Below are 144,179 nucleotides of genomic sequence, written 5' to 3'. Positions count from 1 at the left end.
GAAGCGTTACATATAGGTCATAATGGTTTGTCTAAAGGGGAGGCTGTCGTACTTTAACCGCTGATTTCACAAAACACGTTCAATAAGTATTTGAGAACAATTCCTGGCTGTAACACAATTTTTTGTCTTTGTTATGATTACTTAGAGAAAAATTGGATATAAGACTGATTCGTAACAGGTATTTTGAAATGAACAAGTATGTATGTGAATGGTGCAATTTGTCAAGCAATATGAAATGAAATGCTTTTTAAAAAAAGTTACTCAATGATGATATAGTAATATTTCATCTTCGGTTTGAAATATTGTCCATAATTCATTAAAATAGCATGTTGATATCGTCTTGAAATACCAGGATTTAAAAAAGTCCGATACCATATGTCAATTGACCGACCATTGAGTGTCAAGATTGACCGTCTTATTGAGTTACATTACAATTATGATGTGAAACAACGTTAAAGTCCGGAAAATTACATACTAGCCAATCACACACATTATTGTGACACATGAAGTTTTTTTATTGGGGCAGCTGGAAATGAAAGCCTCGACCTAAGTTCTTGAATCGCTCAAATCCCACGGCACTATTGGTGCAATTATGTAACATTGAGATTTTAAATACTTTTTGTTTAAATACAAGATTATAAATCTTTATTTGAAGAAAGTTAATATTTATTAGTCAGCTAGATCTTCAATACAGCAAATACTTCAGATAAAAAATTAATAAAAAAAAATCTTACTTTCAATTGGGTAAGGTAGAAAAAATCTTGAAACAAACAAGCAATGTGTCTACATTTTTTTCAGATTTCTGAAGCTTAATTTAAGACTAAGACATACAAATATATCAATTTTCATTCAGGAATCAATCATAACAACTCTCTCTAAGTTATTGTCTATATTTATTTTTTGGTAATTGTTAATGGATTTGTATATTAATAAGTCGTTTTCTCTTTCTTTATTTTTTATTTTATAGGAAAATGAAGAAAGAAGTATACTACATTTGTGTTTTAGGCGTCCTAGGTCTATATTTTGCTCTCATTGCTGCCGATGAAAATGATACTACTACAGATGGAGCTACGACTGCAGGTTTGTATACTTATCAGTGTTTGACATCCTAGTTGATTTAATACATATCAACATAGGCCAATCCAAATTAGAGTACTTTTGCTTATTATTTATTTTCCTAATATGACGAAACAATATATGCTGTCTGTTTACTGCATCATACTTTTATACTTATTCAACCGAGTAGAAAATGTAAAGAAATAATCTTAAACAGTATGGATTCAATAATGTGGATTAATTATTTATTGATGTATACCAAGTGTCGTAAATTTCTTGGGTAAATATTGTCCATGTTCACAGCTATGTTTTGTATCACCTTTTACGTTAGTAAAAGGGGACACGTTGTCAGGTCTGTGCGTCCGTCGGCCCGTCGAGTGTCATGTAAAAAAAATGGTTTACAATAATTTATGGTCACGTCAAAACTAAACATGTTCATTACTGTAAACAATTTAATGATTTTTTTCTTAATTTAGGGTTTCGACTGGCACATTGCGGTTTGTCGAACAACAATTTAATTTTGAATGTAACGCTTCTTCTCATTGACTGACGTTGTTAAACTATTTCACCAGAGTAGAAAATGCACAGAAATAATCCAAATTTATTTCCGATTCGATATTGTTGATTAAGTATTTATTGAGGTATACCAATTGTTATACATTTCTTTTGTAAATATTCTTCATTTTCACCTGTTTTTGTATCATACGATAGTAAATAAAGACAACAGTAGTAAACCGCTGATCATTTTCACACTTGTTTTTGTATACCCTTCTATGATAGTAAATGAAGGCAACAGTAGTAAACCGCTGATCATTTTCACACTTTTTTTTATTTACTCTTCTATGATAGTAAATAAAGGCAACAGTGGTAAACCGCTGATCGTTTTCACACTTGTATTTTTATATACCCTTCTATGCTAGTAAATAAAGACAACAGTAGTAAACCGCTGATCATTTTCACACTTGTTTTTGTATACCCTTCTATGATAGTAAATGAAGGCAACAGTAGTAAACCGCTGATCATTTTCACACTTTTTTTTATTTACTCTTCTATGATAGTAAATAAAGGCAACAGTGGTAAACCGCTGATCGTTTTCACACTTGTATTTTTATATACCCTTCTATGCTAGTAAATAAAGGCAACAGTAGTAAACCACTGATCATTTTCACACTTGTTATTTGTTTACCCTTCTATGATAGTAAATAAAGACAACAGTAGTAAACCGCTGATCATTTTCACACTTGTTTTTATAAACCCTTCTATGATAGTAAATAAAGACAACAGTGGTAAACCGCTAATCATTTTCACACTTGTTTCTTGTTTACCCTTCTATGATAGTAAATAAAGACAACAGTAGTAAACCGCTGATCATTTTCACACTTGTTTCTTATATACCCTTCTATGATAGTAAATAAAGGCAACAGTGGTAAACCGCTGATTATTTTCACACTTGTTTTTGTTTTGTTTACCCTTCTTTGATAGTAAATAAAGACAACAGTAGTAAACCGCTGATCATTTTCACACTTGTTTTGTGTATACCCTTCTATGATAGTAAATAAAGACAACAGTGGTGAACCGCTGATCATTTTCACACTTGTTTTTTTTGTATTCCCTACTACGATAATAAATAAAAGGAAACAGTAGTATACTGTTGTCCGGTCTTTGGGTCCATCCGCCGGTCTAGTGTTATGTTAAAATTTCAGTTTAAGATAGTTTATGGTTTGTTGAAATTAAACATAGTACACATGGTCTTTGCTATAAAAAAAGTGTTTTTTTTTTCTTTTTTAAATTAGACTTTACCTTGCATTTTGCGGTTCATCGAACATTGAAATGTGATAGTGAAACAGAAGTATTTTGTCCTGTTCACACATATCATTGTTCTAAATGATTTTCAAATGTGCCGTATTGTAAACCAACTTATTTTCGCGGATATTTTATTTCGCGTTTAGTCCTTACAAACCCATTTCGCGGCGATTTATTTTTGCGATTCTCAATTTTGTTTGATGTATATAATTGTGATAATAGATCCAAGATTTACATTTTCGCGACGATTTATATTTGCGATACTTTTCTACCCGTGAAAGTCGCGAAAAGAAATCGTTCGCGAAAATTAGTTTGTTTACAGTATATCAATTACTGAATATCGTTAATTTTTAAGATTAGTTCGTCATTTGATCGCATTCGAAAACATGGGATATTTACCGCGGTTTAAGAATTTATTCAATCAAAAGAAAATATATCCCAGTATACAGACTATTTCTTTATTCTCATCAGTTCATAATTATCTTACATAACTGATCTTCAAATCTAGAAACTTGGACAGTTTATTGATTTGACATTATAGCTTGTTTTCGTGTTATCACTCTGTTAAATTGTATCTGGCAACATTTTGATTTCCTGTACGTTTTATTGACATTTTGCTTATATTACAATAATTGTGTCTTTAAATCTACAAAGAAGTTCAGGATTTCTTATTTTGTCTCTCTATTGATTTGTCTGTACGATAGATAACAAATTAAGGGCAATATGTATTGCAAGGTTGTAAGCACTTCTTTTCCGTACAATTTTTCTTAAATAAATTAAACAAATACTATTTTATCCTGCTGGCGATAAAATGTTATTTTTAGTTATAAATAAAGCAATAATAAAGAACTGATGGAAATTTAAATCAATAATGTTTTAGTCATTGTTATTGTTGATAATTGTTAATTTATCATTTAGATTATATTTAAAACCTATCAGGTTTTATACCTAATCCAGTAATCAGATATGTTTAGTAGTTGTCGTTTGTTGATGTGGTTCATACGTGTTTCTCGTTTCTCTTTTTTTTATATAGATTATACCGTTGGTTTTTCCATTTGAATGGTTTTACACTAGCAATTTGTTTGGCCCTTTATAGCTCACTGTTCGGTGTGAGCCAAGGCACCAGTTTGAAGGCCGTAATTTGACCTATGATAGTTTACATTTATAAGTTGTGACATAGATGCAGAGTTATCTCATTGGCACTCACACCACATCTTCTAATATCTTTATTGTTACAAAACATCGTAATTTTCTTATACTTTATTTTATCTCCAAGTCCTCAAATTGATACTTCAAACGGCAGTCGTCGTTAAGATTTACAATTTCTTTTTTATGTCCCACCTACGATAGTAGAGGGGCATTATGTGTTCTGGTCTGTGTGTCCGTTTGTTCATTCGTCCTTCAGTCCTTCTGTCCTTCTGTCCGTTCGTCCCGCTTCAGGTTAAAGTTTTTGGTGAAGGTAGTTTTTGATGAAGTTGAAGTCAAATCATCTTAAAACTCAGTACACATGTGCCCTGTGATCTTATCATCCCAATTTAAATGCCAAATTAGAGTTTTCACCCCAAGTTCACGGCCCACTAAACACAGAAAATTATAGTGCGAGTGGGACATCCGTGTACTATGGACACATTCTTGTTTATTAAAAATTTTACATCTAAATTGGAGGTAGATGTTTAGCCTTCTGAGACAATTAAATATCTTTGATAGCACAGTTATATAATGTTTGTTATACTTCTTGTATTAGGAAGTTCCTACACATTGCCTGTGCTAAGTCAGGGTTATGACCGTTGTTATCCATTCGTTTGATGTGTTTGAGCTTTTGATTTTGCCATTTGATTGGGAACTTTCCGTTTTGAATTTTAATCGGAGTTCAGTATTTTTGTGAATTTACTTTTCATTGTATCAGAAAGCAAAATACCATCATATACTGCACTTATATTCATTATTATATCACATTAGGTCAATGTAAGTAAAAAAGGTTTTTGTATTATGCTTATAAACGTTGAAGGCCGAGGTTTACCAATACTATATATTCTCCTCTTATCAAACGTACGGTTATACAATATAATTATTAAATGGGTTGTTCTTGTGAATATAAGTAGAATATCATATACCGTAAAACTTGCTTAAGATATCACTGTATAAAGCAAAAACAAATCTTAAGAGACTACTTGTTTGCTTCCTATCAAGGGGTCTTTTAAAACAGATTTGACTGTATTTTTATTGTGTTATGTTGATTAAACATTTTCATGTATTGAAACTAGCTTTTTTTTTTGTATCCGAAAGGACAATGTTTTCGAACTTGATATTTTGCATAGAAATCGATTGGTTGTTAAAAACTGCGTATTGACCTTAAAATGTCTCTTAATTTTTTTTGATTCTTTTTAAGTCTCATTGAGGTATATAGAAACAGGAAGATGTGGTATGAGTGTCAATGAGACAACTTTCCGTCCATGTCACAAAGTCAAAGTACGGCCTTCAACACGACACGAACCATTGGCTCACAACGAACAGCTATAACAGACCCCCAAAAAATAATTAGTGTTCAACAATTCAAACAGGAAAATCAACAGTCTCATCCATATAAAAAATGAGAAACACATATTAACCACATTAACAAACAACAACCACTGAAAAACAGGTTCCTGACTTAGGAGAGGTGCAAACAAAAATTAAACAGGCGCTAACCTCCACCCTAATCTAAACAGCAGTATAACCTTGCAACCAAGACAGACACACTATAAAATATAAATTAAAATGACTTAACTCGATCAAAACGATTTATTAACAAAACAAATAAACATCCACTGAACGAATAAATTTAATCTTTATACCCACATAAGAAATGTCATGTTATGGAAAGCCTTATATTGTCTTTAAATGTCAGAAACAGAAATAACAAACTATTTTTTAATTTCTTATAGCTATGGACGATGCAACCAAAGGAAACAGTACAGGTAAGCATCTACTCGGTATAAGGGGTGGGGACATTTTCTATCAAATTTAAAATATGTCTTCTGTTTTTATTTGATAACACGTTTAACTAGACCGATGACTGATTTTCACACAATTTCTGTCGATACAGCTGGCAAATACTGTTATTATACACAGAGAAAACATTGTCTTGCTCAACAAAACGTTCCTGACTATGCCTAGTCTATGGTGTGTTGTCAAAGTGCACTGAGAACTCGCCTTAAACATTGATGGGTTGATATATCATAGATCTATTTTGTTACATCTGGTGACCGTTTATTTGGCAATCGCCAATGACAGTCAGCATCTGTTATTTGACCTGCTAGTCAAATGCGTTTTGTTCAAAAATGCTTTTCACTCTTTTTTGTCTTGGAAAAATGTTGTTTGTGATGTATTTAGACCCTTCTACCTGGAAATTAGTTTAGCATGTATACGTATAAAAATTGCGTTTTTTCCAACAAAAGTATAGGTTTGAACGTTGTTTTCATTTTATTCTTGTTTAGATCTTGAGATATATATATATATATTTTATAAAAAAAAAAAATATTTATCTATATCTTTTTACATTTATTTTTTTAATATTTTTTTAGGGATTGGAAGTATACACGGATCACATAGCGGATACAACGCTTGGTATTTTCTGACAACAGTATCGATGGTCATTATGTTGTTGGTCAATCGCATGAATTTTTAAAGAAGTGGTTACATCAAATCATCATCATCCTCTAAATGGAAAAGTGAACAGTAAATCCTATTTTATCTAGTGATAATATTACATTTTGACATCTGTGATACATATATACATATATTCTTTATACATTTTTATTTCCGATTTGGTTTTTAACTTTTGTATGATTTGACGACATCCTGAGAGTTTATGGCTTCATGTGTCTATGGTCATATCAACTCTATGACGGATAAACATAAAAGTGACCATCATCTTTAGAATAAAATTAGTGTTTTTTTAATTGATGTCTTGCCTTTGTATGCAAATATTACAGTTTTATTCAAGATTCAGCAATATCTTACCTCCTATACATTTCTAGGAATATAAAACCACGAGACGACCGTATATATTCAATATTTGTGTAGCAGACGGGGTTTATGTCAATACACTGTAAAAAAGAGTTGGTTCATCCCTTTATATAAACAACACGGGTTTTTGTAGGGAAAAACAGACGAAGAAATTGATAATGAACGATTGAAATAAAATTCACTTCAGAAACTAACAAAACCTTTAAATAGACTTATTAAGAAGGGATATAGTTACGATACTGTTGTCAGGTCATTAAATTTAATTGAAGTCTGGAGCTGGCATGTCAGTTAAATGCTAGTAGTCTGTTGTTATTTATGTATTATTTTCATTTTGTTTATTTTCTTTGGTTACATCTTGTGACATCAGACTCGGACTTCTCTTGAACTGAATTTTAAATGTGCGTAGTGTTATGCGTTTACTTTTCTACATTGGTTAGAGGTATAGGGGAGGGTTGAGATTTCATAAACATGTTTAACCACGCCGCATTTTTGCGCCTGTCCCAAGTCAGGAGCCTCTGGCCTTTGTAAGTCTTGTATTATTTTAATTTAAGTTTTTTATGTACAACTTGGTAATTAGTATGACATTCATTATCGCTGAACTAGTATATATTTTTTTGGGGGGCCAGCTCTCGGACACATTCCCCATTTCCATTCTCAATTTTATATAAAAAAACAAAAAAAAAACAAGTTGTTATTGTCTTAATATGAATGGTATAATATTATTATGAACCAAAATAAGAAGAAATATCATCCTATCAGAGTCATTGAAAAAAGAAATCAATGGTATCTATCATATACTGAGTGCACTTTGAAATTTGAAGGTTCATAACGTCAGTAAAAAGTACCTGTATCCCAGATATAACTACAGAATTATGACGTGAGTTAAGCTTATTGTTTGACGCTGTTCCGTTTTTGGCAAGATTATTAATTTTCAAAGCCCGAATAATCTGTAAGCTTCATTTTCAAAATTACCATGCCTTCCTCTCCTTAGAATATCATATATCGTCCGCTTACATATTGCTTATTTTGAAAATACTTAGTTTTTACATACAAAATAAATCTTAACACCTCAATAAGTGCTTATCATTTTTCTTTACACAACTCAATATATATGAAACAACAATTTCTACGACCTCTGGATAGCACAATCAACATGGATTATAGCTGAACAAGATTCAAGTGGGGAAAATCGTTAATATTTGTCCACACTCAGATTTATTGAACAATCCGATTAACTTATGGTATCATTTATCAAGGAACTTCAGGTTATTGACATTTTCATATACGAATATGAATAAACAATACAGATGCCACATTCATTTGTATAAGTTTATCATGAGAACTATGCATAAGTGCTTCGGTAATTGACCCTTTGTTGATATTTTTAATAAGTAGTGGTAGTAGTACCATCCTATACAATTCTAAAATTCTAGTGATTGAGCATTTGTTCCGTAATTTTATAAATGCAATGTTTTTTTGTATAATTTCTTTTAATATTAACAAAATGTAAAGGTTGTCAGGAATCTTCGTCATAAAAACGTGTCTAGAATTATTTTTAAATGCTATCTTATAATTACCTAGTGAACCAAAACAAATGAAAGCTATGTTCGCTAGTTATAAAACCAGGTTTAAGCCACATGTTGGTCACAAATTGTACTGTACAAAGTCATGAATGTGGCAGTTGTCGACAAATAGTCCGCTTCTATGTGTGTTGGTGTTTCCTTTTGTTGCAGTTCAGTGTTTCTGTTGTTCCGTAATTTCCTCTTATTATTCATGTGTTTCCCATGGTTTTAGTTTGTAACCCATATTTTTTATCGATTTATTAATTAATAACTAGTTAACATTGGTATACTACTGTTGCTTTTAATGAGTTGATTGTTGGCATTGACTTAATTGCCTATATGATTGGGACTTTGGTTTCAGGTCGTTTATGTTACTTTTGTAGTAATTTGATATTTCTAATTTAGGAATGATAAGTGTATATATGTTCCGGACCATATGAGTATTTGGACCATACGCGTTTGGTTATTAACGGGCCGGACCATATGAGTATTTTGACCATATAGGTATTTTTTTATTTAAAAAACAATGATGGTTACATGACATGTGCAGTATATTATTGTTATAATTCATATACTACGTAAATATTAAACATTGATGCCATATATAGTTAGCTTTCATCCCTTATTACATTCTTTTATGTAGGCTTGGTGTGGCCATTCCGATATGTCTGTGGTGTTTTTAAAAAGTTAAGAATCTTAAATATCGTAACCTGACTGCAGTACACAAAATTCACAAAACTTTCCAGTGTCATCAAATCTTGTGTAACAGTTGAAGAAATCTTTATTTTTTTTTTAGTCACTCGTAATAAAAAAAAATTGGTAATGACCATCGGTATAAAATGTGTTTATCTTAGTTTTCGCATAGTATATAAAAATAAAATGTGTAACATCTAATTTTTATTCAGCTATTTTTTATCATAATATAATAATAAAATCATCTTTATGATAGCGTCTTTTTAACGAACTGTAATACCGTATGAATAGTTTATAAGTTTAAAAAGTAAATTGTAATAGAGTGTTACAGAGTGTTAATTACCCCGACCATATGCGTATGGTCCGACCGTACGCGTATGGTCCAAATACTCATATGTTCCGGAACATATACAATATGTATATCTTTCCTATAAATATTTAGAGTTGTTCAGAGCCTTGTGTTTTGGTATTTGGTAAATGATTGTTTTTTTGACAATTAAAGAACATGATATGCCAATATGACTAAACTCGTGATAGATACCAGGCTTAACATTTTGTACATCAAACGCGCATTTCCGTCTACAACAAACTCATTAGTGAAACTCATCAGTGATGTTCGAATAAAAAATTTAAAAAGGCCTAACAAAGAACCAATTTGAAGACCGTGGAGGACCAAACATTTTTAAATATTTTTCCAAAACTATCTCCGATTGTGACACAACAAAACGAACTTTACAGCGACATATTTACTTAATTTAAAAATCGATGGTAAGGGTATTCATCAATGGCACAAAATCTGTTAATTCTCAGCAAAAAGCAAGCGGACATCTTTCAAATGTGTTTTACTCATTATGAAATGCCTATATTAAGTCAATAATGTGGCAATTGTTTTCCGTGCGTTTAATTTGTTGAGCTTTTCACTTAGCCATTTGATGAGGGACTTTACAATTCGAATTTTCCCTGGAGTTTGTTATTTCTGTGGAAAGACCTATTGTATTTGTTCTCATTATTTATTTTCTTCTTCTACTAAATTTGTTACATGCCCTGTTTTGTGGTTTCGAAAGATTGAAATGATTGAAATGATTCAATTTGAGGTTAACTGATTATAGCTCCAACTTGATACATGATAAAGCCATAGGATCTTTTGCAAACATTTAACCTTGAAAAATATCAACTGGAAGTGACCTTGAGGAAACTAGAAGTAGCTATTTTGCGCTTATTGCATGGAAAAGTACCTAGAAAATATATTTTTTTAAATATGTATACATACAGAAAGTGAATTTCATTAAACTGGAAAATGTCCCTTACAACAGGCAAAAGTATAAAGTAAAAAAATATTTTTGGAATCAGTGTGTAAATAAAGCCATCATGTGAGACCGGAAGTGACATTTTTTTGTAACCAGAAGGTGAAAATTATCTCCCTAATTTCAGGCAAAAATATAAGGAAACATGTATTTATTGAATTAATAAAAAGTAACATATGCTTGACGCCAATAGTTACTTTGAGTAAACCGACAGAAGCTTCTCATAAATAATTTATAAATTTGATGTGTAAAAGACCTTCAAATGTTCTCTGAACAATTGGTTTTTAACTTTCATTTATTTATTTTTTTGCACCAAGCTTTATATGTATGTGACATATTTTACTTCGATGCTTAACTGTGTCACGCAAATGTATGAAATGATCGTCACATTACTAGTATTCGCAGCAAATATAAGTCATTCATATTTGATACCTACTGCATTATCTATTGACTCACGAATATTCTGCAAAACCGAGTCACTTATATTGACCAGGAGTATAATAAGTAATCTGTTTTTGAAATCTGCGATTGGCAAGTAACTTAGGTTCTAGGTTAGTCCCCTCCGTAAAACATTCAGTATGCCTTTGGAATATACAAATATTAACAAGACTTTCAATAACTGCTGGGAAACAGACTACTTAGGTTCCAACTGCCTCAGGCAAAATTTATCTTGGATTAATTTCGACTATAATTGTAGATCCCTTTTGGTCATTTATCTCTGTCATGTTTGTTTTAATGCGCACTTGACTTTCAACTTTTGGCTTTGATCGATCTTTCAGGCATGATTTACCATATAAGGGTTGATTTAAACATTCTTTTTAAGTCAGTTTTGGTCATATACCTCCTCGAGAATTCAAATCTTCAAACATTCTAGGATTGGGGATTTTAACTTTCTGACGTTCCCGAAGAATGTAAATCATGAAAGGGTTTCGGATGCATCAAATTTATGAAGAGTAAACATTTGGAATATTGCATTCCTACTTCATTAAGTGGTGATTGTGACAGACACTAAGATTTAAATCTTTATTTACCTTTTTATACTATATAGAATTCGTGCATCCATTCGTATGATGTGTTTGAGCTTTTGATTTTGTCATTTAATTACGGACTTTTCGTTTTGAATTTTCTGCGCAGTTCGGTATTTTTTGTTATTTCAATTTTTAGCTACCTTTCAGATAATTCGAGATTATATGTGTTTTGTAAAATCATGACTTAACATAACTTGGTTCAGGAAGTATATTTTTTTTTGTAATAATCTGATAAAATCTAATACATGCAATCATATAAAGTGCACATTAAATGTACATTACTATAGTATTTTAGTCACATGCATGAGGATACATTAAAGATATTTATGTTAGTCAATTTATAGAAGCATGATTATTTTGGTCGTAAAAATCATCACTGGTCTTTTAAATGTAAATAGATAAAACTAAAAGTACTTTTTTTTTTAACAAAAATAGTATATTTCAATGGATAATCGAAATTTGTGCTACTTAAATCTGAACCTTTTATACAAGAATTGTCGATGCACTATTTTTTGGCCGAGTAGGCCTTCTTTAACATACGTTCTAAATTGGAGGGAGATATGTTGGTGTGACACCTTATATACCCTTCAATGACAAAAGGACTACCCTCGGCATGTCTTTTACTGCATGTCGTTTGAATCCAAGCGGCCACAATCCTATACCCGCCATCCTTAAGGTTTCAAGTACAACACAATCCTATACCCGCCATCCTTAAGGTCTCAAGTACAACACAATCCTATACCCGCCATCCTTAAGGTCTCAAGTACAACACAATCCTATACCCGCCATCCTTAAGGTTTCAAGTACAACACAATCCTATACCCGCCATCCTTAAGGTCTCAAGTACAACACAATCCTTTACCCGCCATCCTTAAGGTCTCAAGTACAACACAATCCTATACCCGCCATCCTTAAGGTTTCAAGTACAACACAATCCTATACCCGCCATCCTTAAGGTTTCAAGTACAACACAATCCTATACCCGCCATCCTTAAGGTTTCAAGTACAACACAATCCTATACCCGCCATCCTTAAGGTTTCAAGTACAACACAATCCTATACCCGCCATCCTTAAGGTTTCAAGTACAACACAATCCTATACCCGCCATCCTTAAGGTCTCAAGTAGAACACAATCCTATACCCGCCATCCTTAAGGTCTCAAGTACAACACTTTTCATGTTGATCTGTTTTTACAGCTTCAAAATTGAGAACAATTGCACTTGCATTTCAAGTGATTAAAACATAATGTCATTATAACAGATCAACGACCGTAAAATGAAAAACAAAAGAATAAGATGTATAATTGTCAATGCATAACTTTATACACCAAAGAACAAATGATGGTGATGTAGTCAATTAACTAAATGTTACCATACTGTTTTCAACAATTGACAAAATATAAATCGCGCAGTAAGTTAAAAAGATCCCGATTAATATTTTATGTTGTTATGCTGTTATAATTGATTGCGATAATAACCCTGTTCCTGCACATTACAAATTTATAGAATTTAATCAGAAAAACCATTTATCATTAGAAAAAATGATTAGGAAGTAATATTAAAATGCGATGGAGAATATCACGATAGACATGGTCACGTTTTAAACGAAACACTGCATAGTTGGTCACGTTTTGCACATAACACTCAAGAGATGGTCACGTTGTACACAAAACACTACAGAGTTGGTCACGTTGTACACAAAACGCTGCATAGTTGGTCACGTTTTGCACATTACACTCCAGAGATGTTCACGGTGTACACAAAAAAGCAGCGTCAGTCACGTTTCACACAAAATACTGTACAGTTGATAACATTCTACACGAACGACTGTAGAGTTCTAATTACGTTTTGCAAAAAACACTGTACAGTACAGTTACCCAACAGGTGCCTGTTTTTACGACATTGACTGGTTGGAAAGCACAAGCACTCGTCTCAGATTTTGGGGGTATATAGAATAAAAAGTAAAAACACAAAAATACTGAACCTCGAGGAAATTCAAAACGGAAAGTCCCTTATCAAATGACAAAATCAAATGTTAAATTACATCAAACTAAGCATTGCGCGGTCTGCTAGTTGAAAGTAAGGTTGAAACTACCCCAAAAACAAAATTTTCCCGTCAACGTTCTTATTTTTCTTTTTTGTGCTACTTATTTTTTAAGTTTTGATGTTTTTGGATTGGTGCTGTTTATGAGCATGTTTTGTCTCGACTATGGACCTTGGTGGAATTTATTCCGGAGATTATAAGTATGCTCCTCCCCCAATCCATAGCAATGTGTCTTTATTTCATCCATGCATATGAAGATTATGCAAACAAAGAAAGAAAAGCAACAAGTGCTTGTTTACAAAATCATATTAATCTTGTGATACTAATATTTGAAGAAAAAAAAAATGGGGGCTGACACTGTGGAAACACCGTTAGATAACATAGAAATATAGTAAATACATATGATGGTGCACAATCAATGCATACACTTACTGGAGAAAAACACTGTCAAGCATACTAACAAAAATAAGATTATGTATATCCACACTGATCTGTGTCCACACTTGTTTACGCAATAAATACAATAAACAAATAATCATACATGCAATAAACAGTTACACTTTGGTCCTTTTTCTGCTGATATAAAAAAATATGTATTTTATTATGTAAACTGTTATTTTTATTTAAATCAAGGTTTGAACTTCGATAGACAACGCTGATGTTATTCATTTTTTGCAGTTTTAATGAGTTTTTCTCCGGTTTTGGTGGTCGTTGATGCTTTGTTTCATTTTATAGCAATGTGGTAATTTGTAATTTTATGAAGAATCAAGTATAAAAGATGGAAAATGTAATCAAACAAAAACTACGATAATTGCACTTTTAAAAGTTTGAATAAACCAGAGATATATGAAGATTTAATCATCATCTGTTATTAACCATTTATCTTTACTCATTTTATTATTTGATTGAAAGAGGTTATCAATTATCAAAAACTTAACTGAGGATAACAGCTTATAATTAGTTATGAAAGGTACCAGGATTATAATTTAGTACGCCAGACGCGCGTTTCGTCTACATAAGACTCATCAGTGACGCTCATATTAGAATATTCATAAAGCCAAAGTTGAAAAGCATTGAGGATCCAAAATTCCAAAAAGCTTTAGGGGGTTTACTTTAAACAGGTAAGAACAAATCCCAAAAAATTCAAAGACCTGCAATGATGTGTAAATACGTATACCCTCTGAGGTTTTTTTTCTAATGTTCTGAAATTTTGATAAAAGTTGTCACTGTATCGTATGCCCTTGAGCAAGGTATGTTATAAACCAGTGCGACTGCGAAACATCAGGAACAGACAGTTAATTAGAAGCGATATTGACCCAGTCCTACTATTTAGATTTCCTTACATCATATACTTTATATTGGTATGTTCTAGTCGAACTATATTGAAATGGATACAATCAAGGATAGCACAGAAATCAGGCAATTTAAAAAAACCTCTCTACAAACGTTTTTTCAATGGATGCCATTTGACTACGGACTTTTCGTTTTGAATTTTCCTCGGAGTTTTATAATCTAAAATAAAAAAAACCTAAACACGTGTACAATATCATAGAGAATCTTATTAATTAAATATAGGAAGGTATGGTATGAGTGTCAATGAGATAACTCTCCATATTCAAGTCACAATTAGGAAAGTAAACCATTATGGGTCAGGGTACGTATTCAACACGGAACGTGTGTACTAGTGTAAAACCATTCAAACGGGAAAACCAACGGTCTAATCTATATAAAAAAAGAGAAACACATAGGAACCACATAAACAGACGACAACCACTGAACATCAGATTCCTGACTTAGGATAGGTGAAAACAATTGCAGTGGGATTAAACGTTTTAATGGTACCAAACGTTCTCTTTTTTCTGAAACAGTAGTATAACATTACAACATAGATTGACACACTATAAAGTATCAATTGGAATGACTTAAATCAATCAAAAAAGTAGTTACACACATAAACACACAATGAACGAATAATCTTGATCTGTGATACAATGTAAATACACCGTTATTAAAAATAAAGGTTAATTCATTAAAATAAAAGTATTAAGTCGCTGTGAAATGTTAAACAATTTTAGAAAACCTCAACCTTGAAAAAAAACCCGTCATATCATACACAGGTAAATGAAAATATTTTTTTGGTTATGTAAACTTCTTCCATCTATACATTACCAAGGAATTTCTTGTATGCCAATTAAACTAATCGAAAACTTGGTACATGTGGGGTTAATGTTGTTCGCTTTGGCGATTCCGTATATCGTCAGGTTATCGGAATTCCAATGGGGACTAACTGTGCACCACTTATTGCGGATAAATGTATAAGGACATCATTCGTAAATATAGCTCACCATGCAGACTTCTTATACGTTCAGGTATTTTACATCCAATTTTTTATGGAAATATTCTTTATAAAGCACAAAAATGTCAGTATCCACCTCAGAAACTAACAAAACCTTTAAATAGCCTTATTAAGAAGGGATATAGTTACGATACTGTTGTCAGGTCATTAAAGATTGCATATTTTGGCGCGAATATTGATTCACGTATAGGATCTTTGCATCGGAACTATACACAATTATTCAAAAACTAGCTGTTGGCATGACACGGGTTATGTTCTCCTCATTGTATGATGGTATGATACAAAACCTCTAACGGTAAGGATGTTGCCTGATATTCATATGATGAAATCATAATCTTTCAATCAGTTTAATTGAAGTCTGGAGCATGTCAGTTAACTGCTAGTAGTCTGTTGTTATTTATGTATAATTGTCATTTTGTTTATTTTCTTTGGTTACATCTTCTGACATCAGACTCGGACTTTTCTTGAATTGAATTTTAAATGTGCGTATTGTTTTGCGTTTACCTTTCTACATTTGCTAGAGGTATAGGGGAGGGTTGAGATTTCATAAACATGTTTAACCCCGCCGCATTTTGCACCTGTCCCAAGTAAAAAGCCTCTGGCCTTTGTATGTCTTGTTTTATTTTAATTTTAGTTTCTTGTGTACAATTTGGAAATTAGTATGGCGTTCATTATCACTGAACTAGTATATATTTGTTAAGGGGCCAGCTGAAGGACGCCTCCGGGTGCGGGAATTTCTCACTACATTGAAGACCTGATGGTGACATTCTGCTGTTGTTTTTTCTATGGTCGGTTGTTGTCTCTTTGACACATTCCCCATTTCCATTCTCAATTGTATTAATATTTACAATAAAACTATATAAATGGTGCTCTATAAACTTCGTGAACAGGTGCTGGAACAGTGTTTAAGGAGAAAGGAAATAATTTTGATGTTCCACAATATTTTCTGTTCCTTATTATTTTTGCCAGTTTTTTTATCTATTATTTATTTAGTTTGGTCATTTGTTTTGGCACTGCTTGCCAATTATTCTCTTTTTTGTAAACCCCTTCCAGACCAGACCCTCTTTAATGACATAACTAGTGTTATCTATGGCAAGCCGTTTTGCTATTTATTCTTACTTCAAGATATCTCATAAACTTTATAAGATATCTCATAAACTATATAAGATATCTTATAAACTATATAAGATATCTTATAAACTATATAAGATATCTTATAAACTATATAAGATATCTTATAAATTATATAAGATATCTTATATAAAAATTGTTTATAAGATATCTCATATACTTTATAAGATATCTTATAAACTTTATAAGATATCTTATAAACTTTAGAAGATATCTTATAAACTATATAAGATATCTTATAAATTATATAAGATATCTTATATAAAAATTGTTTATAAGATATCTCATATACTTTATAAGATATCATATAAACTTTAGAAGATATCTTATAAAGTATATAAGATATCTTATAAACTATATAAGATATCTTATAAACTATATAAGATATCTTATAAACTTTACGAGATATCTTATAAACCTTAGGAGATATCTTATAAACTTTAGGAGATATCTTATAAAAATGAAATTATACAAGATATCTTATATATTAAAGGAGATATCTTATATATTATATAAGATATCTTATATATTATAGGAGATATCTTGAAATTCGAATAAATAGTAAAACGGCTTGCCATAGTTATCTTTTTTCTCGTTAATATTAATATGTTGCATTTATTTGCATTGATCTAGAACCTTGTTTATAGAAAACGATAAGTCATGCAATGTAAGTCAAAGGGTACCAGTTAAACTGCACTCGATGTTAAAATGTCTCTTCGGTAATGCTCAAAACCAAACTATTTGAAAACAAAAACCTTTTAGAAACATAACGAAAGGGAATATCTGTGTTTCACTTAAAATTGTATATAAATAAACTCATCATGGATACCAGGACTAAATTTAGTATACACGATGAAAAAATGTGTTTTATTAACGCAGATGATTTATTGATAATTTGATTTAGGTGTTCATGTACTTATCTGATACTGTAAATAGCATATGGCTAACGAATATTACTGAAATGTAATAAAATAATAGAGAACAAAAAATGTATTTTGATTAGATGAAAGATAACAAAGTATCCATTTTTTTTAAGTTACGTCCATGCTTGTTCAAATCTAGTTTATAAACTCATCATAGAAAACAGGATTACATTTGGTATTTACGTCAGACGCGCGTTTCGTCTACGAAAGACTCATCAGTGGCGCTGGAATCCAAAAAAGATAAAAAGGCCAAAACTCATCATAGAAAACAGGATAACATTTGGTATTTACGTCAGACGCGTGTTTCGTCTACAAACGACTCATCAGCGACGCTCGAATCCAAAAAAAGCGAAATAAAGTACGAAGTTGAAGAGTATTGAGGAAAGAAATTCCTAAAAGTTTTGCCAAATACAGCTAATGTAATCTATTCCTTAGGAAGAAAAGCCTTAGTAGTTCAAAAATTCAAAAGTTCTGTAAACAGGTAATTTATAAATATGACCATACCAATGATAATTCATGTCAGCACAGCACCTACTGGGCTGGTGATATCCTCTGAGCATCGACCCAGTGGTTGTAAATAAACTCATCATAGAAACTAGGATGTTACCTATGACAAATGGATGATTTAATTTGTAATAGTTGGAGTTTTTACCCAAAAAACAAACACTCAACATCTATAAATATGTATTTTCATTCGATATAAGTATTATGATTGTAATAGTATTTTCTTACAATACAAAAAAAAATTAGTGAGTCTTGGATGTAATGTTCAGTGTCAGACCGAAAGGATTTGAGCTGTTGGTATCTATGATAATTATTGGACATAACTCCACATGTAAAACACTCACAAGATATTTAGAAAAATTTCATTTTTATTTTTTATTTTTTTTATATAATTAATGAAATGTCGTAAATCAAACGCCGTTTGAAGTTAGAAAATGAATGCCTGATTTTGAAACGATATAGTAAAGATAAGAGCAATTCATTTCTTTGAGGAACATGATTATGTATATGTTCGGGACCATATGAGTATTTGGACCATACGCGTATGGTCATGACCATATGGGTATATACTCATATGGTCCGACCATACGCGTATGGTCGGGGTAATTAACACTCTGTTACAGTTTACTTTTCATACTTCTAAACTCTTCATATGGTATGACCGTTCATTCCAAATACGCTATCATAAAGGTAATTTTATCATTATATTATAATAAAAAGATAAAGCTAAATAATAATAAAAAGTTTCACATAGTTACTTAATTTTACTTAATTGTCAAATTTAAAGTAAACACATTTTATACCGATGGTCATTACCGATTTGTTATTACGAGTAATGGCAATATGTCGACTTAAAAATTAAATTCCAAAAATTTCTTAATGAACTGTTACATAAGAAGTCACTGGAAAGTAGCATACTATTAATTTATTTAAGTTGTGTTGTGAAGATGATGTATTGCAGTCATTTTACGATATTTGAGATCTAGAGCTTCTTAAAAACACCGTAGACATCAAAATTGCCAAAGACCTCGGTATCACTGAACGCAGCTGCAAAAAAGGCTTGTTTTTCACTCGCAAACAAAATGTGTAAATGAAAAAGATCGTACACAAATTTCTTGCAAATGCAAAAAAGCTATGATACCGTGTGGAAGTGAATGTCATCCAAACCTAAATGCAGGAATGTAACTAGCGATGAAAACTAACTATGGCATCAATATTAAATTTTACGTATTTTTTTTTATTATAAAATTACAAAAATTGTCATGTTTTAAACCATCCCTGTTTTTTTTAGATAAAGTTTTTGTATTATTGAAACGTTTATAATGTAATTTGAAAAAAATATATATACCTATATGGTCCCAATACTCATATGGTCCGGCCCGTTAATAACCAAATGAGTATTATACTCATATGGTCCGACCATACGCGTACGGTCGGACCATACGCGTATGGTCGGACCATACGCGTATGGTCGGACCATATGAGTATACGCATATGGTCATGACCATACGCGTATGGTCCAAATACTCATATGGTCCGGAACATATATAATCAAAAAAGGCAACCTATATATATTATAATTTATGCAACACTTCTTTTTTCCAAACATTTTATAACGTTTATCAGATTCGGGTATGTATGAAAAGAATATTACAGCTATCTCAAATGATAACAATCTACAAGTGAATTTGATTATTCTTTATTTATTCAAAATTTGCCAAAGTATGGCTTTTATTAACAAACTTTATTTGTCACGGTATCAAAACATTATAATTTTAATTTGTCACTTTACACAAAGTTATATTTTAATTTCATCAGATAAGATAGCTATAAATTTCATATACTGCATATAATTTATATGGAAAAAAATGATACATATAAATATGAGATTTAACTGAATACATTTCGACAATTCGTTTCGTAATTTTTCACGGGCATTGTTACTAGAAAACAATAACGGTAACAATTTTACTGCAAAGATGTATATTTCAATGATCATTTGAAAATCTAAAACCAAATATTAACATCGAAGACCTAATAAGCGTAATTAATTTTATTATATAACAAACTTTATTTTTGATACATTGCATTGCTATTTCAAGTAAAAGCACAGCAACACAACCGCAATAAAACATCGTTAATATTGATTTGCCATTTGTCTGACTGAATTCAATTTATATTGAAACATGATACATGTAATATGAGAATATAGTTGGACAATTTTCGACAGTTTGTTTCGTATTTTATAGGCAATATAATCATGATAATAGGTGGTAACTTCCTTATCATTTGCTGCTGAAATATTTACATCGAGGGTCTAAATAGGCTGTCATCTGTATTCTTTATTCTTAAGGCTGAGCCATTTTTCTCTATTCTTCTTTTAAGTTTTGCCAATTTTCTCCATCATCTATTCTTTATGTTTCTCGGCCGGTTTTTTTCTTTTACTTTTTAGTCTATTCTATCTTCTATCTCAGAGTCTTCTATATTCTAAACCCCATCCGAATCCTTAATAATAATTTCATTAATTGGAAAAACTGACACTGACAAATATCAGAATAACAACTACATGTATAAAGATATTAAAACTAGACAAGTAAAATAAGTTATTCTAAAAAAAAGGATTCATTTGAATTTTTATTTCTTCCTAACAAAGCTGCCAAAACTGGTATGTGTTTTTGTTAGATGTTCTCTTCTTTGTATCGATCTGAAGACTTTCGCCCTTTTTCAACTGATTTTTTATTTAGTTTGTACTGTAACACCATATTGTTCCAGATTAAGGGTAGAGTTGGCGCCAGCAAACAAGTCTAAGGCCGTATGGTTGCCTATAATTACTTACATCCACATCATGTGGACTTTTGTGGAGAGTAGTCCAGGTGGCAATCATACTACACCCCCGTTTTTTTATTTACAAACAACAAAATCAAAATCAAAGGCTAATCAACATTAACCACACTAAACATTGGAGTGATCTCAGGTGCCTAGGAGAGTAAGCAGATTTTTTATTTTCAATCGACCCATTGCCAATTTCTAAATGTAAGTCAGGATATGAGATCGATAGACCTTAAACCTGTATCTATTGTATCCTTTTTCAAGTTCTATAGATAAATGGCTTTAAAATTACCACCAAACTTTGAATTATTTGGTGAGACCAATATTTTAATAATTCATGTTATCATTGAATTTCTTTTATATTATATATTTGATCTGACATTTAAAAAGAAGATATTTAAGGATTTTTTTTCTCTAAAATTTGCTGAAATCGTTTTATTTTACAGAAGATATCGTCTGTCAAAAAACAAAATGATTTGGCTTCAAGGTCAAACAAAATGGATGTTACCTGATCTCACCTTCGAATGCCGTCAACAACTACTTTATTATTCATTACAATATCAAAAGTCAAAACCTCATTGTAAGCCATGCCTTTGACACAATCTATCTTTTATTCTTTATAATTATTGTTGTCGTTCGTGTAACAGGATGCTTATTATCCAGACCTTTCCGAGAAGTGTCATACTTCTGAATCACATGTATTTTAGATTATAGTCCTAATACTATCTGCCATGAATCTGTAATTTATCAATCTCTTTGAGGGGAAAATATTGTCGTAAAAGTGTGTCTTTCAAGTCAATGTTTAATGCATCTCCTTGTGGAATTGAACTGTCGTAGTAATAAATGAAAATTTAATTATAGATAATGCAATATTGAAGTATTGCCTACTGTTTCTAAAGTTCATCATTTTGCTCTTCGACAACCTATTGATAATAAGCCTGAATGATAGCCAGGATATGGTTGCACTTGCTTTGTGTTTGTTTGTACGGAGTAGAAGTATAGCCGGGAGAGACAACGGTAGTATTTATTCTACCATAGGCGACAATACTACCATTTTCTTGCCTGTATACCAAGTCAGGAATATGACAGTTCTTGTCTATTCGTTTTTCATGCGTTTTATTATTTGATTTTGCCATGTGATTGTGGACTTTCCGAATTGATTTTCCTCTAAGTTCAGTATTTTTGTGATTTTATTTTTTTCTAAATTTTCAACTTTTTATAATAAAATACTTGACAAAACTAGGTAAGATTAGGTATTGCTACTTTATAATAATGTTTAAGAAATTGAGCACACCTATCGAGTTGTTTTTTCATAGAAGATTAAAAAAAATAATATCAAAGATTCGAGACTTATAAAGGCAACAGTAGTATACCGCTGTTCAAAACTCATAAATCCGTGGACAAAAAACAAAATCGGGGTAACAAACTAAAACCGCCTGAGGGAAACGCATTAAATATAAGAGGAGAACAACGACACAACACCGAAACATAACACACACAGAAACGGACCAAGCATCAGACAAAATACCACGAGAATAACAAATATAACATCAAAACCAAATACATGAATTTGGGATAGACAAGTACCGTGCCACGTCTTATCTTAATATATCAAAAATAAGAGAAAACAAACGACACAACGTTAAAATGCAACACACACAGAAACGAACAATAATATAACAATGGCCATCTTCCTGACTTGGTACAGGACATTTTTAAAGGGGAATAAAAATGGTGGGTTGAACCTGGTTTTGTATATTGTGTATACGTCAGATGCGTGTTTCGCCTACAAAGACTCACTAGTGACGCTCGAACCAAAAGAGATAAAAGCAAAATAAGGTACGAAGTTGACCAGCATTGAGGGTTAAAAGAATCCGAAAATTTTTACAGTTGCGAGGTAATTACTTACTTACTGCATTGGTGCCTGTATATGTGGACAGCTACGGTAATCTGTTAAATAAGATATATTCTGGTGAAGAAATTTTGTTTAATTATGGGAGGGTCATTGTATTGACTAGACTTCCGAAATCATAATAAAAGTATGAAAATAGAAGGAACATGAACTTAATAAAAAAAATCTCTTTTTAAATGTCATGTCATTTTGGATTTACCTTCTTTTCCAACCGCTGAAATTACAACACTTGACAGCCATGAATTCAGAACGTTAGCATTATACACCATTCGGACATAAAATAATTATAGACAATTTCATATCTTGTCTGCTTTTCTAGAGGACATTGAAATCAAAGTTTCTTACAGATTTTTAAGGTCAAGGAACAGTAAATGGGCTATGTTGCAGATTTTGCGGATAAAATTTTGCATGCACCCTTCTTCGCTCGTTGAACTACAATTGAAAATTGAAAACATCATACATTTTATATCTCTATTATAATCTGAAATATTACAGATTGAATCATTTCTTTCATTTTGGGTGAATATTTGTATAGAATGCACATAAAACCGTCGATAAACCTTCTAAATTGTGTCTACAAATCGTCAAATCTTTAAGTCTACTCCATAGATTTTTCTTAAAAACAATATGTTGTCACATAAATTTCTGCTTTAATCATATGAAATAATCATATGGTCACTGCCTTCGTTTCTTGTCTAACGATCATTTTTTTTACTATTTTTGTAGTGAAAAATGTCAAAAATCAACGTTTTACGGACTGGTGAATGTGATGACGTTCTTTTTAAAATTGTTATAAATGACGTTACGCGCGATGTTCTTACCTCATTGGAAAATCGGTGTAGTTGACAAGATGCAAGTCCAAAATATTTTATTTTGTGATATCATATTCGTTGCTATTGTACGCATTTTGAAAAAAAAATGTTTAGAGCCCGACTGAGAAAAAAAACCCCAAAAAAACAATCCCTTTGAAGATAAATGGTTGCCCCTATTATCCTACATGATTCCGAATTGAGTTCACAATAATCATAATATACATGTAGGGCAAGGGACGGGGGGCACTTTTCTTACAGAATATGCAATGTATAAACCACAATGTAACTGAAACATTGTTTTTTATCTGATTAATCATCTGGTGGATTTTTTGCTCTTTAACCAATTTTTACTGCAAAAGAAGGTGAAATATAAATTGCATTGTTACGTGTCAGCAATGGTGTTACATATGTCAACTGCCGCCTGTGTTTGTAATTAAAAGTGATAATTTGTTGGTATTGATTTTGTGATCAGACAATTTCGTGTTGTTGTTAGATTGTGAGCAAAATAATCAGCATGACAACGTTTTTGTATCTTTGCACGATGCAGCAGTAATTCAAATTTAAAAAAATTGTCACTACATGCATTAAAGTAATAAAATAAAATACATTGAAAGCTGCTTTCTTAACACACCCTATTAACAAACACAAAGTGTTGCTTTCCTAACACTCCCATGCAGTTCACGGAGGCAATAGTCAAACCTGCTTTCCTAACACTCCCATGCAGTTCACCATGCGCCTGTTAGTTAACTGAACTGTACAGTGTTTTGTGTAAAACGTTATTATAACTCTACAGGGTTGCGTTCAATATCGTAGCAAGCCAACTAGTATAGCTGCTTTGTCTTAGATATCTTTTTATGGTGAACAATATGCTACAAGCTAGCCTATCAAAATGACGTTATTTTATTAATAACCTTCCCGACGCCATTTTAAATTTCCTATACATTTATCGGCTAGGCTAGGTATACGTTTTAAAGCCAAAGTCAAAGTAGCGCTACGTAGCAGCTTCGGTATTGAACACAACCCAATTGCTCCTGTAAAATGTGACCAGCTCTGCAGTTTTTTTGTACAACGTAACCAATTCGATCTGCAGTTTTTTTGTACAACATGATCAACTCTTGGGTGTTTCGTGCAAAACGTGACCAACTCTGCAGATTTGTTGTACAACGTGTAAAACGTGACCCAACTGGAGTGTTTTATTCAAACCGTAAATTGGGTGTTTTATTCAAACCATGACCCAACTGGAGTGTTTTATTCAAACCGTAAATTGGGTGTTTTATTCAAACCATGACCCAACTGGAGTGTTTTATTCAAACCATGACCCAACTGGAGTGTTTTATTCAAACCATGACCCAACTGGAGTGTTTTATTCAAAACGTGACCCAACTGGAGTGTTTTATTCAAAACGTGACCCAACTGGAGTGTTTATTCAAACCATGACCCAACTGGAGTGTTTTATTCAAAACGTGACCAACTGGAGTGTTTTATTCAAAATTTGTGTTAAACGTGACCAACTGGAGTGTTTTGTGTAAACCGTGACCATATCTAACGTGATATTCTCCGGTTCATTCTGGCTATTCCTACATTTTGAGTTTTATAGGTAAAATAGTAAAATTTTATGTAGGAGTTCCCAGATTTTTTCTGTAAACAATGGGATTAGTTTGGATTATGTTGTAACAACATTAAACTAATGAGATCTAATGAATCAAGGTAAATGCAGATAATTCTTGTAGAAAATAAAGAAAAAAAAATAATTTATATTACAATCTTTCATAAATAATATCATTTGAAATATCAATGTTAAATCATTCTTTAAATCAAAGAACTAAATGTTGCGTTACATTAAACAAAGCACCATACAGTGGCCTGAAGTTGTAAATGTCTGTGTCATTATGGTCTCTTGTGGACAGTTGTCTCATTGGCAATCATACCACATCTCCTTATTCATATTTGAGGCTGAAGTTGAAAGTGTGGGTTACTATTAATTTTCTTTTTAAATACTTTTTTTCAGACTTTCCAGACTTTTAAATGCTTTAAATTAACTTTTTATTTCATTTTATTTTTATTTTTCCAATGCTTTTACTACTTTCTTGTTTTAGGCGAGCGCCGATTTGAGAAAAAGCCTCTCGTTAAGGTTTTTAATGCACCTATCGAACACACAGCTAATTTTGGTATCAATCGAAAGAAAAACTTCTGGAGCATACAATTTGGGTGGTCATCAAAGATCCCTATGGTCACGTTTCTTGCAAATCTCACGAGAACACAAACATGTCGAATTACTTTGGATTATACGGTGACATGTAACATTGCATATATCGGAATTGTTGTAAATATATTATTCGTTTTTATCTAAGATAGCTTTGAATACATTCGAAAAAGACATAGAATCAAAAAAAAAAGAAGATTTTATGAAAAATTAGTTGATTCTGAGGCATCTTTAAGACCAACCCTAAAATGTAAAAAAAAAGCATATTTTTTTTAGATTGTCAGTGTCAATGACTTATTAAAACTCTTGTATGTTTTGTTTTTATAAATTCCATATACCCTGAAAAGATTGCGACACACATCGAAGCTCAACGATGGATAATAAATGTTTGACGACTTTTCTAAAATCTGCATTATTAAACGGTATTCCGGATCTGTATCGTCTTTATCCCAGACTCTAAAAATTTATATAAAACTAGTATCTAATATGCATAGGTAACACTTGAGTTTCCAAAACACAAGTCGTGCTTTTAAAACATATTACTAGATAAATATTCGTACATGTGTAACCATTAGACCACTTTAACCATTACTAACGATATCGGCATGTGTTATGTAAGCAGCAGACTGCATTTTGTAGAATAGTATATTCTTGGGAGAGATCCGTTTGCGCCAAAAAATGCGTCCTTTTGCGCCACAACATTTGTTCTCCAATGCTACGTTTGCTAAAATTGCATGGTATCATTTGCGCCAAAAATAAAACATACGATTGCGCCAATTGCAAGAAAAATGACCTCCCTCCTCCTTTATTCGGACTTGGAACCAGCAGTTAACACGGCAACTGTTTGTTTCTTTTTCAGAAACATACTTTCTTCTTACTGCTGTTGCATGTTTTTTTTCCAAATTTAATGTATGTAGTAGCTTTTTACTTCATTGTATTGCCAAAAAGACAAACATCGAAGGATGAAATGCATAAACAGTTCATTATAATGCCTTTGGACTGTTTCTGTTCCATTAATTGTACGCCTTGCGGTAGATAGAGTTTCAGCTCATACAGATGGTGGGAACAAAGAACTGTGTCAACATATGGGGATAAAACATAATCAGCAAAAGCTTTTTTTTTCTTCTCTTATGGCATATCTTGTTATAAATATTCAGCAAAGCAATACGTTTTCTTCGCTGTACATGGACTGTATAATTAATTTCAAGTCATTTCATTTCTCCCCAGATGCTCATCTTCATATTTTCGAACAAATGAACATTTTTAAGCCAAAGATAAAAATAAATATTAATATTTATGGTAGATATGTGTACAGGTAAATTGGCGCAAATGAGTTCCGAATATTGGCGCAATTGATACATTTTAGAAAACAAAATTTGGCGCAAATGATACCCATAAAAAACAGTAATTGGCGCAAAAGGACTGCTGCCATATTCTTGAATATTATCATAATTACTCATCATTGTGAAATGTGCCCCACTTCCAATGAAGCGCGGTCGCATGTCCATAAATTATCAACGCTGTATAATATGTCGAAATATCACACAAGAGACTCTCAGTATGACAACTAACAGAGGTTTCACAACCTTAATGAATGCTATTAGGTTAAGGCAAAGACAAGATGATGTGTTAAGGTTGTTTTTGAGTGAGGTTGATACATTAGAGTCATTGTTGGTTTAACAAAGAAGAAGGCTTCATTGATAAGATAGAATCTTACAAGGGATGTGCTTAGTCAGATAACATCGGCAATGAGAGCACGTGCGTGTCTTGTCCAGTGGTGACTAATGTCACGATGAAGCAAAACCAGCTGCAATGAAAAGGGATAAAAAATATGTAGACGATCTAACTGTTTATATAACAGATAATATGACAAATCCATTTGAAGATATGAACCCCAAAGTACAACTAAAATGCAAATCTGGGCAAGTTGTAAAAGGTCATTTGAATCCCGAGCTTGTGTTTACCCGTGCACTATCTCTAACTAAATCATTTGTAAATGTAGAGATGACGTATTTGTGGAAACTGTTTCGTCCTATCTAATTTGTCCCATTCCCACTGCATTATTTTATGACGATGGAATTATGAGGAAGACAAATAAGTCTGAGCTTCCCATGAATTTGAAAATTTAGTAGGATCAGTCCCTCACATTCCTCCAATCGAGCACAGTGCTACCGTACCAATAAGAAATGGCATGAGTTTAGTCATTTGATGTTAAAAGGATGGCCACGCTTGGAGTCTTGGTCAAATCTTACATTATGCAGGCACTCATTTTTAGCCATGGCGTTGTCAGTTTATTTTCGATTTATGAGTTTGACTGTCCCTTTGGTATCTTTCGTCCATCTTTTACAATCATGCTTCCGATTCACAGACAAGGTTGTTGATGTCTTTGATCGCTATGACACTGAACATTCCATAAAATCAGCAGAGCGACATAGACGTTCGGCAACAGCAACTAGGAAAAAATTTCATATCGCTGAACCGAACTGTTCCAGACTGGAAAAAATGTCTATCAAGCAACAAAATCAAGCAAGCTCTGGCAACTTTCCTTGGAGATTATCTGAGCAGCAAATTGTCTGATATTTTCCAGGAGGAAAATAAATGTTTAGTTCTTGCCGGCGCATTTTCCAATCCAGAAATAGAGCGACAACTCTCAATGAGAGCATCATGTAATCGATCTCCAGATATATGTCCTGTTCGTACGAAGACCCAGACACAAGACTCTTGCTTCATTTTATATACTCTGATAAAATCTTTTAGCAGTTAAATACAAGGCGACGAATTATAGTCAAGTGTTCCAATACAGATGTTCTTGTGCTCTTTGTTCATTATTTCAAGATTCTTGTGTCGACTGAACAAATGTGGTTTTTGACGGGGTCAACTAATTCTCTTAAGGACTGTAGAAGGTACATACCAATCCATGAGTTAAGTAAATCTTTTTCAACTTTTCTAGCTAGTCATTCTCCCTGTAGTTTATGTTTGAAATGGTTGTGATACCACTTCTGCTATAATTGGGTTTTGCAAAAAGACTGTTTTCAAGTTGATAAGAAAATCTCCGAGTAAGTTTACAAATCTCCAAAACTTTGACAAGATTCAAGTTGCTTTTTCCACATCGTTGTCAGCAGCCAGAGAGCTTATGTCAAGCTTGTATGACCCACAAGACAAATTCGCTTCATCACATGTTGACTTAAACAAGTTACAGTACGTGTTAAACTTGTAACATGCAAAGACTCAAGTGAAACCGGCATTCAAAGAACATATTTTCGGTCATTTCTACAAACTAAAATTTGGATGTCCTCACATCTCGATCATCCAAATCCTTTGTCCCCTTATGAATACGGACGGAAAAAGAGTTCACATGGCCCAGATCCAGTCTACTTTTTAGGCATGATGACGTATGATATCCTGCAAGATTTAATATGTTCTTGCAAGAGGGAATACACATGTAGCAAGTAATGTATTTGCCGAGAGCCGCAAATGTCTTGCACTCAGCTTTGTTCATGTCAGGGCAGTGATACTTGCCAAAATATTTATTCTAAAGACTAAGAGGACACCAACCTCTAAAGAAGATCAAATGAATGACGATGATGAAAATGAAAACGATACCATTGACTAATAGCGAAAGAGCATTTGATCAAAGGGGCAACATAAAGTTTAAGTTGCCTCAGTGTTATTCAATGTAAATATGTATATTATTAGTAATTTCGTGTTTTGTAATAACTCTACCAAAGTGTTGTGTACTTAAGTTCCGTATGCGATGATAGTTGTAGTTAAGAAAAAAAAACCAAAAAGAATCAACACCTTGCTAGTGATCTAAACAAAACAAAACCCAGCAAAAAAACAACACATTGCTAGTGATCTTCGTCCTTGACGTGGTCGGCAAGCCTAAGACAATTAAATCATATTGTATTTATAATTGTCGAACTAACAGGAGACCAACATAACATATATTTTTAAGTGTGCTGTAAACATGGTAAATATGCGCTTTAAAGCAGTTTTTCGATATGTTTTCATATAGTTTTATCAATATTTTGTCGGTATAATAAACAAGCTAGGCGAGACCTTAGAACTTAAAAAACTAGTCATGTATGTCACTAATATAAAACCAATAGAATTTGTTTGTGTTTAGATGCAAAATTAAATATTACCGAGCGTTTTGCGTCAATATCCGTAAAAATTATGATTTTCACAAAAATACGAGATTTTTTCATTTTAAACACTTTTAAAAAAAAATTATTTCAGAAACAAAAATCAGATAGACTATAGTTTGTTAAATGATATATTTCATATTATATTGCAGCTGAATTTGTTCTTAAACTGCATTTTTCGAACAATATCGTCAAATTATGACTTATATTTTTTCCCCCTCTTTTGCCGTTTTTTAAAAAATGTGACCATTTCCCAATTTGACGACCAGGCAATTCTGAATGTACAATAAAAGACCTTTCAAATGATATATCATATAGCCGTGTGTTAGGTAGGTGCATTAAAAACCTCCGAATCCTTGTTTTGGCGCTCGCCTATTTCAATTAGTTTTATTTTTTTTAGAAATACATGGTATTAAAATACTTAAAATTATTACTTTATGCATGTTTCAAACAGGAAAGTCTAATTTTTACATACAAATAATGATTTTTATTTAATTTCCACAGGTAAATTTACCTTTGACCAAATCAGACACAAATGACTAAAACAACATATTTTGCAATGAAAACATGTATTGTTCTTCCACTAATCCCCCATGTAGGAATAGCCAGAATAGTAAAATACAAAATGTAGGAATAGCCAGAAGACACCATATTCTCCAACGCATTTCAATACTAATTATCATATTTTTATAATGATAATGGCTTCCCTGCGTAAATTCTATAAAATTCTATAAAATTTGAAATGTGCAGGAACAGTGTTATTATAACAATCAATTATAATGACAGCATAGGCATAATTTCTAAAATTCAATCGGAATCTTTTATAGCTCACTGCGTGATTTCGATTGTGTCAATTGTTGAAGGCCGTATGGTAACTTATAGTTAATTGATTACATCCCCATCATTTGGTCTCTGGTGGATAGTTGTGTCATTGACAATAATACCATATCTTCTTATATTTGTTCATTTTATGGTCCATGATCTCTATTAACAATGACATTATAGTTTTCAATGACTTAAACTACAAGTCCAATTGTTCTCAATGTTTAAGCTGTATGAATATTTTTTCTATTACAAGTTATCTTGTATGCTTCTTGCAAATTAAGGTAAATATTAGATACAACAAGAAAAGCCCTCTACTTTAAACTTAAGGGATGGCGGGTATTGGATTCTACCGACATGCAGTAAAATTCATGCTTAAGAGTGAACAGTAGTCTTCGGTATACACTTACGTAGTCCGAGATTACTCTGACGTACAACGGCTGTTTTGCCAGACAAGCGGCGGGGCTGTTTTGCCAGACAAGCGGCGGGGCTGTTTTCGGCAAGCTTGGGTTGTTTTCGGCAAGCTGATGCTACAGCCGTTGGACGTTAGAGTAATCTCGGACTAATAATTACGCAGTTCTGCCAATCCGCGAAATTTGGAAAGTCTGATAACTGGTTGAGGGAGTTTCACGTTCCTCTTCACATTGAGAACCGTTGCACAACTCATTGAACAGCAGATAGACTGTTGTGGTGCGAAATGTTAATAATATTTAAAAAACACAACATCTTTTTTTTCAAGTGGCAGTTTAAATTTACCACCCAACGTTCATGTTCGATCCATTATGGAAGACCTACCTTTTTGATTTATTATTCTTTTTACTCGTCCAAAAATGCATAGAAATTTGTATAGAAAATTTGCCACTGGACATTCATGTGACTGCAATCAATGCATCGGTTTAAAGTCTCATCTTTTTTGTTGTACTATTGCATATGTCTAGTTGATTTATACAGATGTAACAGTGCGTATTTGTTTGCATCTGTCCTATGTCAGGAACCTGTTTTCCAATGAGACAAATCACCATCAAGTCACAATTTGTAAATAGTTATCAAAAGTACCAGGATTATAATTTTATACGCCAGACGCTCGTTTCGTCTACATAAGACTCATCAGTGACGCTCAGATCAAAATAGTTACAAAGCCAAACAAATACAAAGTTGAAGAGCATTGAGGACCCAAAATTCCAAAAAGTTGTGCCAAATACGGCTAAGGTAATCTACTTCTGGGGTAAGAAAATGCTTAGTTTTTCGAATAATTCAAAGTTTTGTAAACAGAAAATTTATAAAAATGACCATATAATTGATATTCATGTCAACACCGAAGTGCTGACTACTGGGCTGGTGATACCCTCGGGGACGAAACGTCCACCAGCAGTGGCATCGACCCAGTGGTGTAAATAGTTATCAAAAGTACCAGGATTATAATTTTATACGCCAGACGCGCGTTTCGTCTACATAAGACTCATCAGTGACGCTCAGATCAAAATAGTTAAAAAGCCAAACAAATACAAAGTTGAAGAGCATTGAGGACCCAAAATTCCAAAAAGTTGTGCAAAATACGGCTAAGGTAATCTACTCCTGGGGTAAGAAAATGCTTAGTTTTTCGAATAATTCAAAGTTTTGTAAACAGAAAATTTATAAAAATGACCATATAATTGATATTCATGTCAACACCGAAGTGCTGACTACTGGGCTGGTGATACCCTCGGGGACGAAACGTCCACCAGCAGTGGCATCGACCCAGTGGTGTAAATAGTTATCAAAAGTACCAGGATTATAATTTTATACGCCAGACGCGCGTTTCGTCTTCATAAGACTCATCAGTGACGCTCAGATCAAAATAGTTAAAAAGCCAAACAAATACAAAGTTGAAGAGCATTGAGGACCCAAAATTCCAAAAAGTTGTGCCAAATACGGCTAAGGTAATCTACTCCTGGGGTAAGAAAATGCTTAGTTTTTCGAATAATTCAAAGTTTTGAAAACAGAAAATTTATAAAAATGACCATATATTCCATTATAGGTGAAATTACGATCTTCAACGCGGAGCCTTGGCTCACACCGAACAACAATCTATAAAGGGCCCCATAAATGACTAGTGTAAAAAATCAAAAAGGAAAACCAACGGTCTTATCTATACAAAAGACGAGAAACGAGAAACATTTATGAATCATACCAACAAACGAACATCAAGTTCCTGATTTAGGACATGTGCAAACAAATGTAGCGGGTTTAAACGTTTTAATATGTACCAACCGTCACTCTAACCTGGAACAATAGTGTTACACCACAACATAGGAAGACAAACTATAAAATATCAATTGAAATGGCTTAACTCAATGAAAAGACATATACACAAACAAGCGAACATACACTGAACGAATAAATTCGATCTATGACACAATGTAAATACAAAATCAATGAATTATAGTTGTTTTTTGTTGTTCTAATGCATACGGACCGTCGACTTTGTTTATTTTATCAATACGTTTTATAGCATAGAACATTGCCAAAGGATTGATTAGAAAATAACGTCTGTCCGCGTGTTACATTTTCATCATACATGGTAATATATTTAAGTAACAGCAATATTGTTTGATGTCTATTTTTATTGACATAACATTTGCGAGACAGTAGATAAAGCGCCTTACAATATCCGGATAGGTTAAGGATTTTATATCTATTTGGACACTGCTTTAACAAGGCAGACGAACGTAAAGCATAGCTCAAAAGGTCTTTATTTTGACAAAAGCATATGCTTTTAAAAATAATATGGGGACGAAGTCCCAAATTACGGTAGAAAAATCAAAAAAAAAAAAAAAAAAAAAAAAATCGGGAAAATTTCCCGAATTTTTCATTGTACTAATGAACTCAAAATCGTTAACTTTTTTTTCAGATCTACTTCCTGTTCCGGTATCCCCGCATTTGCGCATATATCTGTCTTTTTTGCATGAGAAGTTGAAATACAAATTATATTTATCAGTCTAGTAAAATATAAGATTGGATCTCAATACAAATTCAAATTTCCTAATTGTTTGATATGATAAAAACGTTACCTGATGAAAGCGATTCTTTTGTTTACATCGAATATGACGTCATAACTTAAAGAACGTCACAGCTAATTCCCTAACAACAGAACCAAAATCGGGAACGTTACGTACGGTATTTCGGTTTCTTTTATCAACATGATTGAATTAAAAACAAATACATACAGACTTCGTCCCCATTCACAGGTTATGCCTGCTTCATATTATCATCTTTTCTTGAAGAAGGTCACCATTGGATATGTCCAATAAGGCAATTGCAATTGGTTTTAAACGTTAATCTCGATACCTGGTGCACTGGTGTCAGATTCAATTTCAAAAGCATTCTAAATATTTGAACTTAAGGGCATACGATACAGTTTTGATCCTGTATTTACAAGTTCATGAAACTTTCCATGTAGGCTATTTTTTACCTGATTAAATCAAATATGTAATAAAAAATATACCTTCATGTGCTACTTTTTGAGTAAAATGAGGTCGAAATTTTGTAGATTTGCTCGAAATTCAGATTTGTGGCCGTAATTTCTTTTTCGAAAGAAAGACATAACTTTTTTGTTATAAAAGATAAACACAAATTGTTTTTTTTTAAATAATCGGTAATTTCTGTATTTTATAAATATCTTTAAAAAATATGCAATTTTTATTCAGAAATAACTCATATTTATCAAATGTTTATGAATTGAGGAAAAAACGTCATTTTTACTGCATGTTTATCAAAATAAAAAAAAATCCTCTATTTACAGTTTAATAAAATTTGGGTCACATAATCTCCGTGCAAAATGAAACAAAATGCTGTTTTGAAAAATAGGGGTCCATGAACTCGTTTTCAAATTAAATCAGTTTGAATGATAAAAATCAGTCGAAAAATGCATCTTTTCCCGATATGTCACCGTTTGACGTCGCGAAAATAACAAATTACGTTAGCAACGTCATTACCTTCCCTGTAACTGTATCGTATGCCCTTAAGTTGGAAGACCTTGTTTCCGGGAGATAACTCTTTAAATCAGTTATGTGTTTGTAAAAGTCACGTTTCATCAATGTATTTTAAGCATTTACCTGAAACAGATTGAAAATAATCTATGTAACCTAGAAGCTTAAAATATATTTATGAAAATGGTTGACACAAACGTACTGATGATTTTAAGAGATATTTCCCTTCACCTAGGCCTACTTCCATAAGTGAACATTCAAAGAAACCAGGTACATCCTGGTACATCGTGTATTGTACATGTATCACCTGTCTACATACCAATGCTCTAACAATTTTTAAAGTCTTGTAATGAAAAACGACCGTTCGGAAGGCACCTACTACTACAGTCTTGCTTGATACGATACGATACAAGTGCACATTACTTGTAACGATGTAACTGCACCTTTGATTGTTACGATACACCTTGACACCTTGCTCATTACGATACAACTGGTCACCTTGCTCATTTCGATACAACTAGTCACCTGGCTTGTTGATAGATGGAAATCTTGTTTGTTTATTGCAATTGTGAATGGTCACTTTGCGTGTTTCTATATAAATAGACACCTTGCCTGTTACTTTATATAACTGCGTATATTGCTTGTTCCGAAACAACTGGGCATCTGCATAGTTAGTATTAACTGAACTAAGCATCGCTTCTTACAATACAAATCTGCACCTTGCTTGTTGCTACAAATGGACACCTTGCTTGCTTCAATTGCTTTCTTGGTGGGATAAAACTGGGCACATTGCTTGAAAATATGCAAATTTAGAAACTTGCTTGTTGCTACATCTAGAAGCCTTGCTCTTTTTCAATTCAGCTGAGCACCTTGCTTTTTTGGGATAAAACATTGTTTTTGTTAATATACAAATTTGGCACCTTGCTTAATTTGTACTATATAACTTCGCACCTTGCTTGTTATGATACAAATGAACGTCTTGTTTGTTACGATTTTGATAGAAAGCAGCTTAACATAAAATATATCAATAGGATCCCAAGGTTTGCTTGGGGTATAAAAGTTGGCGTTTGTTTTGTTTGTAAGGGAAGTTATGAATACGCAGCCACGTCTGATCAGAATTGAGACGTAAGAGCCGATGCCCCATGGTGCGAGAGTGTGACGCACAGTACGTTGGCGCAATATCTTTTAAGGGTCTGTTCCGGACCATATGAGTATTTGGACCATACGCGTATGGTCATGACCATATATACTCATATGGTCCGGGTAATTAACACTCTGTTACAGTTTACTTTTAATACTTCTAAACTCTTCATATGGTATGACCGTTCATTCAAAATACGCTATCATATAGGTAATTTTATCATTATATTGTAATAAAAAGATAAGCTAAACAAAATAAGACGTTTCACATAGTTACTTTAATTTTACTCAATTGTCAAATTTAAAGTAAACACATTTTAAACCGATGGTCATTACCGATTTGTTATTACGAGTAAATGGCAATATGTCGACTAACAAATTAAATTCCAAAAAATTCTTTATGAACTGTTACATAAGAAGTCACTGGAAAGTAGCATACTATTAGTTTATTAAAGTTGTGTTGTGAAGATGGTGTATTGCAGTCATTTTACGATATTTGAGATCTAGAGCTTCTTAAAAACACCGTAGACATCAGAATTGTCAAAGACCTCGGTATCACTGAACGCAGCTGCAAAAAAGGCTTGTTTTTCACTCGCAAACAAAATGTGTAAATGAAAAAGATCGTGCACAAATTTCTTGCAAATGCAAAAAAGCTATGATACCGTGTGGAAGTGAATGTCATCAAAACCTAAATGCACGAATGTAACTAGCGATGAAAACTAACTATGGCATCAATATTAAATTTTTACGTAGTTTTTTTGGATTATAAAATTTTAAAAAATGTCATGTTTTAAACCATCACTGTTTTTTTAGATAAAGTTTTTGTATTATTGAAACGTTTATAATGTAATTTGAAAATATATATATACCTATATGGTCCAAATACTCATATGGTCCGGCCCGTTAATAACCAAACGAGTATTATACTCATATGGTCCGACCATACGCGTACGGTCCGACCATACGCGTATAGTCGGACCATATGAGTATACGCATATGGTCATGACCATACGCGTATGGTCCAAATACTCATATGGTCCGGAACAGGTCCATAATCATGAATACTGGTATGAAATCGGTGTAAGACCAAATTACTGCCCCTATCCAAAATACCCCCGTTTACAGTAGAAGTCGAAACTCCCATCCTTCATTACGGTCCGCGATCCACATGCAAAATTTACCTGTTAGATTTGTTAATTTGTTATCGTCCTGAATGTGCATGAAATATTTGCCACTGGACGTCTGTTGTTAAAACAACCTATCAATCATGAAACTTCAAAAAAATCAAATATTAGAAAAATAAGAGAAATATAACTAAACTGGATTTCCTAGATAGAATAAAATAGTAAAATGTGATAAATCATTCGCAAATCAAAACCGTTACAGGCTATATTTGAAGTAATTATATATTCAATCAATTTATTGTTCTTATAACAGCTAAATTCAGTATCGTTTATTTGAATAAGGATGACAATAGCATATTTGTTTTTTCGCTATCACGGATGTAGAGTTTAAACAAACATTTAGATGTGAAGATTACGTAATAATCGCTCAAAAACCATTTATTCATTTTGCTGCATATATTAATGACATTAATTACCATACTTAACTGAATTTAAACAAATCCAACATATACTTAACTGACTTCTTTTTTTTACAAATCCATTTATTGTAACCGTGACAAAAAAAAATCTTAAAGAAATGATAGAAAATGTCTCAATTCTCCAAACATAAAAGACTTGTAATGGAGGACTTGATCGTTATTTAAGAATTGAATGCTTCTTTTTGTAACTTTATTGGGGTGTAAAAACGTTGACCGAAGTACATTTTGTAAGAAGCGCGGATACGTTTCAATCTAAAAATGTGCGCACGGTCAACGCTTTTACAACCCTAATAATTACTTTTTTTTTTTTTTGCTTGGATCATGAAAACACGATTTACATCAAGTTTTTAATTAATTTACCTGGGCACTTTATTGTGGGACCTCGTGTCATCATGAATGATAAATTTTATTAAGGAATTAAGAAACACGGCACCCACTTATATATTGTTCCTATTGTGCTGACTAAATTATTTAATATTTATTCTACTTTATTAATGTATAAATGTTGGTAAATTCTAATTCTTTTGAGTTTTTTTTTTATATAAGTATATACTTTCGAACACAACTATAAAATTACTAACTGTTGACGTTTTGTATAATAAAGAGTAAAAACACAAAAATACTGAACTCCGAGGAAAATTTAAAAAGGAAAATCAAAAATCAAAAGGCAAAATCAACTTAGTCCAAACACATCAAACGAATGGACAACAACTGTCATATTCCTGACTTGGTACAGGCATTTTCTAATGTAACAAAATGGTGGATTGAACCTGGTTTTATAGCTAGCTAAACCTCTCATTTGTATGACAGTCGTATCAAATTCCATTGCATTGTCAACGATGTATGCACAAAACAAACATACTCAAAGAGTACAAATGTCAAAAATAGGGTTACAGCAGTCAATATTGTAATATCATCTTAATATCACTATAAAAACAACGAATGTAACGAAGAAGCACAAAAAGACATACAACAAATGTAACATACTCATTTTGCTTCTCTTAGACCATTTAATTTATCTATATAAAGTATACCCGTAAAGGATAGAAGGTTTTCATTGCTGTTGTAAAATTGCACGTTTGAAATTCGCACAGGTAGACATAAAAATAATTTTGTCGTTCAAAGTATGAGGGCATACATACATGCATCACTATATAAACAACAAATGTAACGAAGAAGCACAAAAAGGCATACATCAAATTTAACATACTCATTTTGCTTTTCTTATATCACTTAATTTATCTATATAATTTGATCCTGTTAACTGCATGTTTCACAAATATTCTAAACTATACAAGTATCATTATTTGAAATCTAATTAAAATATAGATTTCGTTATGCTTATAAGTCATAGACTAAGTGAGTTATGATAAATCTGAATTTTAATCAGATTTAATTTCAGTATTGTTAAATCCTTACTTAAATTTTTTTTTTTAATTAAATAGTCTGAGATAAACATAAATCACCATTTTTTTATGTTTACTAATTCTACTTATTGAATTTTTTGAACAAATTAACTATATATTATCTTTGTTATTTTCTGAACTATCTATATCGTTATTGCACCTTAAGGGTTGACAGGATATAGTTGTACTGTTGCAGGACTTCTTCCGCCCTCAGTTTACTGGTTGCTTCACGATGAAGGTCCGTTTGGCTATGCGGCAACCACCATCGGCGGGAATGGTTAAAGATCCTTGTAACAACTCACGAATGGTCCGTAGATGACCTGTAGCACGGCAAACATTCTACCCCTATACCAAAAACGTTTGCAGCGGTAGTGTTGATTTCTCATCCTGCATTCTAGTCGACTTTCTCGTTCTGAACATGTATGGAGCATTTCTCGTTCTGAACATGAGGTTTTTGATTATGTGATTACTTGGCCGTTTTTTTAATGATTATTTGATTATTAAGCCAAATATTTCATGATTATTTGATTACCTAGGACTGTATTTTTAGTTTATGATTATTTGATTACTAAAGATAAGCAAATATTTAATGATTATGTGATTATATTGGCAAAAAAATGGTGATTATGTGATTACTAGGACCCCCCCCCCCCCCATGAGGGGCCTCGAACATGTATGGAGCATTTCTCGTTCTGAACATGTATGGAGCATTTCTCGTTCTGAACATGTATGGAGCATTCCTCGTTCTGAACATGTATGGAGCATTTCTCGTTCTGAACATGTATGGAGCATTTCTCGTTCTGAACATGTATGGAGCATTTTTCGCTAGATAGTATGAAAACAACAATCTATCAAATATTGTAACTGTACAAAATCGATTAAAACATTAGTTACATTCACAAGTGCATGAAGCAATGATAGAATATTTTTTTCATTTTTCTAAGCTTAAGCTTTATTTCATGATCAATTTTTTTTTAAATTTAACCACAGAGTGAATGCGTTGTTTCCATGCAGTAAACCTAAGTCCATTTAAAAGTATAATACGGAAAAAATGGATTTATTTTTTTACAAAATTTACTTCTGGATACTATCTTATGATCATAACTTGTGACAAGCTTCTGTCCAAGTTTGGTAGAAATCCAGTATAGTTTAAGAAAGGTATTAAATTTTCAAAAACTTTAACCACAGAGTGAATATTTGTGGACACCACAACCACCGACGACGACAGAATATAGGATCGCTTAGTCTCGCTTTTTCGACTAAAGTCGAAGGCTCGACAAAAATCACCCCTATATATGGTGTATGGTGTGATTGCAAGGTGTTCATGTCCAATTATCAGGTTTCAACTGACCATCACCCTTACCTCATGGTTCATTCAATAGTGTTTCATAGTTTTGTCATTGAATCAGATGTCATCAATAGAAATTGGTCAACTGTACTTTGTGTACAGAATGATTATAGGATGTAAATGTCTGTGTAGCCTTGACCTCAAAGTCATGGTTCATTGGTTAATTTTAAGTTTAAATGAGTTTGCCTGTTCATCAGACATTATTATCAATAGTTCAACTATATTTTTATGTATGTAATGATTGTAAGGTGTACAAGTCTGTTTTTCCTCATTAATTTTTATTTAATTAAGAGCAGAATAAAGATTTTTCGCGTTTTTCCTCATTAATTTTTATTTAATTAAGAGCAGAATAAAGATTTTTCGCATGAACTCTCATGTTAAATCATCTGTAGAAAAGTTATAATTGAATTGATCAACTGCAATAAAGTTTGCTCAAACATGCTATGGTTTATATTGGGAAACATGTGATAATCCTCAAGTTCTAGCATGTTTCATGAAATTTCCAAATCAGACTTTTGTATAGAATCTTTTATTATGTAATCCATCTCATGTTCAAAAACTTTGGACCCATTATATCACCATAACAAAAACTTCATGATTTTCTAAATATAATTGTGTAATGTGACGCAGCTTTGCATGATACAAAGGTCAAAGTTCACTAAAAAAATCTAGAGATAATTCTGTTCATCTTAGTTGCTATAAAATATTATGCAATAAAATGCACAAAGTTGTTTACGTAAAATAGTTCCACGTTATTGCTTTACTAATGAAAACACATAATTTGGGGATTTAAAGAAATATTCCATCAATAATTTATTTCCAATTAAAGCAAACTGGGTCAGACACATGACAAAATTATGCAACAGGACATAAAATAAACTTACACAAGTTTACGACATGCACATAGAAAAAGCTAAGGGTTGAAAGAAAACATAAATGCATAATAAATTTAAAAAAATTTTTTTTTATTACTACACTGAACATTTTACATTTCTTGATTGTGATGGTTCATTCTTCATGGACTGTTTCCAAAACTTTACATCCTTCATCAAGCTGTTAAATTTATATTACCAATTAGGTATTATGACAACTGCTTTTTGTATGTTATGATTTGAAGATCAGCATAGAAATCATGTTTTAGTGCAAGAAAAACAATACAAATGTTTTAAGTCCATATTTGTTAGCCATTTTCACATGTCTGTTGTTTTATGCTTATGCATTCGATTGCAAAATTGTTCTTTTTCCCACTCTTTTTTTGCTGTGGCATTAATTGGTTGTTGTTTATATCATATAAATCCTTCAGTACATCTTTGTTAACTTTTTTTTGAAGATCTCTTCTAGCTGATCATTTTGCTGTTTACAGTTTCTCTGGACTTTTGTAAATCAGTTCTATATATAGATAAAGGAAGATGTGGTATGAGTGTCAATGAGACAACTCTCCATCCAAATAACAATTTATAAAAGTAAACCATTATAGGTCAAGGTATGGCCTTCACCACAGAGCCTTAGCTAACACCGAAAATACATTGATTTTTAAAAAAAAAATTATATCATCATTTAAAGGGCAATACTTCCTTTAAGGCATAGTCTGATAGTTTTAGTGTGAATCTCAACATTCTGAATATTTCCTCCCTGTTAGATATTCCAAAGTGGTTTTCAAAATGGGACACACACAAAAAGGCTTTTTAACCATATGTTGTATTTTTAACCATGTAGTCCATGTTAGATGGAAGGCAGAATCATGGACATCTTTGTTTAACTAGATACCTCAATGTTGTTTGTGGCCAAATTTAGTTCAAATTGGTCCAGTTGTTTCAAAAAAGATATTTGGACATGACAACAAAGAGTAACAGATATCAAGTGATGAAAAAGCTGACTATACCCTGTTAACATGCAGTGACAAATAAAATGAAATTGAGAATGGAAATGGGGAATGTGTCAAAGAGACAACAACCTGACCATAGAAAAAACAACAGCAGAAGGTCACCAACAGGTCTTCAATGTAGCGAGAAATTCCCGCACCCAGAGGGGTCCTACTAGTACTCATGACCAGACCATGATTTAAAGCACAACATGAAAATGAACCCAGCTGTGTACTAGATCATCACTCTGAGCCTATTTTTTGTAAGTGTTCAACTGTTGGTTCACAAGGAAAGTCAGAAGGAAGACATTTCACCCTACCAAAATACACTTAAAATCTGCCAATCTAAAAACATGTTTAATCAAAGAGCTGAAAGCTCTGAAGAAAAAAGACGCCACTATCTCTAATATTGGGATAGTTTTTATGCAAGTCTTGATTTTCACATACCGTAATTAGTTTAGCAATGCAACATGTATCATAAGCATATAAGTGATATTCGTATGTGTGTGTGTGTGTGAAGTGAAGGTGACAACTGGCTGGTTTTTTAAGACAAATGAATAGGTCAAGACTACCTAAATTGTACAAATAAATACCGTAGAAAGGCTTGTATATTTCTCACTGGTACATAGTCTGAATCCGGGTCCGTTCGCTTCCATTCCATTTGCGCCCACTCATGTTCACCCCCTTTCACTTTCACACCCTACATGTTCGCACCCAATCCTAATTGGTTTTGTGTTTAATAACTCTGTAAGCTAGTGTTTTCTTATAAGTATAATTGTTGTCATTGTCTCAAAATAAAGCGAGACAGCATCTTTTTTTTGTGTTGAATAAATCTTAATCATGTTTTGGAAAGCGTATTGTTAAAAATAATAATAATCCTTTCTAATTAAAGTGGTATTTTGTCAACGTTTTATTTTGTGTTGAATAACTCTTAATCATGTTTTGGTAATTAGTGTATTGCTATAGCTTTGTTTCATTGACTTGTTTCAAAATGAAGTGAGATTCTGACTACAAATGTATATTTTGGTTTCTATGTTTTATTGTTTTGTTGTTTCAGATCAAAGGGACCAAGCTGTTAAAAACAATTATCTTTTGTGTTTTTTCCTTTAAAATCTTCAATGTTTTACTCATACCAAGCTATAAATACATTCAGTATTTACACCAAAGCAATTTAAAACAACAACCATGATTTTCCAATTATTCAACTTGAATTTGAAATAAAATTGGGCACGAATGAGTAGAGTGCGAACGGACCTTGGGTGTGAATGTGCGAACGTGTAGGGTGCGAAAATGTATTGGGCACAAACAAACCTGATACCACATTGTCTGAACCCCCTTCTCCCACAAAATATTAAGTAAATAATCTTTTTGTTACTATTATCAAAGGTCTAATGAAACTCAGATAATTTCAAACATTTGTCAAAGAATTCTAGTCAAACCGGCACCTAGTTTAATTGGCACCTGGACAAATCAGCACCTGGTTAAAATTTGACACCTGATATAGTCAATTCGTCACCCATGTTAAATATATATTTTTTTCAGTATTTAAGCAAAAAGTGTTAAATACTAACTTTCACATTTTTGGGTGTTCATGTACATTTTGTATATATTTATTTTTCTCAACTAAATGACTTTTTTGGTGTATTTTTAATGATATATATATATATATGAGTAGTCCAAATAATTATTACGTCTGGCAAGGCTTTTTAAATTTTATTCTGGAACACCTTCCTATGACCGCAAGGCTATGTTAATTTTTTTCTGGGACACCTTCCTACGAACGTCGTAGGAAGGCGTCCCAGAAAAAAAATAAAATAGCCTTGCCAGACGTCATAATTATTTGGACTAATACATAAAATATTGGATATTTTTCTGCATTATTTTAACCAGTTGAGCATTTTACAGGATTGTTGGTTTAATGCTGTTTAAACTTTACTGAAAAAAACACCTTAAATTTGCTAATTATTTGGCATGAAAGTTTGATTTATTGAAAGGGACTCATAGTTTTCCATTTTATTTTAATAATTGTTTAATTGTTAAAACAACAGCTTTGGTAAGGGCTTCGTTGTTTACCTTTATACACAACAACATATTCACTTTGGTTTCGTTGTTTACCTAAATACACAACAACATATTCACTATGTACTTGGTAACAGTAATTATTTAATTGAATAGAAAATATTATAATAAATATTATTGAGAGCCCAATTGACGTCAAATGTGCCGATTTGACTAGATGCCAATTTAACCAGGTGCCGACTTGACTTGTACGTTTCAATTCCTCTGCGATTGTTTGCGGTATTTTCTTGAGAAAATCTATTTTCCATCATCAAAGAGAAGAAGAAACTGCTTTAAAATGATTCTGGAACGCTTCATGATTGTTAAAATAAGTTTAATTCACTCAAAAAACAATTTAAAAACTTTCGATGTTTAAACAGGAAGTTTCAAAAGCATGTGTAAAAGAAGAAATTAACCGGTGAGAGTGGAAATCCGTACATGACAGATATCACTATTGTACGACTTTGAAAGTAAAACAGTTCAATCCTTTTTTAAAACAGTCTTTAATATACCTATCACATTAATGTTTGAAGGGTCTTAAGCTTATTCAAACCATATAAGTCGGTATGAAACACCAAAACCAGAATGAAAATAACAGATTACGTTTTGTAGTTTACAAATTCTAAACTGGTTCCTGTCAAACTACAACACTTTGTTCGAGTGTAGTGGAATACAAGCAGAAACCAGTTAGTTTGTAAAATAGTAAATATGAAACAGAGTGTAAACTGGTTCCTGGCTGATTACTACACAATGATCATGCATAATGATAACACAAACAGATTCCAGTTTGTATGGAAAATAGTAAATACGAAACCAAGCGCGGTAGGCAGAGAAATGTAATGAAGTTCAGGTCGGCAGTAATGGAACAATGACTGCGTCATTTTCCAAAAAGGACCAACAAAATTTAGGGATCATCCCTACAACTCAATGACTAGAAAAAGAAAGCAAATCAAATTCATAAAATATTATGTATTATCATATAAAGTAACAAATACAATCTTAACGTTGTCAGTGTACTCATTCCGGGACAGTGGTTGTGTCATAAACTGAAACAAAAAAACAGAAAGTCATCATAAGAAAGAAAGTCATTATAAGAAACCAAGTCAATAAATTCAATTCAAAAATTAAGAATGCAAGAATGCAGGCAGCTTTAATCTATCAACTACAAAAATAATTGAGTTAACTGTTCTCTCCATTAAAATTTAATATTTTCAATTAGCTTTATTTAATTTCATGAATAATCAATAATGCGGTTTGGAAAACAAAATTGTTCAGGGACTACTTTATATTGGAAATCAAAATGTCAGACATATTTATCGTATTGCATGACCCAATATAAAAATTCTATCAAACTGTGAAAAAATGTTACCCTTGGGAATAAAGAAATGTAACCTTGTAAGAGAGGTTCAAATAGTTCTACAGGGGGACAAGAATAGGGTGATCAGACAACACAGAGGGTGGTAAAGGGGGGGACAGGGGCTTGCAAGGAAAAAACGTGATATAAGACATAATTTCATGCTGAATGTGAAATGATTTCTGTCATTAACATTGCACGAAAGATAAAGATTGTGATGTGAACCTTTTGTGACTGAGTCACTGTCTTCTTGTATATAAAAATCTCTATTTCACCTGACTTTCCCAGATTTAGTATACACATTTATGATATAATTGGTTTACGGCTTTTAAAATAATATTTCTTGACAATACCTGCCAAGTGTTTGAGTTTTATTTGAAAAATACAGAGCATGCAAGATAAGCATTTGTGAGGAAGAAGAGTGAAATTTACCTTATTTTGTGGGGAAGATGAAATTTACCTTATTCTGTGAGGAATATGAATGAGACTCACCTTAACATTTTTCAGACATGGACTTGGAGGGATGTATTCTACAGGACAGGCCATATCACACAACAGTAACCACAATCTGTCAGGCTCTAGGTTATAGAACGTACTACACAGGGATATAGAAACCTGTAAAAATACCAAGCAAATAATGTCTGAATTGAGAACATGCATTATTGGGCAAGCACCATACCACTCATAGGTCAAAGTATCTTAAAACATTAAGTAGGAGTCTTGACACATAAAGTTGAGGCAATGCAATAAGAACACTAGTGATGAAAGAAAACTGTGCCCGAAAATTTTGGGTAAATGATATTTTGCTGGAGTTTCTGTCAATACTAAAGGTTGCATTTCTGTAAATATAGACAAAGCAATTTCCTGAAAGAACTCCTTTTACAGCTAATACTGTACCAATTTAAGTATGAATTTTCTTTTTATACTTTTTTTTATAGCTAAATCTAGGAATATTGGTTCAAATCTTTAATGAGTATTGAGTGAAAAAATTACCCTCCCCCCCAAATAAAATATACTACTTGTAGAAATTTTCGTTTTAATATTTGAAATCTTGATGGAAATTAAATGCTTAAATGTCTATGTGAATATTAAACAAAGGACGCAGATGGATTCATGACAACTTTGTGTTTTGATGTTGGTAATGTGTTTGTACATCTTACTTTACTGAAAATTCTTGCTGCAAACAATTATCTTTATCTATAGTGAACTTGGCCCAGTAGTTTTAGTGGAAAATGTTAGTAAAAATTTACAAATTTTATGAAAATTGTTCAAAATTGACTATAACGGACAATTTCTCCTTAGGGGATCAATTGACCATTTTGGTCATGTTGACTTATTTCAAGGTATCACTTTGCTGTACATTTTTGCTGTTTACAGTTTATCTCTATCTATATATAATAGTATTCCAAATAATAACCAAAACAGCAAACCTTAAAATTATCAAATTATCAATTCATGGGCAGCAACCTATCAACTGGTTGTCCGATCCATCTGAAAATTTCTCAGTAGATAGATCTCCACCTGATAAACAATTTACCTCAGCCAAATTTGCTCTAAATGCTTTGGTTTTTGAGTTATAAGTCAAAAACTGCATTTTACACCTATGTTCTATTTTTAGCTGTGGCGGCCATTTTGGTTGGATTGCCAAATCATCAGACACATTTTTTAAGCTATATACCCCAAAAATGATTGTGGCCAAGTTTTGATTTATTTAGCCCAGTAGTTACGGAGAAGAAGATTTTTGTAAAAGATTACTAAGATTTACAAAAAATGGTTAAAAGTTGACTATAAAGGGCAATAACTCCTAAAGGGGTCAACTGGCCATTTTGGTCATGTTGACTTATTTGTAAATCTTACTTTGCTGAACATTATTGCTGTTTACAGTTTATTTCTATCTATTATAATATTCAAGATAGTAACCAAAAACAGCAAAATTTCCTTAAAATTACCAATTCAGGGGCAGCAACCCAACAATGGGTTGTCCGATTCATCTGAAAATTTCAGGGCAGATAGATCTTGACCTGATTAACAATTTTACCCCATGTCAGATTTGCTCTAAATGCTTTGGTTTTTGAGTTGTAAGCCAAAAATTGTTTTACCCCTATGTTCTATTTTTAGCCATGGCGGCCATCTTGGATGGTTGGCCGGGTCACTGGACACATTTTTTAAACTAGATACCCCAATGATGATTGTGGCCAAGTTTGGTGTAATTTGGCCCAGTAGTTTCAGAGGAGAAGATTTTAGTAAAAGCTAGCGATGGATGACGACGACGACGGACGACAAGTGATGAGAAAAGCTCACTTGGCCCTGTGGGCCAGGTGAGCTAAAAATGTGTTAAATGTGGTACAATTTAAGAGACATCCATAAACACCAATTATTGTCTGAAAACTAGAGCAAGAGGCTGTCAAAGCGACAGCAAACTGGAATTTATTAACATTTATTTGTGTTCTGGCATTTTTCAATATCACCAGGACCATAACTGATGAACGGGGAAAGTGAAAATCGTCAATATCAAATTTGACCTCCATTTTGTCATCAGTAGCAAGTCACCATATTAAAATTTGAAAAACTTTGGTTGAATGGTTCATGAGTAAATGCAGCAACATGACTGGAAACACAATTTTCCATCTTGCAAGAACCATTACTCCTGAACAGAAAAAGTCAAAATCATCATTTTTTAACTTGACCTCAATTTTATTGTCAGTAACAACATCTTAAAATTCTAAAAGCTTTAGTTGAACTGTTCACGAGTAAATGCAAGGCCCCAAAATTCCTAAACAGTAGGAATCATCACCCCCAAAAACCTTTTGTTTAATTAAATAGAGATCCATACACTCAAACTAAAGTTATCTCGAAACCAAATGTCTTTAGACAATGATGAAGTTGACCATGTGATAGCAAATTATTTGAGGTCATATGAATATAAGAGGTTGATGACTTGCTGGAATGACAACTGAAATGTTTACCTGTTGTAATGTATGAGGCTGTCTGGCACTGAGGTATCTTGTACAGGTACACATCATCTCTTCCAAGTCATTACCACTAACCGTTAACTGTAAAATATAAAATCGAAGTTTAAAATAGTTAAATGTAGGTAATGTACCATATGAAAATTGCCTAAAAAAACTGAAGATGATTAACTGCAGTTATTGACAGAGGTATGACATTGTTGAACTGCCAATGGAAAACAATGGCTCAAACGAAATTTCAATCCTAGTATGGTATCTATGATGAGTTTATTTATGCTAGTCAAGCTTCAAATCAAAGATTCCCCCCCCCCCCCCCCCCCAACCCCAGTTTTTGGTGGGGTTTCATGTTGCTTCTAGCTTTTTATGTTTTGTCTTGTGTACTTCTTTTTGTCTGTATGTCTTTTTTATTTTCTAGCCATGGCATTGTCAGTTTATTTTCTAGCCATTGCGTTGTCAGTTTATTTTCTAGCCATGCTGTTGTCAGTTTATTTTCAAGCCATGGCGTTGTCAGTTTATTTTTAAGCCATGCCGTTGTCAGTTTATTTTCTAGCCATGCTGTTGTCAGTTTATTTTCTGGCCATGGCATTATCAGTTTATTTTCTAGCCATGGCGTTGTCAGTTTATTTTCTAGCCATGGCATTGTCAGTTTATTTTCTAGCCATGTCATTGTCAGTTTATTTTCTAGCCATGGCATTGTCAGTTTATTTTCTATCCATGCCGTTGTCAGTTTATTTTCTAGCCATGCCGTTGTCAGCTTATTTTCTAGCCATGCCATTGTCAGTTTATTTTCTAGCCATGCCATTGTCAGTTTATTTTCTAGCCATGCCGTTGTCAGTTTATTTTCTAGCCATGGCGTTGTCAGTTTATTTTCTAGCTATGGCATTGTCAGTTTGTTTTCTAGCCATGCAGTTGTCAGTTTATTTTCTAGCCATGGCGTTGTCAGTTTATTTTCAATCTTTCAGTTTGAATGTCCCTCTGGTATGTTTTGCTCCTCTTGTATACACACAATGGTAAAAATGAAATAGTGTGAATATTTTTATATCTGCAAAATTTACTACTGTAAATTCAGAAATTATTGCGAGGTTTTTATTATTGCAAATAAAGCAAACAGAGTTGTAAACGCAATAATGAAAACTCGCATTTTGTAATATTTTAACTGAATTAAGCATGCTTTTTCTCAAAATCGTAAAAATTAAAATTGCATTTAAGTTTTAAATGACAAAATAGCAATAATAAATGAACGAATAACATCTGAATTTACAGTATTTTTGTGCTGGATTTTGTAATATCTCAATAACTAATCTCACATTAGTGTACATGGTTCAACAAATGCCAGCAAATTTTTTTTAATTTTCAGTGAAGTAGTGTGTGAAGATAGACAGCGTACAAATAACTCATAGCTGAAAGGGTGATAGAGAATTTTGTTACCCTGAGAAAACATTGTCAACTGAGGCAAAGAAAAAATTGACAATATTTTTCATGGGATACCAATCTGTTATATTTCCCTATCAGCTATGTGTTATTTAACTTATTATACTGAATGTTCCATCATTATGGACCGTTACTATTATATATATTCTTTAAATTCAAAACTTTGATGTTACAAATATAAGATATTAGAAAACAACAGAAAAAGCCAGATACATTGTTTTGGTTTGGTTTTTTTTGACATTCTATGAAAAAGCTTTGAGGCCGAAGTTTGAAGTTTTTGTCTTTAATTTATTGATGTAAATTCAATTCTTTGTCCTTTAAATTATTAGTTTTTGATTGGTCTAAACAAAAGTCTGACATATAAAACTTTTCTCCTGCTGAGCCATGGGATAGAGTAAATAATCTCCCTCTTTAAGCCAATCAAAACCAGACATTTTGATATTGAGTATTATAATCTAAATTATCTCACCTTATCACAGATTACACCAATATTGGTCAGCCATGGGATAGAGTAAATTATCTCCCTCATTTAAGCCAATCAAATCCAGACATTTTAATATCGAGTATTATAATCTAAATTATCTCACCTTATCACAGATTACACCAATATTGGTCAGCCATGGGATAGAGTAAATTATCTCCCTCATTTAAGCTATTAAATCAAATCCAGACATTTTAATATCGAGTATTATAATCTAAATTATCTCACCTTATCACAGATTACACCAATATTGGTCAGTATGGAATGCTGTAGTTTGTATGCTACTGTATGAAGATAGGCTTTCCCTGTCTGGACACTAGAATAAAGAAATATATCGTTTATAGAAGACACTGCAATTTACAAATATCGTTTATAGAAGGCACTACAATAAAGAAATGCTGTTTATAGAAGACATGACAATTAAGAAATATTGTTTATAGAAGCACTACAATAAAGAAATATTGTTTATAGAATAATTATCCTATAAAATATCTGCTCTAGCCTGCATCATGACAACACTGGTATAATTGTATGATGATTATTGAATTGACAAAAGAAATAAAAGTGTGAGTTTGTAGTGTTAAGCATACTCCATACTCATTATTCAAAGTAATCCAGTGTACCACATCTTCTTTTTTATATAGTATAACAAAAACCTTTGAATAACATTTAATTGTTCTTGTACATCTATACATAAAAGAGAGCACTGGTGTAGTGGTAAGAGCATCAGACTATATCTACTACCACAAAGCTTCCTGGTTCAATCCCTGATAAAAGGAAAAAAATTCAGGAACTAAATTTTCAGCTCTCCCTGACACTATTTGCATGTATGGTCTTGAGAAACAATGATAGTTCCGTGAAAAGGGACAATATATGGCTTGTGTGAAGAGAAACATATCTCTTGTTTCTTAATCCACTATAAATAAATATACTTAAACTAAAGGTTCTGAGAAAAAGATAAAATAAATTCTATCTATGAAATAAACATCATTAAACATGGAATGACTGTAATTTTTTTCTGTCTATGAAGAAATAACATGAAAAACTGGTGCACACTGAATAACGTGCGTAGCGGGTTATTTAACAGTGTGCACCACATTTTTATGTTATATTGAATAGACAGAAAAAATATTACAGTCATTTCTTATAATTTAATTTTAAATTCCATTTTAAACCGTAGAAACCATGAAAAAATGTTGATGCGTCACGGTCACAGACTAAATTATGTCTATGGGCTCATAACAAAATAATGTCAGCCAATCAGAAGACGCGTTACATCCAAAATTAAATTATTTGCTACCGATACTTATAGAAAACAAGACTACCTTATTTGACTTTGTTTATCTAAGAAATTGATGAGCTTTGGGAAGACATCAGTCACAGTTCTTCTTTTGATAAAATCACCGGTACATTCTGACATGATAACCAATGTCTCCAGAGCCTAAAATATAATCATAATATAGATAAGCATTTAAACTGTAAAGCATAACTGCTGGTTAAAAACACTTTGAGCTGTGTCGGATAGAAATTGACCTTATGCACATGAATATCTGCCATTAATAGACTTAACTTATTTCAGGTGAAAAAAAAATCTTTATGCAAAGTCTTTAACTGATTGAGTTGATATAAGTACCTTACTATACAGACCAAAAATGATCTTTAATATCTTATTTCAATGTTCCAAAATCAATTACATATAGATTCCTACACTGCAACAAGTGTATTACGATATTTCTACACTCGAGACAGTTAAATTTTATTATTTAAAGTGTGAGGCTTGCCGAGCACTTTAAATAACTAAAATTTAACTGTCGAGAGTGGAGAAATATCGTAATACACAAGTTATAGTGTCGGAATCTGTTTCTCTAATGATTTTTATCCTTCTATTTCAAACATTTTTAGAAACTTGTGTTCTTTATATGCGACGTCATCATGCATTGTCGCCTTTTTCCATGACCTCACAATAGGAAAATTCAGAAGAAAACAAATCATTTAGACGTCATAATTAAATTTTGACTAATCATTTGCTGAGAACATTTTTTCACTAGTGAGGAGAAATATTTTTTTCACACCGGTCAGGAAATGTGAAAATAGCACAAAAATTAAAGAATTGTACATTTATACGTGCACTTACATTAGATGGATTATAAAGTTGTTTACAGGCTTATCAATCGTCATGGCGGGATTTAAAGTGCAAGATGTAAAAAATTGTCAAATAGTGAAATAGTTTTTTATCTGTCCTCCCATACATTTCTTGAAATATCATTGGTTAAAAGTAACCATGAGGAGACTATGTTTATTTTATATTGGGTAAGAAGGCATGGTTTATTTCAACAAGCAGTTAGTAGTGGTGTTACTTTCCCTAGCCTAAAAAATAAAAGATCAACTCAAGCAAGATGTTTTAAGAATTTGCATATACAGTGAAACTTCTCAAAACCGGCCGCCCAACGGACCACGGGATATATAACAAAACAGTTTTAATATCGATATATTATGTTATCAAATTAAATGTCACTCATTGACCGAGTAAGAGCTATATAGCCAGTAATGGTCGTAAAAACTATCCATTTGTTGTGTTAGTCACACACATATCATCGGTACTATACTATAATTGAGCACAAATTCTTCAAAAAGTGTATTAAAAATGTTTTAAAGTTAACATTAAAGGAATATCCCGACAATATCTAATAACAACCTATTTAAAAAGATTAAAGTGACTATAAATTTTCAAAAATTGCCTAACAAATATCTTTTTGAAATGATCAAATAAAGTAGCCAAGCTAAAACATTTAATGAAAATTAATTGTCATCCTCCTTGATTAGCGTGGGTGAAGATCATAATCTCTCAACCGATAATTTATTCGGGTATTCATTTGAAATTGACAGGTAAACAGGTAAACACTACTCAGTGACCATGCAGGTGTCTAATTGACCGGATTAACTTGTTTGTTTATACAACAGTATTATATATGGACTAATGATTACAAATTAGAAGGCCGGTTTTATGAGGTGATATTTTAGAGGGGTGGCCGGTTTTATAAGGTTACCTGAACGTTTATTTACATACACGCCGGCCGGGACTTGTTGTTTTGGCCGGTATGAAGGGAGAACCGGTATTAAGAGGGACCGGTTTAGAGAAGTTTTACTGTATACTGTAAACCAACTTATTTTCTTGAGCGATTTATTTTCGTGACTTTCGCGAGTAAAAGAAAATCGTGAATATAAATCGTCGCGAATAGGTAAAACTTGGATTATTTCTTAATTAACTTCCTAAGGTAAATTTGATAATCGCAAAAATTTAATCGCCAGGAAATGGGCTAGATAGGGCTAAACGTGAAATAAAGTATCCGCAAAAAAAAGTTGGTTTACAGTATATATATATCTATTTCAGAAAATAGGAAAATGTTATGTTAAGCATCATATAGAGTAAACTCTTCATACCCTTCTTATAACTAATTTTTCTTCATCTATAAACCTCTGTCTGTATGAAGGCCAAAGTTCATGAATTAAAGGCAACAGTTCATCTGAAAAATAAAGTAAAAGATGCTAATTTTTATAACAATAACATTATCAAAATTTTCTGGACAAGGTCCCTAATTTGAAAAGAAATATCTGTTAATAACTGGTTTATTCCTTACCGACTGCCTAAAAGGGAGCACAATTCAGTCATGCTTCACTGATTTCCAATATAATCAACCAAGTTTTTCCAACAAAAAAGACCAGTTCCCATTCTAAATCTGCCTCTTCAAAATCATGTCCCCCTCATTTACTCCTGAGATTCAAAGAACAATATTTTTTTTTAAATTTTATTTAATCTACATAACTAAAAGTAATTAATCAATTAGTCATTTCTAATTTATTTCATTCACATGTAAAATGTTGTCTGTTATCATCTTAGCTTACGTCAACTGAAGTTTGTTCTACAGTAAATTTGAAAATGGAAATGGGGAATGTGTCAAAGAGACAACAACCCTACCATAGAGCAGACAACAGCCAAAGACCACCAATGGGTCTTCATTGAGGGAGAAATTCCCGCACCTGGAGGCATCCTTCAGCTGGCCCCTAAACAAATATATACTAGTTCAGTGATAATGAACGCCTACTAATTTCCAAATTGTTCGCAAGAAACTAAAATTAAAATAATACAAGACTAACAAAGGCCAGGGGCTCCTGACTTGGGACAGGCGCAAAAATGCGGCGGGGTTAAACATGTTTATGAGATCTCAATTCTCCTGAGTTTTACACTAGTTGATAGTATTACTGATCTTTTCACTGTTGACAGTTTCCTTGTAAAAAAAAATTGGTTAGAAAGCGTTTAAAACAGATAAAAATTACTTTAAATTAGGGACAATTTCTTGTACAAGAATTGGGAAAAAGATCTCAACATCTAGAAAAATTTGAACCATCAGATTTACTTAATAAATTATGGTTTGTTTTCAATCTTCAATGAATGAGGAAAAATAGTAATTTCGTGTGTATTTGATTTCATGGTTATGTAAAATCTGCATACAAGACTAGAAGGAAATTTGTAATTCATTGAATATTTGAAATTTTGGTTTACCTATATCCATGAAATAAAAAAATGATATCCAACGCATAGCTATGAATCCACAGTATTGCTTGTACATACCAGTGTGTGAAGATAAAGCTTGACATGAATAGCCAATCATATCCAATACCAGTAATCTTAGCCGAGGACTTTTGGAGGATAATAAGTGTTTACTTCTTGTCATAATCTGTAAAATAGTTCAAGAGTTTCATTGACAAAATAAAAATACAGAGGAAATACACTGAAAATATTTGTAAAAGTTCAATTTATCAAGAAAAAATTCTATTGCCCTTCCTTTCTCATAATTATAAAATAATTGTAAGGAGATGTGGCATGATTAACAATGAGGCAACTATCTAACAGAGTATAAATGAAGCTGACTAAGGCAACTGTAGATCACCCTATCACCTTCAACAATGAGCAAAACTAATATAGTAAAGTCCCCAATGCCCTTCCTTCATCATGATAATAAAATAAGGAGATGTGGCTAGATTGGCAATGAAGCAGATTAAGGCAACTCATTGTTGCCTCAGGGCCATTACAACTTTCCTTTGCCATTATTAATACCTTGGGCATGTTACAGGACCAATATGAAAAAGTCAATACATTAATTCTAGAGTAATGTCATAGACATGGTCACCTTTATCTGTGATGTTAAATTATTAGCAAATTCAGACGAAAACAAGCAAATTAGACATTATAATTGAATATTGATAAAAAAAGAACTGAAATCAGGAGTAGAAATACATATATTCATAAACAAAGTTCTGGACCACAAGAAAACTTCCACTCATCGAAAGTTTCCCCGTCAACTAAGTTCCAGACAACTTTAGTTAACTGTTCATAGCTGATGCATTCGTTTTGCATGCTTTAATAGAAGAGCTGTAATGACTGATACAAGTTATACCTCTTTAACAACAACTACATGTTTTGGCAGTGGAGGTTTTTTATCAGGATCTGTACTATCATCCTCTTCTTCTTCCTGACACGGCTCATCATGTGACTCATCCACTTCCTCTTCCTGTCCTTCAGATACCCTTAGTGTTTTACAATACTCTAAGAGTTCATCCATTAAGCTCACACATTGGTTATCTGTTTGGGTTTCTTCAACTTTACATTTCTGTATAAAGGGATAAATCATTATTATTATTGTTTAACAATATCTTTGGACCACTAAAAAACTCCAACAAATCAAAGTTCATTTGAGCACTGAAGGGTAAATATTGTTTCAATGTGAACTGAAAATTAAACATAATTGTATTAAGCAATAGAACAACATATTTAGACAAATTATATTTTTTTAAATTTGAGTTATCTCCCCTTGTCTATAATTACAAGATGGAGTTGGAACTTTAGTTCAAGAACTGAGAAGTAAGAAATTATATATTGAAATTCAAGTGTAAGTTGAGTTTATCTATCAGAACAGAATAGGTTCAGTTTGTACATGTGTACGTAGAAATAATGAAATTCAGATATTAAAGCCAGTGGCGTAGCCAGGTTTTAAATGATGTGGATGCCTTCGCCGAGCAGGGGAAGGCAAAACAAATTTTGAACTATTTTATGCAGTAAATTATATTTTTTTCAGACATTGTTCCTGTAAGCACATGTACTCCCCTAGAATCTGACACTGGTTAGATTTTGTTTAATTTCAAAATACTCACCAATTCATATAATTATATTTTAAACAATTTATTTTAATGTTTTCTCGAAATTCTCAAAATTGAAGGTAATTCATAATTTATTTTTTTGATGCAAAAGTTTGCCTCCAATCTAATATTTGACATTTCATAAACGGTCCCATCACAGCGGCACTTCTGTATAAAGGAACTGAAGTGATTCCCTTCCTAGCATTTCCAAAAAAACGGCCCCATCACAGGGGCACTTCGGAATATAAGAACTGAAGTGACCCCATTAATGCGTCACAGGGGACATCATCGAAATACCCAGTGTCCGTGCATCCGGTCTTGTTTGCACTCTCATGTCTACAATTCTAACCAGATTTTGATATCATCAGCAATGACAATTTCGAAAATAAGTCCAAAGCTTTGACCTTTTAAAATATAAATTATAACGGAAATCCCATTGCATTTTCTCTGAAGCTTGAAATATCCATTAAAAAAGAAGGAAAAGGAAAACCATTTATTTTCATAAGTTATTGCCCTTGTTACTTGCTTCCATAAAATATGTGCAATGCAGGGGACATAGGAACTTTGTTCTTTTATTGAAAATAAAATTATTATGTGGACCTAGATAGAAACTGGAATTTACTGATAAGCCTGGGAACGACCAAACTCTATTACAGATTTTTTTTTCACGTCGTCTTTCATGTCACAGGAAATGATATCAGGATATGGTGGTTTAGTTCTCAGTTATGTTGTTAGTCAGTTTTAAAAGCCATCGCTCCGCTAGGCTCAATTTCAAATGAAACATGGCCAATGATCTGTGCATCATCCTCTGCACTTGCCGTAGCTGACGACATATTCTTTTCCCAGAAATAGGCGAGAACACTTTTCTGCGATTTATCCATCTTGTTTTATTACATGAACTAAATCATCCTTAATAAAAGACCACGCATACTTCATCGGAAAAAATGGATGTTATCCTCATATCCTAACCCTTGTTACATAGGAATACCTCCGGCTGAGTTTAACTGCTGTGAACATATCTTTATTTATAAATATTTTCCTGTCAAAATGATGTGGATGCTTGAGCATCTGAGCATACACTGAAAGCTTGCATTTATTGTCTCAAATCACTGATTTTAGTTAGAAATTTTAGAAGAACTATTAATTTACGTTTTTTGATTAAGTTAAACCTGACAATTGATATTTTAATGTGTGGTTTTCTATGTTGTGATGTTATGCTATTGTTTCAGAAAAAAGTTTAAAAGTTTAATCCTGCTGCAAATGTTTGAACCTGTCCTAAGTCAGGAATCTGATGTACAGTAGTTGATGTTTGTTTATGCAATTTAAACGTGTTTCTTGTTTCTCGTTTTTTTTATATAGATTAAACCGTTGGTTTTCCCGTTTGAATGGTTTTACACTTTTTTTAAATTGTTATTTGGATGGAGAGTTGTCTCATTGGCACTCATACCACATCTTCCTTTATCTAATCAATGTGAAGAAAATTATAACTTTAATTAGAAATGTGAGTTTTTATCACTTCAAACCTAATACTGCCTCATTCTTCATTATAATAAAAACATCTCAGAATTTACTGTTATTGTAAAAAAAGACCTACCAGACAAGGAAACCATCTGGACACAGCCTTGACCAGTTCATTTAATACTCCCATAAATAATGCTGCTTGGTCATCGTAAAAATCATCTAAGGAAGATAACACCTACAAAATAAATCAATAAATCTGAAGTAAGAATATAACAAGAATGTGTCCAAAGTACACGGATGCCCCACTCGCACTGTCCTTTTCCATGTTCCATGGTCTTTGAAATTGGGTAATAATCTAATTTGGCATTAAAATTAGAAAGATTATACTTTAGGGAACATATGTACTAAGTTACAAGTTGATTGAACTTCAATTTTATCAAAAACTACTTTGACCAAAAACTTTAACCTGAAACTCCCACTTTCATTTTCTATGTTCAGTGGACCGTCAAATTGAGGTCAAAAGTCTAATTTGGCTTTAAAATTAGAAAGATCATATCATAAGCAACAAGTTTACTAAGTTTCCAGTTGATTGGATTTCAGCTTCATCAAAAACTACCTTCACCAAAAACTTTAACCTGAACGGACGCACAGATGGACTAATGGACGCACAGACGGACAAACAGACGCACAGATGGACTAATGGACGCACAGACGGACGAACAAACACAGACAGACGGACGAACCGAGCCACAGACCAGAAAACAAAATGCCCTTCTACTATTGTAGGTGGGGCATAATAATTAAGAGATTTTAGATAAAACAAGTGAAACTGCGAGCTACTGCTCACTGCTCGCCGCAAACAGATATTCATGTAAGTGTTAAAATATATAGGTGTTCGGTAAACAGTAGGTTGTTGAGTGATGAATCTGAAAACTGATCACAAAGTATAGCTGACTTATTCATGTTATATAAACCCTGTAACAAAATTTTAGAAATCCTTGTTATGTAGTTCCTGAGAAAGAGGTGACAAATTTTTTTTTTGGGGCTGATGGATGGAGAGATGGATTGACTGAAGGACAGACAGACGGTCAGTAAGATGGACGGACTAATGGATGGACAGACAGAGGTAAAACAGTATATAAGGCCACGGTTTTTTATTTTGTTGGTTTACGGATCCGCCGACCCGATTTTGCCGACTTTCAGAATAAAAATAAAATTGACTTTTCATGCTTTTTTTTATTCCCCCGACCCTTATCAATGCAATATCCCTGAAAAATAATTAAAATATAAAATGAAATGCATTAATCATTAACAATGTTGATAACACTTTCTGTTGTGAAAAATAAAACTTCCAATTTCCGTTTCTAAAAATAGATCAGATAAATGACCTTGCAATGTCTTTTGCGCAAATAATTTTGCGGAACGAAACCTGTGTTGAAAACCTATAACAAAATAAGTTTGTTTCCTTTATTTGTCATCAGTCCGTAAGATGCATCATCTCAGAGAAATAGACTTGTCCAAATGTTGACAGGTGGAAAACACAATTAAAGAACTGAATATTAACCTTTCTTATGAAATTTTCTTGTTTCATAAATATCAATCATTGGGATAAAAACCGGATTGCATGACAACTGATTAACCCAATATTGTTGTTTTTCCAGTGGACGAGTCTATTACGTTTTTCGACACGTGTGTTTAAACTTATTTTTGTACGACGTTTTTACATTTTTTTTCTTTATTAGTTTTTGTGATTGAAGATCATTATTTACCAATTTTTCTGGAATTGATTGAGAGCTACGCGAATCTGTTTTTCTTGTTTGTTAAATGACGATTTAATTTCGTCTTTGTCCGTGCAACCCCCCTTTTTTACAGGAAGTAATTAAACGATGTCATGCGATGTTCATGATCACTGATTAATAATATTTCATTGAACTAAATGTTAAAAAATGATGACAAAACAGCAAATAAGACAAACATTTTTGTTAGTAAGGTGAAATATATATTTATTTTGCATATTTTTCCGTTTTGAAAGATTTTTTTTTCTTTTTTTTTCCGACCGACCGACCCGACTTTTTTATGGGAAAAATCCGTAAACCAACAAATTAAAAAACCATGGCCTAATGACGTTTGAAACAAAATAAAAAAATAAAAACTTTAATGGACTCAATTCTTTGTTTTTGTTAATAAGTTTTTATCAGTAAGAAAATAACCATTCCAGCAGATGATTTGTGTGGGGTGATAATTATGTCAATCTTGAAAAAATCTTTGTTCAATGTTTTAATGCACTATATAAATGTTCCGGACCATATGAGTATTTGTATATATTTTTTTAAATTACATTATAAAAGTTTCAATAATACAAAAACTTTATCTAAAAAAAATGATGGTAACATGACAATGTATTTTTTTATATAATACAAATATACTACGTAAAAATTAAACATTGATGCCATAGTTAGTTTTCATCGTTAATTACCTTCTTACATGTAGGCTTGGGTGACATTTATTTTCCATACGGTATCATAGTTTTTTTTGCATTTGAAAGTCTTGGTTTTGCACGATCCTTTTCATTTACACCTTTTGTTTGCGAGTGAAAAGCTAGCCTTTTTGTTGCTCTGCGTACAGTGAAACCGGGGTCTTGGGTCATTCCGATATGTCTACGGTGGTTTTTTTTAAAACAGCTCTAGATCTCAAATATCGTAACATGACTGCAATACATCATATTCACAAACCACTTAAATAACTATGTTTAATGTTGTTCAGTTCATTAAGAAATTTTTGGAATTTATTTTTTTAAGTCGAAATCATGATTGCCATTCACTCGTTATAACAAATCGGTATTGACCATCGGTAATGACCATAACTATAAAATGTGTTTATTATAGTTTTGACTAGTAAGTAAAATTAACTGGGTGAAACCTCTTCTTTTTGTTTTGCTTATCTGTTTTATAATATAATAATAAAGTTACCTATATGATATCGTCTTTTTGATGATCGGTCATACCATATGAAGAGTTTAGAAGTATTAAAAGTAAAATGTACCAGAGTGTTAATTACCCCGACCATATGCGTACGGTCGGACCATACGCGTATGGTCGGACCATATGAGTAGATACCCATATGGTCATGACCATACGCGTATGGTCCAAATACTCATATGGTCCGGAACATAAACATGACTGTTTGTTAATCTTTTCATAAGAACTTTATTTTTCATTGACATTTCCTTTGATATTGCCTAATCATCTTTACCTGTGTTCGCATACTTATGAAATCAAAGAAATTTGATATCCAACAAATATTAATGAATCTACAGTATATATTAATTAATTTTATACTGCACTTGTTCTATTTGAGCAGTCAAAATGCGTTGACTGTATATTTCTACAGTCACTGACCAGATATCACTTTTCCTCATGAATATTTAAATAGAAATTGCCAAAATTGTAATTATTCATGCGACCTATTCAACCTGTTCTTGTTTCCAATGTATTCAACGACCTAAAATTATTTCTATTACAATTTTAAGAAAAAAAATATTTCATTTAAATGTTTTATGATGTTTGTTGATATTTTAGTTCATTCTCAAACAATTCTTTCACCATTGATAAAGGGTTTCATTAGGAAATGTACTTTTCATTGTGTTGTATATTTCTCCACCTGCATGATATGGGGTCTTTTTATAAAAGGGGAGTGTCCCAATATTTAAATCAAATGATAATAAATAAACACATTAAACAACAATTGAAAATGTTTTTTTAAGATTGCAGTATAAAGACAAATAATAGTGCATTGACTTGACATATCAACGATATAAGGATTCGGCACGAAACGGGGAAAATGCTTGGCATAGCCTGGCTTTCCCCGTTTCTAAGCCTCATCCTTATATCATTGATATGTCAAGTCAATGCACTCTTATTGTCTATATTTATTTCTTACCTAGTACTTTCGGGTAAGCCTCTAGACTTTACTTACCTCCTGTATAGTATCATCAATTAGTGGCAGTATTTCCACAGTACTGTACTGTAATATCACTTTTAACACCAGAGGGCTCTGTTTGTTTTGATCAAAGTGTCGAAGGCGAAGTGATATAGCATTAACAAGATAATCAGCATTTTGCTTCAACAATTCATCTATTGACCTAAAAAAGAGGTTTTAATTAGAAAAAGAGTTCTGAAAATATTTCAATATTTGACATTCAATGAGGGTTAAATCATTTTTCTATCCAACCATATATATAAAATCTGCTTTTTCAACCCAAAACTGAATATTTACAACAATGCATAATTAAATAATAATTTTTTCATATTTGTTATGGTTTTCAATCTTGGTATCAGTTTTTTAACTTCAATTTTGCCATTTATCAACAATTTGTACATATTCCCCTTGATATCACTGTTTATCACTGTTTTATGACTACAGGTTGTGATACTTGAAAGTATTAAGTAATGTCAGGAGCCTGTAAATTCAGTGGTTGTCGTTTATGTGTTAATAGTTATCAAAAGTACCAGGATTATAATTTCATATGCCAGACGCGCGTTTCGTCTACATAAGCAGGGTTTCCGCTGGCGGTCGCCATTTTCACAATTTGCGAAAAAATAATAATTGTGGCGATAAAAATTCGTCATTTGTGAAAGAATTTGGCGAAAGAAATATAAAGAACGATTTATTTTCCTCCATCTTGTATATTTACTTTTTTCGAGTTTCTCAGACTTTACCCGATCAGACAATACTCGGAATTCACCTTGACCTCATTAAGGTTTGGACAGAAAATCAATAATTAGCTGATTGCATTGTATAGCTATCGACAACAAAGGATTATATTAATAAGGTGTTGATTGAATTGTTTGACAAAATGATATGGTTAAATGGCTTCTGCTAAATGTCACATACAGAATTTATTTACCACTTTGCGACGCACGTGTTTGAACAAACTTTTGACGTCTCCTCCGCTTTTAAAGATAGTTTAGAAAAGAAAGCTGTTGTGACGAAAAATGTTCAAAAGCAAGAAAAATCTCGGATTTAAAACTTTAATTATCCTTTGACTTAAATATCGGTAATTGATTCGAAAGACGTTTTTAAAGTCGTTTGAGTGACACACGTGTTTCAAGCCTAGTTTTGCGTCTCAACTTGGTCAAGAAAAGAAAACTGTCGTTATGAAGAAATCTACCCAAAAGGTTGGCTCGAATGAGAGTAGCCCTTCAATGTAATGACTACACATGAAACGAGGGATCAACTTCATGTGATAAAAGCTTTTGTTTTGTTGTAAAAAGACTTCTTAGTACAAAAGGGAACATCAGTATTTTTCTTTTAAATAAACTTTTACTACGAACTATACTGGTATTATATAATCAAAACATGTCCATTAATTTTGTTATATTCCAGGACTTATATCTTCTTTATTATTAAAAGTATAGTGGCCCAATCAATTAGAAAAGTTGTTTAAAATACAATGAATAGTTTTCCCTTTTAAATAAAAAAAATCTGTTGTTTTAAAGTAAATTTTTAGTGCCCTTCATTAACATATAAACTCGAAAATAAGTTTGAGAGCATAATCAAAGACATAATGGGCAAAATCATCTTATTTAAGGGAAAGGGAGAGGGGGGGGGTTAGAAAAAATGTAAATTTTAAACGAAAATATAGTTATGTTATTTGGCGAAAAAAATAATAAAGTGACGAAAAATATATTGTTTTGGCGAAAGAGGTGGCGAAAAAAATAATTGACCCAGGGGAAACCCTGTACATAAGACTCATCAGTGACGCTCAGATCAAAATAGTGAAAAAGCCAAAACATATACAAAGTTGAAGAGCATTGAGGACCAAAAATTCCAAAAAGTTGTGCCAAATACGGCTAAGGTTATCTACTCCTGGGGTAAGAAAATCCTTAGTTTTTCGAAAAGTTCAAAGTTTTGTAAACAGAAAATTTATAAAAATGACCATATAATTGATATTCATGTCAACACCGAAGTGCTGACTACTGGGCTGGTGATACCCTCAGGGACGAAACGTCCACCAGCAGTGGCATCGACCCAGTGGTGTAAATAGTTATCAAAAGTACCAGGATTATAATTTCATACGCCAGACGCGCGTTTCGTCAACATAAGACTCATCAGTGACGCTCAGATCAAAATAGTGAAAAAGCCAAAACATATACAAAGTTGAAGAGCATTGAGGACCAAAAATTCCAAAAAGTTGTGCCAAATACGGCTAAGGTTATCTACTCCTGGGGTAAGAAAATCCTTAGTTTTTCGAAAAGTTCAAAGTTTTGTAAACAGAAAATTTATAAAAATGATACATATTTGTTTTTCGTTCATTTTTTTACATAAATAAGGCAGTTAGTTTTCTCTTTTGAATTGTTTTACATTGTCTTATCGGGTCCTTTTATAGCTGACTATACGGTATGGGCTTTGCTCATTGTTGAAAGCCCTACAGTGACCTATAGTGGTTAATGTCTGTGTCATTTTGGTATTTTATGGATAGTTGTTTCAATGGCAATCATACCACATCTTCTTTTTTATACTTTAGGTAATCAATGGAGCAACATCACTTTTTAATTACCATTTGTGTCAATGCACCTGATGTCATTCATGCAACAGAAAAACTATCATCGTGTTTTGTACAGGAAAAAAGGAGTTTTATAAATTACTTTATGTAAATTCATATTCAAATCACTAAAAATATATCGTTTAGACAAATTATTGACAAAAATTAGAATGACATTTTAATATTTATACTGATCAACTCAAATATTGCACAACCTTTGGTAGGAAAACAGCCAATTCTAGTTGATTAAGAAAGGAGCCAAACGCACCTACCAGATGCAGGGCTTGAATTAACAACCTCAGTGTTGACAAGCTAATGATACATATGTTGGACTACTTAGATCACTTAGCCACCAAGGACCTTCTCAATAATAATGAAAATAACTGTAAAACCCTTCACATCTATAATGCACATCTCCATGGCCTATTTCTTGTTGATAAATTCAGTATCAAAAACAAAAATACATTTTTTCTATATGAAAGTATAATTATATACGTAATATCTTAAATTATGTTATATGAATTTAAGGCGCAATTACTACATAAGTAAGCCGCCTTCCAAAACCAATAACAACAACAACTATATGAATACCAAGTACTTACCCATAGCTACAGGCAGAACAAATATCACATAAACTTAAGTATGCTGTACTACTAATAAAAGCTGTCTCATCTCCTAACTTCTCCAGTAATGGGTATAATGTCTGGATTAAGAAAGGACAAAATCTTTTGCCAAGAACCTGCAAAAAAATATCTGCTTAATACTACTGTGAAAGTACTTAAATTCGTGGATACAGTCATCCACGAAAACCACGAAAATTGGTACACCACGAATAAAAGTACTTTCACAGTAAATAGACATTTTTAAGAGAGGGTTTGATAATTTCATTGTAAAATTATAACCAAAATTATAAGTCAATTTTGATGTGAAATTGCAGTGACATCAAACATCTCAACATCTTGTTGTATCTCTGATATAGAAAAATAACCATGCATATTTGTGACGATCAGCTATAGATACTGATCAAGAATTGCAACAAAAATTTAATTTTTCTGTCCCAGTTCATAAGTGTTACTTTTAAACTAAAGACAAATTGGAAAATTGCTATTTATCTGTTTGTTTTATAGAGATTGAGAACAGGTAACTAATAATTATAAATGTACCCATGATTTGCTGATACTCAACGATCAGTGCTTTGTGTTTTTAATCCTTTTGTTAGGTTTCTTATTCTTGAGTGTTTATTCTTGATCTTATGAGTCAAGTTCTTTTGAATTGATTTTAACAGTGGATACTTATGTTGTACAATTCAACACTGTCCTAGGTAAGGGGACGGTTTGTAGAGTTTTCTTTCAACCATGCCTGATTGTGTATGTGCTTGAACCAAGGCAGTAACCTTTAATTGAATGGTTTTTGATTGTAGCTGAATATCATATTTGCTTTTAGGTTTTTTTTATTATTTTTTACTTAAATCAAGACATTCCTTTGTTAATCCCATTTAAGTGTTTAATATTTTGCCAAGATTGCTGTGCGTTTATGGTTTTGCTCATTGTTGAAAACAGTAAGGTGATATTTTTACAATTAGCAAATACTTAACACATACCTTGGCAAAATAGCCAATTCCCTCCAGATATAAGCAAATCTGGATAATATTTCTGTTAAAACTGTTGACAGTATTGTCATGTGACACAAGATTGATGGCAAGGAGGCGTGTCTCAGGGGTTGACAGGGCACTGTCATGTGATGCACTTGTAATTAAGTGAAAATTAATAGGTGAGAAATATTCCTCTATCAGCATCCTGAAAAAAGAAGAAAAATGGAGAATTGGACACAGATGAAGCCCTTGCTTCTATAAATTGTTTTAAAGGGGCATATCTAGAGAGCTGTAAAAGTGAGGCCACTCAAATTCATACTCAATCTGTGTTTGATGATAATATGCATTGTGCACAAGTTTCATAACATTTGGTCAAGGGAAACTAATTTGGTAAACCTCAATGCACTTTCTGCTATGTACAACAGGGGTCAGGGGCCAAAAAATACATATTCTGTTCAAGTAAACTTACAGATTTTTGTATTCATTTATTATCATGATTTTTAATTAAATCCTTGTTTCAAAACTTTTAAATTATAGTAAAAGATGGGAGATAAATCATTGCTATTTCAGTAAATACTGCAACACACAATTCTATTTTAATATGTAAAATACAAATTTTTATCATGGATACCTATTTCTACATACATTTTGCATTAATAAAAACGTAATATAGTTTTTTTTTCTTTATTAAGAGTAAACCAAAATGAAACAGATTTTTATTTAATATATGCACTACTGTATAAAGAAACTTTTTTGTTTGAATGAATTAGAGTTTTTGATTGCCAGAAGGCAATTCTGCATTTTATCTTTTGGCAAGTAAATTATCTTTAATCTTATAGCAAGTGATATTTACATGAGGAACCTTTGTGTTTCTAAGTTTTCGTTAAGTTCGTTCACAACGTTCCTAGACTTGAGAAATATTAACAGCTTGTCATAAAGTGTGAACTCTTAAGGCGGTACCTAACACTACAGGGAGATAACTCTGTAAAGTCACCTAAACGTTTTAATTACGTTGTGGTGTTAAGGGAGTATTAAGCTTCTCGATGATCAAAATTAGTGTTTGTCAATCGGCTATATAACCAGTGTAATTTTTCTGATTAAACGGTTGGTACAAAATTTTTGAAATTTTTATACTTCTAAATGGTCAAAGTAAATACTTTGTCAAAATTTTATGAAAATCAAACGAGCCAAATTAATTTTAGTGAAAGTGTTGGGTACCACCTTAATATCTATTGTTGAAGACTTAACCCCTTGATTTCTTCTGACAATTTCTTGTTGTGTTGTTGTCTCTAATTGATATACTTCTCGACTTCTCCATTAGTATACTGTTAGCTCATCAAGTACCTTGACAGTATTTGTATTTTGTTAACTCGATTTAAAATGCTTCATTATCCAAGCATTTTTCCATTTCTGATTGAAGAGGTATAATTGCCAACTGACTATGAAATGTACAAACTGATTATTTTAGGACCTAAGTATACTTACTTAATTATTTCTTCAAGTACAGCTATTTTATGCTGAACTTCTTTGTCTTTTTTCTTTGTAATACCACGGTGAACTAAAAATAAATAAAACAGAAATCTCATTCTTACAGTAGAATTATCATTTACAATTAATATAAAACTATTTTCTATGTATAAATAAATACACATTACAACTTCCCTGCTTACCAATATAATAAAACTTCAATCCAAAGCCATAATTTGATGCATTTTTTTCTATTTTTATAGGATATGAGCGAGAAAAATGTATTCTGTTTCTATTAAATGATATTTTACAGTGTCAATCTTTAATATTTGTTGAAATTAGATTTGACAAGAGTTATCTCTCTTTATACCTGTAACTTTTCTTACTTGACCGGACCTTATTCACAAAATAAAAGTTCACTTCAGATATCAAATTTACTTTTCTTTCAAATGTCTTTAATATCAAATGTCAGTTTTAAGTTGAAAATAAATCAGCAATATTGTTTCTCTTACAATATATAGATATAGGAAGATGTGGTGTGAGTGCCAATGAGACAACTCTCAATCCAAATAACAATTTAAAAAAAGTAAACCATTATTTGTTAAAGTACGGCCTTCAACACGGAGCCTTAATAAGTTATATTTTTTGCCAGATTGTAAGGTATTTCTTAGGAATGTTTTAGGCCTTTGCAATGTATTCCCCTGTACTATTTCAAATTTTAATTTCTGCATGATTGCGTAATACAGATTTTCTGAACATGATGAAGATGATGACAATGATGATGATGGATAGCTGTTTAGCATCAGATGGCTATTAAATGCATATTCAGGCTGAGAACATGTTTATGTCATAATAATATCACCCTTACAGTACTCAGAACTAAACTAACATGCTGAGCTGGACTTTTTTAACTTGTTAGTTCAACAGTTAACAGTCCACAGGAAGACATGTCCCTTACCTATTCTAACTTAGAGCAAAAGCTGTGTGATTAGTGTATTAGCAGCAAATATGAATTCTAAAGTCTTTGGATTGATCTGGTCAGCAATGGAACCCACAACCTCCTTTACTTGACCATACTAGAAGAAACTTCAGAGGAAGTGCATGGTTGAACCTGAGGGTTCAGTAAGGAATATGACAACAAGTGAAACTGCCAGCTACTGCTCACTGATGATACCCCCGCCGCAAGTTGATAATATTAATAGTGTAAAAATATGCAAGTGTTCGGTAAACAGGAAGTTGTCAAGTGATCAATCTGAAAACGCATCACACGGTATAGCTAACTTAGATAAACCCTGAAACCAAATTTCAGAAATCCTTGTATTGTAGTTCCTGAGAAAAATGTGACGAAAATTTTCAACTTGGCTATCATGTGTAAAATCATACAAGTGTTCGGTAAACAGGAAGTTGTCAAGTGATCAATCTGAAAACGCATCACACGGTATAGCTGACTTAGATAATCCCTAAAACCAAATTTCAGAAATCCTTGTATTGTAGTTCCTGAGAAAAATGTAACGAAAGTTTCATGGGACGGACTGACGGACTGACAGACAGAGGTAAAACAGTATACCCCCCCTTTTTTAAAGCGGGGGTATGAAAATAAAAAATATGAGTTAGAACATAGAAGATTACAGGCTAAAGTCAGCCTCTAAGTGCAGGATTTCTCTCTTGTGTTGAAGATCCCTTGGTGGCCTCTGGCAGGTGTTTTTTTTAACTGTTTGGTCGTGTTGTTGTCTCTTTGACACATTCCCAATTTCTATCCTCTGTTTTATTATCAAACATTTTTTATATCTATTGTGCCATTCTTATTCATTTAATTTTAATTCTCCTTTACAGCCAGCATGCTTAAGTTTTTTGAGTCGATAAGTAAGAAGCTCAAAATTTGAAAATTTTAGCTGGATTCTGTTGGCTTGTAGAGAAGTATTTTACAAGCCTGAAAGCAATTTTGCAAGCCAATGCCAAAGCAATTGTGATTAAGCATGATGGCTGCCTTCGCAACTAGAGACCATTACCTCCATGGCCTGCTGCTCCCATAACCATTTCATTTATGATCAGTGTAGCCTGCATCTTGTGAAGAATGGTGTCATGAAATATGTCCAGGAAATGGTCCGTTAGTAAATTTATATCACCTACAAAGAAGAAATTAAAATTATATAGTAAACATTTCAATTACAACTGAAATACTGTTAAGGGCTATTCCATTTAAATGTATCTTGGAGGGTAGGAAGGAAAGGTTCATTATTGAATGTGGGTCAAGGGTCTATTAACATTACAGAAAATAGTATTTGGTTGTAGGGATATTTTGATAGTCACTTCCTATCCTCTCACATACATTGTAATGGAAATGCCCTGAAACAAAACAATGTAATGTCAACTTTGATTTCATCTCATGTCAGTATCGATAAATTTATAAAATTGTGAAAAAAAGAAGGCTGCTAGAAAGGGCTTACTTAATATTTTAAAAAATGCCATAAATAGCTGGTTGATTGTCTAGAGAAGATTTTTTTTAGGTTTGTGCAGCTCTTTGATAATAACTTGTTAATAAACAGTACAGCAACCATGACAATTTCACAAAGAAAATGATAATCATTTCCTAACCATTACATTTTAGTCAGATGAGATGGTGATGACTACTTATCTAATCCCAAACAGTCAAAGATAACATTAATATTTCATGATGTTACTTTCTATATTTTGTACCTGAAACTTAAGTGAGATTTAAACAAAATCATTTCCTAACCTACAATTCTAGAGAGTTGTATTTACAATTAATGGGTTAAATCAGTGAAATGAGTGAAGGTTTTGTGGATTCATCATGTGAGCTTGATACCATCTACCATGGTTTCATGTAGGTAAAGGAGAATCACTAATTTCAATATTTAACAATTGAAGTAAAAATTAACTGTAAGCTTGAATGTAGACTAATACAAAACCAATAAATCAAATATCCATAAAATGTAATTCTTATTAAAGCCTTGAAAATTAGAACCTACAAAAATAAGTAAATCCATAGTATAGAGAACCGCCTTGCCTTTTCACAAGTTTCTTTTTAAGGCAGGTTTCAAAGTGTTTGACTGACAACTTTTAAAAAATCTCCATAAATCACCTGAAAGTAATCTTATATAGTTACACAGTATAAAAACTAATTACCATAGTAACCCAATAATCTGCAAACATTTCTAAACTCGTGGTATATCTTCTTGTCATGGAAATGTCGGAAATATTTCTTTGGCTGTAAAATGTCTGGAATTTCTTTAGAATTGACAGCACTGGCACCTGCAAAAATAACAACTGAAATATCACAATCTAAATTCAAAGCATGAAGTTAACTCGCTTGTTTTCATATTTTATGACAGGACTATTCAAACATAGTCAATTTAAACAATGGATACCACTCATAATACAGGCTAAATACGAATGAAGATATTACAATTCTTTGTCATTTATTTTTTACATATATATTTACAATTTGGTTTGCACTATAGCCACTTATTGTGATTTAGATCCCTGAACGACCCTGATAGATAAAAAAAACACTTTTTGTTATACCCATGAATGATTATTCATTCGTCTACACATTAAATTTTGCATTAAAAATGGAAAAAAACCTAAAAATTTCAATTTTGTATACACAAATGCACATGTGAAATAAACTCAGTTATTTCACTCCCCTGACGTTGTACAACAATAGATGTTGTCAAGACATTTGCTAGTGAATATTTGATAAAAACTTTTAAAAGATCAAATTATTTGATTGAAATTATTGAACTTGAATTATTTGAGATAATTGTGATGTTATTTCTTTGGATTCACATGAAGTTCAATTTATTTGTCCAAACAACTTTTTATATCAATGAAGAAACTCTCTTAGAAATATGGATGCCAAAAAAAACAACAAAAAAATTATTTAGCCCTACTTACCATGACCAATTAAATGGGTTCTTTCTTCTACACCCTACTTACCATGTCCAATCAAATGTGTTCTTTCTTCTACAATCTTTACATCTGAACAGTCCAATTCTAACACCTGGATCAGAGACAATGACAATCTCTTTAAATGAGAGGAAGATCTGAGGAGACTGTTCACATTAGGACCTGAAATAAATGTTTGATTTAAAACTTCATAGATGAAATTCTAGATAATATATATATATTAAAAGTCAAAATATCACTGATTTTGCAGCATTCAAAATATTGACAACTCTACCTAGAATAAGCATCATTGAACTGAATGATACCGTTTTTCATAGAAAAAAATTGAGAATGTGTTCATTGTGTCATATTTTAGTATAAAGGTTGTTCCAAACAAGAATGTGTCCATACTACACTGATGCCCCTCTCGTACTATCATTTTCTATGCTCAGTGTACCATGAAATTTAGATCAAAATTCTAATTTGGTTCTTAAAAGTAATAACAATATGCCTCTCGTTGGCCACCAATCAATGAGTTTTAGTTTCTGTAAGTGTTGGTACCTTAAACAAATACAATTCTGTAGGTGCAGCAATTTTTCATGAATCCATACAAAGATATTTTTTTGTCATCAATAGTAAATGATCAATCTAATTTTAAAAATAAACCTTAATAAAGAAACAAAACTGTTATAATTTCAATACGTACCTAATAATGCTATGTATCCAGATAATAAAGATGCAGTTCCTAACTTCTGACTTTCATCTGTAATGAACATGACAAGGGAAATAACTCATGATACCTTAAATTGTTATAATAGTAAAGATTATCTCCCTTTTTAATATTTTTTAATGTGAAAATTTGAAGTATTTATAAATCGTCATAATCAAACCTTTATTCAAATATCTATTTGAAATGTAACTTAAATCTGACTCCATTTGAAATGAGTCACAATAAGCAATTCATAAACACAAAAAAATAATTTGTAAGCATTGAATTCAATTTTAGTATACTATTGAAAAAATTTGTAAGGGTTCCGCGGAACCCAGTGTCTTTTGCTGTAAATCACGGGCTCAACAAAAATGAGGGAAAAAAATCAATAAAAATATTCCTCTTGATACTATCTTATGATTGTAAGAAGCTTCTGTCCAAGTTTGGTAAAAATCTAAGATAGTTAATGAATCTAATAAATGTTTTGAAAACTTTAACTGCAGACTGTATGTAATCTTAACTGGAAGAAAATCTAAGTCCGTTTAAAAATAAAATACAGAAAAAATGGAGTTATCTGTTTACAAAATGTACTTCTGGATACTATTTTATGATCATAAATAAGCTAAACTATTCTGGGTGTGTACCAAACTTGGACAGACCAAGTTTGGTACACACCCAGAATAGTTTAAAAAAGTTATAAAAATTTTAAAAACTTTAACCACAGAGTGAATGTAATGTTTCCCCACAGAAAAACTAAGTCCATTTAAAAGTAAAATACAGAAAAAATGGATTTATATTTTTACTAAATTTACTTCTGGATACTATTTTATGATCATAAACAAGCTTCTGTCCAAGTTTGGTACAAACCCAGGATAGTTTAAGAAAGCTATTAAATTTCTAACAAGAGGCTCTCAAGAGCCTGAATCGCTCACCTTAATTCTTTTGGTTAAATCTCTCATCAATGATTATTTTGGCTTTTCAATTTATTTAAATGTTCTTTGGATCGTCCTATTTTCTTCAAAAGCCAAAAAAAATAATCATTTTCTCATATGTTCTATTTTAGCCATAGGAGCTATGTTTCTTGACATACAAGGAAATAAAATATAAAATTTATACTAGATACTCTGAAACTCATTTAGCCTAAGTTTGGCTGAAATTGATACAGCTGCGCAGTTTCAAAGGCTATAAAGGGCAATAACTGCTAAAGGTGTCAACTTACCATTTCGGTCACGTTGACTTATTTGTAAATCTTACTTTGCTGAACATTATTGCTGTATACAGTTTATCTCTATCTATAATAATATTCAAGATAATAAACAAAAACAGCAAAATTTCCCTAAAAATTATCAATTCAGGGGCAGCAACCCAACAACAGGTTGTCTGATTCATCTGAAAATTTCAGGGCAGATAGATCTTGACCTGATAAACAATATTACCCCATGTCATATTTGCTCTAAATGCTTTGGTTTTTGAGTTATAAGCCAAAAACTGCATTTGACCCCTATGTTCTATTTTTAGCAATGGCGACCATGTTTGTTGATAGATCAAAACTTAGGATACAATTTATAAACTAGATACCCTAAGGAACATTCAGTTAAAGTTTGGAAGTATTTGGCCCAGTAGTTTCAGAGGAGAAGATTTTTGTAAAAGATAACTAAGATTTACGAAAAATGGTTAAAAATTGACTATAAAGGGCAATAACTCCTAAAGGGGTCAACTTACCATTTCGGTCATGTTGACTTATTTGTAAATCTTACTTTGCTGAACATTATTGCTGTTTACAGTTTATCTCTATCTATAATAATATTCAAGATAATAACCAAAAACAGCAAAATTTCCTTAAAATTACCAATTCAGGGGCAGCAACCCAACAACTGGTTGTCTGATTCATCTGAAAATTTCAGGGCAGATAGATCTTGACCTGATAAACAATATTACTCCATGTCAGATTTGCTCTAAATGCTTTGGTTTTTGAGTTTTAGCCAAAAACTGCATTTGACCCCTATGTTCTATTTTTAGCAATAGCGACCATGTTTGTTGATAGATCAAAACTTAGGATACAATTTATAAACTACATACCCTAAGGAACATTCAGTTAAAGTTTGGAAGTATTTGGCCCAGTTGTTTCAGAGGAGAAGATTTTTGTAAAAGATGACTAAGATTTACGAAAAATGGTTAAAAATTGACTATAAAGGGCAATAACTGCTAAAGGTGTCAACTTACCATTTCCGTCACGTTGACTTATTTGTAAATCTTACTTTGCTGAACATTATTGCTGTATACAGTTTATCTCTATCTATAATAATATTCAAGATAATAACCAAAAACATCAAAATTTCCTTAAAATTACCAATTCAGGGGCAGCAACCCAACAACGGATTGTCTGATTCATCTGAAAATTTCAAGGCAGATAGATCTTGACCTGATAAACAATATTACCCCATGTCAGATTTGCTCTAAATGCTTTGGTGTTTGAGTTATAAGCCAAAAACTGCATTTGACCCCTATGTTCTATTTTTAGCAATGGCGACCATGTTTGTTGATAGATCAATACTTCAGATACATTTTATAAACTAGATACCCTAAGGAACATTCAGTTAAAGTTTGGAAGTATTTGGCCCAGTAGTTTCAGAGGAGAAGATTCTTGAAATAGTTAACGACGACAGACGACGACAGACGACGGACAACGACGGACACCAAGTGATGGCATAAGCTCACTTGGCCCTTCCGGCCAGGTGAGCTAAAAACTTTAACCAGAGTGAATGTTCTGTTTCCCCGCAGAAAAAACTAAGTCCATTTAAAAGTAAAATACGGAAAAAATTGATTTATATTTTTACAAAATTTACTTCTGGATACTATCTTATGATCATAAACAAGCTTCTGTCCAAGTTTGGTAGAAATCCAGTATAGTTTAAGAAAGTTATTAAAATTTCAAAAACTTTAACCACAGAGTGAATATTTGTTGACGCCGCCGCCGCCGACGGAATGTAGGATCGCTTAGTCTCGCTTTTTCGACTAAAGTTGAAGGCTCGACAAAAATGTGTTACTGAAACATGTTTTATTTCTATAAAAATTAGTCTTAGATAAATCTGATAGTGCATGGAAAGAAAACAATCAAGAGTTTTAAATTATGAACGTTGAACCTAGTCACAGTTAAATGCGACAAAAAATAACCCTTCTGAAATAATTTTCAATTTTATTTCAATAATAAAAGATTTCTTTGAAGTGGCAAGTCAAACTAACCTGATGCCCTTATTAATCTTGGCAGCGATACTGTTAGCTGATGAAGATTCTCTTCTAACATCTCCACCAGAGGGCGACAGTCATGTCCAAGATGAGAGCTACTGAATGATTCCAAAACTTTTCTACTGTACAGAGCTACATGGGAATATTCGTCACCAATAAGTCCAACTAATACTTCTAGTATGGTTGGGATACAATCCTTCAATGATCTGAAATGACATAAAAAGGGGAGATAATTAACACTGCAACTACAGCATTGACTTTTTTTTATATCAGAACTATTGAAAAGTTCAGGGGTAGTTGTTGAAAAATGGAGCCTGAAAAATTACATCAAAGATATTTTTCAATGCATCCTCCTAATATCTAACACAAGCAAATTAACCAAAGGCAATGATTTAAAAATATTTTCACTTTAAAAAAACATTTGACCAACTCAACATGTTTAAAACCTACCTTTAAGGGACATCACTAATAAATTGATGGTTTCATGCAAACAATGTATTGGTAAGGCCTAAATTAAAATATTGTTTGTTTGCCATTCTCCTACCCAGAATTTTTTATGTGGGTAGGTAGGTAGGTAAATTATTTTATTTTTTTTCTGGAAAAATATTTTGGATGTTTATATAATAGTATGAATGAAAGGAGCCGCGTTCATCTTTTATCTCTGCATATGCATGCATTTATGTGTCACTTTCTATAACCTTCACCTCTTATATATTCTTTTATATGTGTATATCTGCTCTTTTTTTTTCTCTATTGTGTTCTGCTAGATATATTCACTGCTATTATATATGCACTTTTTAATCCTTAATCACCCACTGTAGTGTGCTTTCTGGCTTAGTAATACAACTGCACGTGTCATGCTGTTCTATTTGTAAATTAATATTAAACTTGTATACCTTCGAAACATTTCAATGCACTACCGCCACAGGGCTCATACTACTTCAGAATTATATGGGGGAGGTGAATTCTCTTTTTGAAACTGATAGGGAGAAGTGGTGAGATTTGAAAGAGAACTGCTCATTCGCGCGGTGCGCTACAATGTTTGGATTTTACTATAATAAAAGGGTCATATGTAAATAATGTTCTTTTTATATTGTTCAATTCATATCTGAGTATACAATTAAAGTAACATTTCATATTAAAAGTTGTTAAAGTTTTACTAAGGTTCTTGTGAGAAACTACCAACTAAATATTTAATATCTAGCACTAAAAAAAAAAATTTTTATTTTAAAAAATGTAAAGAAATTATAATATATCAATTACAATTTAATTCAGAACTATCTTGTGTATGAAATTCTGTGTTTCTCATAAAAAAAATATAAAAGTTATTAAGCTGGGCCAAAATATATTGATATTGATACATGTAGTAAAATAGTCTCAAAGTTAAGCAACTTTAATCAATAGTTTGAAACAATCCATAACAAAAATAGGGAATTATATACACCAATCAATTAGATGAAACCAAAAGTCACTTAATGCGTGTGGAATACGTAATTTTCCCCTTTGGGATCAATATTTTTCTGTCAGCTGTTCCATCTGTGCGTCCGTAGTAATTATTGTAAAAGTACGAATTTCGGTCATAGCTGGTCCGGTTCAGATCCGTAGTATATAAATCGGTCAATGGCGGACTATTGCAAGAAAATTTACAAAAATAAACGATGTTTGATAAGTTATCTGGTTATTTGGAAAGGATAATGACGTTTTTAATGCAATTAATGGATTAAACATTTACTGGAGGCAACTTTTAACACGTTTAAATGAAGTAACAAACTTATATTGCCGGCGAAACTTAGGTTGATGTACGTTTTCTAGTAACAATCACCGGAACTTGCGGAAATGCACGAAGTGATAAAAAGATGTAGTTTTATCAAATAGCCTGATACACACTGCAAAGACTACCGGAAATCAAAATCGCATGTAACACGGAAATCAGCACTCGATTCTAAACCGCAACAGGCAAAATTCCGGAATAAAAAAAAAATGTTTTCAAAAACGTCAATAAAATTATTTGGGTCGCGGCGATTTTTTTTGGTCGGTCGGCTGACAGCAAACAAACAATATTTTAATTTAGGCCTAACAACACTGCATTCATTTCTTAAGTCATCATTGGACTCTTATGTGTAAAAGGAATCAAGAAAAAACCCACTGTAACAGTACTTAAGTTTTGTAACCTTGATGGTGGTATTAAATAAAATATCATTATTAAGAGTTAAGGAAGCTCGCTTGTCAAGTTTGGAATTTTGGTAAGATTTTAGGAATCCTCTGGTTTTATCCATTTGAATGCCTTAATAAATTTGCCCGGTAACCCCCATATTTCTTTTTATAATTCTTTTACATGTATAAAGATAAGCTTTCTTATAAAATTTTAATTATTTTTTAATAGTTTTTGAGGACTTAAACTTGTCAATGATAAAGCTATGAATAGTCAAGAGAGAACATTTTCCCGCAAAAGTTTCAATGGCTAATATCTCGAAAACATGCACGGTGACCTATATATTTTGTTTGCTCTTTTGATTCTTTTATTAATCTACTATCAATATATTCTAGTGTTTTGAAAACATAATTACTATGAAACTGAGAAGCCAGCTCCTTTAAGTGAATAATTCTCTCAAATACATGGATGCTGAGCAACATAATGCCTCCTTATTGCCTTCCATTAATGAGCAAAACCCATTCCATGACAACATGACTCCATATATCTTATTACAGTAGAATGCATTGAGTGTGTAGGTAAAGGTAGAATCTTTACTTAACTAGCTCAATCCTGAAGTTATTATAAGGATATGTATACAACCCTCCATTAGGAGTAGTCTAGTCCTACAGACAGATACATTGGTTATCTGTCCGACTAGTCTACTCTAAAAGGAGGGTAGCTTATCTAACTTAATAATGTCTTCGTGGTTCAGCTAGAAAGCAAGCTAACCAAAGATACTACCTTTAGCTACACACTCAATGCATTCTGCTGTAACTGGGATAATTTTTAAGCTTTTGGAAATATTCAGTCAATTATGTATATGAGGTCAATTTAGTTCAATCTTACTTTGAACAGTGTTCTAGTAGTCTGGCTGCCCATTCAACAATTGCCTGTCTAACTTTCCAACTTGAATGACTTTTGACCTTTGCTATCTGCTTGACAAGGACAGTGAACTTTGACCCAGTAAGCTCAACCCATTCTTTGTTCCTTTTCACTATGAGATTTTGTAATTTACCATCAAGTTTGGCTGAAAAGAGGTGAAGCAAAATTACAATGAAACATTTATAATCATTTGATACTGGTAATATGACTTATACGACTTTTTCATTTGATGTACTGTTTAATTGCATCTAGTACCCAAATTGCACCTATTCAACATAAACAGCTGTGAAATTCTTAAAAGTTTTCTTTGAGACTAAACAATTTGTATTTGGATTATTTGACAATATACATGTCTTACAAAATAGGTGAATATATTAAAATATACACTACACGTTCAAAATTTATATATGAAACTTTTCACTGGAAAAGGAAATATCCAAAAAGCCCCCATGCGACGTTCACATTAAGTCATCTTATAAAGATGAACAAACAAAAGATATGTTACAAATATCCATTTTTTATAAAATTAATAGTGATCTTGCACTAATGTCAAATTGTTCTAAATATTTGAAAAAAATAAAACAAAACATCTTTTATTCAATTTATAATGATGTGAATTTAAGCCGGGATGCAATTTGGGTACTCCTCGTATCGAAATTATGGATAGTTTGGAGGTCAATTCAAACCCATTTTTCGATGACTTAATATGGATTAAAAATCAAAATTGGTGTACCTATATTGTATTTCTGGAAACAGCTACAAAATGAATTTAGAATGAAAATGTTTGTCTTGATCATAAAAAAACATAAGGTGCAAAATAGGTGCAGCTTGGGTACCTTAATGTTAGGCTTTATAGACAAAGTTACTTCAAATTTTGTATTGTTGTTAGGATGGTGTACAAGGGCAATAAATAAGTAAGTAAGCTAGGATAAGTGAAAGACAGTTTTCTTTTTATAATATTTTGTATTTTGTCATTTTGGAATCACATACATCTTCTTTAAAATCTATCAAAACTGTTTGGGTTGATTTTTGGTTCTAGCTTTTATTTTTTTTTTGTCCTAGCTTTTATTTTTTTGTCCATGCTTTTATTTTTTTGTCCTAGCTTTTATTTTTTTTATCCAAACTTTTATTTTTTTTGTCCTAGCTTTTTTTTTTATTCAAAGTTCATCAACAAAGACAACTATTTCAGCAGTCTATCTGTGACATATAAAGAAATAATCATTCTTAAATCTGTAATCTTACAGTTTGGGTTTATACGACTCCTGATTTGAGCCTCTTCTATCAATTTGTCATCCATTACCATGGTTACAATACTAGCCCAGGTCTTCAGTGCAGTCTACAATATAATTCAAAAGTAAATATATATACAGGACTAAGATAGTATACTTATCTGTGAAACAAAATTTCAGTAATGTTAATCTACAACAACAAAATTATTTCAACTACTGTGGATTTCTAATTATTCAATAATTCAATTTTGGATGTAAAGCGTCTTCTGATTGGCTGACATTATTTTGTTATCAGCCCATAGACATAATTTAGCCATGTGACCGTGACGTCATCAACGTTTTTCATGGTTTTTTACGGTTCAAACTGGAATTTAGAATTAAATTATAAGAAATGACTAATATTTTTTCTGTCTATTTGAAATAACATAAAAAATGTGATGCACACTGTTAAATGACCCGCTACACGCGTAATTCAGTGTGCACCACATTTTTTATGGTATTTCTTCATAGACAGAAAAAATATAACAGTCATTTTTTAAATAATTTGTAGGCTTGAGCGCAGCGATTGAAAAAAACACGAAATCAAATATCCGTGAAGACACAAGTTTTCATCAATTCACAAAAATTGATACTCACTAAAATAAATGAATCCACAGTACAAAATGTATATGCAGCTACAAAATGTAATAAAAGTGCTTGTGAGCACTTTAGGTTAAAGATTGCTTTCACTTTGCAATGTGAACTTTAAAGTAAACAGTGTATTCCAAATAGAATCATATATTTAAACTAGAGTTATCTTCCTTTGTTTATAATTGTACATGTGTTATTCAACTAATTTTTCATGAGCATGACTTTTCTGACAATTCTCAGTAAAATAAATTGGAACCTTTCCTTTTTTAAGGGAATTCCTTTTGGTACAGATTGAGGTATGGAAAGAGGAGGACTACTAAAGTAAACACATTAAAAAACACTTGTCAGTAAATTTTAGAACTATTTAACATATTAATCTGATTTGAGGTCACTATTATCATTAAAGCAAAAACACAGAGGTAGCCAGCAATATGTTCAATATCGTTACAGCTAGTATAGCCACTATATCTTAGATATCTATCTATATTAAACGATATGCTACCTAGCTATCTTAACAAAATTACATCATAAGTAATAACCTTCTGTACACAATTTTCTCTAGTTAGCATGATTTTTTTATGGATATGCAATACTTGTTAGAAGCTAGGCTAGCTATACATTCAATAGCCAATATCTAATGTATGTAGCAGCTATGATATTAAACACAACCCAGATTATATAAAATAAATCCTTACTATAATGACAGTCTGTCCTTGTTTAGAATCTCCTGTGATCACCTGACACAAAGTAATGGACACACCAGGCAGGAATGATGCAAAAGTATCACCTAACATTGTCTTAACTTTGGAACAATCTGTAAAAAAACACATATATTTAATCAAAACAAGATCCACTTGGGTGCAGCAAGCATGTATCCCTTAAAATAAAAAAAGGGGTTCAAAGAAGTGCATACATGTCCAAGACCAAACAAGATGTTGATATTGACAATGATTTCGAATCGATATAGACAAACGAATACAAACAATCAAAAAAAGATCATCACTGTAATTAGTAAAATCAGAAGCTTTATTTACCCAAGTAATTCAGTTGCTATATTCCGTTCACTAAAATCACTTTAATGGTGATTTGTATTTTCATAATAGAGTTCAGGCTTCTCACATGTATATTATATCATTTTGAAATAATATTTATAGATATAAGTACCATTTACCAATGTAAATTACTTACATTTGAATAAAAACTATGTACATGATTAATGTGCCAACTTTTTTTCCAGTTCATGTTTTTCACTTGACTTACATTTTCCGTCAACTTGGCTGATTTCTATCAAACACTCCATAGCTTTGATTTTCAGGGCTCTTGATTTCTCTTTTTCAGCCAAATTCAGGAGAATTGACACAGCATGTCCAAGAAATGGTAAACTCCATGGTGCATACAAACTCTGTATCATACTGTAAGAGATAAATATATGATCTGGGTTTAAAAGAAATCAATATTATGCAAATGAAAACCAATATATCTATTAACCTACTCTTAAAGAGAACATCTTCATGTAAAGTTTGTTTGAAAATTGATTTGATAAAAATCCTACAAAGCATTCAATTAAGGGGTTGATCTAAATTTGCAGTCACATCCCCCCTCCCCCTCCCCTATGAAATTGCGAAAATTTTGTTTTTAGAGAACTAATTTATTCATCCCCTATTAAACTTGAAAAAAATTGTATCAGATTATATTACCTTATACCCCATGAAAGTCCAAAATTTTGTTAGAAATATTTGAAGCTAACAACAACAAAATAACTCTATCCTTAAACAAGAGTGCACACACTGAAATGTCTCGCCTTCCTTACTAATCATTGATATTATGTTGATAGTCCTAAGAATAAAGCTTTATTATAACTTTCACATAAACATAACATTAACCGAGATAGCTAAACAAAGACCAATGAACTATGAAAATGAGGTCGCGGTCATATTTACCATGCAAGGCAGACATGAACAGCTAACAATGCTTCCATACAACAAATATAGTTGACCTATTACTTATAGTTTAAGAAAAATAGACCAAAACACAAATACTTAACACTGTGCAACGAACCATGAAATTGAGGTCATGATCAAATAAAACCTGTGGGACTGACATATAGATCATAAAATATTTCCATACACCAAATATAGTTGACCATTGGCATATAATATTAGATAAAGACCAAAACTCAAAAAATTAACTTTGACCACTGAACCATGAAAATGAGGTCAAGGTCATATGATATCTGCCCCCTAGACATGTACACCTTACAATCATTCCATACAACAAATATAGTAGACCTATGACATAAAGTAAGAGAAAAATAGATCAAAACACAAAAACTAAACTAAAACCACTGAACCATGAAAATGAGGTCAAGGTTAGATGACACCTGCAAGTTGGACATGTACACCTTACAGTCCTTCCATACACAGAATATACTAGCCCTATTGCTTATAGTATCCGAGATATAGACTTGACCACCAAAACTTAACCTTGTTCACTGATCCATAAAATGAAGTTGAGGTCAAGTGAAAACTGTCTGACAGGCATGAGGACCTTTCACGTTATGCACATACCAAATATATTACTTATAATAAGAGTGTATTCAACATTACAAAAAATTTGAACTTTTTTTTCAAGTGGTCACTGAACCATGAAAATGAGGTCAAGGACATTGGACATGTGACTGACAGAAACTTCATTACATGAGGCATCTATATACAAAGTATGAAGCATCCAGGTCTTCCACCTTCAAAAATATAAAGCTTTTAAGAAGTTAGCTAACACAGCCGTAGCCGCCGCCAGATCACTATCCCTATGTCGATCTTTCTGCAACAAAAGTTGCAAGCTCGACAATAACAATGAACATATTCAAATAAGCATACTAACCTGTATTCGGATTTCCTTACAAGAACCATCAATGTCTGTACAATGACAGTCTTCAACTCTTCTGATAAAGGTTTCACTGTAAATAATCGAATAATTATCAATGTCTGAACAATAACAGTCTTCAACTCTTCACATAAAGGTTTCACTGTAAATAATCAGAATAATTATCAATATCTGAACAATAACAGTCTTCAACTCTTTTGATAAAAGTTTCACAGTAAATAATCAGAATAATTATCAATGTCATGTTCAACTCTTCTGATAAAGGTTTGACTGTAAATAATCAGAATAATTATCAATGTCTGAGCAATAACATTCTTAAACTGTTTTGATTAGGATTTCACTGTAATTAATCAGAATAATTAATTCAATGTCTGTACAATAACATTCTTAAACTCTTCTGATTAGGATTTCACTGTACATAATCAGAATAATTATTAATCTTTTAACAATAAGTCTTCAAATGTTGTTGTCTTTATGTAAAATGAATTTGACAAGGTCATACCGTTTAACACAGTCCTCCATGTATTTGATTGAGCTGCATCGGATAGAAATGGACCTAATATGTACATGTACAATCCTGGTTGATTATGGAACATTCAAATACAAAATAAAAGATGATCTTTTTCTTTTTGAAGATTGTCTCGTAAAGATTCGATTTTCAAACAGATACAGATTTTACAGATATTTTTCAACCCAAATTAGATTGATATTCAATTGCATAAGGTCAATTTTTATCAGCTGCAGCTAATTTTTAGTCACTCACCCCTGGACATTAAAACAATATAAACTTTAATAATGCTAATTGTAGGTTAAAGGTGACCCATATTTTGAAAGGATCTTGATTTAATATTACTATCCAAGAAGCGCTAATTGAAAAAGAAACAAGAATGTGTCCCCAGTACACGGATGCCACACTTTGACTATCATTTTCTATGTTCAGTGGACCGTGAAATTAGGGTCAGAACTATAGTTTGACTTAATGCTTAAAAATAAGAAAGATCATATCACAAGGAACATATATACATTGTACTAAGTTTCAGGTTGATTGGACTTCAACTTCATCAAAAACAACCTCGACCAAAAACTTTAACCTGAAACTGGACAGACGAACGAAGGAACGGACGAACAAACCCACAGACCAGAAAACATAATGCCCCTCTACTATTGTAGGTGGGGCATAAAAATTACATTAGAAAATATACCCCTCAGGTTTAAAAATGGCACACTTGACTGACTAAAATAGGATAATGTCTCTCACATGTTCCTAGTTTGCTTACTCTGGATTGATAATATATCATTATAACGTAGGATACCAAATTTTGTGTGGGTTTCATGGGAATACTTAAACAACAAATTCAAAAGTTTAAAGAATTTCAAATTTCATATTTCATATGCAGAGATTGGCAAAACCATGTTTCAAATATCCATGAAAATGCAAGTTTTCCCACGTAAATAGATGAATCCATAGTAACCTACCACTGTTACTTACCTTTACCAACTTCTGCAGGTGAACTAATGGTAAGACAACATGTGTTAAAGATATCCTGAAACATCTCCCATTGGCTAACTCTTGTTTGAGACAGGACTTTCTCAATACTGGTAAACACATCAACATACAGTTCATCTGGACTGAAAAAAGTAAGTATACAATTAATATAAATATGCTGCCATTTGGTAAATTTGGTATACATGACAGGTTTTTTTTCCTAGAGGTGTAGCATGATTGCAGATAAGATAACTATCCAACAGAGTTCAAATGAAACAAATTTAAGCATTTATAGGTCACTGTATGACTGCAAAAATTAGTCCAATATACTGGTAATGGCCCAAACATGACAAAACTTGAAACAATTCAAATAAAAAAAAAAAACCAGGGTTACCTAAAATTACTTGCATTTATCATGGTTAGTGAAAGCTAGTTTAAACATATCTCATATAAATCATAATCTCTCATACATTATGCTCTGTTGACAGGATTCAAAATCATCAAATCAAATCTAGATCCATTGTGTTTCGTTTTTGTATAGATGATAGACTGTTGGTTTACCCGCTTGAATGGTATTACACTAGACCTTAATAGCTTCCTGTTCAGTTCAGGCCAAGGCTCCATGTTGAAGACCGTACTATGACCTATAATGGTTTACTTTTACAACTTGACTTGGATAGAGAGTTGTCTCATTGCCCCATTATACAAAATTGTCTTATATCTAGTTACTCTGTGTTCTAAGGATTCAAAATCGTTCCATTCAATTTAGATCCATGGTGTTTCTTATTTTTAATGCATTTGAATGGGGACATATAGTTGGAACCCCCTTTTGTCATGGGTTAGGACACCCCCCCCCCCCCCTTTTTTTAAATGGCTGGATCCGCCCCTGTACTTACTATTTTTTGTCCTGTTTTAATATCAATCTGAAAGGAGACAGAAGGGCATGTACTTACTATTTTTTGTCCTAATATCAATCTGAAAGGAGACAGAAGGGCATGTACTTACTATTTTTTGTCCTGTTTTAATATCAATCTGAAAGGAGACAGAAGGGCATGTACTTACTATTTTTTGTCCTGTTTTAATATCAATCTGAAAGGAGACAGAAGGGCATGTACTTACTATTTTTTGTCCTGTTTTAATATCAATCTGAAAGGAGACAGAAGGGCATGTACTTACTATTTTTTGTCCTGTTTTAATATCAATCTGAAAGGAAACAGAAGATATTCCTGTAAATCTTGTATAACTGTCCTGTCCACATTGGTCAGGGCTGTATTTATTGCTTGTACATTCACCCTTGTATGGTCTTTTGTCAGCTGGACACATAGTGGCCGTATTTTGTCAAACACTTTCTTCCTTTCAGCGTTTGGACATGCCCTGAAAATATAAAAGGTGAATATAAAAAAGTTAAACCAAGACTGGAATAATGTTCAATAATCATTGATAGTTGTAGCTTGGAAGAACATCAGGTAATTTCAATTTTCAACTGGATCAGGAAATTTATATGCCCTCTCAAGTTCTCAACTCAGCTCAAGGTCAGATATGCTTGCTTATGAGAATAACTCTTGGACTAAGTCAGAAAATGTTTAGTTTATATATATGTTCTGTTTATATTAAATATTTTTTGCAGTTTATATTTTTACAAAAATTGCAAAGACAGGAGTAGCAAACATTTAACTGTTAATTTGATACATGTATGTAATAATATGTGTTTGCACTTGAAACTGCAATAAACTCACAATTGTGGTGATTGCATAAACACACACAACAATTTATTTGTATTATGAATTTATCACTTTAGTTAAAACAAACTGATCGTCCACAAAGGCTAGTACATGTAGCTATATATATGTATGTAACATCCAATTCCAAAATTAGATTTTTAGTGTCTTCATTCAGTGGTCGGTAAAGATTTGAAACCAAAACAAAGACATTCCTGAACTTTCTGTTGCAGCAGCAAGTGTATATTTTTGAATGTAGGAAAAAAAATGATCCTTATCAAATAAAAGGAAATAATAAGCTATATTATTAAGATTGGTCATAAATCAGTAATTTATCAAGATTGGTTCAAAAGTGGTATTAGATTTGTAAATGATATAGTTGACCAAAATGGATTGTATATTTCATTTGACCAATTTAATCAAAAATATAACATTAACACAGATTTTCTTAAATTTAACAGTGTTATTTCGGCAGTGAAAGAGGCATCAAAATCTTTCCTTAAAGGATCTTACAAATTAGTTTGTCCTTTTATACCATCATGTCTACAAATATTTTTAAAACATTGTAAAGGATCAAAAGATATGTATTCTGTACTGACAAGAAATAATGTTATTCCTACTGGACAGCTTAAGTGGGTTAAAATTTTAGGTGAACAGAACCTGAACTGGAAAAAGATTTTCAGACTGCCTTTTGCTGTTACTAAAAATAGTAAATTACAGTGGCTGCAATATAGGATTAATCATTGCATTATTGCCACAAATCAGTATTTAGTAAAAATAAAATTGACTGATGATCCTTTGTGTACATTTTGTAAATCAGATAATGAGTCTATAGAACACCTATTTTGGAATTGCAATACTGTACAAGATTTTCTACAGGATGTTGATAACTGGTTCCTTTCCGGTGGAATAAGTCTCCCAATGAATAAATTAAACTTTCTTTTTGGAGACTTATCCAAGATATTTCCCAACAACCCATATAACATGATTTTTCTTTATATTAAACAATATATGTATAATTCTAGATGCTTTAAAAAGAATCTCTCATTGCAAGCAGTTATAATAAAACTGAAAGATATGTATAAATTAGAGAGTATGATAGCTGTAAAAAATAAAAAGATAACTGAATTTGACAATGTATGGAATGTTTTTGAAAAACTATTATTGTATACTGACTAATGTCTTTTTCGTTGTTGTTACAATTACTTAGGACTTAATTATAATCTTTATTAAAGAAAATATTATTGCCATGTTATGTACTTGATCAGTGTTGATGGCTGTTACGAAAGAAATATGTCTCGTAAATATAAAAAAAAATAATTTTCAACATAATTATGTGATATTAAAAATAAAGATAGGGATGTAACTGGATAATCCTTTTGAGTTTTGTTTTTGTTTTTTTTGTTTTTTGTTTTTTATTTTTCCTTCTTTATTTCTTTATTTCTTTATTTCTTTATTCTATTTAATTTTATTTTTTTATTTTTTTATTTCTTTATCTTTTCTATAGAAAATGTAAAATATTTCCAATTAAGATTTATTTATAAAAATGACATTGTATTTATCTTATATGTATTATATTGTATGTATATCATGTATATGTTGTAATTGTTGGAATTAAAAAAATCAAAAGTTAAAAAAAAAAAAAAAAAAGGAAATGATAAGCTTTTCCTGTTTGTTAAAGTCAGTTTAAAAAAAAAATTTGATCCGATACAAGTTTAATATTAAAACTTTTTTTCTATGCATAAAAAAATCAGGTTTAATTATTTATTACAATCATGTATATACTGAGTTTTCCAACATACTTCTGATAAATAATTTTACTCAAAAATATATATATTTTTTTCCCAGGCTTTTAGTGACTTTTTTTGCCGTAATTTTTTACTATATTTTCTTTGGACTGGTCAAATTTAATAAAGAAATACTGATTACTGTGATGAATAATTATGGAAATCAAATACTGATGATCAAAATTAATTTTGAATGGACCCTAGGACATGCAGATGTCTGACAGAGGAAACGAAATATCTGATAACTAGCTAAAGAAGCAGCTTTATACTAAGAGGCAAATGAAAATAAGAAAGAAGTACATATTACAGTAACTAAAGAAGATATACACCTTATCGCTATTTGTCTGCCATTACTGGATATCACACAGGTTCCCCTAAATATTGACGTCATAAAACAAAATATCTGACGCCACAATAGAAAAGTGATTGCGTTATGACGTCAAAAGTTCAAGCGGCCGGGTCAGCCAGGATTAGCAATAAGGTGTATTAAAACAGAAAGATTTTTTTGTATAAAAAGTAGCAACACCGATGGGACAATTTTGATACAGGAAGATTCTATAACATGGGGACAAAGTCCCCAATAACAGTTGAAAAATCAATAATAAAAAAAAAAAAATCAGGAAAATTTTCCTGAAATTTTCATTGTACTCAAAATCGTTCAAACTGTTTTATGTCATGTTTTGAATTCCTGCATCTGCGCAGAAATCTACAATATACTTCCTTTTTCTAGTCTCTTTGTATGAAACTTTGAGTAAATTATATATTTATCAGTCTAGTTTAAAATAGGAAGGAACGCAATAACAATTTCATTTTTAATAAACCCTTGATATGAAAAACGTTACCTGATAATAGCATTTCTTTGTTTACATTGCTTATGACGTCACTTAAATAACGTCACAACTAAAGTCCCTAACAACAGAACCAAAATTGGAAACGTTACAGTATTTCTGTTTTTTTTTTTTTTTTTAACAAATATTGAAGTTACAAAAAAATACTCAGACTTCGTCCCCATTTACAGGTAATGCCTGCCTCATATTAATTTCCTCCATAATGTAAACAAAATATTAACACTTGATTTTCCAGATCATAAAACATAAAAAATTATTAGAAATTTGAAATCAGGATACTACCTAGAAAACTACCAAAACCAAATCATTTCAAATGTAGACTTAAAATGTTAATATTATATGGTCAATTAAGGTTCATGTGGACCCTATGGCTAAAATGGCCGTATTTTCACCTCAAAATTTTCTCTGAGTACAGGCAAACCTGTGCATCTGGAAAAGTTTTAAGGCATAGCATGCCCTAGATAAATAGAATTCAAATGCATTGTATGATTTAGAAAATTCATAACTTAACTGGATTTTGCCGTACACTTTTTTTCGTCTCTGCAGAAGATGATAAAATTAACAAACAGTTGAGTTTACCTTGATATGGTCCACTCAGGTACACAGTTTAAATAACCAATTATTGTCGGGTATCTATTGTCCATCTCAATTAAAAATGCTCACTTTAATTTTTACCTGTGGGGAAGTTCTCAAACCTGTTCCCAACTTAGTTTATTTTGGCACCTTCTGGAGGAATGAAAAAAAGTGCACGGCAAAATCCTGGTAAGTTTTTATTTTTCTAAAACATAAAGCATACTTAAAATTCATTTATCTAGGGCATGCTATGCCTGAATTTTTTTACAGATGCGCAGGTTTGTCTGTACTCAGAGTAAATTTTGAGGTGAAAATACGGCCATTTTAGCCATGGCATAGGGTCCACATGAACCTTAAAAAGTCAAACCTTGGAACATTATAATTTTCCTTCATTGGGAAATTTATCAATAGGCTAGACAAACACTTATACATCAGATCAGAACATGTTGATTCAATCTTTTTTTTATGGACATTAGAAAAAAACGATAACTCCTCTGTCGCTAGAGAAATAAGGTTTCAGAAATAATAATGCAAATTATTGTTCAGCAATTTTATCCCCCGAGTCACAAATCAATTTGTTTAAGAAATAACCAGCACTAAGATTGTCAGTCAAGTACAGAATGTTTTTACTGTTTTAGTGCATTTATATTGAAATAATAAACAAGATAAGATATGCAAGAAATATTTCATAAAAATCATGTTGACATTTGTTGTGTTTGTTACGATTTCTCGGTAGTGGCGCTTGCTCTCATTGACAATGACTTATTGCGTATTTTTTGCTTGACAACACATTTGCTTGTGTTGTTTTAACATCGAAAAAATACATTTCAAGCTGCTTTATATACATTTATGCTGTTGATTTGGTGATAACTAGCTTCCCGCTTTCGACCCTGGGGGCCGACATCTTGAATTCAGTTGTAATAAGAGAACCGACCAGGGTACAGGCTATTTCCGGAATCGAACCACCATCAGCTTCTTTTTCTTTTGGTCTCTTATGATCTGTCTTATGCCATGGATACAGAAATACATGTGTTCCTTGATAAATTTACAAAGATCGTATCTACATTTATTACTTTTTTTTTTACAGATACAACAAAAGTTCCCAACCAACCTTTACATTAACCTAATACTCGGTCGATATAACCTCAACCCTAAAGAAACCGCGACTGATTTAGAAGCTTTGTCAGAAGCTTTTTTCAGATTAAATAAACTTGATAAACTCATCATAGATACTAGGACTAAATTTTGTATATACGCCAGACGCACGTTTCGTCTACAAAAGACTCATCAGTGACGCTCGAATCCAAAAAACGGTTAAAAAGGCCAAATAAAGTACGAAGTTGAAGAGCATTGAGAATCACTGAAAATTCCTAAAAGTCAGTTTGCCAAATCCAATACATTGACTGAGGATGTATGATTAAAAAACAAGGAGAGGGAAATCCCTTTAGGGTTGAGGTTAGTACGACCAGGTATTAGGTTAATGGCTATGTAACCGTTAAAAAGCTTTTTCATGATTGTGAGATATGATATCAGAGACATATAATACATATATACATGTATTATATGTCTCTGATGATATTAAACACGATTTTGATTTTGTATTTACCAATCTCCACTAGTTATTCCGAAAAGTTTTAGACATCACTGACTGTTCATTGTTATATGCTTGGAGTCCAGTGGTAAATATTTCATCCATGTTCGATCAGGACGACACTCATTCAGTGATTGTTTGAAGTTATACACATGTATTTCAAAACTAGGAAAGAACCCTTTTCATGATGAAAAAATCAACCACAAAGCAAAAATTTTGACACCCCCCCTCCATTTTCGTCCGTGTCCTACTGATAGATGGATGTATGCTTAATATCAACATGTAAGGGAATACCTTTATATTCTTGGTAGGGGTGTTTAAAATTGTCAGGATTGATCATTTGATTTTATTTGTTGCTACTTTTCAACGGTTTCATTGCATACAGGTTTGAAAAATCGATTGGTGTGTGCTTCTTTTACACAAGACTACATGCATGACTGTATCCAAATTTTAACTACAAAAATACCAAGTCCATTTACATGTATCAGTTAAATACTGATCTACGAAATTATGTCCGGTTAGAGTATGTCTCTTCATCACGGAGAAGTTTCTGTTCGAGTTGTTTAAAAAAAAAAAAATCTATGAAGGTTTGACTATATATATGTTGTGTACAAGTTATCAGTGTTATATGAACTGCTTCATTAACACAAATGGATGATTCAAGCACACAGTCTTTTGTTTCGCATATTTCTGTCATATTTTCACAACTACATGATACAATTTATTAATGATCATTGATACAAATAACATTTTAAGACCGCAAAAAGACTTTTTATGGATATGAATATAGCATCAGGAGAAAAATAAGATTTGAATTTAAACCATTCAGGTATCCTCATTTCCAGTTGGATGGCAGGTAGAATAGAACTAAATGTTAGGTTGAAATATGTAAATTTGAATTAAAACATTAAACTAGTACGTTTTAGAAGATAAAACTGTATCACCTAGTGCAAGAAGGTACCGTATATGTCAAAAAACTTATAACTTGTACAAAAACTCTGTACAAACTTACATCTTGTACACAACATATATATATAATTGTTTGAACTCTTAACCAAATATCCAAACCAGGATTATACCATCTTCGCTATCCAAGGGTTACGATCCACTCCCGCTCTCTGTGAGAGAGAGCGGGAGTGGATCGTAACCCTTGGCTAGCGAAGATGAGATTATACATAGATGTACTGATCCCAGTCCAGTTTGAAACTAAATGGTGACGACCCAAACGACGATGGACTCTTTGATTGCTATATTTCCTTTGAGCAGGCGAGGCAACAATTATTAACCTTCCTGTGTCGGAAGCACGCATGTCATCATATCAGAGAACTTTAGATCTATCTACTTAGAAGTTTCTGCCATAATTATACAAGTTGTCTGCTCTTTGGTCGGATTTTTGTCTCTTTGGAGGTCCTCTTTGGCATAAACATTTTTGTCGAGCCTGCGACTTTTGTTGCAGAGAGCTCCACATAGGGATAGTGATCCGGCGGCGGCTGTTGCGTTAACTAACTTCTTAAAATCTGTATATTTTAAAAGACAAAATACCTAGCTGGATGATTTATAATTTGTATATAGATGCCTCAATTGCGTACGAAGTTTCCGTTTGTCACCATGGTCCTTGATCTCATTTTCATGGTTCTGTGACTACTTAAAAAAAGTTAAGATTTTTTGTAATGTAAATTTCCCTCTTATTATGAGTAGAAGTGTAACTATATTTAGTATGTGTCTACCTTGCAAGGTCCTCATGCCCGTCTGACAGTTTTCACTTGAACTCGACCTCATTTTACGGATCAGTGAAGAAGGTTAAGTTTTGGTGGTCAAGTCCATATTTCAGCTACTATTAGCAATATGTCTATATAAAAAAAGAAGATTTGGTATGATTTCCAATGAGACAACTGTCCACAAGAGACCAACATGACATAGACATTAACAACTATAGGTCACCGTGAGGCCTTCAACAATGACCAAAGCCATACTACATAGTCAGTTTAAAAATCTATAAAAGGCCCCGATATGACAATGTAAATCAATTCAAACCAGAAAACTAACGACCTTATTTAAATAAAAAAATGAACGAAAAACAAATATGTCACACATAAACAAACAACAACCACTGAATGACAGGCTCACGACTTGGGACAGACGCATACCCAAATAATGTGGTGGGGTTAAGGAACGACATCAAAAGATCAATGAAGGATAAAAAACTCAATTCAAATAGTTTGGGGGTGGGGGTTAAACTTACTGCAAGTTTTGTTTATCCTACATCGATTTTACATATATCCATATGGGTCAATCAATTTCTCCCAAGTTAAGTTAAGAGGGGGGTAGGGGGTCATTAAAAAAACTATCTGAATTAAGTTTTTTATCCTACATTGAACTTTTGATGTCGTCCCTAAACATGTTAGCGGGATCAGTGGATTAACAGTACAACCTAAGAACGAACTATAAAAATCAGTTGAAAAAGGCTTAACTCAACTCATCAGATGGAGTATATATGCTGTATGGAAGGATTTTAAGTTTTACATGTCCAACTGGCTGGTGTCATATGACCATTGACCTCATGTTCATGGTTCAGTGGTTAACGTTAAGTTTTTGTGTTTTTTTCTAATTTTCGTAAACTGTATGCAGCAGTTCTATTATATTTGGTTCATGTAATGATTGTTAGGTGGTCATGTCCAACTAGCATGCAGGTGTCGTCTAACCTCGATCCCTTTTCAGTGGGTCAAAAGTAAAGTTTTTGAGGTTTTTTTCCTAATATTATAAGCAATAGTTCAACAATATTTTGTAGATCGAAATATTTTATGATGAACATCACCGTAACATGTTAGTCTCGCAGGTTTTATTGACATTGACCTCATTTTCACGTTTCATTGCTCAGTATCAAGTTTTTGTGTTTTTGTTTGTTTTTCTTAAACAATGAGCAACAGTTCAACTTTTTATGTTGCATAGAAGGATTGTAAGCTGTATATGTCTGTGTGGCAGGTATCCTTGACCTTGACCTCATTTGGTGGTTCATTAGTTATTTTTAATTTTTCATAAGGGTTAAGTTTGTTTCTTATAGATACTATAAGCAATATTTAATTTATTGATTGTAAGGGAGCTACCATTTGATTTTTATGGGGGGACTAGGATGAAATTTGAAAAACAGGCAGGACAGGATTTTGAGTTAAAAAAAAAAGGCAGGATGAGTAACTTGGCAAAAAAAAAGGCAGGATGACAATTGTTGTAAAAAAGTCAGGATAAGATAAGAAAAAAAGGCAGGACCGAATAGACTGAAAAATAAAAAGGCAGGACAGAGATTACAACTAAACAAAAGGCAGGACACAATTTTTCATCCTAGCCCCCCCCCCCCCCCCCCTAAACAATCAAATGGTAGCTCTCTAAGGTGTTCATGTATACCTGGCATGGTTCATTGTTTAATATTTTTCTAGTTTTCTTGGTTCAGTCTTTGCTTAGAAACTACTTTAAGCAATAGGTCAACTATATGTAATGTTATTTAATGGTTGTAAGGTGTACATGTATTTCTCGTTTGGTTTATTTGACCTTGACCTCATTTTTTTTTTATCATATTGTGTTTATGTACCTATTCATTAAACTTTAAAATGATGTTAATCATATTTTCCTCATAAGCTGTGGGTGTTACTAGACAAAAAGTGTTTAGATAATTTTCAGCAAATCTATTTTTTGAAAATAATGTATATAAAACTGCAATTTAAGACTACTGATAATATCTATATACATGATATATATTAAAAAATTAACTTTGATATATGGTTTAAATAAAATTGCACCACAACAGTAGTTTGACGCTCATACGACGTGATTTGACATTCTGCATGAATGCAAATGGCTATCATTTTCGATATATTATGTTTCAAAAAATATTCAAAGTTGCTCAAGCATTATTGATCGCATAACACTAAAACAGATTTATTTCAATTACCTATACTAGTTTATTCTTACAAATGTATACAATATCTGCACATGGTTCTGCCTTATTCAAATTGCTCGCTTTATTTTATCACGGAATTGTATATTTAAAAAATTCTTTGATTTCTTCTAACAAATCCAGTGGGACATTTATACATGATTCAAAGATACAAGTGTTTATTGTGACGATTTCAACACTTCATAAATCTCGTGTGGCGTTAATTCCAATAAATTTCAACTCCGGGTATATACACAGTGCAAAATTGAAGAAAAGCCGCCCTTTCTGTTTGGATCGTTTAGACTTCTGTTGGTCTTACTACTGCCCATTTCCCATTGTAAAGTTCAGGCCTCAGTGACCGAGTGGTACAAGTTGTTCATCTACGTTGTTCATCATTATAGCCTATTAACACTGAGGTTTCAATTTGAGTTCGAACACGCTTGGGGCAAATCGGTCGATCTTAATTGCTGACTATCTGCTGACAGTTGCTTGGTTATCTCCGGGTACCATGCATGTCTTCAAACAACAAGTTAAACAAGGAGTCATGAAAAAAGCCTAGAGTACTGAAAGTGGGACTTAAAGTACCACCAATACATCGAACATTGTAGGATCTGCTTACACCCTTCCCGATCACCCTAGTATTTGGTTGGATTCGTGTTGCATAATTTTCTATGCTGTGTCTTGTGTTTTATATTTGCATGCTGTTTGTCTTTTTCCTTTTTAGCTATGGTATTGTCAGTTTATTTTTTGATCAATGCGTTTGAACACCCTCTGATGTCTTTCGCAACTCTTTTGTATAAACTAGTGCTCCGATTCAACTGACAAAATACGTTTTGATTATGGATGCCACCAGGTTAATGCCCGCTCTATCAAAGAGATCTGAATGTATAACTAGTTATGACAATTATTTGAGTAATTAATGCGTCTACAATAGTTGCTATGACTGGTTAACTTCTACAACGCATTTGCAACATTATTTGCAGCGAATCTGCGTGGGCGTAGAACTTTAAAGAAAGTATTTCGTAAAAAAGAAGATAAGATATTAGCAAGGAATTTTATTTCATTATTGAAATCCTTGATGTTACCGCATCGTAATAAACTTACAAGTGTTTACTTAAATCCATGGTTTAATAAAGCAGGTTTGTTTATAATTTGCCTGTACATAAAGATTAAAGTGACCAAGTTTAATAATTCTTAAGAATTTTTATTTGCTATCGTAAAGATAACAAACCCGTAGCTATACAATAGACGTCCATGATGTAGAAGTTTAAAGGCGTCATTTTGTGAATGTAATTGAATTCAATATACAAGGAAAAGCTCAAGGTAAATGACAATGTAATAAATCTGTTGCGTGACCTTCAAAATGAGTAAAACTTTGCGACCCGCAAGTAGCATATAACCTGGGCATATAACAAAAATACTTGAAATAGTGTTCTGTAGCATCTTGATTTCACGTTCTTAAATTCTTTTCTGTTGTTTATAAGAGATTGAGTTTCAAATCCAAACAGCTTTCGTAACACATTTTAGCAATTAAACACTAGAATGTCTTGTTAGCATACACCTGCCCTTGTTGAGTCACTTGTCGGCAAACTTTATTATCGAAATATGCATAGATGATGTCAAATAGAAATTATACAGCTTTAATTACACCTCTAGTAAATGCATCTAGCATATTTTGAATAACTATATATTTGTTCGTCTACATCAGTCAAGAGGAGGACACAACGAACTCACAAAGGTTTATTTCATAATGGTCAGGATACTATTCTTCTGTTTCATGGTCAACAAACACTGGACATCATAGTTTATGGTAATATTCAGCCAAATCGTGCTATATTTCTTATTGGAACTTGTTTTGTTTTTATAATTTATTTGTAATCTAAATGTGTATTGCATGTGCTTATCTTACCTTATCCTGTAATTTTGTGCGTAACTGGCCAGTCTATTAGTTTTTGTGAGACAGTATAGGTGGCACGGTAGTATTTCTTGGCCCATAAGGGATAATGATAGCCTTTTTGAATTTTCACCACTTTCTAACACTGCAAAAAAATCTACATTCACAGTTAACTGAAGTATTTTCATTTTACTATTCAGAAAACAATTTGAATATGTATCATGACCGTTTACTTTTTTTGCTATTTTTAAAAACCTAAGGCCATTTTCATCTGTATGTAAAATTATTTCATATTTTTCTACACCTGATTCATCACTCAGTTTGGGAAAGCATGTTCAGTTGATACTGTATTGTTTGTCCAATCACACTGTTTAGATACATTTACCTAAGTAACCTTAATTCTGGAAAACAAATACTACCGTGCCACCTATACAAAGAACGCCTATTATATATATATATAAAAATTGTGGTATGAATGCCTACGAGACAACTCTCCACAAGAGACCAAAATGACACAGGAATTAAAACAACTATAGGTCATCGTATTGTTTCAACAATGAGCATAGCCAATACAACAAAGTCAGCTATAAAAGGCCCCGAAATGACAAATGTAAAACAAATTCCAACAAGAAAACTAACGGCCTTATTAATATACAATAAAAAATGAACGAAAAACAAAGGGTAGTATAGTATGTACACAGCAAAAACGACAACCATCACTGAATAACAGACTGCTGACTTGGGACAGGCACATACATACAGAATGTGGTGGGGTTAAACAATTAAGTTAGCGCCGGGATCCCTTACCCCCAATCTGGAACAGTGGTGTCAAAGTACAACATAAAAAACGAACTATACATAAAATCAGATGAAAAACACTGAACTCATCAGATTGATACAAAAAGAAATGCATCTATCAAAACAGAATGGGCGAAATATGTTTATAACACTGTTCGAATCAACAAGTTTAAATGAATTTTTATGTTCTTTATTTTTCTGTTACGCTAATGTGCAAGGTTATGGGATTAGAACACTTACACACATTATAACCCCACCGATGATGTCACATTTTGTATGTGTCTGTCTTAAGTCCTAAACCAAGATCATCATATTATACAGTCCTGTGATAAAATTGAGAATGTGGGAAGCAGAAGGTCACCAACAGGTCTTCAATGTAGCGAGAAATTCCCGCACCCTGAGGCGTCCTTCAGCTGGCCCCTAAACAAATATATACTAGTTCAGTGATAATGAACGCCATATTAATTTCCAAATTGTACACAAGAAACTAAAATTAAAATAATACAAGATTAACAAAGGCCAGATGCTCTTGACTTGGGACAGACGCAAAAATGCAGTGGGGTTAAACATGTTTATGAGATCTCAACCCTCCTCCTACACCTCTAGCCAATGTAGAAAAGTAAACGTATAACAATACGTACATTAAAATTCAATTCAAGAGAAGTCCGAGTCTGATGTCAGAAGATGTAACCGAAGAAAATAAACAAAATGACAATAATACATAAATAACAAGTCGATGGTTGTTGTCTGTTACAACTGTTATTCGTTTAGAATGATATCCAAATATAATTTTCTTATCCTGGTTCCTTGTTTTGCTAACTACACGGTTTAGAGTTCGGTCATTGCTGGCCTTTACTTGTTTATAAATTCTTATACCATTTTATCATTGGATGATAGGTGTATACATCACATGTTTTCATTGGCATGCAGGGTTGCACAAAGGGTGAAATCAGCTTACATATTAAAGTAATGTCGGGTAGGCGTGGAAAATGCACGGGATCATATTTTGTATATTCAACTCCTCATCTAGTTTTCAAGCCAGATCTAGGAAACGTCCCAGAGTGATAGAACATGTTTCTGGAGGGTGTACTCCTGAGTTAACGAATTGTTTAAGGATATCTTTCCTCTGTGGTTTCCATGTCAGACCTTTAAATTTTGTCCTTTTCAGCACGAGACACGGTACCAACTTTGTATCATACTAAATATTAGTCTTATTCGTTAAAATTACAAAAGATCTGACAGTATCAATTTTCTGTAATCTCCAAAAGTTTTCCGTGAACCAGATTCTTTCACGGTCAAACTTTTCAAAAACTTGCTCGCATATTAAAATTGTGCACATTCTTTTAAGGAATTGTTTGTCAATTTGCAAGACTTTGGGGCTAAGTCATACCAGTTTTTCTGGTCCATTTCAACATTGAATTATAGACTACTGCGTATTAACGACATGTCAAGCCTAACAAATTGTAAACGGGAATTTATTAAAACGTACCGTGGGCAAAGATGTATCATCCTGCAACCCAAAACACTTATATGATCACAATTTACAAGCGGGAGGATAAAGTCTATGTTCACCTTTAAACAATAAATTTAAATAAGCTCAGAAATAACGCAAGTGCCGAAAATAAGACTGAGCACAATATTATACAGATTCGCTATAAAACGACCAACAGCGGCCCGCTCCAGTCATGCTTCAGTAATTGCATAAATACTCAATCATTTTCCCCTACAATAGCCTTAAAAACTTAATCCGTCTTTGACCAAAGTACACAACAAGAAAACTGTCTGAGACAAGACAAGACAAAATATTTGATTTCCTCAGACACAAACGTGTACAAGAGCCGGTCAAAACATAATAAAGTGATACGACCTTAAGGAATTGCAAGTTACTTGAAACTGCCTCAAAGTATACATCTGTAGTTCTAACTATACAAACATTCTTATTCTCTAATATTGGCCACTGCTATTCCAGGAAGATATTATGCATTACACAATGCATCATCGGCCAGTTAAAAGGAGTGCTGATTCTGAGAACAAATCCACATATATATATATATACATGCAGCCAAATTATTTTGTAATAATTTCCTTCTCTGCAAGAAAAAAGGGGGGGGGGCGGTTTCCTACTAGTATTACTAAATTCTGTACATCTATAGTCTTGTCCAAAAGGATACCTTAATATTAAGGTATATAGGTAGATAAATCTGAGACAAGTTTCTGTGCCTATGCTGTAGTAAAACTCCCGAGTTTGAAGGATCACTTTAACTCAAGAGATCTCTTTACCTTCAGAATGACATCGAAGGTTGTCACAGTTAACATGTACAAGTATTGTCTACCGTGTGTTTATGCACAGCTTGCATATTAAGATAAATAGTCAGAAAATCGAGTGTAACGTCTTTCTTCTATTCCAGATACACATTTAAGATATGTATATATATACCCCTTTTGTAGATGCAAACTTTGTATGGGAAATTCCCAACAAGGTGCATATATAGATCAGGGAAATAAAATACTGTCATTACTGTACTAGGAAGTAAGCGATGTCATTAAGTTCGCTCTGCAAGTTTCATTGAATTAATGTGTTTTTAATGTTTTTGTGTTCTCCTACCTTTAACCTGTCCAATGCTCGATGCGTTATTAATGTGTTTTCAACAAACTTCTGATTTTAGCGTTGAATTTACACAACAGAAATAATTGAAATATAAGGACTCAGTCTTTCGACAAGACTTCCATTTGAACCCCCTTTAACTACGTATTTATATTTCTTCGTCAACCAGGGGGGCAAAATTAAAATAAAGTATTTCCGGACTGTCAATTCCTGACTTGTGTATATTTTTTAATCGACGTGTGCTAATTCTTCCCGCAAAGCACATTTAATACAACGTAACGAGTGAGCAATTGATATAATACGATTTACAGTAACACTATATAACAAAGAGATTATCGACTATCGCTAGGCATTGAATTCAAAAGTACAGAACAACCCGACCATAACCGAATAATAGAATGCAACATGAACGGTTATTGTTTCTTTTTAACGTATATATTCGTCCAGTCATGACGAAATATATCATTCATATTCAGTCAGATACTGGCTGTCGATCAGGATGGAAAATCACTTGAAATGTGTTGATTTAGGACAGGGATTCAATCTCAATTAAGTTAAAGATATAGGTCTCTGATTTCGCTTTGCAATGACCTTAAAACCATAGGTACATGTACTTAGGGACAGAAAAATCAGCGGTCACTGATATTTGGATTATATTATGTCAAGAAATAATATATCAATGATAGTATATAGCAAATACAAGTTATGCATAGTATATTTATGTTCAAATAATACATTCAAGAATGAAAATGAATAGAAATTGGCGAAAAACAACAAAAACAACGGATTTTTGGGGAAAAAAGGGGGAGGGCAAAATAAAATGTCTTTTCCCCAAGTACCTACGCTTAATCTTAAAACGTCTGTATATGCATATTTTGAAATTCATTAACTAAAAATAAACGTGAGATGGGTCCATGATGCAATGGTCATGTATATAGCTACTTCTGTGGGACTGTCACTGACATAAAGGGTGGAATCTCAGGGTGGGATGCAACCATTCAGGGGCAAATTACTTCAGACAAACTGTACATGTTTCAATATTTACTTAAAAAGTGAGGATGTATATCTTACTAAATATACAAATCCTTGCTGTTCTGTTTGGTCATTTTATCTAAATTGCATATTTGTAGGGGCAGGGAGTTACATAATACTTGTAAACAAGAAAACAAGCTCTAAATACAAAATTATAAAAAGATTTACTAATTTAATCTTAAAATATACATTGGTTAATATTTTCTAATTCCCAAAATCAAATTATAATAACTGTCTAGATCCATACAGGGATTTCACGAGAACTTTCAATGAGATATGATCACATGATTGAAACACAATTCAATGACAATGAAAAATTTTCAATAAAAGGTATAAAACTTTTGGAATCATAACATTAATTTTGAACCCTGTATGGACCTAACGTGTCGAAATTAAAGTGTTTTCAAGTCGAAATAACATGGTTATACATTTGTATCTTAGCTTGTTATGTCTATTATTTGTCAAACATAGGTTATTAGACGAACATGGTGTACCTTGTACATGTAAAAAGCCGGAGGCCACGACCCTTTGTTAAATTGTGATGGTTACGACAAACTTCTTATTGCTAATCATTCACGTATAATTTGTCATCAAAAACTAACTTAGGTCATCATATTGTTTGACAGATCATGGCCTTCCGCCTTCACATTAGACACATAATAGTTTGTTTTTTCTTAATCCTATTTTGTTCAATTTTCAGTTTGTTGTTCATCTTGACCTTCGTCGTCCATTTCCGATGACCACAGAGTAAGATTGTCTCTAAGTAATTGCATGATTAACATACTGTCTTTCATCGTATCATCTCCTGAGCTGGTTTCGATTTCTCCTATAGCTTCATCAAACGCTGATTTAGCTAGTTCACAGGCTTTTTGTGGTTCATTCCTGATTTCATAATAAAATACAGAATAGTTTAATGCAAGTCCAAGTCTAATTGGATTTGTTGGACCCATGGATTCCTTGGCTTGTTGGAAGGCCTTTTCATACGCATCACGTGATTTGTCAGCTAAGTCGGAACGGTTTGCTTGTGCAGCTACTTCTACTTTATATCTGTAATAATCACCTTTCATTTTCTCATAAAATACTTTAGATTCATCCGATTCGGCCTTTTCTATTAGATTAGTATCCAGTAAATTAATCACTTCATCGCAAATATCATTCAATTCGGTTTCAATTTTCTCACGGTATTTTGTCGATAACTTCAGTTTCTTTTCCTCTTCTTTCTTGTCAATGGCTTTCTGCTCCAACGATGCGACCACTCTCCACGCGGATCGACGAGTTCCAACGACATTCTTGTAGGCAACCGACAGCAAGTTTCTTTCCTCGTCTGTCAATGGTTTATCTCCGGATTCAACAATAGATTTCATTTCCTTAGACATATCGTCATATCGCTCAATTTGTTCGGCTATTTTTGCCTGTAGCAACCTTTCCTCTCGAGAACTCATTTTCGCTCCTTGTTAGTTTTGCGTAGAAACTCCAAATAAGCTTAAAAAGTTCAAGTTTGTTTGAAAACTATTCCAAAATGGCCGCAAATCCTCAAGGAAATTTTTCTATAGTGAGTTCACACACACAAAAGGAACAATATTAGTCCTCTTTACACTATGTATGTAATCAAGCAGATCCAAGTCTATACAATCACTGGGACGAATTTCAACCGGTTTGTTAGGGTAGTTCAAAGCATAACAAGATTGGTCACCCTGGATGAACCGCTGAGAGTTGACAGGCGGAGTCTTGTCTATAGTTTTACTATGGTCCGCTGGGAGGTGTTGTAAATATTTGTGGAATGTTAAATACAGGTAAATGAGGAACGTCACAGGTTTACCTGTCGTTTTTAAACGAACACCGATATTCTATATTTATATTGATTTCTCATATTTATTACTAACAGTCTAAAATAACAATATCCTGAAATCATTTCTATCGTTGTAACATGACACACGTTGACTTATTGACAGTTTGTCATAGGAAAAGAATTATTCACATCAATGTATGATTTAATATTAGTCCAAGAAAATATTGAATAGTCTGTTTACGCTATGCAATCATCATGGTTTAGGTTAGTGAGAAAAATGCCGATGAATCAAACACACAAAAAATATCGCGAAACGAGACACGCGTATTAAAATTTTTATAGCAAGTATTTTCATTGGAACTATTATACTATTTATATCCAAGAGTATTATTATACTATAATACTATATAGTATAATAGTCCCAGATTTTCATTATGTTATTTTGCACGTTAGGGGGAGTTAGGATAAAATTTGTAAAACGGCATGTGGAAATACTTTTTTTTCGGTTCAGTGGCGGATTCTTGTAGGGGTATAGAGGGCGTTCGCCACACTTTGATAGGATAAATATAATACAGTATAGAAATAAAGCATATAAAAAACTTGTCTTGCTACGCTCACTAGGATTTATAAACAATAACAGAAATTAAGTATCCTTTCTTAAACCCTGCTGCAGAAGTAAGCACTTAACCTCTTTCTGAACAAATTCACTAAAACTCATGAAAATTTCAATATGATTTTATGTTAAATTTGGATATTTAAAAAAAAACTGAATGATTAATCTTTTTCATGCTTAGTACCAAATTCTTTAGTGGTGACGTTTTACAACACTTATATGCCTATTTCTGTTCATAAAATTAAACGGATCCTCGATAATGAACAGTGGTGTAACATCTTGGCAATAACACATGTTTACAATTTTACTTCTCCAGACATCACAAAAGACTTCTGAATCAATAAGGCTATAAAAAGGATGGATTATTTTTTAATTTCCAAGAATACATCTAAACCAATTTTAACGACATGGTTTGTTTTAAATATTATACACGCAAACCATTCGAACGGACCGAAATGATAAGGATTGATGAACGAATTGTTTGGGTATATTTCAACCTAGGTTTGGTTCCATAAGATATTCCTTATCTTTCGACATTTTCAATGAACGGCACTATTTTGTCATACACCATACCTAAATGGCTTTTTGTAAACATGTTCAGGACTAGGAAAAAGCCGACATTCCACGTCATCCTGCTTTTTTTCTTTTACTTCTATTTTGTTGAATACCGAACAAGACTTTTAACAACCCTGCGTATTCATAAATACTGCAATGTTTATTGTTGTACCATTAGAGAGATTGTATACATCTTCCTTCTACTGGCTTAATTTTACTTTAAATTACTCATAGTATAGTTCCGAAGAAATAAGTCTAACCTTTATTCTCATTTATAACTACAGCATTCCAAGGTTTTGAAGTTAAAGTGAACAGGGGACTACTGACAGTTAGAGGAATACATGTTGAGTTAAACATGATAATGGTAATTCTACTCAGTTTTCTCTTTGTAAAAAAGGGGGCTACGTAAACGTACGGTACTACTACCCTCTTAATCCGCGCCGGGCGGTTGACAACTTAATTAACAGACCTTACCATCGGACACCAAAGCACTGCAAATTGATGTGGTTTTAAAATAAGACTTTTAGAAAGAAAAACATATTGACATATATTAACATTATCAAACTAAACAAATCCTCGTTCTGAATACATGTATACATGAAATATTTGCCACTGGACGTTAGGCAAGCACCAACATAACAAAAGATCAATAAAACATGAGCTATAAAGCTTACAGATAAAGATTCAAATATATATTTGATAAATGATAACAATTGAGTTTCATCATAAAATAGCAAATAAGGAATCGACCTAACACTTAACGTGTTAAAAGCAATGTATAGTCGAAACGTTTACACTTGTATACATTTTCCCCTTTGATGTATTTGTGTGTGAAACAAGACGGAAGAAGGAAGTCGTTTATGTTTAATAGTTTGACTATTATTATCCTGTACTATTCCCCATTATCGTTACTATACTACAACGTTTCGCTTGAGTAAGAAACATGTCCAAACGAGGATAATATCTATAGTTTCATTCATACCCTAGGGTATATATGGCGGGCTCTCAGGCGAAACCTTATCTACGTTTTTGTTTACATGTTTACTGTTGTGAACCCATTTTGATACCCTTATAGAAATTAATATATATATATATATTGACTCAACAGCGGTGTTGGTATATTATAAACGGGATTTCCTATAGAAATTTAAGGTGTGGGCAAGATACAAATTAAATGTCGCTTAACTTTTATCTTCCGTCTATCAATTTGAACGAAAATCGAAGCTGGATAATAGTCTGATTAAAATGCGCATATTAAAACGTGTGATGACTAAACACTTCTCGTCACTGGTCTTGACCATTTTTCATACCAAGATTTAAGAAACAGACTCCGAGGCAGATGAGCGGGAGGGAGGTGTTCGGGCCTTTCATATGAAGCTTCAAATATGGTTAATGCATAAGTCTTTTCACATGTTTGTTCCACTCTAATTAAATTAACGGAACCAATTTTCTTGCACCAGATGCGCATTTCGACAATACATGTCTCTTCAGTGATGCTCGTGGCCAAAATATTTGAAATCCAAAGCTTATATAAATGATGAAGAGCTATAATCCAAAAGGTCCAAAAAGTATAGCCAAATCCGTTAAAGGAATCAGAGCTTTGCATGAGGGAGATACATTCCTTAATTTATAATAATTTCTTATATTTTGTAGCAGCAAATTTTAATAACACAAAAATCCGTATTTTTATGCCAGTACCGAAGTACTGGCTACTGGGCTGGTGATACCCTCGGGGACTAATAGTCCACCAGCAGAGGTATCGACCCAGTGGTAGTAATAACGTTAACGGTACCAATTTTCTTGCACCAGATGCGCATTTCGACAATACATGTCTCTTCAGTGATGCTCGTGGCCAAAATATTTGAAATCCAAAGCTTATATAAATGATGAAGAGCTATAATCCAAAAGGTCCAAAAAGTATAGATGTTGCCTAGTTTGTGTCCCCCCCTGCCGCCAATTTGTGATCCTGCCCTGCCTTTTTCAAATTTAAAGCAAGCCCTCCTATAAAATTTTAAATGGTACCTCCTTAATACTAGCACCCAGATGTATGATTTTCAGTATTTCATAAAAAAAAATCTCCACTGAGGATTGAAAATGACTATCGAAGACAAACGGTCACGCCCTATGTAAACAAAAAAATGAACTACTCGTAGACAAAAAAACTCAGTATACTGTGGATTCATTTGTTACGTGGGTGCCAAATTTCGCGGATTCAGTTCGTCTTTTTTTCTGAGGTATGCATACACGCCTATAGAAAATGTGTTATTCGTAGAACATTTAATTTCGTGGGCCACCTGTACCCCCGAAATCAACGAAAATTTATATCCAACGAATAATAATGAATCCACAGTACTAAAAAAGATAGTAAACCCCCCAAAAGGGTCGATCTCTCAGGTGTTCATGGTAAGCACTGATCGTGCTGTTTATCATTGTAATAACATTCGTCATTTGTGAAAACGTTATGTCCTAACGATCAGTCATCAACTCTACTTTAATATGGCGACGGTAAAATTTTCGAAACGATTGACTACAGCTTCACTACTTGGAAACCAGCAGCAGCAAGGTTTAACCCATGCCTTCCTTGTAAGAAAAAAAATTCTCTATTATACCATGAGCCAGGCGCTGGTGGAATCTTGTTAAAGTGAAATGGAACGTTCACAATTGGAACTAGAGGCTCTTAAGAGCCTGTGTCGCTCACCTTGGTTTATGTGCATATTAAACAATGGACACAGATAAATTCATAACAAAATTGTGTTTTGATGATGGTGATGTGTTTGTAGATCTTACTTTATTGAATATTCTTGTTGCCACAATTATTTCTATCTATAATGAACTTGGCCCAGTAATTACAGTGGAAAATATTTTCTAAACTACAAAAATTTATGAAAAATGTAAAAAAAAAAATGACTATAAAGGGCAATAACTCCTAAAGGGGTCAACTGACCATATCGGTCTTGTTGACTTATTTGTAAAACTTACTTTGCTGAACATTATTGATGTTTATTGTTTATCTCTATCTATAATTTTATTCAAGATAATAACCAAAAACAGCAACATTTCCGTAAAATTACCAATTCAGAGTCAGCAACCCAACAACAGGTTGTCCGATTCATCTGAAATTTACAAGGCAGATAGAACTTGACCTGATAAACAATTGATCTCCATGTCAGATTTGCTCTTAATGCCTTGGTTTTTGAGTTATAAGCCAAAAACTGCATTTTACCCCTATGTTCTATGATTAGCCATGGCGGCCATCTTGGTTGGTTGACCAGGTTACCGGACACAATTTTGATACCCCAATGATGATTGTGGCCAAGTTTGGTTTAATTTGGCCCAGTAGTTTCAGAGTAGAAGATTTTTGAAAAAGTTAACGACGACGGACGACGACAGACGCCGGGTGATGGGAAAAGCTCACTTGGCCATTCGGAGCAGGTGAGCTAAAACTGAAATCATCTGGGACTGCGTGACATTTTAATGATGACCAAAAGTCTTTCAATTCATTTGATCTAATACGCATTCTAATTGCACCTAGTTTTATCAACTTTTTGGTTATTTTTTGCGTGAAACAATGGTCATTTGAAAGTTGATTAGCAGTTTTGTACTTTAGAAGCATTTTTATAATCGATTAACCAGGAAACAAACCTTATGACCAGAGACGATAAAAAGGCTGTATTTCTATGTAATACAAGATACGGAACTGGGGTTAGGATCAATATATACTACAATAAAGTAATTTCATGATTTCAGCACCTAAATCAATTGATTAATAAATAAACTCATCAAAGATAGCTAGTTTGTAAACAAAATCTATAACTTACCAAGGATTATTAGCCCGGGGATCAATTCCGTGATCAGATAAAACATTTTATTTCATCACAAACTACCTCAAAGATCTGAGGTAATTGTTCAAGTCCTAATTGCACCAGTCACGGCCTGAGTTCTTAAGTATGCTACACCCCCCTTTTTTCGAAATCCTAGCCCCGCAACTTAAAACTTCGCTTTAATATAAAGTCCGTATAACTTTAATGCTGTATTATGAATGTATGTTATACTACCAAAAGAACAACATGCTTTCAACGGTTCTAATAGATGTGAAGTTTTTTTTGTAGATCAAACCATCAGCACTAAGGGCATGGGTCTCCCTTTAAAAAAAAATAGAGGGTCAGTATAGTATATCGATTATTTTATTGTCGTATGAATAAGAACCAAATTGAAGTGAAAACAAGTTATGATATTAAAGAACACTGACGAACAAAAAAAATAATTCAGAAGGAGTCAGTGTCCTTGGCGTCTGTATTGGAATACTGAGCTACAGACTTAATAATGTGAAACTTTAAACTAGCGTATTACTGCATATCAGACAGCCATGAAAAGTATACATGTGTGGACCCATGGAAATGAGCCAGACAGATTTGAATTTACCTTCCATACACCAAATATAGTTGACTTGTATATTGCTTATAGTATCTGCACACGGGTGCACATGCTGAAATGGCTTTACAGCGAGAATCAAACAAACCTAACATGATCCAAGAAAATTAGGTCAAGGTCAAATAAACCAATGAAAAATACATGTACGTCTACTACCGATTTTATTGATTGTGTAGATAAAGGTAATATCTTTGGTTAGCTGAACCATGAAGTCATTACTAGGTAAGGTATACTTCCCTCCAAAGTAGCCTAGTCCTACAGACAGATTGCAATTGGTTACCTGTCGGACTAGTATATTCTGAAAGAAGGGTAGTTTACAAATGGTGTCAAGGTCAGATGAACCAGGCCAGACAGACATCCTTTCACACTGCACCATGAAAATGAGACCAAGGTCAAATAAAACCTGTGAGACTGACAAGGGCTTCATAATTATATTTGCATATACCAAATATAGTTTTCCTTTTGTATACAGTATTAGAAAAAAGACTCAAACTCAAAAACTTAAATTCGATCACTGAACCATGAAAATGAGGCAAAGGTCAGATGACACCTTACAATTATTCCATACTCCAAATAATAGTATGAGATATATATGAACTAGAACACAATAACTTAACCTTTTTCATTGATCCATGAAATGAGGTCGAGGTCAAGGTCAAATGAAAACTGTCTGAGCTTCAAGGTACACCATACAAATATAGTTATAATATGAGGAAGGCGTTACCTTAAATGCCAGCTTTATACTAAGACAATGTCCTATGTATTGATGGTTGTTTGTTGTTTAACATCCAGTGGCAAATATTTGATGCATGTTCAGAACGAATGTCGAAGGCTACATTAACGTATTGTTTATGTTTAAAAGAAAGTTCAGATGGAAAATGTTTAGGGAACAAACATAGAACTTGAAAAGGCATGAGGGGTTATGCTATTTTTCCTGAAAAAATATTCTGATTCCAAAATTGATGAATAAAAAATCTGTTCAAGCATAGGACAAAAAAATTATTTTGAATCCAGATCTTTACCAAAAATGATTTTATCTATCAGGTATGCAAAATAAATTTAACTTTTATATATCTAAAAACATAAAAATCTTCCCAAACCGCACATATGTCAGTTTGTACACAGTATTTTTTTAGGTGATAATTATTATTAAGGTCATATTTGCCAATTTGACTGTTATGATAAACCTTAATACTAGTGTTAAATTTTGACTAAATAATTTTAATTGATATCGCTGAAGGGTTTGGGTAATAAAAATCTGACTCGAATAAAAACCATTTGTATTTCTGATCATCTCAAGTTTGTGAGTTCTACATAAATATCTACCAATTTTCATTTATTTCGTGGGTATAGGTAAACCACGAAATTAAATGTTCCAACGAATGACATATTTTCCATTGGATTGTATCAGTCTTCGGCAATACCAGGAAATTAAATATCCACGAATATGTAAGTTTTCCTTAATCCACGAAAATTGGTACCCACGAAAATAAATGAATCCACAGTAATCAGAACGTACCCAAAATTGTATGTTAAATGTTTTTGAATTGCCTCCCTTACACTGCTTTTAAATTGTTGATTGTCCATTGACCAGAAAAACCTAGTTTTTCCCCTTTTTTGGTCCTTTTGCCCCTAATTCTAAAAAAATGTTGAGCAATAACCCCCCAAGTCAATGCTCACCATCCCTTCATGATATGGAAACACTTGTGGTATAATTTCAAAGAGATTCATGCACTAACATGTTTGAAAACTACAAAAATGCTTATTTTTGACCCCTAATTCCTAAACTATTTGGACGATGACGCAGACAACATGATACCATTATATGATGCAAAAATTATTTAGCTGTAGTATAAAAATAGAATTGTTTGCAAGAAAATTGCCGCAATCACAAATCTTCAATTGTCTTGACACCGGTGTGACTAAAAATATCTGACACTTTAAATTCTTTTTGCTGGAAAAAGAAAAGATTATGCCTACTATCATTCAAGTGTGGCCCGACATATATATGTAAACATAACAATAATTCCATACACCAAATATAGATTACGGTAGCATCATAGAACCAGACCTAATAATGTCTATCCTCGATGATCATCTATGAAATGAGGTCAAGGCTAAACCTGTGTAACAAACAGGTAGACCTTACAAGGAACCTTCAACCATACAGTATATATATACATTTTTATAGTTATCCAACTACTCACAATGAGCGAAAAATTCACATGACAAAGTCAGTTTCACAAAAAAAATTACGACTTGGATTGATCATAAGTTATAAATAATTCAGGATGGAGAGTCGTCTCATTGACATTGGCACTCACACCGCATCTTCCTATATCTATTGTTCGATGAAATTGACCCCTGAACCATAAAAATAAGGTCATGGACAAATGACAGATTGAAACATATTTAAACTTCATAACATAAGGTATCAGTAACGGAGTATAAAGCCTCAAACAGTATAATATGTACATGTGTTGTATTCACTGGAATTTAGTGAATACAACATTTGTTGATACAATTATTGCAGTAAATGATCAAATGAGGTTTTTAATTATTTGTTAGTTTACAGATGCATGCACTGACAAATTAAAAAAAAATTACTCATATACTGCCTTATCAACCAAATTAATTGTCCCTGAAATATGAATTATAAATGCAGAATGAGATGATACCCCTTGTATATTATATAAAGTTATAAAGGGACATAACTTTAGAAAAGGAAAAGTTACATGTATGCTACCCAAATTTGTACTTGTCCTGAGTTTTGTGTTAATACATTGTTTACATGTAAGTTTTTTTGAAGTTTGAAACAGCTGATGAGGAACAATGTTTTGCACTAAATATTAAGGAATGATTACAAAATGAAGTTAAGTACACAGTTATTCAATACATGTGTGTAAATATTTATGTAGTTATTCAATACATGTGTGTAAATATTTATGTCTTGTAAAAAAATGTTTGTTAATTTTCTTTTTGAGACCAACCCAGACTCTTTCACGTTAATAGGCTGTAAACCGACAAATAAAAAATCTTGGCCTTACTAAAAGATACAGGATAGGTTACACACGGCATAGTTGAAGTAAGTGGCTTTCAGTTTGACACATGGTTTAATGAAATGATATTTTCTTCCGCTACTGATTGGCATCTTAAAAAAGATTACCCATATTTGGTATTATCATGATAATAAGAAAATTAATCTGACGAAAAATTAATTGTTCATATTCAATGGCAGGTACAAATTTATTACAGTATAACAAGAAAATATGTTTCTGACTGATCAAAGCTAATAATAACTATAAGTTACATAAAAGGCGTAAATAAGAATCATCACCTAACGAATACAAAATAAAACGCCATAAAATATTAAACATACAAATTCTTTAACTTTCCAGAAGACACATGAACAGTTTTTGTGGATATGTGTTTACGAATAAAAGAAGAGTAATGATGACTATGAAATAACTGGATTTGAACAGAAAGGCGTAACTGCTACGTGTCCATGTCTCTGATCACAATAAGTGGCAGTATCTCTAGAGCACTTCATTACAATTAGCTAGTATATAAATTATGTTTTTAGGATATGCAACTTAACAGATACACTATTCTAGGTAAAAGAGTCGTCCTCGTATTGCTTTCACTCACAACTAAGTCCAAATTTTAATCAGTTGAGCAGCATTGTAAACTTAAAATGTAGCCTTTGTTTTTTCATAAACATTAGTTGTCTCCTTCTGTTTCTTGCTGGGCATCAGATGTCCATAGCGTAAGGTTGTCACGTAAAAGCTGCATTATAAGTGTACTGTCTTTGTAAGACTCCTGATCCAAATTGTCTAATTCAGCAATAGCAGCATCGAATGCCTCTTTTGCTAGATGGCAAGCTCTCTCTGGGGTATTCAAAATTTCGTAATAGAATACAGAGAAATTTAAGGCGAGACCTAATCTGCTAGGGTGTGTTGGTGGCATTTTCTCTTTAGCACAATCCATCGCATCCATATAAGCCTTCTGAGAATTTTCTACGATACCTGGCCTAGCCTCTTCTGATGAATATTCAGCCATATATCTATAATAATCGCCCTTCATTTTCAAATAAAACACTCTGCTTTCATCTGAAGTAACATTTGCAAGGAGTTGCTTATCTAAAAGATCAAGAACCTCTTGGCAGATTTTATTAAGTTCATCTTCAAGTTTTACCCGAAATTGTTGTGCTAATTTATGCCTTGGTTGAGTACTCTCTGCTTTATTTTCTATCAGTGATACCATTCGCCAAGATGATCTTCGGGCACCCACTACATTCTTGTATGCAACTGATAATAAATTTCTTTCTTCCACTGACAATTCCTTTTTTTCATCGTTCTCTAAATTCTCTGTTACCTTTTTCATGGCTTCTGCCATATCATCGAATCTCTCAGCCTGTTCGGCAATTTTGGCCCAATGCACTTGTTCTTCCCGGATATTTCCTGCCATACTCAGCTTTTGGGATTCTTCACTTTTCAACAAAATTGCCACGGCAGCAAGCCGTTGTAGGTAAAATCTAGAGTAAAAATGGCGGCTACAAATTCAAGATGGCGAAAGGTTAAGGTAAGTCATGTGACTTCATATGTTACCTTTCCATAAACGGACGAAAGAGGTTTCTTTCCGCTATGATGCGTGCATGCCTATCAAAGACGAGTGGATATGACCTGTCAACTGTATGGTTGTACGAGTTTCATATCACACGATCAAAATGTAACAAGTTTAATGACAACTTTCCGGATGTCCCTTTATCTAGCGAATGACTAAAAATATACTTTATATATGATTATTTTAATTACTCAAAGACTTATTATATATATGACTATGAGCAAAATTGTTTATTGTGAGCCTAAAAAGTCAAGCGAAACCCTAAGATATTTTTTTCCCCAATCATGCTTAATTTGGAAATCGGGTTCGTCGTAATACTTTATCAAATAAAAGTGCGTGATAAATGATGTAGTACATAATTATGTCTTACAATCCCAACCCGTGAATACATCTAAATCGCAAAATTTTAACCGTTTTTTTTTCTATAACTCAATTCTATCATGTAATATTTCGTGCAGCTATTTGAAAGTCATATGATACATTTCTATGGAAACTGCAGTCCGGCATTTATGGAAACTTCACATTTTTATTGCTATAGCCAGGACCTTTCTATACCGTAAGTACAGAAAGTCCCTGCTATAGCTAATGGCTAGAATGATTTATAATCTTAACGAATGATTGGCCCTATCTATACCTTGCTGCAAAGGTCTGTGATTCTGTCTAGGTGCTACAGCTTTTCACTACGGCCATGGGCCCAATAAAAAGGGGCTGGCCAGTGAATGTGGCGTTACCCATCATCCAACATATCGTGTAATTCACGCCAAAAATGAAATAACTGTAAAGAATATATAATCCACTTTCAAAACAGGAAAAATATCTTTGCCATGACCAACATTGCGAATGTGCAGGAAACAAACAACTAATCTTTGAAAGGCCTAACCATCTCCAATCATTGGTGGGTCCAGGTGGATTGGAGAACCCCCTTTTTATACGATATGTTTTCGAATAGGGACATATGGTTCGACCCCCCCTTTCTTGGTTAGAAACCCCTTTTGAAAATGACTGGATCCGCCCCTGTCGGTTGAACATGGGAAAAGTTTATCAATATATATGTTCCTGGTTGAATCATGAACTATTTTGCTGTTGGAAGAAGTTTGTTCAAAAGGTTCTAACAAAAAGTAAGATTTTATACACAAATTGACAAGACGAAGTATTCTCGCTAATGTATATATCTATTAAAATATAATTTAAAATTGAAAGTACAGGTTCTATATTTATATATACACAAATTACTCAGAAATGAGTCATCACTAACTTATATCAAACTGAAGCGTCAGAGAAATATCAAGGAATGGGAGGATATTTTGAACTAATTTCTATACATTTCTGATTCATTTCAAACCAAGTTTCTCATGTCAATCTCAGCCATACGATCATAAGGTAAACTGCCTAACAATTATTGCTTCAGAGTTCAAATTTACTACTTTGTATTATTGTATTAGACACCTACAAAAAGGAGGAGTTACCAACATAATTTAAAAAAAATACTCGACAGTAGACGGACAACACCATAGCCAAGGGAAAAGATAAGTGAGTGTGTGGGGGTGGGGGTGGGTAGGGGGTTAGGGAGGGAGGGGTTGGCAAACTCCTGCCTGAAATTTCACTACAAAAAAAAACCAAGCCAACGTTGAATAATAGATTGGTAATAAGTCAGTGCTCGCTCATATTTGCTAGACAAAGGTACGTACGTGTTACTCGGGCAAAAAAGGAGGATTAAAGGGGATTCCTGAAAAATAGATTTGCAACCACTTTGAAAAGTAGGCGAATTACTCCCCAAATATTGCGCCTATGAAGACTCAAGAGGATATAGTAACCACAGAAAAACAATATGTCATATTACATATTAATCTAAAGTTTGAGCAAAACGAAACTTATCAGAAACAATGGGAACTCCATTTTCTATATATATATATCTTTGATCATCTATATGCCCCTTTTTTGTGTTTCAAGTCAATATTATTCTTTAACATTTTCTTTTCTTTCCAATTTTTTAATGTGTTATGTCTGAAATCCATACCATATTACAATGACAATTTTTTTTATATGATGCCCCTATTCTTTCCCCCCTCGGTCATATGGATTTTGGCTTTTAAGGACACTAGTTTCCCGTCTGTTACAGCGTAAATAATATTTCAATGTCTTTTGGGGTAACAAAATAAAGGTTAATTTAAATTCAATGGGGTTACTATAATTTACACTCACAATGTTTCTTGATTTTACAGTGCATATATCTCTTTTTCATTTTGAAAATTACCCAATTTTGAGAGTTAACCTTGTATTTCAAACATTGTTATAAGCAGGCGGTCAATTTATTTTCGTGCAACTAGTTCACAATATTTTTTATGATTTATCTTTGTTTGTTTTTATGTGTTGTCCTCTGTACGATGGTCTGAACACTTTGAATAATCTGGTCCCGCCGAGTTCGATTTACAGGTTGTTTTGTTCATGTGGTACGCAAATGATATAACACCTCACTGGCAGCATAAAACATTTTCAAGATTATATTTTCGACACGATGCAAGAGCGATAACTCTAATTTAATTTAAAACCAATATTTGGACAAAAGATGTGCCAACCAATATATTTTTAGTCAATGTCGTTCCTTTATTTAACTTGTATTTTCATAATGTTTAAACTATATCAACACATTAATTTATTATTACGACGTGTCGGACAATAAATTTCACCATGCCTCTTTTGATTTATAAATTTGTATATACAAGTTACAATCAAATGCATATAAGTTATACCAATGCCTCTGATATAACCAAATATCTGGACTAACCCCAGTTTTCCAACATCCGGTATTTTTTGTTTTGTTTTCAGTTATTTCAATTATTTTCGCGTTTTCTGTGTCCCCCCCCCCCCCAGTTTATATAGAATAGGCTGTTTACTATCCACAGTTTACTATCCACAGCCGAAGCGGTCGGCATCGACTGATAATTTCGGTGACCGCTGCGGAAAGTTACTGACTAGGAATTGACAATAATATTAAATGCATATTACTTCTAATATACTTTTGTAAAATTAATACAGAAAAACGCGAAAATAATTGTGATAAAAGGAATAAAAAAATAACGGATTTTGAAAAAAAACTGTTGGGATTGCTCTTTACTAAAGTACATATGAGATCAATGAGTTAAAAACAAATATTGGAGTCTCCGCTTATAAACTACCACGAAGATTACTAAAGTACCTATGAGATCAATGAGTTAAAAACAAATATTGGAGTCTCCGCTTATAAACTACCACGAAGATGTATGTGTTTAAAATAGTCCATTTTTTCAATAACGTACGTTGATATACGTAGGCCTATACACGCATAAATCCTACTTCAGAAACCCGGAAATTGTATAAAAAAATATGAAAATCGGCACAATCCTCCTATGGTTTTGACCTTTTATTGCGGAGACAATTAAGCCTGACCATTCACTCTTGAGTGTATTTTAATAGATTATAAAAAAGAAGATGTTGTATGATTGCCAATGAGACAACTCTCCACAATAGACCAAATGACATAGAAATTAACAATTATATAGGTCACCGTACGGCCGCTTCAACAATGAACAAAGCCCATACCACATATTCATCTTTAAAAGGCCCCTAAATGACAAATGTAAAACATTTCAAACGAGAAAACAAACGGCCTGATTAAGAAAAATAAAAAAATGAACGAAAAACAAATACACATATAACACATCAACAAATGACAACCACTGAATCAAAATACAGGCTCCTCAGTGACTTGGGACAGACACATGTATACATACAGAAACAGGCGGGGTTTAAAATGTTAGCGGGATACTAACCCTCCCTTAACCTTAGACATTGGTGTAACAGTACAACATAAGAACGAACTATAAAAGTCAGTAAGAAAAGGCTTAACTCATCAGATAGATACTCATAGAAATGCATCTAACAAAAACACAGAGTGGATGTGGCCTTGTACTTGTATATCTCAACTACAAAAAGACATTAAGTACAGATCTGAGAGTACTCGCAGTTACTGACAGCTAGTTCAAAGACACTAACATCTATAATACAAAAAAATCATGTATGACTTATAACAAATATATATCTAAAATCTGTTAAGTTCTGTTCTTACATCTTTCAACATGACATGTGCAACACCAACATGAGTGATGCAATGATTCTTTCTTCCGACAGTTAGACGATTTTAATAACAACTAGCCACGTGGTATTGCTGTCGCTTTCAATTAATTGCTTGAAATCTGTTAGAAGTGTTGTAGTCTGATTTTACGATTTCCTGAGTAGCATTTTCAACTGTATAAAAAAAGAGGATATGGTATGATTGCCAACAGGATAACTCTACACCAGAATCCAAATGATGTCCATGTAAGCAACTAAAAAGGTAACAGCCAAGCCTTCCGACAACAGTGAACAAAACCAATACCGCATAGCAAGCTATAAGATAAATTATAATAACTTTAAAAATTACACCCATGAGAGGGCCAATAACAATTACATGTAACAACAATATAATGATGACATTTACATTTTTATCTTTAGAAATAAACTGAAGTATTTACAAGGTCTCGAAAGAACAAATGTTATTTTTTTAGACGAGAAAACTATAAATTGGCCTGATTTATGTACAAAACAAACAACTGGAAACAAATATGATATACAACAAGTGCAAATAAAAGACAGCCACTTTGTCTACATATAAAAGCTAACTCCCTATAGCTACTGACGCAGGCAAGTATATAAAAAAAGAAGATGTGGTATGATAGCCAATGAGACAACTATCCACAAAATACCAAAATGACACAGACATTAACAACTATAGGTAACTGTACGGCCTTCAACAATGAGCAAAGCCCATACCACACAGTCAGCTATAAAAGGCCCCGATATAAGTGTTGACTTTTTAGCCATATTTGGTCCATGACTGACCAATAAATCCCCATAACAAAAAAAAACAAAAACAAAACTATAACAATAACAAAACCCAAAAGAACAAGAACAAAACCAAAATCCAAAGAACAAAAACAAAAACAAAAACAAAAACAAAAACAAAAACAAAAACAAAAACAAAAACAAAAACAAAAACAAAAACAAAAACAAAAACAAAAACCCAAATAACGAATTTCTCAAAGGCTGTATTTTCCCAATCATTAAAATCAACTTACGCATTACGTATTTATTGATTGATTGTTGGTTGCTTTACGCCGCATAAGCACACAAAGGCTATATCGCAGCGAGTTTACGTATTTATATATTTTTATATATATGTGATATCTATAACCAGCAGATTAACCTTTTTGATACTATCTAGTTATCAGTGATAAGATTACGGATCTTTACACGTGTGCACTTAAAATACAAATCAGGACAATATCTTTCTCTAACATTTCAATTTCATGATTATTTGCTACCTAGATATCTTAGCTTTCAGCAAATTTTAGGACCACTATAGCATGGTCCACAGATGATACAAAACATTCACAATTATGTGACAACAATGAAAATAGAGTGTACAAGAAGATCAACATAAATAGCAATGAAAAAATGGAAATGATTTGAGCGTCTATAACTTCCGCAGCTCATTAACAATAAACTCATCATATATACCAGGGGTGGTGTTCTCGAAGCTATCTTAGGATAAGGACGTGTCCTAAGTCTATCTTATGACAAGTCCTTGTCCTAAGTCGTGTTCTCGAAGCTCTTTTAATTTATGATATATCTCATGTTTCGTCGTAACTTTAGGACACCCAACAAGGTGTCTTAAGAGCATCCCATCTTCATCCTAGTGTCATACAATTTGAATTTCGCTTTTTGCTCATTATTTTACGTGAAAATGAACATGAAATGAAACGCACCATCGGTTATTAACTCGTATAGAAAGAAATTGTGCATGATTCTAAACTTTGAACTTCGTGTTTCACGATACGATTACACTACAAATTTAATTCTCATTTCAAAACAAATTGTTTTCCAGTTTAAATAACAATCATTTTTGATAAAATTACATTGGTAATTATGCATTTAATTCTGTAGATATTATTATAAGATTCGTAAACAATTTTATTAAATAATTTCGTCATTAATAAATGTTTCATCAAAAAATTATTTAAAATTTCGACTTAGGATATGTTTAGGACGTCCTAACATAAGATTCGTCTGAGATAGCTTCGAGAAACAACTTAAGAGTGTCCTAAGTTGATCCTAAGTCCATCCTAAATTTGATCTAAGATGTGTTTTAGGGCGAATCTTAGGATACTTTCGAGAACACCACCCCAGGACTACAAATTGTATATACGCCAGACGCGCGTTTCGTCTCAGTGACGCTCGAATCCAAAAAAATAAAAAAGACCAATTAAAGTACGAGGTTGAAGAGCATTGCGGATCAAAATTCCTAAAAGTTTTGCCAAATATTATACAGCTAAGGTAATCTATGCCTGAGGTAGAAAAGTCTTAGTATTTCAAATATTCAAAATTTGTAAACAGTTAATTTATAAATATAACCCTAATATAAAAGATAATTCATGTCAGAACAAAAGTGCTGACTACTGGGCTGGTGATACCCTCGTTTCACAAATTAGCCAGACGTCAACTATTGAACTCATCTATCATCCCTGCTTTCAATAAAGTGTCTTAATTAGCTCCATTGTCCAAGAGGACCCTTTTTTAAAAAGAAATTGACTTTCTCATCCCAAATCATAGCATTCCACAACCAAATATTTTCCTACACACCTTATACATCAGATACAGAGGCGGATTTAGGCGGGGGCGTGCGCCCCCCCTAAAATTTGCAAAGCATGGGTTTACTCCAACATATTTAAGTATCAGAAGAGACCATTACATCTTTTTTAACATTCAAAGTATATAAAACAGTCAGTTTAACAGAATTAACGTGATAACTAATCAACTGACCTACGCTTTATTAAAGTTCTATAAATTATTTCAAAGGAAAGTGTCAATGCGAAGCTGCGTTTGATGACAAATATAATAGGTTTTTTTAGAAGTTAAAGTAAAAACTTATGTAACATTGTATTTCCGGTTTTTATAATAAATTTCTTTGATAATCGAAGTTCCAAAACATCCCTTACTCACTTTCACAATGTAATCATGACACGGTCAAGAAACTATCGGCAGGTGAGATTCTTTCATAATATCCGTTATGGAAGATAGAAATACTGTTTCAAGCGAAAGGTTAGTTTATTAATTTGTATCTCTGTGTCTATATTTGTTTCTCACTTGCAAACCTCAATATTTAGCCGAATTTTGTACCGAAGTACATGCTTGGAATCCCGTGAAAATAAAAAAAAACCTGCGTAAATGCATCTCATTCTGATTTTAGTTGTTTTGTTGCGAACACAGTAAAGTCTGGCACAACCTCCAAAAATTAAAAAAAGTAAAAAAAAAAACCTGATAATATGAAAGGACAATTAAAAATCGCTGGTAAAAGTAGAAATTTTCGTTTGCAAAATATATTGATCAGGTGAGCAATTGTGATCTGTCTCGTCTCACTTTGCGTCCGTCTGAACGCCCGTCTATCTGTAGATTGTTGTCAGGTGTGGATTAAGGCGGTTTCAACTTGAAACTTTAATTTTTCGATCATTTTACCACACAATAGTTCGAGATATCTACATTTCACCCCTTTGGAAGAATATTTCAATAATTTTACATAAAAATAACTCCAAAATTTTTTCTACTCGCTCCGCTCGGCGAAAAAAATAAATTTGCGCCCCCCCTAACTGGAAATCCTGGATCCGCCCCTGAGATAAGTTTAAAACTATTTGTGCCGCAATTGGGATACCATGCATGAAGGTCATACCGGAGATATAGATTACATTTGAATCCACAAACTACATGTACACGCATACATTCTAAACTAAAATAAAGAATGAGAAACGTTAGAGAAAAGATAAAACATTTGGTAACAGGCATTTCAAAAACGTATGTAGTTTTTACCAATGAACGTTACACAATTCACCATACTATGCAAAGTTAGAAGACACTTCTAAAAGAGAAATAAACCAACATGTAGTCATAGTCTTCTTTCATTTACATTTTATTTAAATTTTTCAATATTTAACTAAAGTGCAAAAAAAACGTAGCTTAACCCCTCCCATGCACCCCCACTATAAAGAAATGGGGTTTACACTGTTGTCCCCACCTACGACTCGCAGGCCCTTATTTTGCTTCTATTGGTAATCGAAAGACATTCAGTGACAAGTTTGTAGAAATATAATTCATTCTTTAATCTTTTGGAATAAGATATTTCAAAAATTTCAAAATAATTCAGTTACTCCATGTCTGAAGACACTAGACGTAAAATAAAATTCCCATCACGCGGCGTAACGCAATCAATTTTATCCGATATAATTTTATCTATACATTAATGGCCTAGTTATGAGACACCAGGATGCTTATCCTGATCTTATTGTAATTGGTTACCGACAATAATCCTCTTTTATTTGCACATGATTCTGTCCACTAGAAAAGAAACCGGAGTGAAACTACTTTTGGTCCCCTCCCTCACTTTTTCGTTTTTTTTTATTGCAAAAAAAAAGAGGAAAGATGGTTAAACGATAAAAGAAACTCACAAACTACAATAGTATTGGACTAAAGTAGATGTGTTTTTTTAGCTTATCATTTTCAGAAGTTAACACCACTTTTCGGTCCACTCCAATGAGCTCCATGCAATGCCCCTGTTGTTGTTGTTTAACCAAACTCTAAAGAATATAAATGTTCAAAGTGATGTTTGTCAGTTCCACTTGGAAACTTGAAGTAAATCTCAACTTAGCGAATGATTAAACTATATGATATTTGTTTCAAATATAATGACACGAATTTTGATTCTATTGAATAATCACTTACATTTGGGCGGACCCCCGGTCCACCTCGTGGTAAAAGTGAACTGCCGAACCAAGATAACACTACATCAGTAATATATATATGACAAAAAGTGACACATAACAGTAGCATTGCATGTTTGTGTTACTATTTATAACTTTTTAATGCCCCATTTATTTCTGGTCTGTGCATTCGTTCGTTTGTCCGTTCTTCCGTCCCATTTCGGGTAAAAGTTTTTGGTCGAGGTAGTTAATTTTTGAGGCAGTTGAAGTACAATCAACTTGATACTTAGTGCACATATGATCCCTATGATATGATCTTTTTAATGCTATGCCAAAGTTCCAATGACATCTAGAGGCTCCGGCTAGAGGGCGCACGTACGCACTGAATAACACATGAGCAGAGACATGTACAATACATCTTTCTCTGACATGGGAGCTTTGTAAAAGTGTAACGTGAATGAGAACAGTGTAAGGGAGCTACCATTTGATTTTTATGGGGGGCTAGGATGAAATTTGCAAAAAATAGGCAGGACAGGAGCTTTGAGTAAAAAAAAGTCAGGACGACAATTTAGGTAAAAAAAGTCAGGTTAAACAAAAAAGAAGGCAGGACCTAACAGAGAGAAATATAAAAAGGCAGGACCGAACAGAGTGAAAAATAAAAAGGCAGGACAAAATTTTTCATCCTAGCAACCCCCCATAAAAATCAAATGGTAGCTCCCTAACTGTTACAGCAAAACCCCTTGGGGAAATGGACCCATGAGACATATATACTATCACAGGCACTCGTCTCAGAAAAAATATACCTTTATGTATTGATTTTTTTTCTGAGACGAGTGCCTGTGTGTCCTGTGTGTATAATCACATTGTCTCGGAACGTTTATGATCATCACGGGGTGTTAACTTCGATATTTGTTTGGTAGTGGTGTGCCATTTTTGCCTAAAAAAACGTACCCATTTTAATATAACATTCACTGAAATTCAGAACCTATAGTTATATAAATATTTAAGAAAGAATTAATGACCTATACTTATATACAAGATTTGAAATATGACCCATGCTTATATAAGCACTAACTCATCATCACTCATAATTCATAAATATACCAGCTTCCCTTAAGTTTTTATATATGAATTGACATCGTTTGGTGCACATATATTTTATCGTTTATAAATACGCATGGATTATACCCCAAATCAATATACAGTTATCAAACGTAAATGCATTTTAATATAGGATGTCATTAAAAAGGAAGTCATTTTTATAAAAAATCTCACAAAATTATGACCCATATTTTTGGCACATCCCCGTATACCCAATAAAAGGAAGTATCCCCCCCCCCCGGGTGATGATCATTTTTTATTCATAATATGATAGACTCATAATACCCATGCAATTCTGTTAAGAGCAATGAAGAACGCATAAAATTAGTTGAAATGTTAAGAAATATTTACAAGAATAAATATGACACAAAAAAATACTTATATTATATGTCATATATATCTCGAAAAAAAGGATAATTATTTATGTATTATATTATATGATTTACTATGTCTCTGTATAAATGCTATTATTGAAAAAATCGTACAGATAAGAGCAAAACCAAATAAGATAATAGTTTTAACATTTAGAAGAACTTCCGATCCCTATTTGTATTTCAGTTTCTTTTACAACCCCATTTATGAAATGTTTGGACATCTATTTTGAAAATTTCCCGCTTGAAAGTTTGTATGTTCGGGTGTTCTCTAGATGATGTGACACCTACTGGCAAAGAAGCGTGTTTGCGCATTAGTTTCATGTTCATGTAAATAAATTCTGCATTTTTAAGAAAAGATTTCAAAGTATAAGCATTTTCGAAATTGGAATCAGATTCAAATGTTATCAAACACTATTAAAAACCAAGCCGATAAAATCCGAAAAGTCCGAAGCTATTTAAAAATGGAGACGATTGTAAAACATAACATTGTCATGCATCATCGCACCTTGAATTTGATTGGTTGACACTTTATATAAATACCTAATTCTACAAATATGCATTCTCTTCTAGTCTAAACGTTCGTGGTGTTTGCATGAAGGAATAAATTAGAAAATTTGATGACAGAAAGGTTTATTGTAGAGGTAATTTTACAAATTGAACAAAAGAAACACTTGTAACAGTATCCTAAATTAACTTGAACTTTAATTAAACAATAGCATCTGTATAATATTATTTTATTTTTGTTTTTTTCTTCAGCCACAGTATCCGTTTTGGTTTGTTTACAAACGGAAAATTGCTATTATGCAATTATAGGCGATGTTCATAAAATGTGTCACCATGTACAATGTAACTTAAATAACATTTGAGGTTTGCAGTAACATTGCATGTTTTATTTATTTTCTTAACTATAAAAATTAAATGCTAAAATAGATATTTATGTTGTATTCAAGTCGCCGGTATCAAATCAATACAAGGAACTCCAGAAACAGGATGTTATAAAAATGAATTATGTAATAGAAAACAAATGTTATTTTTTATGTTTTTTTAAAGAAAATATTTTGTACTGTGTATTTATATAAATTTTCAAGGTTTTGAAATTGTATTTTCAATTTGTTAAAATTAAATATTTAGCATTTTTAAAACACAATACTCAATACAATTTAATTATTCAGTTTTTTTCTCCTTTTTTCCTCGATATTATATTTAATCTGACCAGTCCAGGACATTGGATGTTCAAACTTGTCAGTTTTTAACCTTGTATCTATTTGGCCACAGTTGTCAGTTTTTCATAAATTTTAGTTTTTCTGTTTTTGAGAATAATTTTTCGCCAGTTTGCCAAACAATAATTGAAAAATGCTTTCTCCAATTTGCAAGAAACTTTGGTCGATTAAAAGATAACTGCAGGCACGCATCCAGAGGTGGGGGTTGGAACCCCCCTTTTTTTTGGACGATCAATGCATTTGAATGGGGACATGTAATTGGAACCCCCCCTTTGTCTTTGGTAAGGACCCCCTCCCTTGTTAACATGGCTGGATCCGCCCCTGAACTGGATTGTATTTGAAGCTTTAAGGAAGTCCATCTGTAGTTTTACTGTCGCAAATTTAGTTTACCTGGTGACGTGTACATGTAGCTACAAAATTACTGATGGACGACTGCAAAGCTTCAATTTATTTTGGGTTGGTAAAATGCTATGATTTCATTGTGGTCTGCATCGTCTCACGATGACACATTTGGTTTCTGGACAAAAACTTAAGTTTAAGTGAATGCATCTCTTTGCAATTTTAACACATTTTGGGTTTGGGGGAGGGGTGTTATCCTCCCATCAGTTTAGGAATTAAGGGCCAAAAAGGGGCCCAAATAAACATTTTTCTAGTTTCCAGACAAAAACTTGGGGAACATTGTATGGATCTCTCTGAAATTATACCTCAAGTTTCCATAACCACATATATGCATATGGATGGTTAGAATTGGCATTTGGTGGTTATGGCTTAGCTATTTTCTATTTTAAGTTTTTTATGATGTATTTTAATGTGTAGTTATGGTTGCAAACTCCATTGGAAATTCATGATATGAGATTATGACCAAATTTTGAGGGAAAGATTTTTTAATTTTTGAAAAAAAAGGTGGGGGGTTAAAAAAATAATTTTGTAAACATTTCAGAAATTAAAAGGAAAATTTCTGCAGATCTATGTTATTTTTTTGCAAAGAAAAGGGGGGTAAAACCTTTTTTTTTGGAGGGTAATTTAATTTTTTGGAAAGGGGGAGTTCAATTTTGCAACAGCATAGTGTATTCCACAAAAGATAAAACAAAAGGGTTAATATTTTTTTTAGGGGGATCAAATCGCATCAGCATAGTGTATTGTCCAAAAGCCCCCTCTTCCAATAAAAAAGGGGGGACTTTTTTTTTGGGGGGGGGGGAGTTGAATCACGAATTTTGGTGTGTCTTATGGTATACCAAAGTTGGGTCACTCTGAGCTTTACTTTGATCTTTGACATCTAACACAGGGTCAATGAAATAAATACATGTATATAATAAATAAAAGGAATAGTTGAAAACCAGAATTCTCAATACTGAATTTCACAGCAGCCATTTAAATGCTGGTAAGGGTGTATAAGTCCCACTACGAGGTTGTAGTTGCATTGTTGTCTCATCACTATATACCCCAGTTAAAAAGTGTTCTAAAAGACCTGTTGGTGTCCTTCTGCTGTTGTTTTTTCTGTGGTCGAGTTGTTGTCCCTTTGACAAATTCCCCATTTCCATTCTCAATTTTATTCTCCTCATGACCTTTAAGCATCATGGTAATGACGCTTATACTTCTTGAATGTGTTGCTATATGAAGTAGATTTGCACATTGTTGTGTAGAAAGCTCCATTTTCGCTTTCTTTCTTGAATATTTTAACGAAAATTGGATTCATGAAAGTTGGAAAAGTGCTGAAATTTTTTACTCTAGAAAATCAGTTTTATTTTTAAGTACTTATTTATAAAATTTTATTTTTTAGGAAAAAAAGGATTAAAACATGCCAGAACTTCTTCAGAACGGGAATCATGAAAATGGCTCCTGTTCTAAGCAGCAGCAAATTTGTCGAGCACATTCACCTACTCTGACAGACTATGTACCTTTGAATGAAAGAGTACTTAAACGCATTGAGTCTAAAGATCCATGGTACTCCTTGGAATTTTTCCCGCCAAGAACAGAAAATGGGGCTATAAATTTGATTGGAAGGTAAGAAATAAATTTATGAAGTTTCCAAAGTCTAAGGTTTCCATTGCAGAAACCGGACATACATATGCATTTGTAGTTAAGTTTGATCGCATGACAGGATCTAGTCTTTTAGAATAATTTCATCTGACTCTTACATTAAATTTCTATTGCAAAACGACAGCTGAATAATTTCAACTTGTGCTACAATATATAATCCCAAAGTTCAAAGTTTTTATCATTTTCACAATTTGGAATTATCACTGCTACTAATAACATTTTATACATGTATGCTTATTACAGATTTATTTATACAGGATTGAAAGAATGAATCGTGGAGGTCCACTATTTTGTGACATTACTTGGCATCCAGCTGGTGACCCAGGAAACACAGAAAAGCCAACAAGTTCAACCTGTATGGCTGGTACAATGTTAAATTACTGTGGTGTAGATACCATGCTTCATATAACGTGTGGAAATCAAGATATAGAAGATATTAAAGAGAACCTGAACAAAGCCAAGGATCTGGGAATCAGAAATTTACTGGTTCTTAGAGGAGGTACTGTTCATTTTGTTTATTTTAGGAATAAAAGGATGTTTTTCTTGCTTCTAGACAGAAAACAAGTTTGATTGCTGATCCTGAAAGATTTTTGTTATAGTGAAGATACAAAAAAATAAACACAATGTCAGTTTAGTGGAGAGTTTCTCTTGAAATACGCAACTTGTCCCAAAATGAAGTTATTAGTTGTTATTTCTTAAACTGAAGTGTTTAATTACTCCAATCTTATTTTCTCATGTACATGTTGACTTTCGTTTAGAAATATTAAAAATTCCCAAGGAAATAATATTAGGGTTATAAGATATTTAATAGCGCTAAAATACAAAAAGTAGAAGTTGAAAAATAAAAAAACAACAAAAAATAGTTAGATAATGCCTGATCATATTTCTTTAGTTGATGAGTTAAAAAATAGATATTTCAAATGATTATATTGTCTGCTCTATGGTCGGGTTGTTGTCTCTTTGGCACATTCCCCATTTCCATTCTCAATTTTATATACCTCAGCATTGAACAATCATTACACTTTGTAACCCTCTCAAGAAAATATGATGCACCATATGATGAGTAACAAAAATATTAGTATCAAATACTTTTTATTTGGAGAAAGAACTACTTTTTCCAAGATTATTGAAATTTTGTTAAAGGGACATAACTCTATATTTTTTAGATCCCCCAGATGGTGGTGAATCATGGACATTCCAGAAAGGACGATTGAATTATGCCACTGACTTGGTGAAACTTGTAAGACAAGAGCATGGAGATTACTTTGTGATTTGTATAGCAGGTACTGTACAAAAATTAGTTACTTAAATTATTTTTACCTGCAGATACTTTAAAATAAAAATAGGGGGAGACAATTCATTCAGTTTTATTGCTGATCTTAAATATCATTCTTACATTTTTGTCGAGCCTTCGACTTTAGTCGAAAAAGTGAGACATAGCGATCCTACTTTCCGTCGGCGTCGTCGGCGGCGGCGTCCTCAAATATTCACTCTGTGGTTAAAGTTTTTAAAATTTTAATAACTTTCTTAAACTATACTGGATTTCTACCAAACTTGGACAGAAGCTTGTTTATGATCATAAGATAGTATCCAGAAGTGAATTTTGTAAAAATAAAATTCCATTTTTTCAGTATTTTACTTATAAATGGACTTAGTTTTTCTGCCGGTAAACATTACATTCACTCTGTGGTTAAAGTTTTTAAAATTTGAATAACTTTCGTAAACTATCCTGGGTTTGTACCAAACTTGGAGAGAAGCTTGTTTATGATCATAAGATTGTATCCAGAAGTAAATTTTTTAAAAATAAATTTCCATTTTTTCCGTATTTTACTTATAAATGGACTTAGTTTTTCTGCCGGGAAACATTACATTCACTCTGTGGTTAAAGTTTTTGAAATTTTAATAACTTTCTTAAACTATACTTGATTTCTACCAAACTTGGACAGAAGCTTGTTTATGATCATAAGATAGTATCCAGAAGTAAATTTTTTAAAAATAAATTTCAATTTTTTCAGTATTTTACTTTTAAATGGACTTAGATTTTCTGCCAGGTAACAACACATGCACTTTGTAGTTAAAGTTTGAATTTTTTTAATAACTTTCTTCTTTCCTATACCATTTTGGATTTGTACCAAACTTGGACAGAAGCTTTTTTATGATCAAAAGCTAGTATCGAGAAGGAAATTTTGTTAAAATTTTGTACCTGTGTATCTGTATTTTACTTATAAATGGACTTAGTTTTTCTTCCAGTTAACATTACATACAGTCTGCAGTTAAAGTTTTAAAACATTTATTAGATTCATAAACTATCTTGGATTTTTACCAAACCTGGACAGAAGCTTTTTACGATCAAAAGATAGTATCAACAGGAATAATTTTATTGATTTTTTTCCTCATTTTTGTTGAGCCTGTGATTAACAGCAAAAGTAGGCGAGACACTGGGTTCCGCGGAACCCTTACGAATTTTTGGAGTATTAGTTATCTATGAATTTGTGTGATTATATCTTGTCCTTGACACTATTTATGTATAAATCAAGTAATTGAAAGACATTTTAACACACATAGCCTTTATGAAGAATTTCCTTTCAAGAAGAGGATAATGGAAAGATTTGGTTTTTTTTTTATTTCAGGATATCCTACAGGGCACCCGGAATGTTCCAGCTATGAGGTTGACTTGAAATATTTAAAGGAAAAAGTGGATGCTGGTGCTGATTTCATTATTACTCAGTTGTTTTTCAAATCAGAAACTTTTCTGAAATATGTTGACGATTGTCGAAAAATTGGCATAAACTGTCCTATTATTCCAGGGATTTTGCCAATACAGGTAGGTCATATTCATAAATTAGGTCAGTCCTGTTGTCTTGGGTTCAAATGAGTGTCGGTCTGAGGTCTTAGACCTGGCTTTTCATTTTTAAATTCCAAAGATTTCAGGGAGTTATGACAAAATGCATACTATATCAGTATAAATCTTTACTCCAAAGTATTTTTTTTTTAAAATGCTTAGTCATAAAATTGACAGTTTGAAAAAAAATAATATTTTAAGCTAGATTGGGTATAGCATAATAATTTAGTTGTAGCAGAATGATAGATTTGCTGTCAGATCAGCATGAACCTGCATGAAATATTTGTCTCTGGAAATCAAGTGTTTAATTAAAGAAATGAGTTTAAATACATAATATTTATATATGTTATATGAATTTAAGGTGCCATTACTTTACAAGTTAGCCCTGCCTTCCATAACTAATAAGTAATTATATACCCCCCCCCCCCCCCCCCAATATATAACCCCCTACATCTAGGCAAATGGGACATTAAAGTGAATGAATATGATCAAAGCCACCATTGAAAACCACTAACACTTACATGTATCTGTGATTTTATAAATTGATCAGGATGGTATCAAGAAAAATGATATGAAAATCAGGTAAATAAATAGATTGGCTAAGAAAGGAACTGCATCTCACTGGTTGATGGGCTTAGAAGTCAAATATATATATCTTGCCATGTATTCAAGTATTATTTTATTTTGTTGTTTTGCTTAATGAGAAGCAGACATAGTAAATAGCCTCTTGTCTATTAAAGTACTGTGGATTCATTATCATATGTGGTTTATTAATTTTCATGTATTATCATATTAAAGTGTTCAACAAACAATTTGTCTGAAAGGCCAGCTTGTATGCAGAATTTGTTAAAAGTAAAAAAAATCAAGTACCCAAGAAAATGCAATTTTTCTTCAATCTTTGAAAATTGAAACTGACTGTGAAAATGTGTGTAATTTTTGCCAGAGGATGTTTAAATTTTATTCATCTATCTTAAGTAGTTATTTATATTTTGAATTCAAGAAATGATTTTAAGGTGGTACCCAACACTTTCACTAAAATTAATTTGGCTCGTTTAATTTTCATAAAATTTTGTCAAAGTATTTACTTTGACTCTTTAACAAAACTCTAAAAATTTCAAAAATTTTGAACCAACCGTTTTGTCAGAAAAATTACACTGGTTATATAGCAGTTTGACAAACACCAATTTTGATCATTGAGAAGCTTTAGATTCCTTTTACAACACAACGTCATTGAAACGTTTAGCTAACTTTACAGAGTTATCTCCCTGTAGTGTTAGGTACCACCTTAAGAAAAGTTTTATAATAGATTTGATATGATTTTAATTGTCTATCCATAGTAGTCATTTATATTTTGAATTCCAGAAATAATTTTAATAACCGATTTAATATGATTTTATTTCTAGGCCTACCAGTCTTTACGACACATTGTGAAACTATCTCGTTTAGAGGTACCGCAAGAGATTATAGACGCTATCAATCCAATCAAAGACAATGACGAAGCCATAAGAAATTTTGGAATAGATCAAGCCACAACAATTTGTAAAGAATTATTGAACAGTGATAAAATTCATGGCCTACATTTCTATACTCTAAATCGAGAAGTTGCTACAATTGAAATTCTCAAAAGACTTGGTATGTGGCTTGAAGAACCTGCAAAGCCATTACCATTTAAACTCTCGGCCCATTATAACAGGACCAAGGAAGATGTTCGACCAATATTTTGGCGAATGAGACCCAATAGTTACGTTCATCGGACGTCTAACTGGGACGAATTTCCAAATGGACGATGGGGTAACTCCTCGGCTGCATCATTTGGTGATATATCAGACTATTATTTGTTTTACTTGAAACATAAATCGCCAAAAGAGGACATGCTTAAAATGTGGGGGTCAGAGCTTAAAAGTGAAGAAGACGTTTGGCGAGTATTTTACTCCTATATTACAGGAGAGCCAAACTCAGAAGGAGTAAAGGTAAATGGAGTCTTTAAATACACAGTGCTAGATAAACGAACATTCTTTTGTGGTTGTAATCTGATATATTTTTTTCACATTAAGTGATATTTATCCATGGCCTCTTTAATTATATATTAAAATTAAATAAATTCAGTTGATATCAAATGATATTCGATTCCTACTAGATTTAAATTTTAAAACCTTAAATTATTTTAATAAGCAAAAGATGTTTCCATTCAAAAGAGAAAATTCAAAAAATTTCTTAGTTTCATTTGAATTTCAAATTGTGATGTTATTAAAAAAGGCGACCATATCTGATGATGTCACATATTATATTCAGAACACTTTCTGCAAATCCACCCTTAGCAAATTCTTTTTTTGATGTTGCCTATTCATGCCTTATAGGGTTTTGTAGGAAGAGACAAAAAAAAATATGTTAGAGCAGGAAAAGTCTTTTAACATATATTTTGAAATGATTTGAGAAATTTATTTTTTGGGTAGGCTGCTTTAGAGTTGGGTATACATGTTAAAAAAAACAACCCCAACTTCAAACAATCTATAAATTTTATTTTTTGCCCTATAAACAAAGACTAATATATATATTCCTTGCACAGTGCAAATTAAAATTGGGTCATAGATGACTGCACATACATAAGCCTTTATCATGCTTATTTAATGGTTTATTTACTTTAATTTTCATGAGCAGTTCTGTGACTATAAGTTTGGCATATTTACCTGCAATACCAGAGGTGAGGCCTGGTCTAGTAACCACTCAACCATGTCTGTCCATTTAAAACACATAGAGGGTACATAATTAATGCAAAGCTCCAACATTCATCCTACAACATTATTCAAACTTTAAAAACAGTAATCACAATTTTCGTCATTGAATGATAGAGGATATTTTGTGCCATGTGGAACTCGAAGAGTTTGCTATCAACTAAAGATCACCGAAATTAAATTATATTGATGTAAAACACAAAAAAAATATTGCTTACATTATGTATTATCTGGCTTTGATGCTAAAAAATTGATAGATGAAACCATTCTATTTTCTGTAATTATATTTTTCAAACCACCACAGGAACTTTCATATTCATACATTAGTATATTTGTTGTATCTATGGCAATTAACATTGTAGAAAATAGTTTATTGAGAATTTTCCGCTGCTTTTGTTTTATATAATAATGTACATTTCATTTTGAACAGGTGAAAAATATCCCATGGGTAGATGAAGAGCTTAACCCAGAAACATCCTTAATCCAAGAAAAGCTAGCAGCTGTAAATAAACGGGGTGTGATGACTATAAATTCTCAGCCTAATATCAACGCAGCGCCCTCTACAGACCCTAATGTTGGATGGGGTAGTCCAGGAGGATATATATTTCAGAAGGTATGCATGAAGTGGTGATCTGTTTAAATAACCCTGTAATGGCAGACTTGACAACCATCATGATTATTAGGGTTTCCCCTGTAAAAGGTGTTGACCAGAATTTTGAAATTCTTATGTATTAATTCAACATCTCAATTCAAAACAAGCTTTCAATGAATTTTGGGTATTTAAGGGGGCTCGCGGGTCTAAATCAATTTTTTTTTATTTAATATAGGCTTTCTCTATATTTTTCTCTAAATGAACTTTATCTTATACTTAAAAGAAAAATGAAATAAAAAAATGGGGTCACCGTTCATTTACGTTCACAATCTGCCTTCGAAAGAAGCATACATTTTTGTTAATGTCCTTTTTTTCTGTTGAACTAATAGGAGAAATAGCGGTAATATCGAAATAAAAAAAGAACTAAATTACAGAAATCGCTTTAATTTTACAATTATTTAGGTTATGTTCAGCTTATTCGAAAACAACAATAAAAAATATAGGTCACCGATGAGTTAAAAAAGATATTTCAATTTTAATGCCAAAAATGGCATTTTTGCACCAAAGGGAGATAATTTGGAGCTTTTTCACTGATATCTACATTTTAAAAGTCACCTGGGGCCAACACGAATTGATTTTTTGGATTGATTTTTGTACCATATGATAAAGTAAAGGTAATACATATAATTTGTAATGACAAATTAATGTTTATTTTTTTTTCTGAAAATCTTATACCCGCGAGCCTCCTTAAGCACCTACACACTTATTCAAACAAATAGTAGTAGATAAAGAACACTTATGACAATATAAAAGAAGCAAAAGGTTGAGATTTTAGAAAAGTTGACAGAATTATCATTTAATGAAACAGACTTTATTTTAGTAGCCAATGTATCCTACCGTAGTCTAAAATCGTTCATCTTGTCAGTTCGTTAGGTATTTGTGTTTAAATATAACACATGTGGAAACTCTGCATTGATGTCACTACGGTACTTCCGGCGTAGAAAAACAGTGCAAAATACGTTTTTTCTGCACTTTTGAATAAAAAAACATTTCTTAAGGTAAGTTTTCATTGTTGTTCTCAATTATTGGCAAAAAATGCCAATTTTCTAATGCCCGTTTCAATCCCGACTTCCGAATGTTTAAAAACATTCTAGAACTTCACAAAATCCCATTTCCGGCCTCCATTGCCTTGTGTACATTCCATTCAGCGTCACCAATCTTGTGGCAGGCAATAGAGGTCAAGCAAATCGTATTTTTAGGAATTTAAAAATAACATGCTCCTTAGGTCTTTCGCTATTTTCCCGCGAAAAAACCCCAACCAAAATGAAAGGAAAACTATATGAAAAAACGATGTCCATGCCATAATTTTGTACAGGGATATAGAGTTGGTTAATAAAAAACAATTTACATTTATTTTTCATAAAAGTTTCTTTTTATTCATTATAAAAAGATCGATATTCTGACCATCATGACTGTAGGTAAATATTCATACAAAATTCCATTGATGTCAAAAGAGATGGCAAAAAAAGAGTTTTCCTGTTGAATTAAACCCAGAACTATTGCAAACTATTTTGAAGCAATATCCCATAAAGAAACAACGTAATTGCCGTACACTGAAAAATCCCCTAATTGACAGTAGAGCAATTTGATTGGATATAACGAATTGACATCAAATGATTTTGACACCATTGAAATTTTAATGTAAACAAACAAGGTCAGAAGGTTCAGTATGGGACAGCATCGTACATTTAGTTACTGACAAACAATTACGAGTTATTAAGCTTGACAATGCATGGTTATAAAAAATGAAAGCCAAGTCTACAGAAAAAATAAGAAAAAAATAGCCTTAGGATAACGACTAATCATTGCACCTGGATAATAATTTGTACTGAATTTAAACTCATTTCTCTTGAAAGTATTACTGTAAATTCAGAAATTAATGGGAGGTTTTTATTATTGTGAAAAATGTTGTAAACGCATTGATTTAAATTCGCAATTTGAATATTTTATATGAATATTAACAGGATTTTTCTCAAAGTCATAAAAATTAAAATCGCATTTAAGTCTGAAATGACAAAATCGCAATAATAAATGCACGCAATAATTTATGAATTTATAGTATATACCTAAACTGAGAGAAAGACAAATTTCTTCATTATATTACTGGAATATTTTTCTAGTTGTTTTATCTTAAAATACATGTCTTCCTATTGCTAATATTTATAAGAATTTACTGTATTTTAAGTATGAAATATTTTCTTTTCACCACCTTGAATTGCAGGCTTATTTAGAGTTCTTCACATCAGCTGAGAATGTAGCAGAGCTAAAGAAGATTCTGGAAGACTATCCATATGTCAACTATCACATTATAAACCACAATGTAAGTTTTCTTTTTATCAAGATCGGGGAAAAATGGCTGTTTCATAGCATTCCTTACCTTTCAGGAAAAATAATTAGGTCTCTTTCACATGTTTTTTCTTTATAATACACCTTTCCACTATACATGTTTAAAATTCAATTAAAAATCTGTTCCAATCATTTGAAGTCATGTGTGATCCAAGATGGTGAAATAAAAGCCTTCATTTTCTCAGTTACTACATTACCAATTTAAATAGTTTGTCAATTACGTAAACAAACTAATTTCAGGAACGATTTATTTTAGCGACTTTCACAAAAAGAAAAATAACCAAATATAATTTGTCCCGAAAATGTAAAACCTGCATATTTCTTTGTCTATCTACATAAAAAATAAGTTGGTTAACTGTATATCAAGTTTTTCTGTCAGTTTTAATCTGTTGAATTTTCAATTATTAATACAAATTGTTTTGTTTCAGGGCCAGGATGTTGACACTAATTGTGACAGATCTTGTCCAATAGCTGTTACTTGGGGTGTGTTCCCTGGAAAGGAGATTGTTCAGCCAACAGTAGTAGATCCAATTGCATTTCAGACATGGAAGGTAGGAATATGGAATTAAACACTATAAATTAAAACAAAAAAGAGCTTTGGTTATTTATATATATTTCTCTAATTCTTCGTCAATTTATCCCTGCACCCATTGTATAAACAAAATTTAATCAACGTGTGGTTCGTTTGATATCGGTTCTTCATTTGTTAAAATCCGATTATGACGTCAAATTTTCTTGCTTTCCTCTGAATTGCCTATTGTGACTGAATGAAAAAAGGCAACCATGCCTGATGACGTCACATAGAAAGTATGCATCTTTTTGCAGATCATTCAAAAAGAAGGAATACTTTTGCCTGCATATTGTTTGAAAATCATTTGAGAAAACTTTAAATTTTAAATATTTAAAACAATCGGCGAGCCATGCGTTTTAAATTTAAAATTTAACTGTCTTGAGTGGATAAATATCGTATCACACTTGATGCAGTGGTAGAATCTATATATATGTGAGTGTCAATGAGATAACTTTCCATCCAAGTCAAAATGTATAAAAAGATAACAATTATAGGTCAAAGTACGAACTTCAACACAGAGCCTTAGCTCAACCTGAACAGCAAACTATAATGGGCCACTAAATGACTAGTGTAAAACCATTCAAACAGGAAAACCAATCTTTATGAAAAAAACGATAAGTTCATAATATGATGTATGAAAAGTTCCCTCCCAGAAAAGTCCTGTTCTATTCAATGACGCACCCCAGTGTTCACAGAATTGAGCGTCATTTTTACTACAGTGAAGCAATTTTGTCTTTTGAATGGAAGTATGAACACAAATATTGTGTCTGATAATAAATTCCAAGAAAAATTTCATATAAAAACTTTGATGTGACAACACAATTGCACATCATGCAATCTTTTTTTTTTTTTAACAAATCTAATATAAAATTTACACTTTTTTTGCAGGATGAAGCGTTTGGACTGTGGAAGGAAACATGGGGTAGATTATATCCAGAGGATTCTGACTCCAGGAAGATGATCAATCACATACATGATAGCCACTACCTTGTTAATCTAGTTGATAATGACTTCCCCAAGGAATCATGTCTTTGGGAGATTGTTGAGAGAATGTTAGAACAAGCAGGAAGTAAAATGGACACGACAGAAATAGCAATTAACTAGAGGTGTGTATTTATATAGACAAATTTCTGTATGTTATTATACCCCCGCTTTAAAAAAGGGGGTATACTGTTTTACCTCTGTCTGTCCTTCCGTCAGTCAGTCCGTCCGTCCCTTGAATATTTTTCGTCACATTTTTCTCAGGAACTACAATACAAGCATTTCTGAAATTTGGTTCCAGGGTTTATCTAATTCAGCTATACCGTGTGATGCGTTTTCAGATTGATCACTTGACAACTTCCTGTTTACCGAACACTTGTATGATTTTACACATGATAGCCAAGTTGAAAATTTTCGTCACATTTTTCTCAGGAACTACAATACAAGGATTTCTGAAATTTGGTTTCAGGATTTATATAAGTCAGCTATACTTTGTGATGCGTTTTCAGATTTATCACTCGACAACTTCCTGTTTACCGAACACTTGCATATTTTTACACTATTTATATTATCCACTTGCGGCGGGGGTATCATCAGTAGAGGTGTATATTTATATCAATAAATTTCTGTATGTTATTATACCCCTGCTTAAAAAAGGGGGGGTATACTGTTCTACCTCTGTCTGTCCTTCCGTCAGTCCGTCAGTCAGTCTGTCCGTCCCATGAATATTTTTCGTCACATTTTTCTCAGGAACTACAATACAAGCATTTCTGAAATTTGGTTTCAGGGTTTATCTGAGTCAGCTACACCGTGTGATGCGTTTTCAGATTGATCACTTGACAACTTCCTGTTACCGAACACTTGTATGATTTTACACATGATAGCCAAGTTGAAAATTGAAGAATTGTAAAAAAACCCACCCCAAAACACCCAAATGCAGGCTTCAGTTGACCTCTAAACAAAAATGTGCACTATTTAAGTGAAATGATCGTCATGCTAAAACCCCAAAACTTTAATGAGCTAAAATTACAATCATGCATGACTAACAAAATCGGTAGGACCGGAACAAAAATACTTAGGGGATTAACATGTTTAGTGAGATCTCAACCATCCCCTATACCTCTAGTCAATATAGAAAAACAAACACAGCAAAACACACAGTAAAACTCAGTTTTCAGTCTTCATAAATAATATTTTAGTAGGTTTATCTAACCAATTTAATAATTAAGCTTACTTTGTTCAATTGTATATAATCTATATTTAATTGATATTGTTTCCATTGTAGATGTTGATGATTGATAAAGGAATTGGAGAAAAAAATGAGAGAGAGACCAGACATTTTTCTAATATTGTGGGTTTTTAATTTACAAGTGATTGTGATAAACTTTTTTATACCTTTCTGTAAAGTTTTTATTGACTTGTATACAGATCATTGATAGTTGTATTGTGTATAATTACTAAAACATCTGAACATACATGTAAACATCAGTTGTATAGTATATATTTACTAAAACATGTGAATATTAACATCAGCTTTCAAGTATATTTTATAATTTATATGAGAAAGAGACATGTTTAATAAAATTTCACAGGAGTAGAACATCAAACTTTCTGTCAGATTTGTACCTATATTTCAAGGTTACAAAGCACTATTTTAAAAGATTTTTTTTTTAAAACTTCAAAATTAATTAAAAATGACAGGATACAAGTTATAGGGTTATTAGTGATATACAGAAAAACTTGTTTCGTATTATATAATCACTGATCTTGGAAGACTTGTTATGACATTTGTAGCAAATTTTTTCTGAACAAAAATATTTTAATGTAAAATGTGGGATTCAAACTTTTTCAGTGTTTTCATGCTGTGTGGTTCAGAATGTTATAATTATTGTAGTGTTTTTATTTTACATGATAAAAAACTAATCACAGACGTCGTTAAATTCATGTTTTGTTGGGTGCTTTCATATTAATCATACAATGCATTGGGTTGCCTTCTAGTGCCATAGGTTCCATGAGACGACTTTTAATCAAAATTTTATCAACCAAATGAAACCAGTGAATTACATATGTAACTATCATATTTAGAACTATGACAAAGAAGAATATGTCACAAGTTTTCAACATCTTGAGAACTAAATTTTGATCAACATGAAATTAGAAGTAATATTTGTGTATTGATTTAAAAAATATATAAAAAAAAATGTCCCAATTTTGTATATCAAAAAAAGCGGGTGGGCCCATAACCTGCACAGCCCCAACATCTGCCACCGGGTTACTTGGAAGAAGTCAATAAAATTTGGTAATAAATTTGTATGATAATAATAATTAAATGACAATAACATGAAATGAATTTTATTGTTTTAAAAATAATGACATACTAGCAGAAATAGATGCATATTTGTGCAGTACTTTGTATTTCAATCTAATTGAATTTAAATCTCTGCACTCATTCAATTTTTTTTGGCTAATCGTCAAGCATAAAAAAATTTGCAAGTGCAGAGGTTTCATTTTAATTTCATTGTTTGTATTATAAGATCTATTAAGTTTTACATAATAAATTGTTTACATTTCATAAAAAAGATCTCTAGACAAGTGTCTATACACATGTTTGTTATTGTATTGTGTTTGTGTATGTTTTTTTGTGGGTTTTTGTAACTTATAAAGATTAAGAAATGCACATTCGAGATTCTACCTGTATTGGGTAACTACATACTCACTGAAATCAAATTTAATTTTAGGGCAAGAATACAAATTGTATTATTTGTCTGAGTCTTCATCATTTTGGCATTTACAATAGTAGATGGTAATTTATTGTTGTGGTTCTTAAAATGTTATATTAACAATATGAACAGAAATTGAGGATAAAAAGATTTTCATTTGTTGGAAATATCGTAATGAAATTTGTAAAAAAGATATATTAAAATGTGTAAAATTAATCAGTATTTTGACAAAAGTGATATTAACAGTTACATGTACTTACAAAGCCTAACTGATGAGGTTTAATACGGGGATTTGATCATAACGGATACACTTTGTTGTTCTTGCCTTGTCTTTGGAAGAGGGTTTGGATGGGGTTAAATGATTAAAGAATAATGCCCTTAAAAAATGAAGATTAGAGAATAACACCCAAGAAAAATGAAGATTAGAGAAAAAAGGGGGTAATTTTTTGAAGATTAGAGAAAAAGGGGTGAAAATTAAATGTTTACAAAATAACAGACATGTTTAGCAGAAGTAAGGATAGAAACAAGATTTTATGGCTTACAATGTTTGTTAAAAATTGCTTTAAAAATGTTAATGATATATTTATATAGAAGATTTCTTTTACCACTTTTTATTTTATGTGTATTATTTGTTGATGAAATAAATGTTATAATTATAGTTTATCTGTTTATTTTAATCCCCATTCTTGGGAGTGGACTATTTTGCAATCCCCTTGTCCATCAAGCCTTTGGTCCAACATTTTTAAGTAATTCAACTACTGTATCACTTAACTGTGAACACTGAGGTTGCACGTTTTTAACCGGATTTTTGTGACAAAAATGTCAGTTATTGATTTGGGGATGTACAGAGGTCGGGTGGCGGGGTGGGCGCCAATCAAATGTTATCCGTGCATGAACTCATGAACCATTCAACCAAAGCTTTTAAAATTTTGATATGTTGTTACTGACAACTAAATAAAGGTCAAGTTCAATAATGGCGATTTTGACTTTTAACGTTCAGGAGTTATGGTTCTTGAAAGATTGAAAAAATGGCGTTTCCAGTCATGTCCGTGCATTTGCTCATGAACTGTTCAACCAAAGCTTTTGAAATTTTAATATATTGTTACTGACAACTGAATGCAGGTCAAGATCAATAATGGCGATTTTGACTTTTACCGTTCAGGAGTTATGGATCTTGAAAGATTGAAAAATGGTGTTTCCAGTCATGTCTGCGCATTTACTCATGAACCATTCAATCAAAGCTTATGAAATTTTAATATGTTGTTACTGACAACTAAATGAAGATCAACTTCAATAATGGTGATTTTGACTTTTACCGTTCAGGAGTTATGGTTCTTGAAAGATTGAAAAATGGAGTTTCCAGTTGTGTCCGTGCATTTACACATGAACTGTTCTACCAAAGTTTCCCAAATTTTAATATATTGTTATGTTGTTACTGATGATAAAATGGAGGTCAAGTTCAATAATGACGATTTTGACTTTTTCCGTTCAGGAGTTATGGTTCTTGAAAGATTGAAAAATGGTGTTTCCAGACATGTCTGTGCATTTTCTCATGAACCATTCAACCAAAGCTTTTGAAATTTTTATATGTTGTTACTGATGACAAAATAGAGGTCAAGTTTAATAACGATGATTTTGACTTTTACCATTCAGGAGTTATGGTTCTTTAAAGATCGTAAAATGGCGTTTCCATTCACGCTGTTGCATTTACTCATGAACCATTCAATCTAAGCTTTTCAAATTTTAATTTTAATGTTGATACTGATGACAAAATGGAGGTCAAATTTGATATTGACGATTTTCACTTTCACCATTTATCAGTAATGGTTCTTGTGATATTGCCAGGACACAAATAAATGTTAATAAATCCGGGTTTGCTGTCGTTGTGACAGCCTCTTGTTGAATCTTGCATATGGCAGGGTACACTAAATTTCAGTTGTAGTTCACCTGGCATGTCAGTTTTCCTGCCAAGGTTGGTGGCTCTCTCTCTGCAGTCTGGCTTCCACCACTAAATAGAACAATATTGCTGAAAGTGGTGTTAAAACACCAATAAGTGATTATTATTGTTTGCAGTTATTTTGAATGAATTTAAACAAATTTCATCAACACATTTCTTCCATTCAACTTCAATAAAAGTAGATTGTGTTTAAAGACATGGATGCCCTGCTCCAGCTTGATTATTAAACATGATAGACTTTGATAGAATGATTCAACTGCTACTTTGAATGAGGCAAACTTGAGCTAGAGTGCGGAAAAAAAATTGCAATTTGCTAAGTTCTAGAGGGCATAATCTCTAGAACGGTAAGTGAATAACTTTACTGCGCAAATTTTAACTCTGCAAGTTTTGTATAAGAAAAACACAAATAATGATAGGATTTTTTCTTGAAGATCGACATTGATGGGTTTTTATCCGACCGCAAAAATTTTAATTTTTCGTCGTATATTGCTATCAAGTTGGCGTCGTCGTCTGCGTTGTTGTCGTCATCGTCCGAATACTTTTAGTTTTCGCACTCTAACTTTAGTAAAAGTGAATAGAAATCTATGAAATTTTAACACAAGGTTTATGACCACAAAAGGAAGGTTTTGATTGATTTTATGAGTTTTGGTTCTATTATTTTAGGAATTAGGGGCCAAAAAGGGCCCAAATAAGCATTTTCTTGGTTTTCACACAATAACTTAAATTTAAGTAAATAGAAATCTATGAAATTTTGACACAAGGTTTATGACCACAAAAGGAAGGTTGGTATTGATTTGGGGAATTGAGATTCCTACAGTTTAGGAATTTGGGGCCCAAATAAGCATTTTTCTTGGTTTTGACATTATAATTTTAGTATAAGTGAATAGAAATCTATGAAATTTAAACACAAAGTGTATGACCATAAAAGGAAGGTTGGTATTGATTTTGGGAGTTTTGGTTCGAACAGTTTAGGAATTTGGGGCCGAAAGGGTCCAAAATTAAACTTTGTTTGATTTCATCAAAAATTGAATAATTAGGGTTCTTTGATATGCCGAATCTAACTGTGTATGTAGATTCTTAATTTTTTGTTCCGTTTTCAAATTGGTCTACATTAAGGTCCAAAGGGTCCAAAATTAAACTTAGTTTGATTTTAACAAAAATTGAATTCTTGAGGTTCTTTGATACACTGAATCTTAACATGTACTAAGATTTTTGATATTTGGGCCCGGTTATCAAATTGGTCCACATCTTACCTTGACCTCATTTTCATGGTTCAGTGTTCAAAGTTAAGTTTTTGAGTTTTGGTCATTTTTTCTAATACTATATGCAATAGGTCAACTATATTTTGTGTATGGAAATATTTTATGATCTATGTCAGTCACATAGGTTTTATTTGACCTTGACCTCATTTTCACGGTTCATTGCTCAGTGTTAAGTTTTTGTGTTTTGGTCTGTTTTTCTAATACTATATGCAATAGGTCAACTATATTTTGTGTATGGAAATATTTTATGATCTATGTCAGTCGCGTAGGTTTTATTTGACCTTGACCTCATTTTCACGGTTCATTGCTCAGTGTTAAGTTTTTGTGTTTTGGTCTGTTAAGGTGGTACCCAACACTTTCACTAAAATTAATTTGGCTCGTTTAATTTTCATAAAATTTTGACAAAGTATTTACTTTGACCCTTTAACAAAAATATAAAAGTTTCAAAAATTTTGAACCAACTGTTTTATCAGAAAAATTACACTGGTTATATAGCAGTTTGACAAACACCAATTTTGATCACTGAGAAGCTTAATATTCCCTTTACAACAGAACGTAAATAAAACGTAAAGCTGATTTTACAGAGTTATC

General features: G+C 32.5%; 3 protein-coding genes across 4 annotated transcripts; 1 reads left to right on the top strand and 2 right to left on the bottom strand.

The window, feature by feature from the left end:
• Positions 1-45,473: 45,473 nt before the first annotated feature.
• LOC134692728 (TELO2-interacting protein 1 homolog) lies at positions 45,474-91,010 on the bottom strand. The gene is made up of 26 exons (XM_063553232.1): positions 90,931-91,010; positions 86,357-86,554; positions 85,184-85,323; positions 83,692-83,767; positions 82,072-82,223; positions 81,507-81,625; positions 80,195-80,288; positions 78,917-79,097; positions 75,874-76,082; positions 72,628-72,684; positions 71,973-72,104; positions 71,160-71,285; positions 70,022-70,138; positions 68,031-68,103; positions 66,555-66,750; positions 65,557-65,693; positions 62,386-62,551; positions 58,544-58,645; positions 56,211-56,423; positions 55,385-55,490; positions 54,196-54,278; positions 52,080-52,195; positions 50,983-51,070; positions 48,840-48,926; positions 46,366-46,488; positions 45,474-45,565 (listed from the first exon to the last, which is right to left on the bottom strand). Exons 1-26 carry the CDS (start codon positions 90,951-90,953, stop codon positions 45,485-45,487), a joined length of 3,195 nt encoding a protein of 1,064 aa, XP_063409302.1. The 5' UTR covers positions 90,954-91,010; the 3' UTR covers positions 45,474-45,484.
• Positions 91,011-102,099: 11,089 nt separating this feature from the next.
• On the bottom strand, positions 102,100-113,943 carry LOC134692517 (uncharacterized). Its single transcript, XM_063552975.1, has 3 exons — positions 113,066-113,943; positions 109,562-109,745; positions 102,100-103,404 (listed from the first exon to the last, which is right to left on the bottom strand). Exons 1-3 carry the CDS (start codon positions 113,807-113,809, stop codon positions 102,644-102,646), a joined length of 1,689 nt encoding a protein of 562 aa, XP_063409045.1. The 5' UTR covers positions 113,810-113,943; the 3' UTR covers positions 102,100-102,643.
• Positions 113,944-115,242: 1,299 nt separating this feature from the next.
• LOC134692720 (methylenetetrahydrofolate reductase (NADPH)-like) lies at positions 115,243-141,027 on the top strand. Of its 2 annotated transcripts, none has more exons than XM_063553217.1 (11): positions 115,243-115,345; positions 127,266-127,489; positions 127,783-128,024; positions 128,692-128,808; positions 130,156-130,349; positions 131,771-132,337; positions 133,530-133,712; positions 135,973-136,071; positions 136,526-136,648; positions 137,557-137,774; positions 138,935-141,027. In XM_063553217.1, the coding sequence occupies exons 2-10, from the start codon at positions 127,284-127,286 to the stop codon at positions 137,770-137,772; spliced, it is 1,947 nt and encodes a 648-aa protein (XP_063409287.1). In that variant the 5' UTR covers positions 115,243-115,345; positions 127,266-127,283; the 3' UTR covers positions 137,773-137,774; positions 138,935-141,027. The 2 variants fall into 2 exon arrangements, with proteins under 2 accessions (XP_063409287.1, XP_063409286.1); XM_063553216.1 differs by lacking the exon at positions 115,243-115,345 and adding an exon at positions 124,786-124,906.
• The last annotated feature ends 3,152 nt before the right edge of the window (positions 141,028-144,179 follow it).

Source organism: Mytilus trossulus, chromosome 12, assembly GCF_036588685.1.
Source record: "Mytilus trossulus isolate FHL-02 chromosome 12, PNRI_Mtr1.1.1.hap1, whole genome shotgun sequence".
Taxonomy (NCBI): Eukaryota; Metazoa; Mollusca; class Bivalvia; order Mytilida; family Mytilidae; genus Mytilus; species Mytilus trossulus.
The sequence above is the reverse complement of the archived record's forward strand: the minus strand, read 5'-3'. Positions and strand labels throughout refer to the sequence as shown.

Excerpts from the sequence above, each read along its gene's own strand:
- LOC134692517 (XM_063552975.1), bottom strand. The coding sequence starts at position 113,809 with ATGGCAGGAAATATCCGGGAAGAACAAGTGCATTGGGCCAAAATTGCC. Across the intron at positions 109,746-113,065 it reads AAGAAACAGAAGGAGACAAC|GTTTTATTTGACCTTGGTCT; the intron begins TAATGTTTATGA and ends TCAGTCTCACAG. Across the intron at positions 103,405-109,561 it reads AGGGAAGTATACCTTACCTA|GAGCGAAAATGAGTTCTCGA; the intron begins GTAATGACTTCA and ends AAAACTAACAAG.
- LOC134692720 (XM_063553217.1), top strand. The coding sequence starts at position 127,284 with ATGCCAGAACTTCTTCAGAACGGGAATCATGAAAATGGCTCCTGTTCT. Across the intron at positions 136,072-136,525 it reads ATCACATTATAAACCACAAT|GGCCAGGATGTTGACACTAA; the intron begins GTAAGTTTTCTT and ends GTTTTGTTTCAG. Across the intron at positions 136,649-137,556 it reads TTGCATTTCAGACATGGAAG|GATGAAGCGTTTGGACTGTG; the intron begins GTAGGAATATGG and ends CTTTTTTTGCAG.
- LOC134692728 (XM_063553232.1), bottom strand. The coding sequence starts at position 90,953 with ATGTATATAAAGCAGCTTGAAAT. Across the intron at positions 65,694-66,554 it reads GAATTGGCTATTTTGCCAAG|GTTCTTGGCAAAAGATTTTG; the intron begins GTATGTGTTAAG and ends ATTTTTTTGCAG. Across the intron at positions 55,491-56,210 it reads ATGTAGTTGTTGTTAAAGAG|ATTATGACAAGAAGTAAACA; the intron begins GTATAACTTGTA and ends ACTATTTTACAG.